The sequence below is a fragment of the Dendropsophus ebraccatus genome, chromosome 6 (genome assembly GCF_027789765.1).
Source record: "Dendropsophus ebraccatus isolate aDenEbr1 chromosome 6, aDenEbr1.pat, whole genome shotgun sequence".
In the NCBI taxonomy this organism is placed as follows: domain Eukaryota; kingdom Metazoa; phylum Chordata; class Amphibia; order Anura; family Hylidae; genus Dendropsophus; species Dendropsophus ebraccatus.
The window spans coordinates 64,485,235-64,629,413 of NC_091459.1; the positions used below are offsets into that span (position 1 = coordinate 64,485,235).

Here is a 144,179-nt window from a genome sequence, read left to right on the forward strand (position 1 = left end):
GTGACCTGTTCTGGCTATGAAGACCATTAATTGCTATCAGGCCATTAATCTGAAAACAAACAGATAGCAACAAGAGCTTACCATCCTCTTGTCACGCCTCATGAGCTTTAGTTTATTGACCGGATGTAAATAGCAGACCCTGTATACATACCTACCAACTGTCCCGGATTCCGCGGGACAGTCCCGTTTTCGGGGTGCTGTCCCGCGGTCCCGGGACAGCACCCAGTGTCCCGCATTATATGTGGCCCCACCGGCAAAAACAATAAACCAGTAACTCACCTGTCCGCCGGCCCCACCGAAAAAAACCAGCAGCTCCTCTCCCAGCAGAGCGCGCACTCCCGTCATCCTCCGGGGCGGGCAGTGGGGTATACAGACACTGACTGTGCTGGAAGTGACCTGCAGCTCTATCATGAATTACTTCCGGCACAGTCAGTGTCTGTATACCCCGCTGCCCGCCCCGAAGGATGACGGGAGTGTGCGCTCTGCCGGGAGAGGAGCTGCTGGGACTGGCGGACAGGTGAGTTACTGGTTTATTGTTTTTTTTCTGTGGGGCCACACTAATGGGAGGATTGGCTACTATTTGGGGCGCTATATGGGGCATTGGCTACTATGTGGGCACTATATTAGGGGGATTGGATCCTATGTGGGGCACTCTATGGGGGATTGGCTACTATGTGGGGCACTATATGGGGGCATAGGCTACTATGTGGGGCACTATATGGGGCATTGGCTACTATGTGGGGCACTATATGGGGCATTGGATACTATGTGGGGCACTATGTGGGGTATTGGATACTATGTGGGGCACTATATGGGGCATTGGATACTATGTGGGGCACTATGTGGGGGATTGGATACTATGTGGGGCACTATTGGGGGGATTGGATACTATGTGGGGCACAATAATGGGGGATTGGATACTATATAGGACATTTTTGGGGGATTGGATACTGTATAGGGCACTATTCAGTCAGCAGCATGTGGTGACTGTAGGGGAGTGGCTATGGAGGGTTGCTATGGGGGCATGGCTATGGAGGGTTGCTATGGGGGCGTGGCTATGGAGGGTTGCTATGGGGGCATGGCTATGGAAGGTCGCTATGGGGGCGTGGCTATGGGGACCGAGGCGCACATGTCCCTCTTTGCTCTTTGCAAAAGTTGGGAGGTATGCCTGTGTATATTGCATTTTGTTATTTTTAAAGTTTCTAAAATCATTTTATGATCTCTGTCTAGTTTGTATATACGTCTGTGATTTTTTCAGTTTTGTATAACATCATCATGTGTGAACCCACCCTAAAAGTACATTAAAAGTTAAATGTATTGCCATATCTGTGCCACACTGGTCATTTATTGAAATCTAGGAAGTGAAGAAAAGTGGCCTCTGTGCCAATCCACTTTGTCTCCTGCTCCCTTTGCTCTCCAGTTTCTGAACACAGAGATTACATGCCTCTGTCTCACATTAAGTTTGTTTGCTGAGCACAGGCTTATGATGCAGACTTGACAGGGGGCAGGGCGTCACAGGAGACTTGGATGGATCTTGTCTCCCACCCCCCTAAGTGATTCACCATCTCTGACCAGCCCTTCAGCCTACACCTGAGCAGGCATGGAGTGACAGCAGCAGGTGTTGCAACTTCACTGATTGTGCAAAAATCAGCAGTAAAATTAGGGCTATGTTCACACAGTCCTTATAAAGTTATTATTGTGGAGCTCAATTTCAAACATAGAATATGCTTGATCATAATACGTGCATGGAGATTAGAAGAAGAAAAAAAATTAATTCAGAAAGTTCTTTACTTTATTCCAATATTGGCGTTACAGGTAGAGAATATAGTGTACTGTGAGGGTGTTACATGTAGAGAACAGAGTGAGCTGTGTGGTGTTACAGGTAGAGAATATAGTGTACTCTGTGGTTGTGACATGTAGAGAACAGTGTGAGCTGTGTGGTGGTACAGGTAGAGAATACAGCGTGCTGTGTGGTGTTACAGGTAGAGAATACAGTGTGCTGTGTGGTGTTACAGGTAGACAATACAGTGTGCTGTGTGGTGTTACAGGTAGACAATACAGTGTGGTATGTGGTGTTACAGGTAGAGAATACAGAGTGCTGTGTGGTGTTACAGGTAGAGAATACAGTGCTGTGTGGTGTTACAGGTAGAGAATACAGTGTACTGTCTGATGTTACAGGTAGAGAATACAGTGTGCTGTGTGGTGTTACAGGTAGAGAATACAGTGTGCTGTGTGGTGTTACAGGTAGAGAATACAGCGTGCTGTGTGGTTGTTACAAGTAGAGAATACAGTGTGCTGTGTTCTGTTACAGGTAGAAAATACAGCGTGCTCCGGGCTGTTACAGGTAAACAATACAGCGTGCTGTGTGGTGTTACAGGTAGAGAATACAGTGTGCTGTGTGGTGTTACAGGTAGAGAATACAGCGTGCTGTGTGGTGTTACAGGTAGAGAATACAGTGCTGTGTGGTGCTATGTGGTGTTACAGGTAGAGAATACAGTGTGCTGTGTGGTATTACAGGTGGAGAATACAGCGTGCTGTGTGGTGTTACAGGTAGAAAATACAGCGTGCTCCGGGCTGTTATAGGTAAAGAATACAGCGTGCTCCGGGCTGTTACAGGTAGAGAATACAGCATGCTGTTTGGTGTTACAGGTAGAGAATACAGTGTGCGATGTGGTGTTACAGGTAGAGAATACAGCGTGCTGTGTGGTGTTACAGGTAGAGAATACAGTGTGCTGTGTGATGTTACAGGTAGAGAATACAGCATGCTGTGTGGTGTTACAGGTAGAGAATACAGCATGCTGTGTGGTGTTACAGGTAGAGAATACAGCGTGCTGTTTGGTGTTACAGGTAGAGAATACAGTGTGCGATGTGGTGTTACAGGTAGAAAATACAGCGTGCTGTGTGGTGTTACAGGTAGAGAATACAGCGTGCTGTGTGGTGTTACAGGTAGAGAATACAGCGTGCTGTGGGATGTTACAGGTAAAGAATACAGTGTGCTGTGTGGTGTTACAGGAGAAACAGATTGCTGATCTCAGGGAGACCAGCCAAATGATAACACTTCTGCTAGTGAAAGTGCTCAATGCAGTGAAGTCCTAGGTGCATTGCTCCCTGGGAAACATGAATATGCAAAATAAGAGCCCGTAGAGCCTCATTGAAGAGTCTCGAAACACAGGACTAGTCAGATATCCCTCCCGGAAGGACCCAGCCAAGGGGAGGCTCCTGTAAGGAAACCACCATATTAAGTGGCCCTATAAGTCAATGTAATAATAAGGGAAAAACCAAGGCAAGGTTTACAGCTGTTTCAGGGTGTTGCCCCTTATCAGTGTGGAGCAGGATTCTGGCTAGGTGGGAGCAATGCCTAGAAGAGCCATAAGAGAAACAGAACGCTGATCTCAGGGAGACCAGCCAAACGATAACACTGCTGGCTGCTAGCGAAAGCGCTCAATGCAGTGAAATCCTAGGTGCATTGCTCCCTGGGAAAAATGAATATGCAAAAGAAAAGCCTGTGGAGACTCATTGAAGAGTCTTGAAACACAGGATTAGCCAGATATCCCACCGGGAAGGACCCAGCCATGGGTGTGTGGTGTTACAGGTAGAGAATAAAGTGTGCTGTGTGGTGTTACAGGTAGAGAATACAGTGCGCTGTGTGGTGTTACAGGTAGAGAATACAGTGCGCTGTGTGGTGTTACAGGTAGAGAATACAGCGTGCTATGTGGTGTTACAGGTAGAGAATACAGCATGCTGTGTGGTGTTACAGGTAGAGAATACAGTGCGCTGTGTGGTGTTACAGGTAGAGAATACAGTGCGCTGTGTGGGTGGGACCACAATGAAGTGAAAAAGTACTGAAACTAATTCAGTAACACAATGAAACTGCAATGTGTGAACATACCCTAGATGTTCTGCAACATCTGATGACGAGACAAGTCCGGTCTAGAAATGCGTAATGCTGATCCTTTTACATGTTTTTTATTATTTTATTAAAGTAGTTTTTTATACTTCATTTGTTGGGCGTAGCTGCGCCTGTTATACCTGCTGGAATTGGGGGAGGAGGATTGCATCTTGCTACGGCCCTGGCGTGGGTTTGCAGGCAGGCTGCACACTGGTTCCCTTCTTGAGTATACGCATGGAGTTGTGCCTCGATCTTGCACAACTCAGCCAGGTGAGAGGGGAGCCGGTTTCACTCCGTTACTGGAATTCTATCAATCCTATTGTATCTGATTCTGCACATGGAGCGCTGTCTTTGTTCTCTTTTACTCCTGCAACAGTTTTGGGTGGGAAATGTGCAGGGTGGAGGACTGTGATGAACAGCTGAGGGAAAGCATTGCATTCTGGAACCTTTGGTACTGTGTACAACTGGTCAACCAGGAAGTACAGCCACAAAATACAGAACGAAGACCCCTAAAACAAATGGATTTTGTGGGTTTCAAAACTGGGTTAGACAGGTAAGTAATGCTATATGCTTCTGCAGCAGGTTTATTTTTTTTTTACCTCTACCTGGAATACCCCTCTAACAAAAGATCAATCACTTTTTCTGTTGATAATACAATGCTGTTTATTTTAATAAAAGAACAAGATTTTCTCTATCTCTATCATTACCTAAATGTCTTATACGATCTGATACTTGTGCATATTATGAGATAAACAGATGTCTGCATTTGACAATGTAACATACAATATAATAAAAAAATATGTTACAATTATTATGTTCTGTAGATCATGTTGCTATGATAGAAAACTTTAGGTTTCTGGTTTTACATTGAGAACTTCCTTTTGTGTTGATAAATGTCATTGTTCTAGATTCTTCTGTTGTAGAAACATTAATATAAATGCTTGTACAGACCATCAGATTGCAGTCAATAATTACACTACCATTAATGCTTGAATAGCTCTTGCAGCTACTATGAATGATGCTCTGCCCAGCATCAGGACCATTTGCGAGCACGGTCTCTTGTATTCTAAACAATGGATTTTGTTGAATATTTTTAATTGCAGAGCAATTCAGCTCTCGCTGTTTCAAGAGATAAACTAATTGTCCATTGAGGTGGTCTGGTCCTTCACAAACAATTTCAGAAATCTGAGTTATATCTCTGTTTTCTTTGATCCAGTTAAGAAAAAGAGAAAATGAACAGTCACACCACCACTGGTTTTTATGCAGAATTACTGATACCACATTAACCAATTGATCAAATATATCCTCTGGGAGGACTCTTAGTTGGTTGTGATGAAGACTAATAACTTGTAGACTAGTCATATTCTTAAAAATGTTTCTCTGAATAAATTTAAGATAGTTGTTGTCAAGATAAAGGTGGGTCAAAGTCTCAAGACTTTCAAAAGCATCATCTTCCAAACTTTCAATTTTGTTATAAGACAAAACTAATATTTCTAACTTCTTTAAGTTTGAAAAAATACCTTTTGGAATGGTTTTTAGTTGATTTCCACCTAGTAACAAGTTAACTAAGTTTTGAAGTCCATCAAAAATCCCAGCAGAGAGAGAAGTAATTTGGTTTCCTTCTAAGGCAAGCCATGTAAGATTATGAAGTTTTGAAAAAATAGGATTTTTAAACTCCTTAATAGCATTTTTAACAAGACTGAGCTTTTTCAAGGATGTCAAACTTTCAAAGGTATGCATATATAGTGAACTTATCCTGTTTCCATCCAGGGATAGCTCAGTAAGGTGGGTTAGCTCCTTAAAGCTTGATGGTAGTATTTGTGTTATGTTGTTGTTGTTTAGTTTGAGAACCCTGAGATTTTGCAGTTTACTAAAAGAACTTGATTGTATTTTGTAAATTTCATTAGAACCAAGGTTCAGCTCACGAAGATTCTTCAAATGGCTAAATAATTCAGAGCAGAATTGTGAGATGTTGTTTCCTTGTAATTCAAGCACTTCTACATTTGTTGTGTGTTCAAAGAGGTAACATGGCATATCTGTGATTGAATTGTGTGTGAGAATGAGCTTCTGAAGTTCTGTGAGTTCATCAAATGTTCCAGGTTCTATTATAGGCAATGGGTTGGCAGATACTTCCAAGTCGGTGAGGTGAGATAGTCCATGAAATGCATTCTGTTGGATAGATTGAATATCATTGTTGACAAAGAGTAATTTTTTTAAGCCACTGTAATGTGTAAAGGATGCATTTTTCAAAACTGATATTGATGTATCAAAAAACATGAGGTCAGTGACATTGGGCGGAATGTCCAATGGGATTTGTATAATTTGTACTTGTGAATTTATATTTGGACTGGAACAGAAAACTTGGACTCCATTAAAACAATTACACATTGAAGGACAACTTTGTGCAAGCCATGAACTGATAAAAATGAATTCACAGATGATGATGCTTCTCTCCAGCATACCCATTCCCTTAAAAAACATATAAAAAACAGTTTAATGAACTGTAAAATCCCCAAACACACAGCAATACTTTATTTATCCTGCTTATGTAGATACTTGGTCAATACAAATGTAAGTGTGAAGTCATATAGTAACTAAGCTTTGCATCACCTAAGTACCAATTGAGTACCTTATTGACTAACTAAAGTATTCAGATCACATCATTTTACTAAGGAAAGTACAAGGGACTGCATATAATAAAGCCAATGTGTAAGTACATATTTCTTTTCTTTTGATACACATAACCAGTTAATAAAGCTAAATATTACCACAGTCTAGAACAGATTCCCAACCTGGGTGCCGTGGCACACTGGGGTTCCGGGAGAACCCGTCAGGGGTGCCGCGGATCCCGGTGGGAATTGTGACACTGTCACTTTAATATCCCTAGTAGCTGCTGCCTATGTTAAAGGCCGTGCAGCTTCTAGGGATATATCGATCAGTTTGATGTTCCACCTGCTCACACAAGTGAGCAATCCCATAAGCCGCAGGCACTTAATGCCAACAGCCTATGGGACTCCGGGATGTGACCTTTTCGGCCAGTGTGATAATGTGATGTCATCACGCCTGCGGTAGGTTCCGTCCCCGCAGCTCGCAAGTTGGAGCCCGAAGAGGAAGGAGAGCTGCTCCCTGCAGCCACACAATCCGTTTTTTTTTATTGGTGCAAAGCAGGTGGGGGCACAGCATGGGGGACATTATTACTAGGGGCAGAGCAGGCAGGGGGCATTTATACTGAGGGGGAGAGCATGGGGGACATTATTACCAGGGGTACAGCAAGCAGGGGGGCATTTATAGTGAGAGGGACAGCATGAGGGACATTATTACCATGGGCAGAGCAGGGAGGGGGGCATTTATACTGAGGGGAAAGCATGGGGAAATTATTATGCTGAAAGGCACACTGGGGGTATATTATTACTAGAAGGCTAGAAGAGGGAGACAGGGAAGCAAGTTGCTAGAAAGGTGCGGAGCCTAAGATGTCTGTCTTGCAGGTTCTGAAGAGATGAATTGTAGCTATAGGAAGAAATCGTCACAGTGGTCTGGACCGGATGGAGAGAAAAAGGGAAAGCAACGTCTCGGATCAATATTATGGCCTTCTAATCAGTTGTTACTAATGCATGTTTGTGTCTATATTAGTGGTGCCAGTTCCAGCCTGAGCACATGTCTAATAAACTGGACTGAGATCATCATAGATAACTATGATGCTTTCAGTTCAGATCTCTAGACCCCTGGTCCAACGAGGACTTGCATCTATATGCGTATTATAGGCAGAACATCTCCATGTGTTATAACCTGCATTCAAAACAATTAATAAATAATACAATATCTTAAAGCTGTAAGGGTGACTGCAATTTACCCAAATATCACACACGCTAGTGGAGTTGCTTAACAGAGTTCTTACACTGGAGAGCGGAGTCACCAATGATTTTTCTCTTATACTCATGTCTAAGTATTTCATGTATAAACAGTCAATTGAGTGCACTTTTCATAAAGAAGCTTTTAAGTAGTATTCTTTATCATCTATCTGTCTATCACTCTAGTTAAATCATTTGCTAATGCTGCTGCATGTTTGTGTTTATACTGCAGAGTATTTAGCTTTATATCATATCGACTATCCAATACCAACCATCTCCACTGCATCATTCCAGTAAGGTATAGATAGGAGCAGACAAAATGATATCCAAGCTACATTTTCTAATGTAAAATAAACTCCAATACATGCATTGTCATCTACAAAGTATCACATAAGAAAGATAGAAATTAAAATCTATTTTTTAAATTATAATAAGGAAAACATTGACACATTATAATAGATAATGGAAATGGTCATACCATTTTGATGGTGCTTTTTGTAGTATCCGTTTGATTAGTTGATCACCTAGGCAATGAATAAGCCCGAAGGCTGAAACTTGTTAGGAACATCTATGACAGGATCTGAACAAGCAGTTTTACATTGGGTGGAGTGACAGCTCTAGAAATGCTGCTTCCTTATCATCAATTCAAAACAACAATTGAAATTTTGCTTGGATTCCTAATAGACTGGTCAGAGGTATTCACCACAAGTTTTATCTTTGTATAACCCTAGTGTCAAAAAAATTCCACTTACAATGCAGGAACTGATGAGTTGCCTTTTCCAATGTTATCCTCCTTTTCCCGCACAATCTATAAATAACAAGAAACTCTGTTCACCCAGGAAAAACACTATGGGGGATATTTACTAACAAATCTAAAAACACTATTTTGTCAAAGATGTTTTGGCATAATTTCCAATCTAATGTGTTTAGTCAAATTTATGTAAATTGTCTAATAGCATAGTAAATGTGTCTTAAAAATAATGGTCTTTTAATTAGTCTTTAAATTCACCTGGTTCGGAGCAGACGTAGTGATGTGCCAATATATGCGACTTTTTAAAAAATTGAGCAGTTAATAAATTTAGCTAAAAAAGAATTCTGGCGCTTTTTCGATCTAATAAACAACTAAAAATCTATTTCAAAAAGTTGCATCTAATTTGCATAGTCTTGTCTAAAAAAGCTTCATAAATTCATATGAGATTTATTTTGAGAGCAAACTAGATATATTAGACTAAAAACAGGCGCAATTAGTTTGATAAATGTCCCCCTATGTTTCATCAACTTATACTAAATATTTTTAAAACATTTATTACATCAAATCTAAATAATTCTGACAACAAACTTTTAGGGGTTTTTCAGTCATCTATGTCTGCCATGTATGCCAGGAAAAGCTCCCAGCGATGTAAGGCAAAAAAAAAAAAATTATAAAAAAATATATATATATATATATATATATATATATATATATATATATATATAGAGCAGTATGTTGTGTTTTTTCTTATATATTGTCTTATGGAACATCATAGTTTACTATGCTACTCTATACTTGTAATACTTTCCCAACAGAGGATATAAAAGCACTCTTTAAGCCTACAGTAGTTGAGTTGATAGAGCCCCATGGATATGGTTGGCTCCTTGTAGTACAGTACCTTGTAGTGGCAGACAGCTTAGAAAGACTCACGTTACTCACAGTTTTGCACTAAAATGCCCTATCACAGGGTGAAGAGTGGTGAGGTTCATGGTGTGGAAGTCAAATTGCACTCAAGCTGGAAGCCCACTTAGAGTTCAGTAGATGCAAAGGAGCCCTTGTTCACCTTATCACTTCTGGCTTGTTTAGTAGCATATCCCTTTCTTGGACGTTGATAAGCATAAAATACCCTTATTGGAGGTGGATATGTAGTCCCGTCTGTTCAGACTAGAAAGAGCTTGTGGGTGTTACACAATGCCACAAGGATTGTACTTTGAATCACCCAGGCTTACTAGACTTATGCTTACTTTTTTAAGTTTTGCACTGACAGAGCCAAGTCTAAGTATCTGCATTGAATCTACTGCCACACAACAACATATACTACAACAGCAGAAGAACTGGTACTGGCATACTGCACCTATATCCATTCATGTACCTGAATAGCTGCTGGACTACCTCAACCACAAGTTCCCAGGTACAACTTTACCTTTTGTACTTTATAAATACAGTATATTTCGTCAAAAATGCACACTGTGATGTCACTGCACAGTAATGTATTTATAAATATGCCAGAGAACACAGACAATGTGCACAGTTAACTCCAAGCACAGTAAATGCATTTGTAAGTTGATTGTTGACCCCTCATAGAGATTAGCCATTTTGTTTGTGTCAGTCCTATTTCTATTAGTAGGCCTTAATATGGGATGTGGATGGCCAAACCCTTAGAACAGGGATCAGGACTCTTTGGCCATTCAGCTGTTGCAAAACTACACTTCCCATAATGCCTGAACAGCCACATTTTTTGATTATTGTAATTTAGCAACTTCTGGAGGGCCACAGGTTCCCCACAAGTATGGGCTGAACAGGAGTTATGCTTATGGAGTTTAGCAGTTTATGGCTGGTAATAGTAGTTCTGTTATGTTTATTACAGCTTATATTTCACACGTAAGCACTAATTAAAGATATAATATACATATAATATAAATTATTATGAATGGAAATGATATTATAATGATATTACATTTCAGAAATAATGACACTAAATTCTCTGGAAAAAATAATATTATAATATTAAAATATTATAATTTTGTGGTATGATGATTATATTTGCACTTATGTACAAAGATCTTTAAAGGGGTTTTCCAGGAAAAATTGATTTTTGGTATTAGGAAAGGGTTAACCAAGGTTAACCCTTTTCTAATATACTTCCCTAACATTACTTGTCAGCTCTAGGAGATCCCCCAGCTGGTCACGTGAGTTGCCTGCTCCTGAGCTTCTGACTTCCTGTCACATCCCAGACCAGAAACACAGTGGTTCCGGTTCGGTGACGTCACTCCTGTGCCTGCATCTGTCCTCTGATATAGCTGGAAGCTGCTGAGTCCTGTGTGTGGAGAGGGGGAGGGACTCAGGTGTTGATGCTTTCTGATTGGCTCTCGGCAGCAGCACAGACATCCACAGTGTCTCTCCATCCCCAGAGTTAATCACAGTCTGCTGCTTTCCTTCCAGAGCAGGAGCAGTGAGAGGAGGGAGATGCTGTGTGTCTGTGCTGCTGCCGATCTGATAGCTCTCTCTGTCACAACACAGAGCTCATCTCCACCCCGTCCTAAGCCACCCCTCCCCCCTCCACACACAGGACTCATGGGATGTCAGTGTGAACTTCCCTATAGATAGAGCTGCTGCTGGTGTCCTCCTATGTCTGTGTGGAGAGGAGAGGTCGGGACAGGGGTGGAGAGGAGCTCTGTGTGGCAGAACACTGGTATGGTCTATGTTCCTCCAGCTTCTCCAGCCTCTGCCTGTGAAGCAATGGTAAGTGTCAGGATTACCAAGCTCACTGACCAGGGCTCACATCCTGTCACAGTTTGATTTTTTATTTTCCAGTGATGGCTTGTGCTAAATATTATAGTGATTGTATTTCCTCTGCAAAGAAGAAACACTGAGGTATTACAGAAACATGATGAATTTTCAAAGAAAATAAAACTCCACTGACAATACCTATTGACTCTATACCAAACTGCCCTGGATATCTGTATACATGTATTACCTAACCAAGTCTATAAATAAATAATAAAACCAAATCTATTTGCAATAATGATAATAATAATAATAATAATAATAATAATAATATTATTATTATTATTATTATTATTATTATTATTGTTATTATTATTAGATTTGGTTTTATTATTTATTTATAGACTTGGTAAGGTAATACATGTATACAGATATCCAGGGCAGTTTTAGAAGGTATACAGTCAATAGGTATTGTCAGTGCAGCTTTATTTTCTTTGAAAATTCTTCTTATTTGTATAATACCTCAGTGTTTCTTGTTTGCAGAGGAAATACAATCACCATAATGCTTAGCACAAGCCATCATTGGAAAAATAAGGGCCCAATAACACAGAGTAAGAACGGCAGAATTGTCCTCCGCAGAATGCCACCAGCCTCCGTGTCATAATGACGCTCTATGGGAGGTGCGCCCTACATTTCTTGGCGCTGAAGAATAAACATGTTCATTCTTCAGCGCGGGGAGAGGAGCGGCGCGCGCCTCCCATAGAGCATCATTATGACACGGAGGCTGGCGTCATTCTGCGGCGGACAATTCCGCCGTTCTTACTCTGTGTTTACGGGCCCTAAGACGGGGGAAAAAAAATAAAATCAAACTCTGTCACCAGACCCGAACCCTTCAATGAGCACAGTAATCCTGATACTTACCATTGCACCATAGGCAGAAGCTGTGGAAGCAGGAGGAAAATAGTCCCAAAAAATAGATCTAATTCTATGCCTAGGCCAGGTTCACATTATGTAAAAACAACGGTCACATTTTATAACAACTACGACCATTGTTATGAAATACGGACGTTCTTTTTACATAGTGTGAACCTGGCCTGAGGCTGCAGCACTTGTGGTATTTGATTAGCTTGTTATACACTGCAATTCCAACTCTGGCCACTGGGTGTGCTGCATATGTAAACAGACAGAGCAGCTTGTAAACAAACAATACAAGATATAAAAAGAGCTTTTTCATCTCAAGAGAAGCTGATAGAGAAGAAAAATGTATATGGGGAGGTTTGTCTTGACTTAGGCAATAATGCTAGATGATTTTTGAAAAAACATAAAAATCCTGGAAAACCTCTTTAACCCTTTGAGGACCAGGCCCAAAATGACCCAGTGGACCGCGCAAATTTTGATCTTAGTGTTTCCGTTTTTCCCTCCTCCCCTTCTAACAGCTCTAGCACTCTCAGTTTTCTATCTACAGGCCATGTAAGGGCTTATTTGTTACAGGAATAGTTGTACTGTGTAATGGCGTCTTTCATTTTACCATAACATGTATGATGGAATCCCAAATATATTATTTATGAAGATATAAATTGGTGAAATCGCAAAAAAGAATGCAATATGGTAACGTTTGGGGGGTTCCTGTGTCTACGTAATGCACTATATGGTAACAGCGACATGATACAATTATTCTATAGGTCAGTCTGAACACAACCATATGCAGGTAACACAGATTCTCTAATGTTATATATATATTTTTTAAATGAAATCCTTTTTTTTGGCAATTAATTATAAATAAAATGGGACTATTGTGACGCTTATAACGTTTTTATTTTTTCACCTACGGGGCTGTATGGGGTGTCATTTTTTCCGCCATGATCTCTAGTTTTTATTAATACCATATTTGTGAAGATCAGACGTTTTGATCATATTTTATTAATTTTTTTATATATATAATGTAACATAAAATCGGTAATCCGCCCACTTTTTTCCCTCTTTTCGTGTACGCCTTTTACCATTCGCAATGACGCTTGTTATATTTTAATAGATCGGACAATTACGCACGCTACGGTATATTATATGTTTATCTATTTATTTATTTTTATATGTTTTATTTATATAATGGGAAAGGGGGGTGATTTCAACTTTTATTGGGGGAGGGGTTTTGGGGTTGTGTGCTAGTGTTTTTAACTTTTTTTTTTTTTACACATTTGAAGTCCCTTTGGGGGACTTGTACATAGATTAGTCTGATTTCTACACTGATGAATGCTATGCCATAGACATAGCATTGATCAGTGTTATCGGCGATCTGCTCATTGAGCCTGCCTGTGCAGGCTTAGAGTAGCAGATCGCCGATCAGACCGCATGGAGGCAGGTGAGAGACCTCGTGCAGTCCGTTTTACCGATCAGGACCCCCGCAGTCACACTGCGGGGGTCCCGATCGGTAAGTGACAGGGGACTCCCCCTGTCACTTTCACTTAAAAGCCGCGGTCGCGCCGCGATCGCGGCGTTTAAGGGGTCAATGACACGCGGCAGCGCGATCGCTGCAGCGTGTCATTACCGGTGAGGTCCCGGCTGCTGATTGCAGCCGGCCCCCACCTGCTATGAAGCGCGCTCCGCTCCGGAGCACGCTTCATAGCGGGAGAAACACTCAGGGCGTACAGTTACGCCCTAGGTCGTCTGGGGACAGACTTCCATGGCGTAACTATACGCCCTGGGTCGTCTAGGGGTTAAGCAATGATAGCTTTAAGGCCCTATTACACCAGTTGATTATTGGTCATATTCTATGGGCCACTCACAACTCCCCGCACACCACCACCCCTCCTCCCCTCCTCCCCCCTTGCCGCCAAAGTGTGTAATAGCACTGACAACGAACGGGGAAGGAGGAGCATGCTAACACTGAACTGACAGGTTGGTGCTTGCTTGCTCCTTTAATATCGGCCCATGTAATAGGGCCTTTATTCCTCACTTTTGTATTTATACCGTGGTAATGGCACTGTGTGGGGAGAGTGAAGTTACTGAGGTTCTGTCCCCCCCCTTCTCCTCCACCTCCTGTATCTCCTCTGCTGTCTGGTTAATATTGCCCGAGAAATAACCTCATCCTCTTATATATGAAAGGATTTGTCCTGCAGGGTGCTCCTCACTTCTCTGCAACATATCTTGGGAATGGGAAAAGTGGTATGGAAGAGAAAGTGTGGAAGGGTAGCTGCCATTGGAAGAGAAGATGAGGGGGCCAATCAGGCTCGGACTGGACCACCGGGGGGCTCGCCCCCCTTTGAAGGGCCCTGTGCTGGAGGTGGGCCTTCTGTTAAGCCTCTCCCTATAATCGTGAGATCAAGGGGCCCTCAGCTGCCTTCCATGGTCCTCTAGTGAGAAAAGAAAGGCAGCAGGGCCCCTTCTTTCACTCCCCTACTGTAAAGTCATGCCCCCCCCCCTCCCCCTGCACTGTAAGTGGTATGGTCCGGTCCTAATCTGCTCCCGGATTGGCTCTCTTCCTGCCTGTCACTAGAGGCTCCCTCTGTCCTCACTGTAAACAAACCCTCCCATGTGGCAGCAGGAAGAGGCAGAAAGCTGCACAGAAAAGCAGTAGCAGCCCCCTCCATCCCCCCTTCAGTCATGTCTCCCCCCTCCTGCTGCTGTGTGTGCTGTCGGTGCCGCGGAGAAGGGGGAGAGGCTGCAGGCTGCACAGAAGAAGGTGAAGATGGAGACTAGTGGAGGCCTGGAGCTTCCTGCATATAGTCAGTGTGAGTTTCTGTATATTTGTGTATCCTTGTCATCTGTGTGTGTGTGTGTGTAGTGTGGCTATCTCTGTGTGTCTTTGTAGTGTGGCTATCTGTATGTCTGTGTAGTGTGGCTATCTGTGTGTGTGTGGTTATCTGTGTGTGTCTTTGTAGTGTGGCTATCTGTATGTCTAGTGTGGCTATCTGTGTGTGTGTGTGTGTGTGTTTTTGTAGTGTGGCATTCTGTATGTCTGTAGTGTGGTTGTGTGTGTGTGTGTGTGTGTGTGTGTAGTGTGGCTATCTGTGTGTGTGTAGTGTGGCTATCGGTCTGTCTAATGTGGTTATCTGTGTGTGTAGTGTGGCTATCTGTTTATGTGTAGTGTGGCTATCTGTGTGTGTAGTGTGGCTGTGTGTGTCTGTGTAGTGTGGCTATGTGTGTGTCTGTGTAGTGTGGCTATGTGTGTGTCTGTATAGTGTGGCTATCTGTGTAATGTGTGTGTGTCTGTGTAGTGTGGCTATGTGTGTGTGTAGTGTGGCTATGTGTGTGTGTGTGTGTGTGTGTGCAGTGTGGCTATATGTGTGTGTGTGTGTGTGTGTGTGTGTCTGTGTAGTGTGGCTATCTGTGTGTGTAGTGTGGCTATATGTGTGTCTGTGTAGTGTTGCTATCTGTGTGTGTGTGTAGTGTGGCTATATATGTGTGTGTGGTGTGGCTATCTGTGTGTAGTGTGGCTATATGTGTGTGTGTCTGTGTAGTGTGGCTATCTGTGTGTGTGTCTGTGTAATGTGTGTAGTGTGTGTGTAGTGTGTCCGTTTAGTGTGGCTATCTGTGTGTCTGTGTAGTGTGGCTATGTGTGTGTGTGTGTGTGTGTGTAGTGTGGCTATGTGTGTGTGTGTAGTGTGGCTATGTGTGTGTGTGTAGTGTGGCTATCTGTGTGTGTGTCTGTGTGGTGTGGCTATCTGTGTGTGTGTAGTGTGGCTATATGTGTGTATGTGTAGTGTGGCTATCTGTGTGTGTAGTGTGGCTATCTGTGTGTGTAGTGTGGCTGTGTGTGTAGTGTGGCTATGTGTGTGTGTGTGTGTGTGTGTAGTGTGGCTGTGTGTGCGTAGTGTGGCTATCTGTGTGTGTGTCTGTGTAGTGGGGCTATCTGTGTGTGTGTAGTGTGGCTATCTGTGTGTGTGTGTAGTGTGGCTATCTGTGTGTATGTGTGTGTGCATGTGCACATCTATTATGTATATAGTGTATATTATATAATGTAGTTCTATGGATGTTTATAGAGAGACAGAAATGGCCGGCTCTCTAGAAGTTTTCTATAGATGTTATTATAGAAATATGCAGTGTGCATGTAGACTGTACAGATAAGCGTATAGACTATATGTAGTAAAACATAGATGAGAGATAGTGTATATACTCTCTATATACTTCTATGTAGGGTCTACCTGCACTCTGCATACATTTATAATAAACTAAAAAACTTCAATGCTCGCTTGCTCCTTGTTCCCCGTTCACTGCCGGCGCTATTACACGTGTCAGCAGCAAGCGGGTGAGTGCGAGGGGGGGGGGGGGTGCTGCCCGGGTGATTGCTTGATGATCGTCCGGGCAGCCCATAGCAGATAGCAGCGGTCTGCTGCTGCCCTGCTGGCGGCAGCAGGTTACTGCTATATTTGTCATTTGTCTTTCAACATGATGAAAGACGAACAACACCAACGATCAGGTGACATGGTTCATGTCGGCTGATCGTTGTCTTCTATTACACAAGACAATTATCGTCCGTAACAGCCAATATTGGACAAATACGACTGATAATCGTTTCGTGCAATAGGGCCTTAAGAGCCGGGTAGTGCCCTTGAAGTGTGTGTGTCTGTGTGTGTATGATTAGATGTATGTATGTATGTAAGGTATGTATCTGTGTGTGTAGTATGGCTGTGTGTGTCTGTGTAGTGTGGCTATGTGTGTGTCTGTGTAGTGTGGCTATCTGTGTGTGTGTGTCTGTGTAATGTGTGTGTGTGTGTGTGTGTGTGTGTGTGTGTGTGTGTAGTGTGTCTGTTTAGTGTGGCTATCTGTGTGTCTGTGTAGTGTGGCTATGTGTGTGTGTGTGCAGTGTGGCTATATGTGTGTGTGTGTGTGTGTGTTTGTGTGTGCAGTGTGGCTATCTGTGTGTGTCTGTGTAGTGTGGCTATCTGTGTGTGTGTAGTGTGGCTATATGTGTGTGTAGTGTGGCTATATGTGTGTGTGGTGTGGCTATCTGTTTGTGTAGTGTGGCTGTGTGTGTAGTGTGGCTATATGTGTGTGTGTGTCTGTGTAGTGCGGCTCTCTGTGTGTGTAGTGTGGCTATCTGTGTGTGTGTGTAGTGTGGCTATATGTGTGTGTGGTGTGGCTATCTGTGTGTGTAGTGTGGCTATGTGTGTGTCTGTGTAGTGTGGCTATCTGTGAGTGTGTGTGTCTGTGTAATGTGTGTGTGTGTAGTGTGTCTGTTTAGTGTGGCTATCTGTGTGTCTGTGTAGTGTGGCTGTGTGTGTGTGTGTGTGTAGTGTGGCTATATGTGTGTGTGTTTTTGTGTCCAGTGTGGCTATCTGTGTGTCTGTGTAGTGTGGCTATCTGTGTGTGTAGTGTGGCTATATGTGTGTCTGTGTCGTGTGGCTATCTGTGTGTGTGTGTAGTGTGGCTATATGTGTGTGGTGTGGCTATCTGTGTGTGTAGTGTGGCTGTGTGTGTAGTGTGGCTATATGTGTGTGTGTGTCTGTGTAGTGTGGCTCTCTGTGTGTGTAGTGTGGCTATCTGTGTGTGTTTAGTGTGGCTATCTGTGTGTGTTTAGTGTGGCTATCTGTGTGTGTGTAGTGTGGCTATATGTGTGTGGTGTGGCTATCTGTGTGTGTAGTGTGGCTGTGTGTGTAGTGTGGCTATATGTGTGTGTATTGTGGCTGTGTGTGTCTGTGTAGTGTAGCTATGTGTGTGTATGTAGTGTGGCTATGTGTGTGTCTGTGTAGTGTGGCTATCTGTGTAATGTGTGTGTGTGTCTGTGTGGCTATGTGTGTGTGTAGTGTGGCTATTTGTGTGTGTGTGTAGTGTGGCTATATGTGTGTGTGTGTGTCTGTGTAGTGTGGCTATCTGTGTTAGTAGTGTGGCTATATGTTTGTCTGTGTAGTGTTGCTATCTGTGTGTGTGTAGTGTGGCTATTAATGTGTGTGTGGTGTGGCTATCTGTGTGTAGTGTGGTTGTGTGTGTAGTGTGGCTATATGTGTGTGTGTCTGTGTAGTGTGGCTATCTGTGTGTGTGTGTCTGTGTAATGTGTGTAGTGTGTGTGTAGTGTGTCCGTTTAGTGTGGCTATCTGTGTGTCTGTGTAGTGTGGCTATCTGTGTGTGTGTAGTGTGGCTATCTGTGTGTGTGTCTGTGTAGTGTGGCTATCTGTGTGTGTGTCTGTGTAGTGTGGCTATCTGTGTGTGTGTAGTGTGGCTATATGTGTGTCTGTGTAGTGTGGCTATCTGTGTGTGTGTAGTGTGGCTATGTGTGTGTGTGGTGTGGCTATCTGTGTGTGTAGTGTGGCTGTGTGTGTAGTGTGGCTATGTGTGTGTGTGTAGTGTGGCTGTGTGTGTGTAGTGTGGCTATCTGTGTGTGTGTCTGTGTAGTGTGGCTATCTGTGTGTGTGTAGTGTGGCTATCTGTGTGTGTGTAGTGTGGCTATCTGTGTGTATGTGTGTGTGCGTGTGAACATCTATTATGTATATAGTGTATATTATATAATGTAGTTCTATGGATGTTTATAGAGAGACAGAAATGGCCGGCTCTCTAGAAGTTTTCTATAGATGTTATTATAGAAATATGCAGTGTGCATGTAGACTGTACAGATAAGCGTATAGACTGTATGTAGTAAAACATAGATGAGAGATAGTGTATATACTCTCTATATACTTCTATGTAGGGTCTACCTGCACTCTGCATACATTTATAATAAACTAAAAAACTTCAATGCTCGCTTGCTCCTTGTTCCCCGTTCACTGCCGGCGCTATTACATGTGTCAGCAGCAAGCGAGTGAGTGCGAGGGGGGGTGCTGCCCGGGTGATTGCTTGATGATCGTCCGGGCAGCCCATAGCAGATAGCAGCGGTCTGCTGCTGCCCTGCTGGCGGCAGCAGATTACTGCTATATTTGTCATTTGTCTTTCAACATGATGAAAGACGAACGACTGCAACGATCAGGTGACATGGTTCATGTCGGCTGATCGTTGTCTTCTAATACACAAGACAATTATCGTCCGTAACAGCAAATATCGGACAAATACGGCTGATAATCGTTTCGTGCAATAGGGCCTTAAGAGCCGGGTAGTGCCCTTGAAGTGTGTGTCTGTGTGTGTATGATTAGATGTATGTATGTATGTAAGGTGTGTATCTGTGTGTGTAGTGTGGCTGTGTGTGTCTGTGTAGTGTGGCTATGTGTGTGTCTGTGTAGTGTGGCTATCTGTGTGTGTGTGTGTGTGTGTGTCTGTGTGTCTGTGTAATGTGTGTGTGTGTGTAGTGTGTCTGTTTAGTGTGGCTATCTGTGTGTCTGTGTAGTGTGGCTATGTGTGTGTGTGTGTGTGTGTGTGTGTAGTGTGGCTATATAAGTGTGTGTGTGTGTGTGTAGTGTGGCTATATAAGTGTGTGTTTGTGTGTGCAGTGTGGCTATCTGTGTGTGTCTGTGTAGTGTGGCTGTGTGTGTGTAGTGTGGCTATCTGTGTGTGTGTGTGTGTGTGTGTAGTGTGGCTATCTGTGTGTGTGTAGTGTGGCTATATGTGTGTGTGTCTGTGTAGTGTGGCTCTCTGTGTGTGTAGTGTGGCTATCTGTGTGTTTAGTGTGGCTATATGTGTGTGTGGTGTGGCTATCTGTGTGTGTAGTGTGGCTATGTGTGTGTCTGTGTAGTGTGGCTATCTGTGTGTGTGTGTGTCTGTCTGTCTGTGTAATGTGTGTGTGTGTAGTGTGTCTGTTTAGTGTGGCTATCTGTGTGTCTGTGTAGTGTGGCTATGTGTGTGTGTGTGTGTGTGTGGTGTGGCTATATGTGTGTGTGTCTGTGTAGTGTGGCTATCTGTGTGTGTGTGTAGTGTGGCTATATGTGTATCTGTGTAGTGTGGCTATCTGTGTGTGTGTAGTGTGGCTATGTGTGTGTGTGGTGTGGCTATCTGTGTGTGTAGTGTGGCTATGTGTGTGTAGTGTGGCTGTGTGTGTGTAGTGTGGCTATCTGTGTGTGTGTAGTGTGGCTATCTGTGTGTATGTGTGTGTGCGTGTGCACATCTATTATGTATATAGTCAATGAATAAAGGATAAAAGGAGGCACTCACCAGCAGTGTATTCAGACCATCCGGCTTTTATTGCTGTGCGCAGGGGGAGCGGGGGAGACAAGGTGGGTGACCGCAGTTTCTCGGCTTAGTGCCGCTTTGACGAACCCTCATGTGACTGGTACGTCACTTCCTTTTATGTGTGCAACTTTATCAAACAATGTGAGTGACAAACAAACAAACATCCATTAAAATAAAGTACAAATTACACTGGCTAGCATATTCGGATATAGGGATTCATGCAATATTCACATCACTACGAGTATTAAGACCCAGGGCGCCAAGCGCATCATATTTAATAATAAGTTCAGTTTCTTTTTGAAGGAGCAACCGCTTTCTATCACCCCCACCTTTTGGGGGAGGGACAATACATAACCCAGCAAAATGTAACTGTGAGGAATCCCCATCATGTTCCTGCTGAATATGTCTGATCATGCGGGGGCTACCTTTCCCTGTCTGCACTGATCTGACATGCTCTGAGAATCTCCTCCACATGGGGCGGATGGTCTTCCCTATATAATATTTGCCACAGTTACAAATCAAAGCATATACCACATACTGGCTTTTGCATGTCATAAAATCATTAACCACATGTTCATGGCCACCTAATTTAATGTATCTACCATTATTTAATGATCTACAGTAGTGGCAATGGCCACACTTAAAATTACCCTTAGCTGACCTGGATGTAAGCCATGACCCTTCTTTTTGTGGATTCTGTTTGTCAAGTCTCCCATGGACTAGTAGATCTTTAATGTTCTGAGTGCGTCTAAATGTCACTGTGGGACGCTCAGCAATGTGTCCTCTTAGGTGTTCGTCCTGTTCTACAATGTGCCAGTTTTTGTAAATAGCGTTCCTAATGGTTCTCTCCAGGGGTGAATAATCAAATGTGAATACCACTCTTTTTTTATCTGCCTTGTGTTTTTTATTTACATGTATATTACGCTGTTTTGTTGTTGTGAGCAATTGGAGTCTGTTCACACTTGACGCCCTCTGGAGGCTCTCGCTAATTAGTTGTTGGGGATATCCTCTTTTTCTCAGTCGGTGGCTCAATTCCTCTGCCTGTTTAGTGAATAAAATTTCATTGTTATTTATGTGTCTCAATCTGATAAATTGACTGTATGGTAACGCTCTCTTAGTGTGGTGTGGATGGTAGCTAGAGTAATTAAGCAGTGAATTGACAGCCGTCTTTTTTCTATAGCATGATGTGGTAAGTGTGCCGCTGCTAATGTCCAGGTGTACATCTAAGAAGTCCAGCTCCAGTCCCCCATACACAGATGTATAAAACATGTTGAAATTATTATCATTCATGTATCCCACAAACTCCAGGAACCTTTCTTCCCCTCCCGACCACACAATGACAATATCATCTATGTATCTTAAATATAGATGTATAAAGCAAGAAAATCTGTTGGTTACTGAAAATACCTTTTCACTTTCCATATATGCCAAAAATATATTGGCTAGCGTTGGGGCTGGGTTATGTATTGTCCCTCCCCCAAAAGGTGGGGGTGATAGAAAGCGGTTGCTCCTTCAAAAAGAAACTGAACTTATTATTAAATATGATGCGCTTGGGGCCCTGGGTCTTAATACTCGTAGTGATGTGAATATTGCATGAATCCCTATATCCGAATATGCTAGCCAGTGTAATTTGTACTTTATTTTAATGGATGTTTGTTTGTTTGTCACTCACATTGTTTGATAAAGTTGCACACATAAAAGGAAGTGACGTACCAGTCACATGAGGGTTCGTCAAAGCGGCACTAAGCCGAGAAACTGCGGTCACCCACCTTGTCTCCCCCGCTCCCCCTGCGCACAGCAATAAAAGCCGGATGGTCTGAATACACTGCTGGTGAGTGCCTCCTTTTATCCTTTATTCATTGTTCATACAGCATGTTTATTTCGGATTGAGCACCACCACATACCGGACCCAGCCTGAGATAGTGCCATCTAGTGGAGAGCCAGGCAGTGCCATCACTTTTTTCTTTCTTGTTGGATTATGTATATAGTGTATATTATATAATGTAGTTCTATGGATGTTTATAGAGAGACAGAAATGGCCGGCTCTCTAGAAGTTTTCTATAGATGTTATTATAGAAATATGCAGTGTGCATGTAGACTGTACAGATAAGCGTATAGACTATATGTAGTAAAACATAGATGAGAGATAGTGTATATACTCTCTATATACTTCTATGTAGGGTCTACCTGCACTCTGCATACATTTAGAATAAACTAAAAAACTTCAATGCTCGCTTGCTCCTTGTTCCCCGTTCACTGCCGGCGCTATTACACGTGTCAGCAGCAAGCGAATGAGTGCGAGGGGGGGGGGTGCTGCCCGAGTGATTGCTTGATGATCGTCCGGGCAGCCCATAGCGGATAGCAGCGGTCTGCTGCTGCCCTGCTTCCGGCAGCAGATTACTGCTATATTTGTCATTTGTCTTTCAACATGATGAAAGACGAACAACACCAACGATCAGGTGACATGGTTCATGTCGGCTGATCGTTGTCTTCTATTGCACAAGACAATTATCGTCCTTAACAGCCAATATCGGACAAATACGGCTGATAATCGTTTCGTGCAATAGGGCCTTAAGAGCCGGGTAGTGCCCTTGAAGTGTGTGTCTGTGTGTGTATGATTAAATGTATGTATGTATGTATGTATGTAAGGTGTGTATCTGTGTGTGTAGTGTGGCTGTGTGTGTCTGTGTAGTGTGGCTATGTGTGTGTCTGTGTAGTGTGGCTATCTGTGTGTGTGTAGTGTGTCTGTGTAATTTGTGTGTGTGTGTGTAGTGTGTCTGGCTATCTGTGTGTCTGTGTAGTGTGGCTATGTGTGTGTGTGTGTGTGTGTGTAGTGTGGCTATATGTGTGTGTGTGTGTGTGTGTGTGTTTGTGTGTGCAGTGTGGCTATCTGTGTGTGTCTGTGTAGTGTGGCTATCTGTGTGTGTGTGTAGTGTGGCTATCTGTGGTTGTGTAGTGTGGCTATCTGTGTGTGTGTGTGTAGTGTGGCTATATGTGTGTGTGATGTGGCTATCTGTGTGTGTGAAGTGTGGCTGTGTGTGTAGTGTGGCTATATGTGTGTGTGTCTGTGTAGTGTGGCTCTCTGTGTGTGTAGTGTGGCTATCTGTGTCTGTGTAGTGTGGCTATATGTGTGTGTATGTGGTGTGGCTATCTGTGTGTAGTGTGGCTGTGTGTGTAGTGTGGCTATATGTGTGTGTGTCTGTGTAGTGTGGCTATCTGTGTGTGTGTGTCTGTGTAATGTGTGTAGTGTGTGTGTAATGTGGCTGTTTAGTGTGGCTATCTGTGTGTCTGTGTAGTGTGGCTATGTGTGTGTGTGTGTAGTGTGGCTATGTGTATGTGTGTGTGTAGTGTGGCTATATGTGTGTCTGTGTAGTGTGGCTATCTGTGTTTGTGGTGTGGCTATCTGTGTGTGTAGTGTGGCTGTGTGTGTAGTGTGGCTATATGTGTGTGTGTCTGTGTAGTGTGGCTATCTGTGTGTGTGTGTGTAGTGTGTATGTGTGTTTGTGTAGTGTGTCTGTTTAGTGTGGCAGTGTGTGTAGTGTGGCTATTTGTGTGTGTGTAGTATGGCTATCTGTGTGTGTAGTGTGGCTATCTGTGTGTGTATTGTGGCTATCTGTGTGTGTGGTGTGGCTATCTGTGTGTGTGTGTAGTGTGGCTATATGTGTGTGTGTCTGTGTAGTGTGGCTATATGTGTGTGTCTGTGTAGTGTGGCTATATGTGTGTGTCTGTGTAATGTGGCTATCTGTGTGTGTGTGTGTGTGTAGTGTGGCTATTTGTGTGTGTGTGTCTGTGTAGTGTGGCTATATGTGTTTGTCTGTGTAGTGTGGCTATATGTGTGTGTCTGTGTAATGTTGGTGTGTGTGTGTAGTGTGGCTATCTGTGTGTGTGTGTCTGTGTAGTGTGGCTATATGTGTGTGTCTGTGTAGTGTGGCTATCTGTGTGTGTGTGTGTGTGTGTAGTGTGGCTATCTGTGTGTGTATGTGTGTGTGTGTGTGCACATCTATTATGTATATAGTGTATATTATATAATGTAGTTCTATGAATGTTTATAGAGAGAAGTTTTCTATAGATGTTATTATAGAAATATGCAGTGTGCATGTAGACTGTACAGATAAGCGTATAGACTGTATGTAGTAAAACATAGATGAGAGATAGTGTATATACTCTCTATATACTTCTATGTAGGGTCTACCTGCACTCTGCATAAATTTATAATAAACTAAAAAACTTTAATGCTCGCTTGCTCCTTTTTCCCCGTTCACTGCCGCCACTGTTACACGTGTCAGCAGCAAGCGGGTGAGTGCGGGGGGGGGGGGGCGGTGCTGCCCGGGTGATTGCTTGATGATCGTCCGGGCAGCCCATAGCGGATAGCAGCGGTCTGCTGCTGCCCTGCTGCCGGCAGCAGATTACTGCTATATTTGTCATTTGTCTTTCAACATGATGAAAAACGAACGACTGCAACGATCAGGTGACATGGTTCATGTCGGCTGATTGTTGTCTTCTATTACACAAGACAATTATCGTCCGTAACAGCCAATATCGGACAAATACGGCTGATAATCGTTTCGTGCAATAGGGCCTTAAGAGCCGGGTAGTGCACTTGAAGTGTGTGTCTGTGTGTGTATGATTAGATGTATGTATGTAAGGTGTGTATCTGTGTGTGTAGTGTGTGTATGATTAGATGTATGTATGTAAGGTGTGTGTATCTGTGTGTATCTCAGTATTGGTGCATGTGTACAATGTTAGATTATTCCTTAACCCGAATTAGATTTATGTAAACAAAAATAGTACATTGTACTAACATGAAAGGTTTGTCATCGGTTATGTACAGTATATGTATGTAGGGTGGGCCCCTAGAATCAATTTCCCTGGTGGGCCCAGGGACCCCAGTCCGACACTGGGGCCAGTGCTTCTATTTGTGGGTTAGAGTAGGAGGGGGAACAATGTAAGGTGGGCAGAGGGGTGGGAATGGAAACAGGACTGCACTGTAGTGTTGGTTTACTATTGGCGAAGTATTTATTGCTGCACCGTAGTATTGTTTGGTCACTGAAGCAGACGTATTGATTGTTGCACTCTGGAGCATTTGTTATTGGCAGCAAAGTATTTATGCTGTACTGTAGCATTGGTTTACAGATGGTGAAAAAGTATTTACTGATGCACTGTTGGGTTAGTTTGTCACTGGCCTTACCACTGGTGATAAAGTATTTATTGCTGCACTATGGTGTTTGGTTGATTTGTCATTTATGGAGAATTATTTATTACTGACCTGTGGCACTGTATTGTCACTGGTGAAGTACTTTGAGCTGCACTGCAGTGTTGGTTTGCTGGGGAATGATTTATACAGTTTACTACTATAGATGAAGCAAGCAAAAGATTACAATAAGCCATTATCTGAAATGGACAATGCAGATCATCAGAATTTTCACAGATTGCAGGCTTTATCTCTATTTCACTTCCTTTCTCCTACACAGGGCATGTGGTGTGCCCCTTCTTGACTTCCTGTGCTCTTTCTATGTTACTAAAGATGGCGTACAGGCAGTCGAAAGCAGATTGCAGGGTAGGAGAAACCTAGGGACAAAGATTTTAGGGCTGTTTTTATGGCGTAAGGAGTCATTTCTGGTAAATTAACCCTTTAAGGACATGGCCCATTTTCGTTTTTACGTTTTCGGTTTTTCCTCCTTGTGTTTAAAAGGTTATAGCACTTGCATTTTTCCACCTAGAAACCCACATGACCCCTTATTTTTTGCGTCACTAATTGTACTTTGCAATTACAGGCTGAATTTTTGCATAAAGTACACTGCGAAACCAGAAAAAAATTCAAAGTGTGGTGAAATTGAAAAAAAAAATGCATTTCTTTTATTTGGGGGAAATGTGTTTTTACGCCATTCGCCCTGGGGTAAAACTGACTTGTTATGCATGTTCCTCAAGTCGTTACGATTAAAACGATATATAACATGTATAACTTATATTGTATCGGATGGCCTGTAAAAAATTCAAACCGTTGTTAACCAATATACGTTCCTTAAAATCGCTCCATTCCCAGGCTTATAGCGCTTTTATCCTTTGGTCTATGGGGCTGTGCGAGGTGTCATTTTTTGCGCCATGATGTGATCTTTCTATCGGTACCTTGATTGCCCATTTACGTCTTTTTGATCGCTTTTTATTAAATTTTTTCTGGATTTGATGCGACCAAAAATGCGCAATTTTGCACTTTGGGATTTTTTTGCGCTGACGCCGTTTACCGTACGAGATCAGGAATGTGATTAATTAATAGTTCGGGCGATTACGCACGCGGCGATAGCAAACATGTTTATTTATTTATTTATTTGTTTACTTTTATTTAAAACCTGGGAAAAGGGGGGTGATTCAGACTTTTATTAGGGGAGGGGGCTTTTTACTATTAACAACACTTTATTTATTTTTTTTACACATATACTAGAAGCCCCCCTGGGGGACTTCTAGTATATACACTTGGATCTCTCATTGAGATCTCTGCAGCATAGATATGCTGCAGAGATCCATGAGATCGGCACTCGTTTGCTTTCGGCTGCTGCAGCCGAAAACGAACGAGTGCCGAGCCGAGGACGGCGCCATCTTGGACGCGTCCCCGGCTGGCATCAGTAACGGAGATCACCAGGGAAACGTTGCCTCCGGTAATCGGAGGCAGCTGTCAACTTTGACAGCTGCCTCCGATTAGCTAATTAGCGGGCACGGCGATCAGACCGTGCCCGCTAATAGCAGCGGTCCCGGGCTGCACGCGGCACCCGGGATCGCGGCACTTCAAAGCGGGGCCGCCGCGCGGCCCCGCTTTGAAGTGCAAGTGAGGACATAGGACGTACCGGTACGTCCTATGTCCTTAAGAGGTTTATGTGGTCATCCCCCCAATTTTTTATTTTTTTTTTTAAACGACTGGTGTCAATAAGTTATATTACTTAGTAATTTACTTTTTAAAAATCTCAAGTCTTCCAGTACTTATTAGCTGCTGGATGTCCTGCATGAAGTGATGTATTCTATCCAGTCTAACATAGTGCTCTCTGCTGCCACCTATGTTAATGACAGGAACTCTCCACAGCAAGAGAGGTTTTCTATGGAAATATGCTTCTGCTTTGGCCAGTTCCTGTCACGGATAGAGGAGTAAATGACTAAGTGCACAGGAACAGTACTGTGGAAGTTAAGAGACATACTTTCATCCTTTGCATTTCTTGCCCAATAGGGGGCTATCAGCAGGTTAGATTTGTTCAACCTGCTGATAGTTCCCCTTTAACAGACTACAACAGTCTAATGATAATAATCTGTAAAGGATATTAACCCCTTAAAGACTAGGCCTGTTTTGACCTTAATGACCGTGACCCATTTTAAAAAAAAACTGATGGGTCTCTTTTTGTGATAATAGCTCTGTGATGCTTTTATCTATCCAAGTGATTCTGGTGCAGGTACTAAGTCACGATCACCAGATAAAAACAAAACTAAGCCCACTTGCTGTTACCAGTATGCATTTGTGAGGGAAACTCACAAATGAGAGATGAGCTGTAATTGGTTGCTGTGGACAGTTTACACCGCTGAAGACTATACACTTTGTAAAAACCAGACATGATACCTTAGCAAGCCAGGAGAAAGTTATAGAAAGTGGAAAGGTAATGCTTTTTCACTTCCCCAGATAATCCTTTTAATGTTATTATATTGTATACTAGAAAATGTACCCGGCGCTGCCCGGGTATAAAGTGTCAGTGTGTTAATTAGATTTGTTCTCAGGTGAAATTAGTGTATACCTGTAGTGCATAGTTGGAGGGGTTCTGTATACCCACAATGTATAGTTTTTAGGGGTCTCGCATATCTGTAGTGCATAGTTGGGGGGGCTGTATACCTATAGTGTATAGTTGAGGGAGGTCCTGTATACCTGCAGTGTACAGTTTGTGAAGGTCCTGTATACCTGTACTGTATAGTTCGGGGGTCCTGTATACCTGTAGTATATAGTTGGTGCTGTATACCTGTAATGTATAGTTGGTGGAGGTCTTGTATACCTGTAATTTATAGTTTGAGGGTCCTGGATACCTGTAGTGTATAATTGGTGGAGGTGTTGTATACCTGTAGTATATAGTTCGGGTGGTCCTGTATACCTGTAGTAAATAGTTTGAGGGTCCTGTATAACTATAGTATAGAGTTGGTGGGGGTCCTGTATACCTGTAGTGTATAGTTTGTGGTCCGATATACCTGTAGTATATAGCTGGTGGAGTTCCTGTATACCTGTAGTATATTTGGGGTCCTGTATACTTGTAGTATAGAGTTGGTGAAGGTGCTGTATTCCTGTATTATAGAGTTGGTGTAGGTCCTGTATACCTGTAGTGTATGGTTTTGAAGTCCTGTATACCTGTAGTGTATAGTTTGGGGTCCTATATACCTGTAGTATATAGTTGGTGGAGTTCCTGTATACCTGAAGTATATAGTTGGTGGAGGTCCTGTATACCTGTAGTATATAGTTTTGGGGTCCTGTATACCTGTAGTGTAAAGTTTGGGGTCCTGTATACCTGTAGTATATAGTTTTGTGGAGGTCCCGTGCACTTGTAGTGTATAGTTTTGGGGTCCTGTATACCTGTAGTGTCCTATATACCTGCAGGGTTGTATTTACCGGTATGGCAGTGTTATTCAGTCACAGTGTGTCGGTATTGGTCATGTCTGGTATGGGGGTGTTATCCAGTCACAGTATGGCGGTATTGGTCAGGTCTGGTGTGGCGGTGTTATCCAGTCACGGTATGGTGGTATTGGTCAGGTCTGGTATAGCGGTGTTATCCAGTCACAGTATGGCAGTATTGGTCAGGTCTGATATGATGGTGTTATCCAGTCACAGTATGGTGGTATTGGTCAGGACTGGTGTGGCGGAGTTACCCAGTCACAGTTTGCCGGTATTGGTCAGGTCTGGTATGGCAGTGTTATCCAGTCACAGTATGGCGGTATTGGTCAGGTCTGGTATGACAGTGTTATCCAGTCACAGTATGGCGGTATTGGTCAGGTCTGGTATGACAGTGTTATCCAGCACAGTATAGCGGTATTGGTCAGGTCTGGTGTGGCGGTGTTCTCAATTCGGCGGTATTGGTCAGGGTTGGCAGTGTTATCCAGTCACAGTATGGCGGTATTGGTCAGGTCTGGTATGACAGTGTTATCCAGCACAGTATGGAGGTATTGGTCAGGTCTGGTGTAGCAGTGTTACCCAGTCACAGTTTGGTATACCTGTTGTGCCCTGTATATACATGTACTGTATGGATGGAGTAGGGGGTCCTGTATATACATGTACTGTATGGATGGAGTAGGGGGCCCTGTATATACATGTCCTGTATAGATGGAGTAGGGGGTCCTGTATATACATGTACTGTATAGATGGAGTAGGGGGCCCTGTATATACATGTCCTGTATAGATGGAGTAGGGGGTCCTGTATATACATGTACTGTATGGATGGAGTAGGGGGCCCTGTATATACATGTAATGTGTAGTTGGAGTAGGGGGTCCTGTATATACATGTACTGTATGGATGGAGTAGGGGGTCCTGTATATACATGTACTGTTTAGATGGAGTAGGGGGTCTACCAGTTATTTCTGTGTATGTTGTGAGGCAGCTTCCCTAGCAACCATTGCTCCCTGTGAAAATGAAAGCAGTAATCCTATTGGTTGCTAAGGCTCCAACTGCTGTGTCTGCTGCAGCTAATTATATCTCCTGTGTTTGCAGTGAGGAGATTTTCCCATTCATCTCTATAGGGCGCCTCTCTTTCCCCTCCCCCTCCCCTCCTGTACATCTGGCAGGGACGGGACCTTCGCAATAACCTTCCCGGGCACCCAATGTATCTGTGTGCCAAATTTGGGGTCAAACGGTTCAGGCATTTGGAAGTTTATAGAGGACAGACAGAAGGACAGACAGACAGACAGACTTTGATTTTTATGATATAGATGTTTGTGTCTTGCATATCTTTTTTACTATTTTTTTATTTTATCGCCAATGGAGTTATGTGAGGGCTTTTTTTTGCGGCATAAGCGGACGTTTTTAGTGGTACACCTTTTGGGTACATATGACGTTTTGATAGCTTTTATCTATATTTTTTAAGGGGTCGGATTAACAAAAAATTGTCATTTTGATTAGTTTTTTTATTTATTTTCAGGCGGGATAATCGGATAATATAACAGGTTCATAGACGGGGTCATTACGGACGAGGCAATACCAAATATGGGTTTAACTGCCCAGGGGGCGCGGCTCCCCTCTGGGCAGTGGCAGCAGAAGGAGGCTGTGTGACACAGCCTCCTCCCGCTGCCCGATCGTCGTTAGGGACAGCAAGGGGAGGCAAGGACAGCATTACGTTTGGGAAACGTCATGTTGCAAGAACTACTTGCTTTACATGACGTTTTGCGGCATGGGGTTAATGATCTGTCAGATAAATCTCTCTGTATAAAGGCACCCTTAAACTCTGCTCCCTTGGACATCATGTGGGACTCGAGAAAAGCCTACCTTAGGGATGTTATAGTTGGGAGGATTGCACATGTACGTACAGGCATATGCAAAGAAAGAAACACCTGATAATTTGGACAACTTAAATAAGGCAGAGGAAGAATTTTGTGATCTGGTGATAGAAAAGGCAAAAAAATTTTCTTTGCAGGTAAATAGGCATATGTTGATCGTGGTAAACCTAATAAAGTTTTAGCAGATCTGCTAAGGCACCAACAGGTCATGAAATCCTTAAACACTTGAAAAAAAATGAAAAAGAGATTAGCCTTTATATGCTGCAGAACAGATAATATGTTGGAGTTCAAATTTGCAAAATAGATTAAATTGCTGTATAATAGATTAAATTGCAAAATAGATGTAACAGGTTTGTTATATTAGCAGCAACACTTTTAATCTTCTTTTGCTATGATCAAATTCAAATGTCTGATTATGAAAACATATTATGTTGGGGTGAGATGTATTTAAAATTAAAGGGGTTATCCAGCGTGGGGGCACTTTTTGGGGGAGACTGGGCAGTTGAAGTCCGCTCGGATCCCGCCTCCTTCACTGAGTGGCTGAGCAGCCCTGAGACGTAGCATCTCGGGTGGCGTCAGACACCAGGAAGCGACCGGGAAGCGGGGACCGCCGCTAGAACCGGGGAGGTGAGTGGACGTCTTTTATTTCAGCCACCTCCTCCCCGGTCCCCCCAAAAAGTGCCCCCACGCTGGATAACCCCTTTAATTCAAGTGCACCTGTCATTTTAAAAGATTTTTATAAACCTGCATGGTTTTGTTAGCTTAACCCTTCAGAGTTGGTGACAATGATTTTAGTGCTTCCTTACTTCTCTGGACAGTAAAAGTACATTCTATCTGCTACTCCATTACATAGTGCTGAAGAAAAGTTACTGCACTGAAAAGGCTGCACCGTGCTGAAAGATTACAGTACTAGGCCTTGTTCACACTATGTATTTTGCGATCAAGCAACTGCCATTGTTGCAGGTTTACAATAATGGCTGTTGTTTAATCACAGTGACCCATCGCATTAACCCCTATGGAATCCCTGCCACAATATATACACTGCAGGTGACATTCCATGCGGCCGCACAGAAAACTGACATGTCTATTTTGTGTGGCCGCTACTTAGTGAACAGAGTTGTTTAGACGTTGAGGAAAAAAAACATTAATGTCTTTAATATCTTGGGGGTTTTGCCAATTCTTCTTCGATAAAGTCGGCGAGTTGCCGACGAAACATGTTAGTGTAGGCATTATGAATAAGTTTTAATGATGTTATATGCCAAAACGCATGCTAAGGTCATGTTCCCACTGCGTAAGTTTCGTAATAATCATTGCCGTTGTAACTACGGAACTTATGTAGTGCTGCCTTCTAAGAATCCCGGATGGAGTTTATACACATAGTAGTTACTATGTATTCACTAAATAGCGGCCGTAGAAAACCCTGTCAGTTATCATAATGGAACGTGCGGTTTCGGCTGCACATCCAGCTGGTACGGCAGTACCAGACAGAATGATCTTCTCTGACACCGGCCCGGTCGGGTCCCAGGACGGCCAGTGTCTTACTACGTGGGAACATAGCCTAAAAGAGCTTTAGGGAATGCTGAAAGGGATGCTAGCAAGCAGGGGCGGATTAACTTTACCATAGGCCCTGGGCTGTTCACCAAGCCTGGGCAGCACTTGCATGGTGTTCATAGTACAGGATAGATAATATCATGATGCTATGATTTGTGCAAATAAGTGTTGAAAAAGTAGCATTTTTTTGCAAATCATGGCAGATGTTTAGACAGGAGACAATACACCAATGAAGTTAAAACTCTTTATGGGTGGCCATGGGCCCCTCAGGAGCTCTGGGGCCTCGGGCTACTGCCTGAACCAGCCCTATTATAATCTGCTACTGGTAGCAAGTCACGCTACTATTGTAAGGACAGTTGGACATAGATGGAGTTAAGACAGTTGACCAAGGGCGGCAGTGTGTTTTGTGCTTATTACTGACCGACCTGGTCTAGTTATTCGAAGGAACAAGCGTTTTCCAGTTTACCACCTACAGCCGAGGTTTTTTTTATTGGCAACTGTTCTTTGCTATCTCCTGCATAGTCCAACTGCCCTTTACAAGTTCTAAGAGGTAAAAATACCCATAGAAGGTATTGTGATATTCCGACACACTTTTAATACACTTTTCACCACTTTTGAGCCCTTAAAGCGTAATTATAAAATATTTTGACCATTCAGTTTGAGTTAGCTTAGGTTATGATAAGAATTTTTACACTATACACTAAGCTAAAAAAAAAATTAAATACATGAAGCTGAATGTCCCCTCAGAGCTGTGTTTGCCTCTGTGTTATTTCTGCATTCCTGATAGACACGCCCCTCTCTGGAGATCCATCCTGAGTGTACGGACTCCGACAGTAGCATCAGATAACAGCCCTGACACAGACAGAAACAAAACCTCCTCCCCCCTCCTCCCCTCACAGAGGTCACTTAGCAGAGCTGGTGTCTGTGTTGTGTGTGGAGCTGCACAGGGGAGGAGATGGATGGAGGGACAAGTACCCAGTGCTTCAACCAGAGGGACATGCCAGCCATGGCGGACGGGGGTCGACACAAATGTGGTAAGTATAATGCACCAACACTTTCGGGTCTAGCGTGTGTGTGTGTGTGTGGGGGGGGACACGGGGAAGGGGGCCATTACTTAACTTTGTAATGTGTGTTATTTTGTGAATAAATGATTAGCGCCACACTACCCCTTTAAGGGTTTTTTCCTCAATGTCTAAACAATATAGGTAAGCCTCTTGGACTAGGCAGGGATCTCTCCCCCACAACTCAGTGAACAGAGGCCGCACCAAATAGACTGTGCACACAATGTAAAGTACGATTCATGGCTGTACTTTACATTCTGTGCTATGGTTAATTGGAGTTCAGGCAAACCCAAATGCGCTCGCATTTCAATTAAGTTGAAGTGATGTTCACCAGGCATGTCACAGAACAGCCGCTGTTTTGCTATGTCTGAACATGGCCCTAGATGGCATGTGGAAAGAGAAAGGCATACTGAAAAACTGGGTTCACAAGGTGCTATGTGAGCAGAACAGAAAGAAACAGCAACAGTAGAATCACAGCAAGGAAAGGGTTTACTAAGGTCTGAGCTGCTACTTCCTCTACTATGTCCTGATCTAGCTACTACTACAAATAGATTTTCCTCAACTATGAGAAGTGGGCAGCAGATTGCACATAAGGGAGATGATTAGGACCCTATTACACCAACAGATTATCTGACAGATTTTTTTTGAGCCAGGCCAGCAATGGATTATACACAGGGAACAGGTAAGAAAGACTGAGATTTCTCCTCTTTTCAAATCCATTCCTGGCTTTGACTTAAAAAGATCTGTCAGATAAATCTGTTAGTGTAATAGGGCCCTTAGTAGCCAATATTTTTTAGTGGCAAGTAGTTTTTTTTGGTAAATAAAGTGATCCACAAATGTTAGGGATCACATAGGGAATCAAATGTAGTGAGTTTGGTAGAAACCGTGCCCATTTAAACTAATTAATATCATACAGTTTAGTCAGTAAGTTTATGTTTCTTCCTAAAGATGTAGATGTGTTTAAAGGGTAACTATAATCATTAGAGGCGGCAGGATACACTGTGAAAAAACCTGCCACTGTGCTCCAACCATGATCCTGCGTTTCCGATGCAGGCCCGCGCTGGAGGCAGATTTCTTTCAGCAGGGCTGTGGATTCCATTTTATACAATACAGCTGAAAGAAATCCATATCTGCCGTGTGCCTGCATCGGAAGCATAGCCCGACAATGGTGGGAGTGCAGCGGCAAGTTTTTTCAGGCTGTATCCTGCCGCCTGCTAGTGATTATAGTTACCCTTTAATATGCTAATACATTGAGCACTAGAAAACCACATAAACAACTGCAGATTATAAAGAATGTTTTTTTTTTACTCATAATCATATAAACAGTTATTATAGTACACATAACACTGAAAATACACAGGTGTAACATTGGAAGAACATTATCATTCAGAACTTAAAAATAGCTATATATCAGTAAATCATAAGTTAAATAAGAAAACTGGTGATTATGTTTATTTGCATTTAACTGTTAACTTGTGGCAAACATTTTTTTGAAAGTGAAAGCATGAAGTGCAGCCATATTGGCTGTCACTTTTGACGTATCTTCTAAGCAACTTTGTTGTTAAATAAACATAATTTTAAAAAAATAGTCATGTTTTGAAGGACTGATTTAAAGTGACAATAAAAATGGACTCACTTCTGGTTATGACTTTTGCAAAGATGGCTACCCCAAAAAAGCTGAATGTCTCAAGATCTCTATAAGTAAAAACCATTAGAGGTTGTAATTGTTGTGAGGCTACATCCTGATGAAGACTAGAGCTTCATTTACATGTCCAGTGTTTTTTAAGAGTTTTGTCTGTTAAGTTTAATCTGTGAAAAACACTCTATTGATTGCATCCGTTTTTGTCACTGATCACGTCAGATATAGCAGAGCTGAATGTGTCCTCCACCCCTAGAAGCCCCCTGCCCCCCTCCCCCGATGTGTCATAGAACCTTTTTGCTTCAGAGCAGAGCTGTGCAGCACTAGAAGAAATGCACAGGGAGGAGGCTGCTTCACCATGGGACCGGGAGCCAATCACTGCAGTCGCTGCCCCAGCCTCAACCCCAGGGATAAGCTGCTATGCTGCATCCAGGGGATGCACTGGGTTGGGGGTCGATAGGCACTGGTGTTGTATGGGGGCGGAGTGGGGGGCTGACAGGAGCGGGGGGGAAGAAGTGTGGAGAGATAGGAGCTAGTGACAGGCACAGAGAGAAAGCAATCAGATTACATGTTTCATTCCTTACAGACTCTTTGGAAAATGAAAGGTGGCATCTGATTGGTTGCTAGGGGCAACTGAGCCAGTTTCACTTTACACCATGTTTGATAAATCTCCCCCTATGACTATAACTAAAACTGCAGTGGGTGGACAAAGCATATGTGCATCATTACTGCTTTTTTCCACCTAATTAAATAATGCAATAATGCAAAAAGAAACTGTTGCATACTCTCCAAAAGTACAGCAGTGGCAATTAGACAATAGCTCTCAAACATTTATGGTACACAAAGTCATTTTGCCATAGCAATCGCCTTGCCATTCTGTACAATAGTGATAAAATATATGTGAACAGGTAATGCAGACAAACATGTTCCTTTAGGCTTATGGTCATTGTATACAATTTTACTTTCAGCTATTTGTAATACCTGTTCTGGATATAGTTTGTAATAATCGATAATGCCTCAAGGATGAAACGTTATAATGTCATAACATTAGTCATCTACTGTACAAGAATGCATAATAAAATCACCCCGACTCTAAAGAATGACAAATCCCACCACCATCCCTAAAAAAAATAAGAAACACTTCCAAATGTGTTGGTAGAAAAATATTTAAAATACCAAAGTAAAACTAAAGCTGCTGTAGTATAAAATGTGACAAGAATAACGTTAGTACTCTCTTGTATTAACACAATTGTCCAGCTTGACATAAATTGTTATATCAATGTTCGACCACTACTATGCACACTGAAACATCTCAACCACATGAAAAATCGGTTCTTTGGGTCAATATAGGATCCAAGGGTCAAGTATGCAATACCTTCCAGTAAAGTCAAATGTACTGAAGCAATCTTAAAACAGTGCTTCTGTAGAAATTATCCCCGTGATAAAGTACACAAACAAGTTTCTTCATGCTTCATTTTGTTGTTTCATTCTCATGAGCACAACGTGATTCTTCTTTTTTCTATGGTATATTACACAAGCAATGACTGTACAAACAATTGCTATGCAACACAAAACAATGATTGCAACAACTACTCCAACCAGCCTACTTCCACCACGTTCTTTGTCATCAGTGATTATGTCTGCGTCTGTGGTATGCACAATATCCTCATTATTATCATCGTCAAATGAGTTGCCAGGTTGTATTGTTGTTGTTGTTGTTGTCTTTGTTCTTGTTGTAACCAATTTAGGCTCTTCAGAAGGGACAGTACTACTAATTTCTTCATAAACAGGTGTTGTTTCATCCAATTCTGGTTCAACTGTAGATGCCAAAGTCAATAGTTGGTCTTCTGTTAAATCAGCTATGGGCACATTTATGAACGGAAGGTTGGTACAGACAAGTTGGCTTTGGTTTCCAAGTTTTACCAAATTATACGTAATCCAATATTTGAGAGGAAGAATATGAACATCACATTTCCATGGGTTATTGAAAAGTCTTATTTCATTTACATGTGCTAGAGTGGTAAAAAATTCCTCTGGTAGATTCTCTAGAGAATTATTTTGTAGTTGTATGGTGACTAAAGAGTCCTTGTTCCTAAATACACCTGCAGGAAGATGGTCAATCCTATTGCTGTGAAGGGAGATATTTTGCAGCTTGGGCAGACTCTGGAGAACATCCTCATTTAAGGAGGAGAGTGCATTGGTATGTAGTGAGAGTTCCAGGAGCTCATCTAAGCCTTTAAAAGCATTGGCAGAGATAGATTGGATTTTATTTCTGGATATAATTAATAACTGTATTTGCGTTAGATTGGAGAAGGCATTATCCACAAGTTCTTCCAGGTGGTTATCATACAACCATAGTTCTTTTAGTTTTGGCATTGGCCCAAACACTCCAGTAGAAATATGCTTTATGGCATTTTCAAATAAAGTTACTTTGGACAGTTCTGGTAAATTCACAAATAATCCTTGGGGTAATGATGTGATCGCGTTGTTTGATAAGTATATTTTCTGTAAATTTGGGTTGTTGGAGAACATATCAGAAGTTATTTGACTTATCTGATTACTTTGCAGTGCAACCTCTTGTAGATTAGTCAGTGTTTTCAATAAACCTTCAGGGATATCTTTCAGCTGATTTTCATACACTCGAAAAGTTTGAAGCTTTGTAACTTTTTCTAGGATTTTTGGGTGTAGACGTGTAAGGTTATTCTTTGCTAAATTCAGCTTTGTAAGTCCACTCATCTGATCAAAAGCTCCCCTTGGTATAGAGCGGATATTGTTTGCTAATAAACTGAGGTCCTTCACATTAACTAGTGGAGTAAACAAAGATGGATGAATCTGTGTAATCATGTTGTTTGACAGAATAAGAGTCTCTAGTTTTACTAGATCTTTAAACAAACTTCCAGACAATTCTTGCAGTTTATTGGCGGCCAAACTTAGGTAACGAAGGGATATGAGGTTATGGAAGGCATTGGCACCTATAACAGAGAGTTCACTTTTTTCAATTCTCAAAATTAACAGCGATGTCATATTTTCTAAGACACCATCCTGGAGTTCAGTGACCTCCGTGTTTAATATCTGCAGGTTCCTGATGTTCTGAGGGATAGACCGTGGGACTTCGACAACATCTGCCCCCAAACAGTCTACCTGACCAGCTCGAAGGCATTTGCATTCTTTAGGGCACTGGCTGTAGATCAGAGGAATCATAAGGACGAGCACAATTCCAATGAGGTGGCAGTCTTTCCACATTGTTTTACCTAGAAAACATGGAAAGCGTTACATTTAATTTATTTTTATTTATTTATTTTTCATTTTTAAAAGTTAATATCTTAAGCAAGTTAACTAATATGATTATCAACAATTTTCATTTCTTACACAGGCTATAGCATATTTTTGTCTGTACATGGTGTTTCTACAATGGTGTCACCCATTACAAAGAGAATCAGTAAATGAGCTCATATAAAGGTTTATCAGGAATGAGACATTTTCTTCATTATTCACAGAGAATAAGACACAAATAATACATTATCATTAGGCGCACAGGTCTTGATGAATCTTGCTCATTTATTATATTCTTATGCGTTTTTTTTTTGCGCATATTTTTGGCTAACAGGAACTGTCAAGAGCCGTTCCTGCAGGACATAAAGTTTATTACATTTTTAATAGACGTAAAATTACAAATCTCTGGCACTTTCTGGCACCAGTTGATTTGAAATAAAAAATGTTTTTGCTGAACTTCCCCTTTAAGAAGAAAGTGTCCTCTAAATGAATAAAATAAATATTATTAATTGGCTACTGTGGATTCCTCCTCCATTCGCTACTGTTAACATAGCCTACAGTATATATAATAGCAGGACAAAAGCACCCACAATGTGCTACACTAGTGTATTGTCAATTGGGGCTGAACACTAGGCTTTTTCCAACACAAAGGGGGAGATTTATGAAAGGGTGTAAATATGCACCTGGTGTAAACTGCCCACAGCAGCCAATCACAGCTCAGTTTTCAGCTCTGGTAAAATAAAAAAGGAGCTGTGATTGGATGCTGTGGGCAGCTTACACCAGATATATATTTACACCCTTTCATAAATCTCCCCCCAAATGTATACACTACCTACAGACAAAAATATGCTATAGCCCAAAGTAGAAAACAAGTATTTTAATTTACATAACACATACAATACAGCAAAATAAAAAAAAGATGAACCAGAACTGATAATTGCACACACTCTGGAACCAAGGGATGCATACAAGTGCACCATACAAGGGCACCATACTGGCACCATACAATGCCTCTCTCAAGAATGCACATCGCCTGGCAATCTTTGGGAGCTTTTTACCTTTGGTAATATAACACTGTTATGGAATTTGTGGTTCTCCCCTATTTTGGTTTACATCTCCTATGTCATTAAGTAGTCTACATTAAAGGGAACCTGTCACCCCCCCCCCCCCTGTCACCCCCCCCCCCCCCCCGTGCCAGGGTGACAGGCTCCCGACCCCCCGCTACAGCCCCCTATACTCCGGCGGGATCAGGTGAGTATAGGGGGCTGTAGCGGGGGTCGGGAGCCTGTCACCCCAGCCCGGGGGGTGACAGGTTCCCTTTAAGGCACGTTTGATACTATACATTTGGGCTCTCTCCCTTGACACCCCCATACCACCCTGTCTTCATTATTAATGTTTTTTGGTGATATTTGATTATTGGGCTTGACCGTTAACTGACCACTCTTAAATTTCTTTATTTATCCATGATTGTTACTTATCACATGGTCTTTTTCTTGTTGTAGGATTTATATATTTTATGTTAGCATTGTTTATTTGAGTGACACAGTTCTACTCCTTCTTTTTGGTCATTCACACATTGCATTAGCATGTTACTTATACAGGGTGAGTGATATACCTATACTGGGGTGTCATTTTGGGTGGTACCATACCGGGCACCCCCATGTTTGTCATTTTTAATTGCTTTTAATCTATGGGATCAAAAACCTTTCCAATATTGTACCTGTTATAATAAAGTACTTTTATATTTGACATTTTTTGGTGTGCTTTGGTATATTGTTGGCATAGTTTTTCTCGTTGGTTTAATCATGTTGGTTTTCATGTTGAATCCTTAGCACCCTATATTACTATTGGGCTGTGCATGTCCAGCACATTCATTAGATACTATACATCAGCAGCCTTATAGTAGGGCTTGCATATTAATATTCATCTGGTGTCCGTTACTCATCTGTATGTATCCCTTGGATCCTTAGTGATTGTCATTATCAGTTCTTTTTTATTGTACTGTATTATATGTTTTATGTAAAAAGATTCTTTTTTTCCTCAGGTTATAGCATTTTTTGTCTATACGTGGTGTTTCTACATGTGACCCATTATAAAGAGAATTAGCAAATGAGCTCATATAAAGGATTTATCAGGAATGAGACATTTTTTTTATTATTTACAGATTATGAGAGACAAATGATACATTATGGCAACAATCTCATACAAATTACAGCCAATGGCTATGTTCACACAACGTTTTTTCAGCTCCGTTTAAAATTACGTCCGTCATTTTGAGTCTAAAATAAAGGATGTCATTTCGCTGTCTGTCCTCCCCTTAGTGCAATGATGCCTGTTGGCACGTTGTTCTAGTTTGGATTTACTAATTGCCCTTTGGGTGCGGCTTATTTGAAAAGTCCGCTGACAAAATAAAAACTATGTGAACAAATAATAAAAAAACGTCCAAAAATAATGATCATGATCGTTATTTTGACGTCCCCGGTAAAAACGTCCGTTATTCAGTGCATTGTGTGCATCAGACGTCCATCTTTCCATTGACTTCAATGCTTTGCGATTGCAGTCAGTTAAATTGAGGCAAAAATGGACGTTATTTTAAATAGCAAAATTGGCCGCCTTTCCTTTATTTTTGACGTTGTGTGAACATAGCCAATGTGTGCCTTATCTGCAAGTCTATCACTATCTGCAGGAAACTATGTTATGTTGTCTCTGTCACGTCAGACAAACTAAAAGAAGGGATAGGAAATGAAAACATGGTTAATGCATGCCACATGTGTCTCAGGCTCCAGCCTCCAGCTGCATTCAATACAGACATTACTATTCTTTCGAGATAAAAATAGAGCAGGGATCAGCCAACGTGTAGCATGTGATAAGGATTAGTTGTCCTTAATGTGCTTCTCCATGTATACATCATTGATGGATATCATTGATGTTTTACATTGTTGTGGCTTTACTTTAGATCCTGATCCAATACTGATCACAGGTTCATGCAAGGACTCGTTACCAATCCAATTACAGTACATCTCTAATCAGCTGCTACATATCAGGTGTGGGGTATTATTGACTTCAGCTGCTTTCCCTTACGGTAAGGTCCTTTTAGATCAGGGATGGGGAACCTTCGACCCTCCAGCTGTTGCAAAACTAAAATTTCCATCATGCCTGGACAGCCAAAGCTTTAGTTTTGCAAAAGCTGGAGGGCTGAAGGTTCCCAGTGTCTCTTTTAGATTTACAGATTACAGAGCGAGTATGGTGACTCATTTGCAGTGCCTTTACACACACGACAAATCGAGGGCTGCCCAGGCTGCATAAACCATCCTTGTATTGTTTGTGCAGCCTGGGAAACTGACAGCACAACTATACAGATAGATAGTGCCAAGTATATAAAAAGCCAAAAACTGAAGCACTCGAAGAGTTAAAGTCATGTAAACATCATGTTTTCTATCTTTAACTCTTTGAGTGCTGCCGTTTTTGGCTTTTTACATAGATAGATAGATAGATAGATAGATAGATAGATCTTTGCTGTCAGTTTAAAGATCCATGCTGCTTGTGATCCAGCACCCAGGTCTTCCGTCTTCTGTCCGCCTGGGCTAATGGTTTTCTTTTATTGTTATCGGCTGCACATAGCCCTGTTTACACAGGAATTGTGTGGCAAGAAACAATAAGTTAAAATCCTGCTCTAAAGACCCAATCAGTTGAGGATCAGGCATTTTCCCCATCCTAGAGTGATAGGTGTCACTTTTACCAATCACACTGCAGCTTTTTTATTTGTATTTTGTTACTGAAAAATCTAAGCTGTGCTTTGATTGACTGCTGTGAACAACAAATAAAGTTTTTCTTGTAGACAGTTTCATAAGTCTGCCCCAATAAGACTCAGTATCTGGTTTTAATTAATAAGAAATGAAGTGCTACATTCCCTTTAAATGGGAGAATATGTTTATAACTCGGCTTCAAAGCAAAAATTTTGTATTCTGGCAACTGGTTTTGTTTGACATTTTTTACAAGACAGAGTTTCTGTAAAGTGTCACTGGTTCTGTTGGTGTCTTTATTGTTTTGCTCCTCTATAATTGCACACTGAAAGATATATACCGCTTTGCTGTTTCACTGCATTGTAGCATAGAACAGGTTAATAACAGCTCTGTCTTCATTAGCAGTAAAAAAAAAAAAAAAAAAAAGCTTTCCACTACAGTTGAACATTTCCATTCATACAGTATATCTGTAATACCCAGTTTACTGGTTAGGCTCTGCATGTCAGCTGCCAAGTTTATGGCTTAAATTCAGTGACTGTATTCACAGCAAGTTAGGGCTGGCCAATTAAGAATAAAGTCTTTAAGAGGGTGGAAACTTCACCTCCGCATTCTTAGGAACAGTATGTTCTCAGTGACTTTATAGGGAAATTTATTTCAAATAGGCACCCTAGTACCCTAGTATGTGGTTTTTATTGCCTATACAACGCCTATATATTCCAAAACTCTGTGAGTGTGTGTGTGTGTATATATATATTATATTAGAGATGAGCGAACCTCGAGCATGCTCGAATCCATCCGAACCCGAACTTTCGGCATTTGATTAGCGGTGGCTGCTGAAGTTGGATAAAACCCTAAGGCTACGTTGAAAACATGGATATAGTCATTGGCTGTATCCATGTTTTCTAGACAACCTTAGAGCTTTATCCAACTTCAGCAGCCACCGCTAATCGAATGCCGATCGTTCGGCATTTGATTACATACACACATATATAGATTGGTGTTTGTATTTTGAATGGTCAGATCTCCTGATGTGTCTATTTTAAATACTTTGGTAATCTATATACAATATACTGCAAGCTTTAGAACATGTTTTCATAGAACTCTGCATTATGCAGTTTCCCCAGTTTTCCTTTCACAAATGTTGAATGGCTCAGGGCACCACCTTTGATAGAGATAATGGTACATTTGTTGGGCTTTTAGTCTGCTCCATTTTTCCATAGTATTTCTGCATTCATGTCATGGGGTGCGCTGCTACACATTGAACAGTAAGCTGATGAAGGCCGCAGGCCGAAACGCCGCACCCTCCTTATTTGTACCTGTATGATTTGACCCTTCAATAAAAGTACACTAAGAACTTGGTGAGTGCCGGGATATTCCTTTACTACCGCTGCTACACATTGACCTGATACTATTAACCACGTCACACATTTATTGACAAAGGACATGGTAATCCCCAGTGCATGCCAATTTATTCACTTACTGTATTTCCAGGCAGAATAGCAGATTAATGACCCAATGCAGGGTTTTTGTGAATAGATGTCTTACCTATTGTGTTTCACTGTATTTTTAGAGGATGTCTTATTTTTCTATGAAGAAGAATTCATATGTCACATGTCAACACTGATTAAGCACAGCAGGGACACTGTACAGTATGGCGTCAGGTGAAGGGATAATGGCAGACTGTGTGCAGCTTTACATCTGGCGGCAGGGGATAACAGGCAGGCGAGGGGCCTCATGATGCCTTGCCTGCACATTTACAAGTGACACCTGCAGAAGGAACATCAGGGTTAGCGGCAGGTCCTTCATGTCCTGCAGCATCTGTTCTGCAATGGACAGTGAAGGTAGGGGACAATGGCGGAGGGCTAAGAAAAATCACAGCTGCATGCCCTAGTATTCTGTTCATCGGACATGCTTCCATAGAAAAACTTTGCTAGGTCTCACTTTTTAGGAAGACATTATATTTAGCCATTCAGCAAAACCTTTACTAGGTCTTATTTTCAGGGGATGTCTTATTTTCAGGGAAACAGGGTATCTACTGATATCACCTTTTATTGTAATCCTGTCTGATAAGTAGGACATTGTTGGAAAGTGAACTGCACAGAACACAGCTTATTACTACGTCTAGTGGCCAGACTTAAAACTGCAAAGATTTAGGATAAATTAATGATATAAATATGTAGTAAAACATCATCAAAAACGCTTAAAAAATGTTTAACATAAAATCTTTATTTAAACAACAGGTCATTTTCTGATGACACATTCATTCCTTTTAACGCAAGATTAAAGGGGTTATCCAGTGCTACAAAAACATTGCCACTTTCTTTCAGAGACAACACGACTCTTGTCTCCAGTTCAGGTGCGGTTTGCAATTAAGCTCTATTCACTTCAATGAAACTGAGCAGCAATCCCCCCCCCCCCCCCCCCCAAGCTGGAGACAAGAGTGGGGCTGTCTTTGGAAAAAGTGTCCATGTTTTTGTAGCACTGGATAACACCTTTAAGTTAACTCGGAAGCTCCCCTCCCTCCACCCTTAGTTGTAAGGGCAGGGCCCACACACTGTGAAGATAACTTGCTATTGCTTCTGCTGCAGCTTGAATTGGCACATCAAGTGTATATGTGTAGTTTAGTGTGCAAACATTCAAGTGATCCATCAGTGCCCTGCAGCCTTTACCAGCATAAGACAGATGCTATTCACTATTTGTTTTTCAAAAATTATGAGTGAAGGTGCACACTTGAGCTAATAGTGGCACATTGCTAATCTGCCTTCTCAACACAGATTAGCATTATATGTACTGCATGCAGAAAACTGTATGCTAGTTGTTCAGATTTAAATATATAATCAGAGAGAGAGAAAGCAGAGAAAATTCAGTCCTGTTCGATTACTTATTACTGTACACCCCTGCCCCAACATCGCAATATCCCTTAGAATTACATGGTTAGAATGTAATTCTTTTTTTTATTTTTTTTTTTATTTAAGCAACTTTTCTATGCGGTATAGAATCCAAGACTCTAGACAGCAGCCTCTTATCCTCATCTCCCCTCCCATCCTAACGGTCCAGTAACATTTACATGTAGTCTGTAGTCTACTGCTTTAGGAAAGCTTCCAAACACTAGTCGCCTGCACAGCCTTATGTGCTTTGCACAGAACCCTGAAATACTATATGTGCACTCACAAATGTTTGTAGTCAAAATGAGCAAGGATTAGGCAAAGAATTCAGGTAATTTTATAAGTTGTCTGTTTTAACCTAAGATGTGTTTAGCTTAAAGAAGAAGTCCGGCAAAAATATTTTAATTAAAGTATTGTATTGCCCCCCAAAAGTTATACAAATTACCAATATACACTTATTACTGGAAATGCTTATACAGTGCTTTTTCCCTGCACTTACTACTGCATCAAGGCTTTTCTTCCTGAATAAAATGGTGATGTCACGACCCGACTCCCAGAGCTGTGCGGGCTGTGGCTGCTGGAGAGGATGATGGCAGAGGGAGGCTCAGTGTCTTCCCAGTGCCCTGTGTCCCTCAGTGTCCCTCTGCCACCATCCTCTCCAGCAGCCACAGCCCGCACAGCTCTGGGACGGGTCGTGACATCACCATTTTATCCAGGAAGTGAAGCCTTGATGCAGTAGTAAGTGCAGGGAAAAAAGCACTTTATAAGCATTTCCAGTAAAAAGTGTATAGTGGTAATTTGTATAACTTTTGGGGGGCAATACAATACTTAAATAAAAAATTTTGCTGGACTTCTCCTTTAAGAAGTTTCACATAACTGAATAAAGTATACTATTCTAGTCATTTATTGTGATTTTTTTTTAAATTAGTGGATCATAGCAGGAGTCGACACAATACAACACATCCACATCCAAATTCTGTGTAGGTTTGTGGTCCACTGTCCACAACCATAGCTATTAAATGCATACCTCCAGGTCTTCCAGATTGTTGTTTGGTACAGCAAGTTGCCAGCTATTTTATTAACACTTTGATGACCAGGCCAAATTTCGTTTTTACGCTTTAATTTTTTCCTCATTGTTAAATGTGAGCAAAGCAGCCAGAAATTCTTTTAATGAGCTTCACGAACTTTCGGTCAAACTCCTTAAGATTCGCAAATCAAATCTTAACAAATTTAATTAAAACAGCCAAAATTAAAGTAGGTACAATACTGGGGCTATTACAGAAGGACAATTTTGTTAAAGCATGTTGTCAAAAATCGGAAAATCACAATTTAAAAAGTCAATCAGTCCGTCATCCAATTTCTGCCATTCCTCTCCTCTCTGTCCCAATATCACTATGTTAGGGTCCATTTACTCAGAAAGATTATCTGACAGATTATCTGCCAAAGATTTGAAGCCAAAGCCAGGGATGGATTTGAAAAGAGGAGAAATCTCTGATCTCTGTTTATTGTCTGTTTCTGGCTTTGGCTTCAAATCTTTGGCAGATAATCTGTCAGATAATCTTTCTGTGTAAATGGACCCTTAGGGCCCTATTACACAAACAGATTATCTGACAGATTTTTTTAAGCCAAAACCAGGAATGGATTTGAAAAGAGGAGAAATCTCAGTCTTTCATTTGTTATCTGTTCTCTGTTTATAGTCCTTTCCTGGCTTTGGCTCAAAAAATCTGTCAGATAATCTGTTGGTGTAATAGGGCCCTTAGTCTCTTCCTGCTTTGATTGCCTGATGCAATCCTGCTTTCTCATCCACACACAGCCCACTGGCCGCCTTCATTTTTTAAAAAAAAATGAAACCTTTTTTTTTTTTTTTTTTTTTTTAATGTATTTAAAATTGCTCTATTACCATCCTTATAACGCTTTTATCCTTTGGTCTATGGGGCTGTGTGAGGTGACATTTTTTGCGTCATGATCTGTACTTTCTATTGGTACCTTGCATATATATGCGACTTTTTGATAACTTTTTATTACAGTTTTTCTGGATTAGATGTGACTAAAAATGTGCACTTTGGCAATTTTGCACTTTGGCATTTTTTTTTGCACTTACACCATTTACTGTGCAAGCTCAGGAATTAGATGATTTCATAGTTCGGGTGATTATGCACGCAGTGCTTTTTCTATTTTTACAATGCATCATGATATCAGTGATGCATTGCTGTGCCGGAGCCCAGAGCAATGGAGTACGGAGTCAGGATCAGCACAACTACAGCGCAGAGCCCTGGCAAGGCAACAAGCAGGTATTGCCCCTTTGCAATCACTGGGGGGGTGATCCCGCCACTAGAGCACCATGAGGGACACAGGCCATTTAAATGCAGATGTCAGTTTTGACAGCTGCATTTAAATGGCTAATTAGCAGGCACATTAATCGGACCGCAACGGTTAATAGCCACAGTCCCTGGCTGCTATCTCCCTCCTCTGAACTCCCGTCCCAGGACATATGAGTACGCCCTGGGTCGCATGGGGTTAAGAATATTAGGTAGCTTTGAGAATAATCATGCTGTGTTGCATTTTCATGTAATTGCATATAGAAACCAATGCTCTGGCTTACTATTGCTTATATCACAGTTGATGAGCTAAGCCTTGGCACTGTCGTTATAATTTTTAAAATTCAACTCTCCAAATCAACAGGGGATGTAAGGCATGTTTGCAGTTTACATTGTTTTTTGTTATGTTGCTAGGCTAGGCTATGTTCACACTACAGGATCTTTCAGCCGTAATTGCCAATGGCCATCAAAAAGATGTCTGATGTGTGCTAATATCAGCCACCTATAATGATTATAATCATTATAAACTGCCATATTTACCAAATATCAGATGTTTTTTTGACGACCATCGGCAATGACGGCCAAAAAATCCTGACGTGTGAACATAGCCTTATACTTACTTGAAATCCAGGTCCAGTTTGCTGAAGGCAGCTTTTTCGGGTTTGTGCTGGTTGAAGAAAAGTGACAGCCTGCCAGAGAAGCCAGTCATTTAATTGACAGCCCCATTGATTCATGGCACTATGTATTGTTCGGGACTTCCTGTGTTTGGTCTCTTTTTTATTTTTTTTTAACGGCACAAACCCAAAATATGGCCTAGAAAACTGAACCTGGATTTCAAGTAAGTATAGCTCTGTTTTAAAGGATACCTAAAAAAAAAAAAAAAATAATAATAATAATAATAATAAATAGTCATGTAATTGCGAACTTGCTTTATATTACATCCCCTATTGATTTAGATTTTGACAGTTTTAACAACAGGTGCCCTTTAACCCCTTGCCTCTAAAGCCTGTTTTGGCCTTAATGACCAGGCTCATTTTTCAAAATCTGACCTGTCACACTTTATGCGCTTATAGCTCAGTGATGCTTTAACGTATGCTAGCGATTCTGAGATAGTTTTTTCGTCACATATGGCACTTTATATTAGTGGCAAAATTTAGTCACTACTTTGTGTGTTTTTTGTGAAAAACATCAAAATATCATGAAAAATTTGAAAAATTTGCATTTTATGAACTTCTGAAATTCTCTGCTTTTAAAAAAGCAAGTCATAGCACATAAATTAGTTACTAAGTCACATAACCAATATGTCTTCTTTATTCTGGCATAATTTGGTAAACATATTTCACTTTTTTAGGGTGTTATGGGGCATAGAAATGTATCAGCAAATTATCAAATTTTCATGAAATTTCCCCATTTTGGAAACTAGACATCTTAAAGAATTAATCTAGGGGTATAATGAGCATTTTAACTCTACAGGGGCTGGAGGAAAGTATTCACAATTAGGTCGTAAAAAAATCGAAAATTAAAATTTTCCAATAATATATATGTTTAGATTAAAGTTTCTCATTTTCAAAAGGAACATGAGAAAAAAGGTATGCCAAAATTTGTAACGCAGGTTCTCCTGAGTACAACGGTACCCCATATGTGGGCGTAAACCACTGCATGGGCACACAGCGGGGCTCAGAAGGAAGGGAGCGACAATTGGCTTTTTTAATGCAGATTTTGCTGAAGAAGTTTCTGAGCGTCAGGTGCGTTTGCAGTGCCCCTGTAGTGTCAGCAAAAGTCACCCCATTTTGGAAAGTACACCCCTCAAAGAATTTATCTTTGGGTAGGATGAGCATTTTGACCCCACAGGTGTTAGAGGAAAGATTTCAAAAGAAGACAGTAAAAAATGAAAAACCCGAATTTTTCCAATAATATGTTCGTTTAGTTTGAAATCTCTCAATTTCACGAGGAACAAGAGAAAAAAAGTACCCCAAAATTTGTAACGCAGGTTCTCCTGAATACAACGGTACCCCATATGTGGGCATAAACCACTATATGGGCACACAGCAGGGCTCAGAAGGGAAGGAGCGCCAATTAGCTTTTTTAATGCAGATTTTGCTGGAGAAGTTTCTGAGCGCCAGGTGCGTTTGCAATGCCCCTGTAGTGTCCACAGAAGAGAACCCCCCCAAAAGTCACCCCATTTTGGAAAGTACACCCCTCAAAGAATTCATCTTGTGGTGTGGTGACCATTTTGACCCCACATGTATTAGAGGAAAGTATTTAAAATTAGACAGTAAAAATGAAAAACTTGAATTTTTCCAATAATATGTTCGTTTAGTTTAAAATTTCTCATTTTCATGGAGGAACATGAGAGAATCTGCACCCCAAAATTTGTAACGCAGGTTCTCCTGAGTAGAACTGTACCCCATATATGGGCATAAACTCTTGTATGGGCACACAGCAGGGCAGAGGTCAGAGGCAACGTGCGGTGGTCAGAGGCAACGTGCGGTGGTCAGAGGTGACAGGGGATAAAAAGTGCCTGCAGCACTGGGAACAGGCGATCAGGGGTATATAGTATATACCTCCGATCGCCTGTTCCGGGACCCCACAGGGGGGTCCCCGATCACTGCCCCATGCTCTCCGCTACCTCCGGTGGCGGAGAGCATGGGTGTTTCATTCATTTTTTTTATTTCCATCGCTGCGAACAAACATCGTTTGTTCGCAGCGATGGGGGCGGCCATCTTGGATGTGATGGCCGCCCGGGGAGGTAATCGGCCACTAGGAGGGGGGGCTGATCTGGGGTCTGATTTACACTTATTTCATCTCCCCCCCCACCATGGATTCACGGTGGGGGGAGATGAAATGCAGCGGCGGCGCCGGTAATGGCCGGTACTGGCGGATCGCCGCTATAACGGCAATAGCGGCGATCCGCCAGTACCGGGGGGGCACGGAACGGCCAGGGGGAGCATCAGTAGTGGCGGCGGGAGGAGGCAACATGCCACAGCCCCCTCCCGCCGCCTGATCGCCTGCCGAACCACAAATCTCCCCATAGACGCTGCGGTCACATTGACCGCGGCGTCTATGGGGTTAACTGCCCGGGGGGAGCGCGGCTTCCCTCCGGGCAGAGGCAGCGGGAGGATGCGGTGTGATACTGCCTCCTCCCGCTGCCCGATCTCACCTAGGGACAGCGGGGGGAGGCAGGGAAAGCATGACGTTTGGGAAACGTCATGTTGCAGGAACTACCTGATTTACATGACGTTTCCCAAACGTCATTTTGCGGCAAGGGGTTAAGAAATGTTTCCTATGTACATGGAATTATAAAGGTTAAGTTGAACGGCAAACATTTCTCAAACAAACGAACATATATTTATATCTTTATGTTGGTATTGTTATCTGTTTACCATTATTACAGCGACACCATTATGTTTTACCATTATAACAGCGGCACTAAAACAAAGCTTATCAGTGCTTTATCTTTTACTATTATAGATTTATTTATAGTATGACCAAATTGCTTTTGGTGTATTTGTAAGGTAAGGAACCAGACAAGTCAGCAATGTTGGGCCCTGAAACTCCTTATGCTGGCCCAAGGGGATACTGTTATGAGATAATGAATGTTATTCACTATACCTGTCAGTGTTTTTTTTTTTTTTTATTGTTATGTATGATCAGTGTACCGGTGAGAAGACACAAGCCGGTGGCGAAAGGAAGCAAATTTGTGCAGTAATTGGCTGCCCCCTTTCCGCCACATCTGGCCAGCAGCTTGTATTTTTATAAGGCAGTCAGTGGAGAGGAGACATTTTATCCATCTATCAGTCAGGCCAGCAATTCAGTGGGGAACAAAAATGATAATTCTATATACAACAAGGTCACAAATAGACCATATTGCAAATAACAATGTGAGGGTATATTGTTTGTTTATATCTATATCGATCTATCTATTTATCTATCTAGTGAAAAAAGTTAAATGCAGCACTCTAGAAATAGATGCAAGGGTGCCAGCCGGTGTACCCGTATGCGACCAAGCGGGTTGTAGCTAGATATGAAAAGTCACCTCAGCACTCCAACTGGAATTCAAAATAACGTGTTTATTATTTCACCCAGGCAAAGAGCAACGTTTCAGCTCCTTGTCGGAGCCATTATCAAACGTTGCTCTTTGCCTGGGTGAAATAATAAACACATTATTTTGAATTCCAGTTGGAGTGCTGAAGTGACTTTCCATTTCTGTGTGTGTGTGTGTGTGTGTTTGTGTGAAAGTATGTTGAAGAAAAAAGCTGTGTTTGGCAGTAGAAAGTGATTAGAATAAACAAGAGATGTCTGGAAGCTTATAAGTAATGCTTAAATAAACTTAAAAGTGTTTGCTGGAAAAATAATGGTACCCAAACACATGGCAAGCTGCTGGCTGGCTCTACTGTACTATGTTTACTGCCCATATAATTTGCTTAAAACGTATCAAGATAGCAATCAAGAACTCTTCGGTACTTTTGCACATGGAAGATTTGTTGCAGAAATTTATTTGACTAATGCTGGGTTTACACGGGACGATAATTGGCCCAATCGCACAATTAACGATGTCGGCGTAACGTGTTTTTTTTATCTCACGATCAGCGTTTAGGCAGTACAATATACTGTATAGTACGGAAAAATCGCTTTGTGATCGTTTTAAGATCGCCCGGCCCGCCCGCAGCCCAGCCCCCGCTCATTCGCATCCCCCTGTGCCGGCTCGATCGCCACCCCCTGCGCTGGCTCGATCGCCACCCCCTGCGCTGGCTCGATCGCCACCCCCGCCGCTCCCGCTCTGATCGCCACCCCCGCCGCCACTCTGATCACCCACCGCCGCTCCGATCGCCCCCGCCGCCCCGGCCACGAGCATACCTTACCTGCTCGGCGTAGCGGGTGTTCGAAATTCCCGGCTCCCCTCTTCAGTGCATTGATTGGCTGAAGAGAGGAGCCGGGAATTTCAAACAGCTCCTCTTCAGCCAATCAGTGCTGCCGTGCATTGATTGGCTGAAGAGGGGAGCCAGGAATTTCAAAAGGCTCCTCTTCAGCCAATCAGTGCTGCCGTGCATTGATTGGCTGAAGAGGGGAGCCGGGTATTTCAAACGGCTTCTCTTCAGCCAATCAGTGCTGAAGAGGAGTACTGATTGGCTGAAGAGGAGCGGTTTGAAATTCCCGCCCCCCCCCTTCAGTCAATCAATGCACTGAAGAGGGGAGCCGGGAATTTCGAACACCCGCTACGCCGAGCAGGTAAGGTATGTTCGTGGCCGGGGCGGCGGAAGCGATCGGAGCGACGGCGGGGGTGGCGATTGGAGCGGCGGCAGGGGTGGCGATCGGAGCGGCGGCAGTGGGGGTGGCGATCCGAGCGGCGGGGGTGGCAATCCGGGCGGCGGGCATGGCGATCGAGCAGGCGCAGGGGGCTGCGGATGAGTGGGGGGCCGGGCTGCGGGCGGGGGGGCCGGGCTGTGGGCGGCCGGACTTTCGCAACGACTGTTTACACGGAACGATCAGCGAATTTTTTGCGAACAACGATTTAAGAACAAGTTAAAAGATCAAAATGAACGATTTCTCGCTCGTCGTTCGATCGTTCGCTGCGTTTACACGTACGATTATTGTTCGAATTCGATCGTTATTGTGCAAATTTGCACAATAATCGTTCCGTGTAAACCCAGCATTAGGCTTTGTTCCACACAGTATTTTTGGTCAGCATTTTGCAACCAAAACCAGGAGTGGATTGAAAACACACAAAGGCTATGTTCACACACTGTTGAAATTTAGCAGATGGCCTTTTCTGTTCTCTTTTCAATACAGAAAAACTGTAATAAACATTGAATATGGAAATTTAGCAGATGCCCGTCATTTAATGGCAAATAACGGCCGTTATTTTAAAAATTGCCATTGTTTTAAAATATGGGCAATTATTTGCCAATAAATGATGGCCATCCCATAAATTTCAACAGTATGTGATCATAGCCTTTCTGTTTTCTGTTTTAAATCCACTCCTGGCTTTGGTTACAAAAATACTGACCAAAATACTGAGCAAAAATACTGTGTGGGAATATAAACTAAAAGGGCGACATGTATCATCCGGCGTACGGATGATTTTCGGCGAATAAAATATTCGCAAATCGGCACTTTATGCCGAGTACGCCGGGGGCGGGGAGGGGGTGTGAAGGGGGCGGAACGGAGGGCGCGGACTCAGAGTCCGCGCGATTCACCATCCGTTCCGCCAAAAGATACGCCGAAAACCTACTCCAGTCCTCAGCTGGTGTAGGTTTTCGGCTGTGCGCACCGACGCGCACAGGATTTATGTAGAGGCAGACCGCCTCTGCATAAATCCCCATAGCGCCTAAAATGCGGGGACATTTATAAGTCCGGCGTAAAAAAACGCCGGACTTAATAAATGTCCCCCAAAATGTTTACCACACATCTGAATGTGGTTTTTCTGCAGCATTAATTTCATTTAATTGTATGGAACAATGTCAGTAATTTGCACAACAAATACACCACGGAACAGAATTCATATCTGCAGTAACTTTATAGAGGCTTCATATTCTTGAAACCAAAATTCTTTTTTTATTTTTATTTATTTGATTTTATTTTTTATTTTCCAATATACTGTCTTTAGTTTCTGGGACAGTAAGTGGTTTTCTTACTACTAGCATTGTTGGTCTTACAGGTTGTCAGACTAATACCACTGCATTGATAACCCAGAGTATCTTCCCCTCTCCTCCTCTCAAGCCCTATGGAAGGATGGACGGCTATTACCGTAAAAAACATCACCCTGTCTTCTGTGCTTTGCAACAACATACTTGACTGAATTTTGTACAGTTTGCAATATAAAAGAGGTGCCTTAAAGATTAGAGCTTTGATCCTTTTATTTTCTTCATCAAATGTATGTTTTATATTTTCCTACCTCCCCGCCACCACTGGTCCAGTTGCACAGCACCTGCCATGTTTTGGATTGGCACATGCATTGTCTGCTCAGCCAATCAGCAATTGCTGCAGTGTTCCGCATCAGCTGCTAATTGGCTGAGCTAGCAGTGCATGTGCCCATCACAAATACAGCAAGCAATTTGCAACTGGACCAAAAGGGGAGGTGTTAATAATAATAATAATAATATAATATTTATTTGTATAGTTGTATAGGTGTTGCGGGGAATATATGAAGATACACATGCAAATCATATAGATGATTAAATGCTCCACATTATGATCCTGTTCGAGTAGAGACAGAACTAGCAGTGTGAAGAATGTTGAGCAACCTACATATCTCCTTCCCTTTTTGTAGGTCTTAGACCCTCTTGGTAGGCTGTAAGCTGGGAGCTCTTGCAAAGAACTGGAATTACCAGGGTCATTGCCTGCCTTGTTCACCACTATAGGAAATACTAAAGTAAGAAGTTATTAGGAAGAAGTTGTTCATGTACCCTTTTGCATGTATAGGACCCTAAAGGGCTTAAGGTCAAGCTGTACCCCAAGTCACCTACACTTAGAGGATAATGTAGAATAAAGAGTTAGTTGTATATATGTACAACAAATAAAAAAAAACAAGGCCACATACCCACATGTTAAACATATACTGCATCTTAGCAAAATATCAACAATTGATATCAGGTAGTTAGTACACATTCTAATTACACAGTACAAGTCCACTTGTTATTTCAGGGCCACTGATGTGAGTGGGTCTCCAATCCACATGGTGTAGTGCTTGGCAGTGAGCACCATCTCCACCAGTGGCAATCCAGTATTCTGGCAACTTAATAGCTACCAGACTAAACCCCCTGGTCTATGGGCGCTGTGGTAGTGGGCGGTTTGATGAAATACTGATGTTAGTTGTTTACATTTTGTTGAGAAGCAGTAAATCATTGTATGGCATATGGATGCTTGGCCATGTTTGTATTTATGTGGTACATGAATACTACATACATCAATCTGAACCCTACCAGAGGTCAACTGGTGTGAACCCCTTTAGTGAAGCAGACAGTGTGCAGAAACCTACAAAGGCTTAGGCACACATAGACACATAAATCTACCCAAAGCTATAAGTCACATATGTTAATCTATGGGCAACTATATAGCATTAGATAACTTTTTTTTTTTTTGCATAGAAATCGCTTTGAGGGTGCCCTTACATGTAGCTGTTTGCAGCCAAGAACCCGCACAAAAACAGCACGTGACCTTACTGCATTTTTGTAAAATGCAGAAAAAATGCAGAAATTTGTTATAATATATGTTTTTATGCTTCTCAGTTCAAACTGCTATGTGTAAAGCACCCTAATCTGCAAAACTACTCAAATTCCTCAACCAAACCAGCTTCATGTTTGTGCAGTTGAAAATGTTGCTAATACGGTTTAGCACACATGAAGAAGTTGGAAAATGACACACTTGCAGTCTACAATTTATTTGCAGAGGGATATGGAAACACTTACATTCCAGAATTCTGCTGAGGTAAGGGAAGATAAGAGGGGCAAGAAAAGGCCACAATGCTGGCAACACATAGATCAACACTCAGTGGATTAATCCTTCCAGAGGAAAAACAGCTACAGGACTGAATACCAATGGAGGCATGGTGCTCTGTGCCAGATCTACTGCTACTGTATGCTTGTGGGAAACATAAGAAGTCCTAGGCTGTGCTATGAGACTATGCAAGAACAAAGATTAGGACAAGATCTATTGCATGCTGTACATGGAGCTGTCCTCTCCCCGGACTATTGCTTCACAGAGGCATTATACATCAGCTTACATGTGCCCATGAACCTGTAATACAGACCTATAGGCACTCAATATGTTACTATACAGACTGTGTGCACATGAGCCCAAAAACTGAGTTTGCAAAGAAATTTTGTTGCTTCCATTCATATAAATGGATCCATCAGGTTTCCATGAATGTTCTAATGTTTTTGATGGAAAGAAAGACTAATAAGCTATGCCACTGAAAACCCAGGAACCCTGATAGCAATCAGTGTCTTACTATCTATGGTTGAGGTAACAACTTTAAACCCTTTGGAGACTACAAGGGCCAATATTTTGTTTTTGCATAGGGACCATTTGATATCTGTTTCCACCTCTGCGCTATGATATTTAGTTAAAGAAGGGGAATCAAGAAGCTCAAATTGTTTCATGTGAGACATCTGGTTGGTGTGACATGACATATGTAAAATGCAAGATCAGGCCAAATCCACACCCAGTCTGACAAAGGAATAAGCCATTCAGTTAACATAACCATACCATAGGATTACAGAACCAAATCGTATTGTCTAAATGCTATGTGAATATAGTGTCATCACTAATAGAAGATCTTTACAATGTTTTTCTATAGGTGTTTACAGTATTTTTCTATTCTTTTTTCTATTTTTACCTTCTATTTGACTTAAGTGGTACAGAGTCATATGTATTGTGGCCTAAAGTATTATGTTAGTATCAAAACTGGGCCTTTGTGGAGCTTGGTGCGCCCCTCGGATTGTGCTGTGCGGCTGAGAAGGCACTGCTTTTCTTGTTTCTTGTGCAAAGTTCATAGCCCAGTCTGAACACTGGTCTGTTTATGTCTGGATGTTCAGCCCCACCCGCTTGCTGTGTGCTCTGGAAATTTGGGAGGTAACACTGCTGCCAGTTCTGGCCCAAAAGTGAGTAATGCTACGGAACGATTATCGGGCGAATTTTCGCGATAACGATCGAATTCAAACGATAATCGTACGTGTAAACGCGGCGAACAATCGATAAATCGTTCATTTTGATCTTTTTTTTTTTTTTTATCAAATCGTTTTTATTAAACATTTTGCATTTTTAAAGTACACAAAACCGCAGGGAGGCTAGCACAGTAGCCCAAACCCTACGCAGAACAAAACAGAACACAAAATAAAAAAGATACACAACAAATTGGCAGCAACCAATCTAGTTCAAGGGGGCGACCCTTCAAAAAAGAAGAGATACGCAGCAGTATAGAGAGTAAACCAGTAGATAGGTTCTATATCTTTCATTACAAACAGAGAACTCCTAGATATATGATTAGGTGGCCGGTGAGGGAGAGAGCCTGCCTCTAGTAAGTGACGGCGGTGCCATACCGGGGGTATCCAGCCAAGGGGCCCAGATCTTCTCAAACTTTTTCATCGCCTCCCGCTTTTCATAGGCATATTTATCATTGGCAATGAGCCAGTTGACTTTAGCTACAAAGACAGTACTCGTCGGAGGATCCTGGTCAAGCCAGGATTGAGCTATCAGCTTTCTAGCCATATACTAGATCCTAGCAACAGCAACTTTACCAGGATTAGATAAGGCTATATCCTCTACATAGCCTAAAATGCAAACTAAGGGAGACTGTTCAAGGTTAACAGAATAGACTTTGTGGATAATTGAAGCAACCTCCTGCCAATATCTCGTTAATTTTGGGCACCGCCAGAACATGTGCAGGATCCCTCTCTCGTCTCTCCGGCACCGAGGACACAGGGCATCGGGACGAAGTCCCACTCTAAATAAGAACTCCGGCGTTCTGTAGACACGGTGTAATAGGTATAAATGGGACAGTCGGTGCTGCTCCCCCACGGACAGCTGGGACGTCATCTCCAAAATTTCCTTCCATAGCTCATCCTCCAGGGGACCCAAGTCAGCCTCCCACTTCTCCTTTATGGTCAACGGATGTTTTTCTAAGAATTTGTCATGTAAATGAATATATAGCAAAGAAATGAGACCAGATGTGGAAGTAGAGGCACCCACTATATGAATAGGTGGAATAATTACCCGCTCCCGGGACAAAATGTCCCCCTCACTATCACACGCATGGCGTAACTGAAGGTATTTGTAAAAATGTGTCCTAGAGATGGGGAATTCTTCACACAGCCGCTGGAAACTTTTCAGCTTACCACTAATATATAACTGCTCCACTCGTCAAAGACCAAGTGTCCGCCATGGTGTAAACCCTTCCAAGAAAAATAGCTCACTCAACCAGGGGGTATCCCATATAGAGGTATATGCAGAGCATCTGGACAACCCATACATGTCTCTAACCTTCCACCAGACTCTATGATAAAGCTGAAGTGTAGGGAGGCCTGTAGCAGCCGTCGAGAAACGTTTAGCCTCCAGAACCTCAAATAACTGCCCCGTTCCAAAATGGGCCTGTAATAATTGGAAAGTAGGGTCCATTAACGTGTCTGTCTCCCACCCCCTAAGATGTTGCAGCTGAGAGGCTAAGAAATAAATCATGGCATTAGGCACTGCCAACCCCCCTGCTGTCTTAGCTCTCTGCAAAGTTTCTAACTTTATACGAGGGCGCTGGGAACCCCAAATGAGGTCTCTGAATAAGCTGTGTATTTTGTGAAAGTAACGGAGAGGAATCCATATCGGGGAATTATGCAATACATATAGTAATTGGAGCATCCATACCATTTTTATCAGATTAGAGCGTCCCACTACTGATAGAGGGAGCCTACGCCACACCCCCATTTTGGCCTGAAATTTGGAAAGAATCGTGTGAGGTTCAATCTCTCATAGGCTTTAATATCCTTAGAGATGATAATGCCAAGTTATTTAAATTCCGTGACAATCTTGAGAGGGAAGGGGAGGACAGGCATGTGAGCCACATTAACATCCAGTGGCAGCAGCACCGACTTGTCCCAACCAATAGACAATCCCGAAAATCTGCCAAAGTCATCAATAAGCGTGATAGCTGTAGCCAGAGATGCATCAGTGTAATTTAAATATAACAATAAGTCATCTGCGTATAACGCTATTTTCTCCTCTTGGGGACCCCTCTTAAAACCACACACACCCGGATGGCCACGTATTAGGGATGCCAGCGGCTCTATGGTTAACGCAAAAAGCAACGGCGTACCCCGCTGTAAATCAAATCTGGCAGATAGGCCACCATTTATTTTTACACGTGCACAGGGTGAGGAATATAGCAGCCGAATCCAAGAAATAAAGTGTGGCCCAAACCCCATCTTGTCCAGTACTGCCCATAGAAAGGCCCATTCGACACTGTCAAAAGCTTTGACAGCGTCGAGTGAGCACACCGCCCTCCCCCCCCGAATCCTCCGAGGGCAACTGGAGATTAACATATAACCGTCTAATATTCATGGCAGTGGACCTGGCTGGAATAAAGCCTGTTTGGTTAGGATGAACTAGAGCACTCATGTAGAGGGAAAGTCTGTTGGCTATGGCCTTGGCCACTATCTTGATATCTGTAGATAACAGAGAGATGGGTCTATAGGAACCCGGCAAGGTTACATCTCTCCCAGGCTTGGGTAGGACTATAATTACTGCTTCCCTCATGGACTCCGAAAGGGAGCCTGATTCCACAGAGGCCTGCCACACCTCTAACAGCTTGGGCAACAGCACCTCTCCCACCTTTTTAAATAATTCTCCCGGCAACCCATCCATCCCCGGTGCCCTGTTGTTGGTGATAGAGGAGGCCGCAGCCTCTAGCTCTTCCAAGGTCAGTGGGGTCTCCAATGTTTCCCGCACATCAGTAGTTAGGATCGGGAGAGAGACAGAAGACAGGAAATCCCTGATATGATTGGGAGTGGCCTCCAATTTAGAGCCATAAAGATTAGAATAGTAAGAATAAAAGACTTGTAGGATGTCAGGGGTAGAGGTCACCAGGGCTCCCTCATTATTCTGTATGTGGGTGAGGAAGGTCGAACTTCTTTGAGCACTCGTGATAACAGATAAGAGATGCCCAGTACGCTCGCCTTCTACAAAAAACATGTGCTTAGCAAAGTTTTTCTTATGGGCGGCGGATTCAAGGTCAAAATCTGTAAGTACCTGTTGGGCCTCTCTAAGTCTAGCTGAGGTAACTGCAGAATTACCTGCAATGTGATTCTCCTCCGCCTGTAAAAAGGAGTCCTGGAGAGCCGACCGTAGACTGCCTCTTGCTCGCTTAGTACGGGTAATTGTTTGTATAAAATATCCTCTTAAATACGCCTTCATGGCATCCCACTCGATCTGCGGAGTGGCAGTACCAGTATTATGACTAAAGAATTCTTCCACTGCCATTTGAATACCAGGCGTCTCGAGGATAGAGAGCCAGTGCGGATTAAGGCGCCAAGATCGCACTGTGGGGTGCCACACTCCAGGGTGTTCCAGGAGGAGGCTCAGGGGGGAGTGGTCAGAGAGTGACCACGGCAAATATTCCATCTCTATCACCAAGGACAGCGTCCGAGCATCCCCAAGGGCAAGGTCAATACGAGACAGACTATTGTGCGTGGCCGAGTAACAGGAGTAGGTGCGCACACCCGGGTGTCGTGCCCTCCAGAGATCAAAGAGAGCTACCTCAGGTAAGAGCGCACCCAAGGGGGTCAGGCGCGCATTGGAGGGCGATGCCACTGCAGACATCCTATCAAGGGTGCCATCCACAACAGAATTGAAATCACCTATGAGGAGCAGTGAGGCATCCGGGTGTGCTGCACCAAAACTCAAAATAGTTTTCAAGACTGAGCTATTGTAAGGTGGAGGTATATAGAGTGAACACAGTACCCAATTAGTAGCATAAATGGAGCAATACAAACAAATGAACTGACCATGAGGGTCTACTTTAACCTTTAAACAAACAAATGGTATATTTTTATGGACCAGTATGCTCACCCCCCGGGAATACTGTGAGTAGTAAGAATGATAGCTCCAGCCTATCCACGACCTGCGGAACAGATGAGCTGTGTCTTTAGTAAGGTGGGTCTCCTGCAGACACAAGATGAGGGGGTGGAAAGTACGTAATCTATCAAACAGTGCGTAATGCTTATCAGCCTCACCCAGACCTCTTATGTTCCAGGAGACCACTCTAATGCCATTCGCCATAAGGGAACAGAAACAAATACATTTGCAAATATAAACACATCAATGCACAGTGCGTAGTACAATGAAAAATATCGGAGGGTAGAGAGTACATGTATAGTGTGTGGGAGCTGCCAAGAAACACAGGGCCTGATAGACCCAGCAACCAGAAAAAAAAAGAAAAAAAAAACAAGTAGAAAAAAGAGAAACAGAAATGAGAACAAAAAACAGGGACAATTGTCCACTACGTGTAGACAGTGGGGGCCACCAGTTCTCCACACTACCGAGTGTAGGTGAAAAGCTCGCATCTTCTTCGGGCCACCCCGCTTCAATCAGGATACAAGGTGCAACCGCGGGCTGAGGACAAAAGACACCAAAATGAAAAACACATTCTCCACAGCGGAGGGAGAAACTTTCCACACGCCACGGAGGAAAGCAAAGGGACGTGAAACACATCAGGGGTTGGCCCCCTGCCGGATCTGCTGTTGATGGGCTTCAAGCCAGCGGTCAGCATCATGCGGTTCAGTGAAGAAATGCGTGTCTCCCATAGCGACAACGCGCAATTTGGCTGGGTACAACATGGCATAGGGAACATGAAGTTGGCGTAGCCTGCGTTTGATTTCCGTAAAGCGTGCCCGCTTCTTTTGAATTTCTGCGGAGTAATCCGGGTAGAAGGAAACACGACAACCGTTGTAGGTAATATCAGGATTTTGGCGTGCAGCCTGCAGGATAGCGTCTCTGTCTTTGTAGTGTAGCAGTTTCGCCAGAACCGAGCGCGGCTGGGCCCCAGGTGGTAATGGGCGAGCAGGAACTCGGTGGGCTCTTTCTATAGCATACAAAGGTGACAGCGTCCCCTCTCCTATAGCATCCTTAATCCAGGATTCAAAGAAACGGGTGGGATTAGGGCCTTCTGCTTTTTCTGGGAAGCCCACAATGCGCACATTGTTGCGTCTCAGTCTGTTTTCCAGATCATCTGCTTTTAGGAGGAGAGCAGAAATTTGCTGATCATGTCTGCGAGTATCTCTAGCAACAGGGTCCAGCTTGTCCTCCAAATCACTGATTCTGCCCTCAGCAGCAGCCATTCTCTCATTGACTTTTTGCACATTTTAGCGCATAAAGGACAGTTCTTCCTGAATAGAGCCTACTTGCTGTTGTAGGGAGGCAATGGCCATGTTGCCTTTCATTACTGCTCGAAATACCTCCCTCAGTGTGGGCTCAGGCAGGTCGTCCTCCTCCTCCTCCTCCCTGTGGATCTGGGCCTCATGGCTCTGCTGCCTAATAATGGCAGGTCCCAGTGAGGATTGAGCGGGCAGGATTGCGTCCGGGGAACGTGGGCTCCGGTTCTGGCCGGCGTCTGGGCTGCCCCCCTGCTCCCCTAGCTGGTCCCCTGCACACACCACCAACTTGCCTGCAGCCTGCTGTGTGGGCGCCCCGCCGGACCGCGGCACAGTGGAGCCAGCGCCATCTTGGATGCCTCTGTGGGATGGCGCCGCCGTGTCCCTGGGCTCCCGGGTGCTCTTTTTGGATGTCCCGCCGGCCATATCTGGTCCCCGCTGCGTCCTCTGCCCTCCGGTACGTGGGGTGTCTGGGTGCCGCCGTCCTCCAGCCCGCAGGAGCATGTATGATGCGGCTGTATGCGGGAGCTCACGCGGTGTGCGGCTTACTCCATCCCCGGTCAGGCTCCGCCCCGTTCATTTTGATCTTTTAAAATGTTCTTAAATCGTTGTTCGTAAAAAATTCGCCGATCGTTCCGTGTAAACAGTCGTTCACTGATTTTACTTATGTGTGAGATAGGCTTAAGCGATCGCAAAACGAATTTTCTGTACGATATATCGTTCCATCTAAACGCTAATTGTTATAAAAAAAAATCGTTACTTCGAAATCGTTAATCGTACGATTGGGCCAATAATCGCCTTGTGTAAACTAAGCATTATGGTGCGTTTACACAGACAGATTTATCTGACAGATCTTTTAAGCCAAAACCAGGAACAGACTATAAACAGGGATCAGGTCATAAAGGAAAGACTGGCATCTATCCTCCTTTCAAATCCATTCCTAGCTTTGGCTTCTAAAATCTGTCAGATACATCTTTCTGTGTAAACGCACCATAATGCTAAGTTTACACAAGGCGATTATTGGCCTGATCGCACGATTAACGATTTCGAAGTAACGATTTTTTTTTTATAACGATCAGCGTTTAGACGGTACAATATATCGTACAGAAAAATCGTTTTGCGATCGCGTGCCCGCAGCCTTCCCCCCCCGCTCGCAGCCCGGCCCCCTGCTCATCCGCAGCCCGGCCCCACGGTCAACCGTAGCCCCCTGCGCCGCCCCGATCGCTACCCCCACCGCTCCGATCTCCCCCCTGCTGCAGCTCCAAACGCCCCCCGCTGCCGCTCCGATCGCCACCCCTGCCGCCCCGATCACCACCACCCCCACCGCTCCGATTGCTCCCGCCACCCCGGCCGCGAGCATACGTTACCTGCTCCGCGTAGCAGGTCTTCGACATCCCCGGCTCCCCTCTTCAGTGCACTGATTGGCTAAAGAGGAGCCGTTTGAAATTCCCGGCTCCCCTCTTCAGCCAATCAATGCAAGGCAGCATTGGCTGAAGAGGGGAATCGGGAATTTCAAACAGCTCCTCTTCAGCCAATCAGTGCGATCGTAGCGGCAGGCGTGGCAATCGGAGCGGGGGTGGCGATCGGGGCGGCGGGGGTGGCGATCATGGCGGCGGGGGTGGCAATTGGAGCGGCGGCGGGGGTGGCGATCGGGGCGGCGGGGGTGGCGATCGGGGCGGCGGGGGTGGCGATCGGAGCGGCGGGGGTGGCGATCGGAGCGGCGGGGGTGGCGATCGGAGCGGCGGCGGTGGCGATCGGGGCGGCGGGGGTGGCGATCAGAGCGGTGGCGGGGGTGGCGATTAAGCCGGTGCAGGGGGCTGCGGATGAGCGGGGGGCGGGCAGCGGGGCTGCGGGCAGCGGGCGGCTGGACTATCGAGCGACAACTGTTTACACGGAACGATCGGCGAATTTTTCGCGAACGAAGAGCGATGATTTAAGAACCTGTTAAAAGATCAAAATTAACTATTTCTCGCTCGTCGTTCAATCGTTCGCTGCGTTTACACGTACGATTATCATTCGAATTCAATCGTTATCGTGCAAATTCGCACGATAATCGTTCTGTGTAAACCCAGCATTTACACAGAAAGATTATCTGACAGATTATCTGCCAAAGATTTGAAGCCAAAGCCAGGAACAGACTATAAACAGAGAAGAGGTCATAAAGGAAAGCCTGAGATTTCTCCTCTTTTAAATTCCATTCCTGGCTTTGGCTTCAAATCTTTGGCAGATAATCTGTCAGATAATCTTTCTGTGTAAATGGACCCTTATGCTGGGTTTACACGAAACGATAATTGGCCCGATCGTACGATTAACGATGTCAGAGTAACGTTTTTTTTTTTCATAACGATCAGCGTTTAGATGGTACGATATATCACACGGAAAAATCGTTTTGCGATTGTTTTGCGATCGCGCTCCCGCAGCCCGCCCCCCCCCCCCGCCCGCATGTGCAAATTCGTGCAATTATCGTGCAAATTCGAACGATAATCATTCCGCGTAAACCCAGCATTAGATTGGAACAAGGAGCCTGGGCTAATAGGGGCTAGGCGGTCTGCTGGTTCAAATTGTCAAAAACTTCTCCTATGCACACTATCTGATGAAGGAAGCTCATGTTTTTGAAATGTGTTATGTCTGTGCAAATTCCAATAAACTTTTTTTACTTTTCCACCTACTACTACTGTTCCTGTGACATTTCTGAGGCAGCGCTGGCAATTAGAGGAGTTTTTGACAATTTTTTCCTTTACTTTCTCTGCAGAGAAAGTCACTCCCAGCTAGCTCTCCTTGCAGCCTGGAATACTACATAGTTACCACGTGGAACAAGTAACTAGTACCCCAAGTTAGGGGTGATATGCATTAAGCCCAAGGGGCTTTACGGTGAGCCTCCATCTACTCTGACTCCTACCAACCGGTATCTACGGTATCACACGAGGCTCCGCCTCCCATTTTTCTGTCTTTTTCCCCCTAGTGTTGGACTAAAGCTCACTCTATTGCCAATTTTTAAGCTACCCTGCTAGTCTCCTGCCTGCTGTTATACCTTGTGCTTCTGACCCTGCTGTGTTTATTGGACATTTCCTGTTTGCTGTCTGCCTTGATCTTTGCTATTCTCTTTGACTCTGCCTTTGGTTTCGCGATTCAGTACATCTAATACCTGTCAGTGTATGACCCGGACTGTTGGACTGCATTATTGTGTTTTGTCTATCTTGTAATGTCTTGTGTATCACCTACTCTGTTTAGGAATCGTCGCCTAGTTACACGCAGCTATCTAGGGCAGTCTGAGGTAAGCAGGAGTAGACATAGTGGGGTGCCAGTCAGCGCTCACTTGTCACTTCTCCTCTTTGTCCTAACGGTTCATATCAGTCAGCCTAAACTATTATAAAGAACAAAGTATTATAAAGGGATTACTTCGATATTACTCCACTGGTAAAATGTTTAGTTATATACCAAGTAAGGAAATGTTTTACACCATTGTTAAACCTTGTCTAAAGCATTAAAGTCTTCTTTTAACTGAACAGATGCCAGAAGAAGAAACAAGGGAAGGAAACATAAAAATACAAAACAGTAAACATACAAAAGGAAATTGTAAAACCTTAATGCAAAGACTTCTGGAATCTGAGAACTCCATTCAACTCATTCAGTCATGTGTTTAAGCCGGAATCTATATCTAACACGGACGCTTTCATGCAGCTCATTTACAGGGAGTGTCCCTCATTTTTCTTTTCCTATCATGACCATATTACAGTGAATTCCTTAAATCAAGTATACAGGCTGTGTTTTATATTAGAAACACTGTGAGCACAGCCAAACAGTGTCTTATCCTTGTAGAAGGATTTCCTGACAAACAGATTCATGTGGTCCCAATATTATATTTTACATGCACTGAATCACTGAATCTGTATCCAAAAGAAACGTCATTCTCATTGGAAATGTTCCAAGTCAACTCATCTAGGTCCCAAATCTGTGTACAATCCATGTGAATTGCTGAGAGCTTTGGCTTGTGTATACATTGCATTGAAAATGTTTCATTATAAACTCTGTGCCGAGCTGGATTCATTCATAGCACATTAATCTTATTGGTATACAAGAGAAATCACTATCCATATTTACAGGTTTTGAAACGTGTCCTTAAAGAAACTCAGCAAACCAAGTGTTCTTGAATCAATCACGCTCCTGAGTGGAGACTCATACACTTAAAAACAATGAAGCCATAGAGACATGCAAAACATGAGACATGATGTTTGTAACTATACTACACTGCAGTTTTATACAAAGAAATCTAACCTTTCAGGCTGTCCGGGTTTTTTTTTTTGTTTTCATATTATTATAGATTTGTAAATATTATTGAAATGTCAGTTCATCAAATATTACAGAATTCCAATATTTTCTATGCAGCCTTAACATAGTTATTCAGTCCAGTGAACATATAGAAGGTTGAAGCAAATAATAGTTCTATTCAGCAGAGAAAAAGCACTGCACACATGTTGTGAGAATATGAGCAAAATAATAGAATCCAGATGTCACCTACCCTGTTTTTTTGCTATCCTGTAGCTCTCTGAGTCGCAGCTGTATAGACTGAGGAAGGGTTTGGTTCCCTCCTATATAAAGCTCCTAGATCAATGAATCAGCAGAGGGGGATGTGTCAATAGGTTAAAGCAGTTCTTCAATTTTTTCAGGAGTCATAGTAGTTTTGGTGGTTGGTGGGTACTGCCCTCCTCCTGACTGTGGAATGGGATTTCCCGGTGATTAAGCTATTAATCTGTGGGACAAAAAACTTTTTGTCTTTTGTTTAATCCTGTGCTTGAGCAAAAGTGAATTTTAATACACTCTGGGAAGAAAGTTTCTCTGGGATTCTTTTACGCCTCCTAGAAAAGATGAATAGTTAAACATACTTCAGCCCATGGAAGGGGCAGGGCACATGAAGTTTCTAGGAATGCTTTGCTAAACTGATCTTTCAGATACAAACAGGTTATTCTTTAGATTTATACTGTTTGTTAGAGAAATAAAGCTTTCATTTACACACATTTATATTGCCTAGCACTGATATAGCACAGCTACTGCTGCAGTCAGCTATATTTGTAGAACAGCAAGGAGAATATTCCCCCTCACTAAATCAATGTACATAGATATTAACATTCACATATTAATAGCTAATACCATAGAAGATTCATTAAGCAATAGCTTTTCTAAAACATCTGCAAATATCAAATACTAGTGTAATAGGAGTGCAAGCCCTATTATTACCTTATGTTTTACAGGGTGAAGTGAAGCCAACATACAGCTCTTCAGGGAAAATGTTCCACAAGATTTTGGAGTGTGTCTGTAGAAAGTTATGCCCATTAAGCCAAAATAGCATTTGTGAGGTCAGACACTGATGTTGGATGAGAAGGTGGAGCTTGTGATCAAAAGACCTCAGCCCAAATGTGTTTTATGGGGTTAAGGTCAAGTATCTGTTCAGGCCACTCGGGTTTCTTCACACCACATGGCCCTAGCGTTGCTGGAATAAGAGTGGTCAATGAATAGGTTTGAAGCATATGACTGTCTAAATGGTCATTTTATGCTGTAGCAGTAACATCACACTTCGGGTGAAATCAAGCCAAGTACAAACCCTATAAAACAGCCTTTATATCTGTTTCTCTCCTTCAATAAATTTTACGAGTACCATGCATTCTGGTAATGTTCTCTTGGCATCTGCTAAACCCAGATTTGCCAGACAGCGAGATAGTGAATGCACCAGAGAAAATGTGCCTACTGCTCGAGAGTCCAAATGTGGCATACTTTACACCAGTTGGTGCTTGGCATAGCCCATGGGGATTTTACTCAGCAGTATAAACCCATTTAATGTAGCAAACACTTTTTTTTATTTACACGCCTTTCTCTTCGTAGATGAGCTCTGTTACACCCAGAGGCTTCCAGTTGATTTTACCATGTTATATTCATTTTATTTAAAAAAAAACCTTGGATGGTATCAAAAGTTTTAATCCGATGAGGTTCTGGGTGTGGAGAAGTTGGCAGTTGGGCATTGTCTCTTCCCAGCATCTATTGAATCCTGCAGCAATAAGACAGAAGGAAGATCAATTGCTTGTCCAAAGTTTTTTTTTAATGACAGTAAGATTTTAATAGTACTGGTTTTCTCATATGACGCAGAGGCACCCTTCATACCCCAAAGTGGGAATTCCGGGTATGTTCCTGGATGGTTATTATTTTAATAGGACTGGTTTTATCATATGATGCATATGATCTCATATGATTTTCCTCATTAGGAACATTCCCTGGCAGAATTTCTATTCATCATTTGTCTAAACCAGTGGTGTCGCTAGGCATAATTCTGCCTAGCCCCGAGAGTAATTTGCTGCCGCCACCCACAAGTGCCAGATTGGCATCATCCATGGCCTCTGACCCCTGGCCTGACCCACACCTCAGATTGGCCGCCCTCAGTGAGCGCTACCTGAGGGTGCAACTTCAGTGACATCACCCATCACTCATTGGATTCATTCATTGGATGCATGCGCTGCGGCGTACTATATAGGGGCACAGCAGAAGGCATTATTACTATAAGGAGGCACAGCAGGAGATATTATTTCTATATATACGGGCACAACAGAAGGTATTATTGCTATATAGGGGCACAGCAGGAGGTATTATTACTATATGGAGGCACAGCAGGGGCATTATTACTATATGGAGGGCACAGCAGGAGGCATTATTACTATATAGGGACACAGCAGGGGCATAATTACTATATGGAGGGCACACTGGGGCATTATTACTATTTAGAGGGCACAGCAGGGGACATTATTACTATATGGGGGCACAGCAGGGGCATTATTATTATATGGAGGGCACACTGGGGGCATTATTACTATTTAGAGGGCACAGCAGGGGGCAGATGGAGCAGAAAAGGGAAAGAGAAGACGTCACCTGTAAGTCAGTGAATGAGGTTTTTGCATTTTGTAGAACGTTATCTGATAGGAATTCCCTAAAGCAGAAACAGTTGGGAAACACTGATCTAGAGGATAGGAGTTAGGGCAGACCTCCCAGAGGCTGCGTGTACAGGGGGTGCTGTGAAGGAGCTGCCTGGGCAGTGGTGTGCACCACTACCGATGATAGTGACCTTGACAGGAGCCCAGGGCGGGTGGCTGCCTGTGTCTGCTTAACCACAGTTATTATGAGTGGCGGCAATATAGCTGGGCTATTAGAGTGGTCATTGGGGTTACAAGCTTCTGCACTGGGCTCCTTTGCTAATCACTTACAACGGCACTCGGTGGCTCGTGCCCCGGATGTTTTTGGACCCTAGCAATGCCCCTGGTCTAAGCAGTACGCATGTGCCTTAACGATCTGAAGCGGCACAGGTGCACTGTTTAGACAAGCAATGAATAGGATAAATCCTGCTAGGGGATGTTCCTAATGATGAGGAGGGCGGGGAGGAAGAAAGAAGAGTTGTCACAAGCCTACGGCACAGACACTCTAGGTCACGTCACATTGACTTGGCTGCTGCAGATTAAAATAATTTTTTTTACCCTAATGCGGGGCATTTTAAAAGACACAACCGGAAAAGGACTCTGATAGTACCAGCAGTTTAGGGGGGGATGGTTTGGTGGATACAGTATAAAGAAAATAAATCCCGGCACTCACGTCTTGCGAAGCAAATAGAGTCTCTGTGTTTATTCACACATATGAAGCTGCACGCGTTCCGACTATCAGGTCTTTCTCAACAGCATCATGCGACCAGGCCGCTACCTTGCTACGGCACTGCCCCCTCCCACTCCCTCTTGTGACCGCAAGCAGTGTTTTGCTTGCAGTCACAAGAGACTGGCCCCCCCGCTGACGCGCGGCTCTCCAGCAGTCCCATCCGCATCGCTGTTCCGTCCCCGGCAGCACACACATCAGTAAGCTCTGTGTGCGCCGGGGAAGTACTTCCGTCACAGGGAGCGTCTATAACAAGCGCCCCCTGTGCGGGAAGCAACATCCCAGAGCTCAAAGAGCTCACTGGTGCGTTTGCTGCTGGGGATGGGACGGGACAGAGCTGGGAGCCACGCGTCAGCCGGGACGGGACCGAGCAGGAGAGAAGAGCAAAGACGGGGAAGCGAGTTGTCAGGTGAGTTTTTTTTTTTTCAGCTTTAAACAGATGGGGGGGATAACATGGAGGGCAACATAAGGGGGATAACATAGGGGGGCATCTATAAGGGGGATAACATGGGGGCCATCTATAAGGGCGCTAACATGGGGGGCAACATAAGGGGGATAACATGGGGGGGCATCTATAAGGAAGATAACAGGGGGGCCATCTGAAAGGGGGATACATGGGGAAGCATCTATAAGGGGGATACATCAGGGCCATCTATAAGGGGGATAACATGGAGGGAATCTATAAGGGGGATAACATGGGGGACATCTATAAGGGGGATAACATGGGGGCATCTATAAGGGGGATAACATGGGGGGTATCTATAAGGGGGATAACAGGGGGGCCATCTACAAGGGGGAAACATTGGGGGCATCTATACGGGGGATAACATTGGGGCTATCTATAAGGGGGATAACTTTGGGGGCCATCTATAAGGGGGGCAACACAGGGGGGCCATCTATAAAGGGAAACATTGTGGGCCATCTATAAGGGGGAAAACACGGGGGGGGGGCATATACAATAGAACATGCACAGAGGGATGCATGTACTATAGTGGTCTATACACATAAACTCAGCCTACCCACTAAATGAGGGCATAAAGGGGCCAATACAGATGTGCAGTTTGTAGAGAGATGAGGATGGTGCCAGGGTGAGGAGCATAATATGTCTGTCTGGCAGATTCTGTGCAGGGCCGCTTTAACCAGAGGGCAAAAGGTTTAAGTGCACTGGGCCCACTGGTTAAAGGTCCCCCCGAGCAGGCCGGCCTTTGCTATGTGCGACCAGTGCGGTTGCACAGAGCTCCGGCCACCAGCCTGTCAGGGGGGAGTGCCATGGATGGGTAATCTACTTACCAATCCATGGCGCCCCCTGCAGACCCCCCACCCACCCGCTGCTGCGCTGTACATTGTAACTATGAGCGCCATTGGCTCCCTCCCTGTCAGTCACTCTTGTGGCTGCACTTCCTACGTCACTGGAGCGCCGGTGCAAGGGTAAGGGGAATGCGGCCTCTTGTGACTGCTGCAGTGCGGCCACAAGAGTGAAGAGAAGAGGAATTGGTGGACCCAGGGGAGAGTAAGTGTTTGTTTTTTTAATGTTATATGGGAGGGGGAGCACATGGGGGCTATATACTATTGGGGGGAGCACAGGGGGGCTATATACTTCTGGGGGAGCACACGGGGGGGCTATATACTATTGGGGGAGCACAGGGGGTCTATATACTATTGGGGTTGCTCACAGGGGGGCTATATACTTCTGGGAGAACCCACAGGGGGGCTATATATTATTGCGGGAGCACACAGAGGGCTATATACTTCTGGGGGAGCGCACAGGGGGGCTATATACTACTGGGGGGTGTACAGGGGGGCTATATACTACTGGGGGAGCGGACAGGGGGCTATATACTTCTGGCGAGAGCACAGGGGGGCTATATACTACTGGGGAGTGTACAGGGGGGCTATATACTACTGGGGGAGCGGACAGGGGGCTATATACTTCTGGGGAGAGCACACAAGGGGGGCTATATACTACTGCGGGAGAGCACACAGGGGGGCTATGTACTACTGGGGGAGCACAGGGGGGTCTATATACTACTGGGGGAGCGCACAGGATGGCTGTATATAACTGGGGGAGCACACAGGGGTCTATATACCACAGGGACACCTTAAAACTATGGGGGCATAGAGGGGTGTAACTACTATATAGGGGTACAAGGGACCTAACTACTGTATGTGTTGGAGCCTAAAATGTTTCTCTGGAAGATTCTGAAGAGAAGATTCACAGCCAGGAGAAGACATCAAGGTGGCCTACGCTGGATGGAGCTAAAAAGAAAAGGTGACAGACTCGGAGAAGACGCCCCCTGTGAGTCACTGGCTTGTAGTAAAAGGGGTCATGGTGTGGCGGTATTATGTAATGGTATCATCTGTTTTGTTCAGTGTAGTTTTTATGTAATGTGTAATCACTGTATGGTGGAAATAGTGTTATAAGGTAAGGTTCACTTTCAGTACATTATACTGTGTGGAGCTCCGATTCTTATAATGTGTGTGTGTGGGGGGGGGGGGAGTGCCGAAAGAAAAGACGGGGGGGTCCAGTCTTGAGGGTAGTGCACTGGGCCCACCAATGTATTAAAACGGCCCTGTTTTTGTAGATTTGTGGCTCAGAGAAGTTCTCATAATGGCCCATGGCAGATGGAGAAAAAGATTAAAAGGGAAGAACTCCAATCACAGAAGACGTCCCCTGTGAGTCACTAAATATAACTTCACTGTAATGTATATGGTCCTCTATATGACTGTATGAGGTGATAGTGATCTTTGTATAGTGGAGCATTCAGTAGCGGCAGTGGAGTTTGGCAGTATGTGGCGGAGTTAGTCAGTATGTGGTGGTATTAGTCAGTATGTGGCGGTGTTAGGCAGTATGTGGTGGTAATATTTGTTACTTGTAAAATGGTACTGTGTTTTATTGGATTTAGTATACAGGATTTGGTTAGTAACAATATGGTGGTGATGTTAGTGGTTATAGTGTGGTGGTAATATTTGCCCCTTGTATACTGGTATTTTTGGCAATATTGGTCTCAGTATACAGGATTTGGTTAGTAACAGTATGCCGGTATGTAATATGTATGGTTATAATATTTCCTATATACTGGTATTATTGGTAATATCGGTCTTGAGATTTATATATATATATATATATATATATATATATATATATATATATATATATACCAATAGCAGGGGGGGCCCAAGTTGACCTCTTGCACCAGGGTACAAGAGACATTAGCCACGCCCCTGACAGTAGCACAGTATCTTTTAGAACTGTCACTTTATTCTAAGTCATGTAATCAACTGTCAGAGACATATGTTACTGGTAACATACCACAATATAGTAGACAAATAATACCATAGGCATATTACTACCTTCTGACACTATATTTTTAATAGAAAAATTACGTAAACATCATAACACTATGATGTATGATGTATGTAGTATGATGTATGTAGTATGTAGTATGATGTATGTAGTATGTAAGGAGATCCCATAAGTATCAGCAAAGTATAAACTATGGAGAATATAATTGATTTGGCACATACTTAGAGAGCAATAACCTTATCATAACATCATTAATGTCCACTCAAAGATTTACATCAAGTCACTGTAGAATTCAGTATATATATATATATATATATATATATATATATATATATATATATATATATAATGTGTGTGTAAAGGTTAGTTACATCAAAAGACACCAGGACTCAAATGTTCACTATTTTTATAAGAAAAAGATTCTGAAGTATCCTAAATGGGTCTACATCTAGAAGTCACTGCATATTTTATAAGCAATTTATCCAAGTATATAGCTAGTGATCAACATCCTGATACTATTAGGAGGATAGGGGGAATTATTTAAAGGCATGATTGACAGGCAAAGAGGCAATATATGGGTCTCTCTAAAAGCATACCTCTTAAAGCATACCTGTGATAATGTCAAAAGTTTTGATCATTGGAGGTCTCACCAAAGAGTTGCACGTTGGACTGTCGATCATCTCCTTCCAGGCAGCCATTTTAATGAAGCTGTCTGGATGGAGATTGCTGCAAGCTGGGATTTGCGCTACTGCTCTTCTTACAGCTTATTCTCCTGATCGGTCCCATCAGTAAAACTCCCACTGATCAAAACATTTGACATGACCCAATGTCAACTCTGCTCCCTCATACTGTATGTGAGAAGACTTTTTTGTATGATGTTTCCTTGTTGGATATTAGATGGTCTCTCTTGACTGTTCTTCCAAAGCAGGTTCTTGTGCCATCTTTTGTGTTTCTGCCTGTGTCTTCTTAGTTTGCCTTTTTGTCCTAAAACAACTGAAAAGTCAGAATTGTCAACGTCATACCAGTTGTGCAAGATGTGCAAGGTTCATAGATACCATTTATCCATATGTCTACATGAATATATCTTCAGAAAAACATTGGAACTGAAAACACAACAGGAAATCTGGAAAATTAAAAAAATTAAAACGTATAAAACACATTTATTACACAGCTTAATGGTGCGTTCACACCTACAGGATCTGCAGCTGATTTTCTGCAGAAGATTTCAGTTAAATAACTGAACACAGCATCAAATCTGATGCTGTGTTCAGTTATTTAACTGAAATCTGCTGCAGAAAATCAGCTGCAGATCCTGTAGGTGTGAACGCACCCTAAAGCAACTCTGCACCCACAATCCGACCCTCTCACAAACCGCTTGTATCTTCAGATAGCTGCTTTTAATCCAAGATCTGTCCTGGGGTCCGTTCGACGGGTGATGCAGTTATTGTCCTAAAAACAACTTTTAAACTTGCAGCCCTGTGGCCAATGGCCGTGGCCTAGATTGTGTATGCATTAGGCTGGCACATCCTCTCTGTCCCTCCTCCCCACCCTCCTCATCATTAGGAATGCTCCAGGCAGATTGTATCCTATTCATCAGCGGCACCTGTGCAGTGTTCAGACAGGAGAAAATGTTCTAAGGGCATTCCTAATGATGAAGCGGGTGGGGAGGAGGGAAGGAGGGGTGGTCCAAAGTTAGGGCACAGATACTCCAAGCCACCACCGTTTGACTCAGGGCTGCAAGTCATCTGCAAGTCAGGGCTGCATCACCTGCTGAACAGGCCTTAGGACAGATCTTGGATTAAAAGTAGCTATCTGAAGGTACAAGTGGTTTGAGGTGGGCAGATTGTGGGTACAGAGTCGCTTTAAAAAGTGAGTGGACCCCTAAACTTTGTATTTTTCTAAAAGCAGACAACATTTATAAGCCGTGTTCACCCCCGACAGATAGGCAGCCATTTACACAGAAAATCAATGCAAATGTAATAGACCAAGGTGTATAAAACTCTTCTATGTCACATGTATCTATATTAACACATTTTTGTACTCTCAGCAATGCTCATCCAGATCCCATGCAATGTTGTGCCACCAACCACAAATATAATTAAAAAAAAATTGTACTGTGGAATACAACCTCTTCCTTGCAACTCTGTATAAAATAGTGATTATAACCAAGAGTGCACAAAAACAAAATTTTACAACTCAAATACATACTCAAGCAGAGCCCTTATAGAAACAAAATGTACTCAATAAAACTATTTAAGCTATGTGGAGTGCAAGAATCCCCCACATGTATACAGTGACTGTTACAAGTGTTAAAGGAATGCCAAAATCTGCAGGAATGCAGCAACAATTTTGTTCATGTATATTAAATTGTGATTTCTATAGGTATATAATTTATCTCCCTCTTACGAACTCCTTATTGCAAATCCCAAAACCTAATCTAATTCTCCAGAAATAAAATTTAAAAAAAAACACATATCTGCTTTCTTCAAGCACCACACCTGTCCTCACAATGTATTTAATACACATCAACTCCATTGACTTTAATAGAACTGAGCTGCATTACCACACAAAAATTGAGAACAAGAGTGGCAAAGTTTTTGGTAGAAAGCACCTATAATTTTCTGTTTTTAAATCACCCCATTAACCTCTTCACGTCAGTTATAAATCTATATGCGCTCCTGCTGCGCACACCCCGTGCAGCAGGAATGTATGTAAACATTCCAGACTTTGAGGGGGTTTTAATGTATGCAGGACCGTTTCAATGCGATCGGCCCTGCACACATTCCTGTCCCCAGACTGTGGACCGCAGCTGCCTGTCATTAACCCCCTTAAAGTGACACTCTCACCCCTTTTGTGCATTCTGACATCTCTACACAGGTGTAAAGGGTAAATTTAGAAGTTTTCATACCCTATTTTATATCATATGTCAAGGTGCTTGTTCAAGTAAAAAGTGATCTTTTATAAACTGCAGATTGTGTTAAGTGGGCGGGGCCTCACGGCATTAGTGCCACTTAGCCCCGCCCACAATGCCACCATTGGCTCCCCGCCCCTTGGTGGCCATTGGTGGGCCGACCTACAGGGGATGGGGCCTAGACCTTTAGGCCAACCTGTTCCAATGGCTGGTGAGGGGGTGGGGCCAACTGTGGTGTTGTGGGCGGGGCTAAGTGACGCTAATGCCGTGAGGCCCCGCCCACTTAACATAATCTGCAGTTGATAAAAGATTACTTTTTACTTGAACAAGCACCATGACGTATGATATAAAATAAGGTATGAAAACCGCTAAATTTACCCTTTACACTTGTGTAGAGATGTCAGAATGCACAAAGGGGGTGTCACTTTAAATGCTGCAATGCACAACGATCGCAGCATTTAAGGTAGTCAGTGACAGGACAAGCATTCTTCACTGACTGATTGGGACACCTTCAGCATGGCTGCTGGGCTCCCAGTCATTTGTACCGGCATGCAGTGGTAATCCACTTTACTCCGTCCAGTCAGATCTTCGATTTGTGCATAGAGTCTGCTTTCAGGCAGACTCTATGTACAGATCACCGATAATTCAGATAAATGCTCTGCTATGGCATAGCATTCATGAGTATATGCAATCAGAGCACTGAAAAAAAAGAAAAAAAAGAAAAAAGAAAAACCAGGATTGCTGATTTTTTTTAAATTCTATAATAGAAAAAAGTAAAAAAATAATAAAAATGTTTTCTTTTACACCAGTATTATACCAATAAAAACTAGAGATCATGGCGCAAAGTATGACACCCCAACCAGCCCTGTAGGTAGAAGACTAAAAGGACTATGGCTCCTAGAAGGCAAGGAGGAACATTGCTTCAATTTGACCTGTATAACCGTGCTGATGATTTTTATTTATTTATTTATTATTATGTGAAATTAGCTGGAAACAAGTTGTCAATAGAGATAGGGCATGGAACAACTTATAAATGTACAATGAGTAAGGGGGAAAAATGTGTAATTCTTACTTATGTTTGTGTATCCCACAGCAGTGACCTTTGTGAGTAGGTCCACTATGTGGAAACCAGCATAATAAAGATTGGTTTTACCTTCTGTAATACCTGAAATTACTTTTAATGGATTAATAATACAGAAAGTTTTTGTTTTTGTCCACATGCTGGACCTCCTCACTTAAGTAATCTTTTTAGGATACATTCACCTGTTTATGGAAGGAACAGCTTCTTTTTATGCTGTGATCCCAGAAAACTTGAACGTATGGCTATCCAACTATGGATAAAGGAGCCTACCAACAGTTTTGTTTATTTTAAAGGAGAGAAGAAACAAAAGTAATTTTTGCCTGGGTTCTGTATACATCACAGTATTGGCTTCTCCAGCTGCAACGTCACAGACCAGCCTAAAAATTACCCGCTTAGCCAATCAGTGACCGGAGCAGTGTCCCGCCCGAGCCACTGATTGACTGAGCAGGCAATCCATCAGCTGGGTATGGGACGTTGCAGCTGGAGGAACTATAAGACACCCGCAGCTGTCGGACTTCGGTAAAGAAGTGATACAGGGCACGGAGACTTGTAAATATACAATGGTACCTTGGTTTAAGAGTTACTTGGTTTAAGAGCGTTTTGGTTTAAGAGCTCACAGTTTTTCAAAATTGTGACTTGGTTTAAGAGCATTGCTTTGGTTTAAGCGCTCCTTGTACTGGGTGGGAAAGCAAGTGGGGGAGGAGCATGGCCTACATAGCGGGGTCTACAGCACTGTACTCTGTCCCAGGAAGTCTCCCTCGCCTCCCAAATCTTGGCAGATCCACTTCAGGCTGGGGCTTACATCCGGGGACAGGACTGTGGAGGTAACCCCTCTCTCCCCGGACAGAGAGTGCTGCTATACTGTGCCCACATCTGCCCTGCTCATTCCTTCATGCTCCCTGCAGTCTCTGTCAGTCCTTGTGTTTCCCATCCTCTCCATTACTGTACAGTAACTTATAATATCACATATTCTGCTGTTTCTGAATGTTTGTTTTATCTGTTTTACATGTTATTCAGAATTATAAATCATTATTTTTGGGGTGTGGAACCAATTGTCTGCATATCAATGATTTCTTATGGGAAAATTTGCTTTGGCTGAAGAGTGGATTTGGATTACAAGCGCGGTCCCCGAACAAATTATGCTCGTAATCCAAGGCACCACTGTACTTTCTTTGTCTATCAGTTGTTAGTTTCTTGGGACTTCTTTATTGTTTGTGTGCACGTACAGTATTTGGATGAAACACCTTGTGCCACTTGTTCGACCACTAAAATTGGAAAGTATGTAGAATCAACTGGCCTAGTTAGCAAGGGTAAATTGGATAAGAATTTATAGGGACTTTGTCTCTTCCCAAGGCAAGTTATTCTTTATGTTAAAATGGGAGCATGACCTGGGGAAATTTTTTTACCTTCCAGATCAGGCCAAAATTATAGAGACCATCGCCTAAATTTCAAGTAACATGGCTCTCGAGTAAGCTGCATGAAAAGTGGTACTATGTTGGTACCTTATCCTGTCGACTATATGGAACATGTCCCCCTCAGCCTCGCCTTTGTACTTTCACAGGTGTGGCAATAGTGGCACTATCATCTATCTTTGGTGGGAAGGCTCACATCACTACACATTTTGGATCAGGATATATTACTTGATACAGTCTATTTTGGATGTTAATCTAAAAAAAAGTGTCTGTATTAGTCAATATACAATTTTTAAATCCTTGGCAGGTATAAGGTACCTCTCATTATGAATAACTTTTGACGTGTCATCAGGCATGTCAAAGGTTATTGATTGCAGTGGGTCTCACTGTTGGGACCTGCTGCGATATGAAGATACAGCCAGGGAGAAAAAGTACTAAAAGGATCAGAATTAGTGAGTGGCCAGAGAGTGGATCACAATGTTGCCATACTCTCTCCCCATGCTGTACATTCATATTGCAGCCAGTCTTAGCAATGAGACCCACTGCAATCAATAACGTTTGGCATCTGATGACATGTAAAAAGTTATTCATGACATGTACTCTTTAAAGGGGTTGTCCAGAATTAGGAAAAACATGGATAATTTCTTCTGGAAAGATTACTACCCTTATCCTCAGTTTGTGCCTTGTATAGCAGCCCAGTTCCATTGAACTGGATGGAGCCAAGACGTAACACCACACACCACTTGAGGATAAGGGTGGAGCTGTTTTGAGAAGAAAACAGTCACGTTTTTGTAAATCTTGATAACCTATTCAATCTGTGGAAAAATCCCAGACATGCAGAGGCTGCAAGACGAAATATTTCTGAATAAAACGCTTTCTACGAAGAATAGCTGCATTAGATGTCTTAAACACAAATAGAAGATTTAACCCAAATGCAAGATTTGACTGCTGTATCACCAAATATTGATTAAAAGCAATTCAATAGAAGAAATAAAACATAAGCACACTTTAGGCTGCCTTAAATGTTTGAAAAAACCCCAATGAAAAGAAAAAAAGCCATGGCCTGGCGTTTGCTGTGAGTCAATGGAATTTTATGCTATGCTTTGCTTTTTTTTTTTTTTTTGGTCACTTTTTCTAAAAACTTCTCTGGAGGTTTTTTTTTTTTTTTTGGGGGGGGGGGGCTCTGTGGTAATTTTTTCAAAAAGAATCATCATGTTGAGGGTTTGATGTTTTTGACAGCTTTTCCAACGTTATTTTGGAGGCCAGAAAAACGGCACACGAAAGCTGTGCCTGTAAGCACTCTCAGAGGTTGGAAGCTTCTGTGTTCTTTCCCAATTTAAAACCTGTAACAAATTTTTAAACTATTCATTCAAGTTGTGTCTTTTCATGTAGCAGAGCTACAGTACCTTTTCTCAGGCACAGGTATCTGGCTTTTACCACTGTACTTCCTATAACTTTTTCCCAGGATGTCTCTGGACCCTATTGCCAATAGCATTTTTTTCGCCTGGCTCTTGGCAGGTTTTTTTGTAGCCTAATGAGAATATGATTTTTTAAAAAAATCTAAACTGGAACTTCTTGTCCTTAATCTGTAATCTGTAGTAGTCTGTAATCTAAAAATTCATGAACCATTAGTTGAAGTAGAAATGCACAAACTGGTATACACAAGCAACATTGTGTGGTTGACATACGTCATATGGTAACTACACAGCTGCAGTATTCACAGCACGGAAATGGTAGTAAACTAACTGCAGGTTTTGTCCTTTCCTTGCTTCCATACAGGCTTTATAAATTCTGCCGTAGCTACCAAGTAGAACAGATTTGTGTGTGACTTGACATCATTAGGGTAATATAACTTTAATAGGAGTGGAATTTACAGTAATTATTGTGAAGAGGCATTGCATACAAATGGAGGCCAAGGTGTGGACTTTGGGGACTCTCTTTTGGGGTATACAGTATACATAGTTTCCTAATAGCTTTACAAATTGCGCCATTATCCATAGTAACATAGTAAAAAACTTGGTTGTTAATTAGTCCATTCACATTAATTAAATATATAAAATAAACAAGAAGGATATAATACTAAGGTCACATTCTCCACCTTCATTGATCTGTGTGATTTGGAAGCGTAGGTCAGAAGTGCCATACATTCTGGGTACTCAGATATGGACTGGAAATTGGAGGGCAATTAACCTCAGATACCAAGAGCTACAAAAGTATGCAAAAAATGCGCTGATTCTGAAAAATGTATAGGAATAATGCTATATTTTTAACCCCTTCACGTCCACAATGCGGCTATAGATGTTCATGCTGTCATGTGCAGTAGTAACATATATATACGTTTATGGCTATGAAGGGGTTTTAATGTGTGCGGCGCCACTTTAATGTGATTGGCATTGCTCACCTCAGTGCGATCATGCAGCTTTCCGTCATTACCCCTTAAAGGGGTTATCCAGCGCTACAAAAACATGGCCACTTTCTTCCAGAGACAGCCCCACTCTTGTCTCCAGCTTAGGCGAGGTTTTGCTGCTCAGTTCCATTGAAGTGAATGGAGCTTAATTGCAAACCGCACCTGAACTGGAGACAAGAGTCGTGTTGCCTCTGAAAGAAAGTGGCCATGTTTTTGTAGCACTGGATAACCCCTTTAAACACGATGCATAGTGATTGTGGTGTTTAAGGAAGTTAGTGGCAGGATAAGCTTCTGTCAATGACTGATGAATGACTAGGAATGAGCGAACCGGCCGAGGTTCGGGTTCGTATGAACCTGAACTATCGGCTTCTGATTCCCGCTGTCTGCCCGCTCCGTGGAGTGGGTGGATACAGCCTGAGGACCGGCTTGAAACTGTGATACAGCCTATGGCTATGGCTGTATCCCAGTTTTCAAGCTGGTCCTCAGGCTGTATCCACCCTCTCCACGGAGCGGGCAAACAGCGGGAATCAGAAGCCCAGAGTTCAGGTTCATACGAACTGGAACCTCGGTAGGTTCGCTCATCTCTAATTGGGACCCCCACAGCCATCACTTACACTGACAGACGGGGTAATACATCTACCTCTGTCCTGTCGGATCAGCGATCTGTGCATAGAGTCAACTCTAATAGTAGCTAAATAGTAGCATTTAAAGAGCGCAAACAAAATCACTCTAGGGTAGCAGTACTCTGCTTATTGGTGCACTTGTGTCCGGCTGGGCTCAGTGTGTGGTTCCATCTACGGTTTTCACCGGGGACCGACAGAAGTGCACCTGGTGTTTAAATGCTGATACAACCCGGCCGGGACTCAGTATCTATACTTCCAGTGAAGCCTACCCCGCTAGTCGAGAGATATCGGCTGATATCCTTGAACAACAGTGAGAGCGAGGTAGCAATATTTTGATTGCATTGCACAATTTATCTATTAATACTGACTATTAAAAGTTAAGTTTAAACCTAAATGTAAAACTGGGTATATCCTGGGGGAACTCAGGAACATGTGCACAAGTCGATTGCACCCCCTATTAGGTTGGGATCTATTGCTCAACATGCAATGTCATAGTATTCATTAGTATATGCAGTCTAATGATTGCATATTTGACCGTAAAAAAAGGGTGAAAAAAGTTTGTAAAAATATATATTTTTTAAAACTCCTCATAAAATAAACCCCCTATAAAAGTTTAAATACCACCTTTCCCTTTATAAAAATAAAAATATGGACCACGTTGGCATCCCTCTCTTGCTCTTTCCTTCCCCCTTGTTTGACTCTACTGCCCTATTGTCAGGCAGTGGTCTACTAGGTGAGAGCTGAGTATGAATCTTGTTTCACTGAAAACCACTTGTGGTAGCATTTATTCACTGAGATCTGCTCTCATCTGACCACTGTCATTTGTTCTTATTATGCTAATTGTATATTAGATGTATATGTATTTCTTGATCGATGGCATAATTTGTAGATTTTCTGGGGTTTTCTCCCCCCCCTCCCCTTCCCTCCTTTTTTTCCTGTATCCCTGAAAAAAGTCTTTAATAAACTTGAATATGAAAATAAATAAATGAATAAAAAAAAATGGGGAGGGAATAATTAAATTAAAAAACATATTACTGTATATATCACAGCATACAGAATTGTCTAAGCTATTAAAAGATGACAATATTGTTTCTACACAGTGAACGCCGTAAAGGAAAAGAGTAAACAAAAAACAGGGATGCTGATTTTTTTTTAACTGTGTATCAGAATTTTTTTTTATAAAAAGCAGTCAGAGTTTTTTTTTATACCAGTGTGATACCAATAAAAAAAATAGATTTGCATTTCCAGGGAAATACATAGTGCTTGAAAAGAGCACCCCTTTATCAGTGACTTTAGGAGAAAATTTAACCCTTGACACCCTTTCTTTAAGAGCGACTTTGGTACAGTCCCTTAAAGAGCAATTTGGGTACCGTCCTTTTAAGAGTGACTTGGGTACCGTCCCTGTAATAACGACTTGGGTACTGTCCCTTTAAGAGTGACTTGGGTGCATCCCTTTAATAGCGACTTGGGTACTGTCCCTTTAAGAGTGACATGGGTACCATCCCTTTAAGAAAGACTTGGGTACCGTCTCTTTAACAGCGACTTGGCTGCCGCCCCTTTAAGAGCGACTTGGGTACCGTCCCTTTAAGAATGACTTGAGTACCGTCCCTTTAAGAATGACTTGGGTACCGTCCCATTAAGAGAGACTTGGGTACCGTCCCATTAAGAGAGACTTGGGTACTGTCCCTTTAAGAGCGACTTGGGTACCGCCACTTTAAGAGAGATTTGGGTACTGTCCCTTTAAAAGAGACTTGGGTACCTTCCCTTCAGGAGAGACTTGGGTACTGTCCCTTTAAGAGTGACTTGGGCACCGTGCCTTTAAGAGAGACTTTGGTACTTTCGCTTTAAGGGTCTGTCCACACAAGATTTACGCTGCGAGTCTGTCAAGTCCTGGCAGGTCCCTTTCACTACATACTCGCAGCGGTCTGAACGACCGCTGCATGTATGTAATTCTGCTGGCCCCTTAACCCCTTCGGCTCCCGCCCCGCTGTGTGTAGTGAAAGGGACCTGCCAGGACCTGACAGACTTGCAGCGAGATTTACGCTGCGAGTCTGTACGTGTGGACAGACCCTAAGAGCGTCTTAGGTACTGTCCCTTTAAGAGCGACTTGCTTCATGGCTGGCTCAGCTCTGCTACGTAGTGCGGGTGTCGGCTCTGCTAAATGGCTGCATCAGCTCTGCTACGTAGTGCGGGTGTCAGCTGTGCTACATGGCTGCCTCAGCTCTGCTACGTAGTGTGAGTGTTAGCTCTGCTACACGGCTGACTCAGCTCTGCTACATGACTGGCTCAGCTCTGCTACATGACTGGCTCAGCTCTGCTACATTACATTACATTAAAATAGATAGCACACCTGTCACTACTGAGGGCTTCGTAACGCAGTTTGAACGGAGTCTGTGCGCAAATCGGTCTGGGCTGTATTAATCGCAGAAGAAGCTGGAAGAAGAAGAAGCGGAAGAAGAACAAGCGGAAGAAGAAGAAGAATACGGATTACAATATAGTGCTTTTTCAAGCACTATAACTAGAGATCGTGGTGCAAAAAATGATTCCCCAACCAGTCCTGTAGGTCAAAAAATAAAAGCATTATGGCTCTTAGAAGACGAGGAGGAGAGCGCGGATCACTGTGACATGGACATCCATGCATCAATGACCTTTGGTCATGAAGGGGTGAATAAGTCAAAAATTAACAAAACACACAGAATGAACACACACATTTAAAAACATATGGATAGTGCCTTGTGTAGACCACAAACAATATAAGGTGACAATTTACAGTACTCTGACCAGTTCACTGGTCAGTTCGATCAGTAAATGACAGGTGAAGAGTTGTGAATAAGTGCCATATTAGTATGATTTTGTTTTCCATAAATTCTTGAGGATTTATCATGACTTTTGTTAAATGAAACTGGCGTTTCACTTTAAATCTAAAAGAAAAAAATCCGAGAAAAAATGAATGTCTCAATGGGATGTAATCTGGAGCAAATAAGCACACATCTGGATTATTACAAGTCATATAAATAGCACAAAATAAAAGTGGCAGCTCTGCAAAACTTGAATATATATGTAATAACTATATCCAGATCTTGAAGCAGAATGAGGGCTGAAATAAAAAGCATTTATATAATGTGCCAAGTCCCAGTAATGAGCAGCCACAAACTTTGCTGTACGGACAAATCAATATGGCTAACATAAAAGGGATAACCGTGTCTATTCTTCCTTAAAGTAGTTGGCCACTTAATAGTAAAATTGCTCAGTGTACTTTATTAGTAAGTGTTCTCACTGCACTTACTGACAGCAGCTCCCTGGGTGACTCATAGAGCTAAAGTCAGACTCCCCTCCTCCAGTCTGTGCTCCCCTGCTCTGTGGTGAGTCTGTCCATAAGATGGCCAACATGGAGGAGCATGTGACCATGTCCAGCCCCCAGTGTCAGAACAGTAATGTAACATATAAACAGGGCCGTATTAACAGGTGCTGCTGCCCTAGGCACTAAACCTGAAGAGGCCCCTCCTTGGGAGCCTGGGGGAGCGTGGTTTCAGCCACATGCATTTCTCTACATGTACAATTATTGTCTGAATCACATTTTTCATGGTTTTAAACTGGTTAAAACATAAACAAATTTCCACATTGAATCAATGATCAGAGCAGTCTGCATATTGTCATACCAGACTTGACCAATTCCACGATACTCCCCTCCCCCCCCCCCCTGGACCATGGGTGCCTAGTGGTAAATACAGCCCTGCATATAAATCTTAAAATTAAGCCCTTCCTAATCTGATTATCACCACTATACCATTGCTGATTCTAATGGTCTCTCCGGACCACTGTTGCAGTTCCTAATAGTTGCCCCTAACCCTTGTTGCTGTACCTAATAGCCATCCCTCCATCCCTTTCCCCGTTGCTGTACCTGAACTCACTCCTGTTAGTTGATCTGATTGCCGCTCACACAATCACTACTGTTACTTTATGTGAAATTCAAAAAAATTGCTGCTAAACTTTTAAGCCTTATACCAAAAAAGTTAAGCAGAGAATCAGAGAATTTCAAACCTAGAGAAATGTAAATTTAAAAAAAAAAAATTATGACACTTTAGAGTTTTTTTCCCCAAAGAAAGGGTTAATGTGTCAACAAAAATGTACTACTATCATAGTACATATAAATATATTTTTTAATACACAGTGAAACCTGTTTGACACAGTGAGCAAATATTGCAATAAAATTGGTCTTCCACAGAGGTGGTACTTTGCAAGAGTGCTGCTGTCTCTGGAAGGAAGTGGTCATCCTTTTGTACTGCTGGATAACCCCTTTAAGTGTGCCACAAGCCCCGGGCTGTTCACAAAATCTGCACTCCCACTGTAATTACAGCCATATATAAAGTTATATTTTAGAAGTTTGGACAGTTCCACAGGCAGCAAAAGCAGTGTTTTATTGTTTAGGATTTTTTTTTTTTAAGCCTTTAGTCCTGAGAGACTGGTCACCCCACACCCTGTGTCCTTCATTCCACTCCTGCTCCTAGCAGTCCAACTTCTAGTGACCCATGGTCCACTCCTTCTTGTCTTTCTCCTATGTTCCTGGAGCCACAGTAAGGGTACACACACATAACGTATCCGCAAATTCGCAGTGAAACCTGTTGCGGATACTTGCCCATTCACTTCAATGGGCTGACATACTCGCAGCGAGATTTTCATCCCACTGCAAGTATGTCAAACTCAGCGCAATTAACCCCGGGAACATACTGTACCAGGTACCTGCTCCAGCTTGCTTGGGGGCTCCTGGCCGTACGCTAATCAATGCACTGTAGTACAAAAAACCAAAGTCCATAGCCTAGCCAATCTGTATACAGTGGTATATTCCAGAAAGACCCTGTAAATACCCCTTGGTTCCTCCTTTGCCCCCTATTCCCTATATCAGACGGCAGAGCACACTTCCCTACCCTTAGTGTGTCCCTAGAAATAGGGAACCATCAGAGCCACCTCTTCTAGATACCAAAGCCTCTCTAGTATCCAGCAATATTTGCTCAATTAGGTTAAAGCGTAACTATAAAATATTTTGACCTTTCAGTTTTAGTTAGCTTAGGGCATGATAACAATTTTTGTAATATACATTAATAACCTAAAATGAACAGTTTTTTTTAAATACATAAGGCTGATTATGCCCTTACAGCCCTCTCTGGCTCTGACTTACTTCTGCATTCCTGCTGGACACGCCCCCTCCCTGCAGATCTGTACTTAAAGTACAGACTCTGACAGGAGGATCAGATAACAGCCCTGACACAGAGAGAAACAGAAACAAAACCTCCTCCCCCACCTCCTAGCAGCACCTTCTCCCCCCTCCCCTCACAGAGATCACATAGCAGAGATGAGGGTGTTCTGTGTGAGGAGCAGCGCAGGGGAGGAGATGGATGGAGGGACAAGTACTCAGTGCTTCAACAAGGAGGGACATCCCAGCCATGACTCCAATGTACTGCATGAGGGAGAGTGGGTGAGTCACTGAGGGGAGGACTACAAGTCCCAGCACAACACAGCTGTAGTCCTTCCATAGTACATATAGCACTCACTATCAGATGTCTGCAGCAGGTGCCCCTACCTCCATGGCTGACATTATCCTACCGTTGTATGAGAGCAGATGACTGTATCTAATCCCACTGTGTGTGATACCATCTGCAGGGGCTCTGTATCTAATCTTACATTGTATGCTTGGGCTCTATCTGATGCCACTGTGTGTGATATATCTGCTAAGGTGCTGGTCAGTGAATGGAGGGAGCCAGCCAGGGAGATGAGGGATAGGCCACGCCCACTTTCTCTCAGCCAGAAGAAAAATTCATTTATTCTTCTGAGCCAAACAACTGGGGATATCTCAGCGAGCGTACATGATATCAACATAGTTTAGGGCTCTTTTTAAAGGGTAACACGTGAGCTTTTTATTTGAGGAATTTAATTTTTTGGCTACTGAAATTATAGTTACGCTTTAAATATATATTTGTAGAAACCTAATTCTTTTAATGGCTCTAAAGGTCATGCAATTTTTCCATTTCTTCTAGGAACTTTTTACAACTTGAAGAATTTTTATATAAGATTAACATTCCAACTTGTTTATAAGTTTCTATAAGTGAACTGAGAGAGTCAGGCAGATTATCGATCCATGTAATAAAGACAAGAAACGTTCATTGGCTGATCGCTGTTGTTTAAACCTGCTTAAAAATAATTGCCATAGTAATGCATACCTGATGGCTGATGACCCGGTAGAAATAGTAAAGATTCTAAACACATAGAGGGAGATTTATCAACCAATCAGATTCCACCTTAAATTTTCCAGTCTGTGAGGAATGAAAAGTATAATCTGATTGGTTGCTAGGGGCAACTGAGCCAGTTTCACTTTACACCATGTTTGATAAATCTCCCCCATAGTCTCCCCTCTTGTCCTGCAGCCTTCTTCCGGTGTTCCCTGCTCACCTGACGCTTTTGGCCCCATCTCTTCAATGACAGGCCCCTCAGCCAATCACTGGCCTGGGGCTGTTCCATCTCTGAAGAGAGAGGGCCAGAACTGTCAGCGGTGACCAGAGAACACAGGCAGAAGGCTGCAGGACAATGGGCAAGCATAGGGAAGTATGAATTATTTTTATTTAAAAAGCAAGGGCTGCACGATTGTCAAGCCATGTATAGGCTTGGTAAGCGAGCGCTTAAAATGTTGGGCTTTTTAATACAGCGCTTAGTACCCTGAGCCTGATCACACAGCTAGCACAGGTTGGTATTGGAGAGGTAGATCTTCTTTAAGACTGCAGGGATCCTAGATTGTTGTGTTATTATTTTGTAAGTGGTTTCCAAAACTTTACAGGATACGGATAGTTTGTGGCACAGGTAGAAGACAGTTATAAGGTCCTTAAAAGGTAAATTCAACCAGAGGGGCTTATGCTAGTCTGTAGACTGTCTAGTCTAAATTTAGACTTTAAACCACAATTGTGAGCCAAAATTACAGTGTTTCAGTCATGAAATGAAACTTTGCAGCAAATTTGACAGAATTCTGGCACATTTACATTAGTGAACAGGTACAACATCAGACCAGGGCTAGCGGATGGGGTCGATTGCATAGTATTACTAGGGACTGGTGCAGGAAAAGTTGAACTACACCCCATTGTGACATCATCAAAAACCTATGATAATGTCACACATGTAAATGGTATCACAATGCAGCCTAGACACCTCCTGCCCTTATTTGCATTGTTGAGACTTAGACCTTCTTCACACGTCCTGTACAGTTGTCTGTGATTGCGGATTCACTAAAAGAACAGATCTGTGGAAACCATTAGAGATGAGCAAGTAGTGAAATATTCGACTTTCGAGAATTCAAATCGAATAGGCACCAATATTCGACTATTCGAACGAGTATTCGATCCCATTATAGTCTATGGGAAAAAAAATTGCGGCACTTGGAAATCAAAATTCGACGAACGTTACTGGAACAGTATGTATGACGTGCCTTTTTCTGGGCTACTGGAACAATATGTATCACATGCCTTTTACTGGGCTACCGAAACAGTACATATCAGGTGCCCTTAGTGGGCTACTGGAACAATATGTATAAAATGCCCTTAGTGGTGTTAAACAGGGACACTATAAGTCACTTGTGCACACAGGGTACTGGAATGAATACACCTGCTGATGCTGATGTTATCATCTATTTCTTAGCACTGAGAAATGCTTTTGATTCAGAGATGACTTTTTTGCCTGATCTTAGCCCTGAAAAGGACTTTTGGGTTCTGTAGTCAGCCTGCCTAACCAAAACGCTACTAAAACCTATCTCTCCCTTCTGCAAGATCTTTCCCTGGCTAGGTTGAAAGCTCATCTGTGGTCGAGAGGCGGGAGTCAAGTATTTAAGATTCAAGGTCATGTGGTTCAGCTATCCAATGAAGGTAGACGCCATTCTCGCGATACGTGCATACTCCCAGGGTCCCTCACGGCGTCCCTGCATGGTCATTGGATTAAAAAAAGCGCCAACTCCTTGTGGCTCGTAAATAGATCTACTTGTGTACAAGGTAAAAATATCAAAGAAACGTGCACTCACCGCTGTAGTGTGCCGCTGAGAAACTTTAATGGAGGTTACTTACACATATGCAGGGAGGGGGGGAGTGCGGGCAGGTGTGTTCTCAAAAGTAGACAACAATTGATTCAATTGTGGAAGTAACCTCCATTAAAGTTTCCCAGCGGCACACTACAGCGGTGAGTGCACGTTTCTTTGATCTTTTTACCTTGTACATTACTTATCTGCATACACAGAGCACCCTGAGTTTAGTGGCCGCATCAGGGATACGCCGCGGGTCTCTCTCCACTGGATCCGGATACCGGAGATTGTGAGGACGGTGCAATCCATTTCTCCCCCTCTTAGATCTACTTGTGTGTTTACAACTGCTAAATAAAAAACATTTTATGCTCTCAATTTTCGGAGGAAAAAAAATCTTGAATTAGGCTATGATCCCACTCAGTACTTTTGCTCAGTATTTTGCAACCAAAACCAGGAGTGGATTGAAAACAAAGAAAGGCTATGTTCTCACAGTGTTGACATTTAATGGATGACCATCATTTAATGGCAGATAACAGCCATTATTTCAAAAAAGCAGCTGTTGTTTTAAAATAACAGAAATTATTTGTCATTAAAGGGCGGCCATCCACTAAAGTTCAACAGTATGTGAACATAGCCTTTTTGTGTTTTCTTTTTTTTTTAACAATTGTATTATTTATTGAATTTTCAATAAAATAAAAGACATATAACAATACAGACTGGATAAGATATAAATGAAAATAGTTATATTGTTATAGTTACATATACATATATAGTTACATATAGTTACATTGTTATAGATCATAATACAGAAGGCAGTAAAGTGGCCCAACCGGCATGAGAAAGAGACAATATATATATTGTAGAAAGAAAGACTTCCGGAACCCTGGTCAAGATTCATGAAAACAATATCTGCTTAAAACGGGCCAACAGGCCTTAATATTCCACTAACTTGAGGACACAGGACAAGACGAAGACTTAGTATAGGGGAGGACATAGGGTAAGGGAGAGGGAAAAGAGGATGGGAAAGACAACAAAGCCAGGGAACATACATTTGAACACACAACAAGGGGAGGGAGTCTAGGATGTACCGCTGGTGGATGCAGAAGGAGAGCAATATGAATCCCATGGAGCCCATATAGAGTCAAAGGCATCTAGCCTGTTGTTTAGAGATGCCGTGAGGCGCTCAAGGGAGCATAGCTCCCGGACTTTGACTCTGAAGTGCTGGATGGAAGGAGGAGCAGTTTGCTTCCAACATTTAGCAATTAGGGACTTTGCGGCGGTCAGGAGGACCAATAATAATTTGGCCTGCTTTTTCCGAAGTGTTGTAGGAAAAGATTGAGAAGGCAAAGGCCCGGTTCCCTAGGAAGCACAACACTAAGGACAACCGAGGACACTTCACAAACCTCTGACCAGAAGGGCCGCACAAGCTTGCACTCCCAAAAAATATGAAATTGGGAGCCTAGCACTCTAGTGCACCTCCAACATAGTGGAGACACAGAGGGAATGAGCTTGTGGAGCAACTCTGGCGTGTGGTACCAGAACATCAGCACCTTATAGTGGGATTCTTTAAAGGCCATACACATTGAGGAGGTGGCAGCTCTATCCCAAATAGCATTCCAGCATTCTGGAGGTAGTGTCCTTCCCAGTAGTGTCTCCCATTTAGTCATGTATGAGTGTTTCACCGGGGAACCCCCAGCAGGTGAACCGAGGATACGATAAATATCAGAGAAATCAGAATATCAGAAATATCATCGAAGTCCCCTTTCTAACCAGTTGTTCGAAAGCAGAAGGTTTAGAAACCGTGAGGGCCCCCAGACGAGACACCATAAAATGATGAAGCTGGAGATACATAAAGCGCTCCGAAGATGGGAGAACATGTTTATCAGCTAACTTATCGAAAGGAAAGAGCGTACGGGTCAAGGGATCAACAATGTCTGCAAATTGAAAGAGTTTCTTAGATCCACACAGTTTAACAGTTTGGGACTGGAGACCCGGTGGAAAATTCGGAGAAAGTAGGAAGGAGTTTAATGGAGAGGCAGAAGAAGTGAGCCCAAACCTGGCAGAACAGGAGGACCAAACATGGAGGGTGAAACGGATAGGGCCTAATAGTGAGGCATTTTTGTGTATTCAATCCACTGGTTACAAAATACTGAGCAAAAATACTGAGTGGGAACATAGCCTTAGTAATTTTACCCAGACATTTTACATTCAGTTCTTTTATGTATTTGTATTCACAAGTCACCACAGTAAAATCTGCAATGCCGTTGGCAAGTTGTTTTTCTAAAAGTTTTTCCAAAAGTAAAATACTGCAAATCAATAACTTCTGGAGGGACGGATGTGACTGTGGAGACTGGTTCGTGCATCTCAGTTAAAGGGAACCTGTCACCCCCCTTGCCGGGGTGACAGGCTCCCGACCCCCCGTTAGAGCACCTTATACTCACCTAATCCCGCCGGGTCCCGCTTCTGGAGGTAGTCGGGTGATGAAGATCTCAGCCGCTGCAGCCCGGCGTGCGCGCTGAGAGATGAGTCCAACGCTCATAGAGAATGTCATTCTGTCATCTCTCAGCGCGCGGGATTAGGTGAGTATAGGGGGCTCTAACGGGGGGTTGGGAGCCTGTCACAGTGTCTCAGATGTTCTGCTCCCAAAGATGTTCTGCAGCAGCTTTTATTAACCCCTTAAGGACCGGGCCTAAAATGGCCTTAAGAACCGGAGCAAATGTTATGAATATGACCTGTGTCACTTTATTCATTAATAACTTCGGGATGCTTTCACCTAGCCTGCTGATTCTGAGATTGTTTTCTCGTGACATATTGTACTTCACATTTCTTGTAAATTGGAGTCGATACTTATAATGAATCTTTATGAAAAAACCCAAAATAACGTGAAAAATTGTAAAAAAAAATGCATTTTTCCAACTTTAAAACTTTTCTGCTTATACAGAAAATGGTTATGCCACATAAATGATATATTAAATAGCATTAGCAACATGTCTACTTTATGTTGGCGGCATTTATTAAACTATATTTCATTTTTTTTAGACAATAGAAAGCGTAAAACATTAGCAGCAAATTTCCAAATTTTCTGTAAAATTTCAAAATCTGATATTTTTAGGGACCTGTTCAGGTTTAGGCTAGGTTCACACTATGTAACTGTGCGGCTGTATTTTTTATGCGGCTGTAAATGTGCGGATGAAACCACGGCCGTGGGAAAAAATAGACATGCGGCTCAAAACATACGGTCATTTACTTGGAAATCTGGTTCAACTAAAAATAACTAATAAAATCTTAAGAAAGAATGCAAACACCTCTGGATGCATCTGGGAAAGCAGGGAAACAGTTTACATGAATTGCTATTACCGGGGTTTGCGATCCTCTGCAGTATGCCGATGTCTCTCATGATTAATCTATTAAAATAATAAAACAAATTTTCGTTGTAATAAAGTGCCTTTCGTTGTTCAATAATTAAATTTAAACTAATCCATCATTTTGCAATTAAATATACTGTTAAAATAAATATATATATAAATATACATTTATTTATATATATATTTATTTTAACAGTATATTTAATTGCAAAATGATGGATTCAATAGAATTAAATTATTGACCAATGAAAGGGACTTTATTACAAAGAAAATGTGTTTTATTAATTTAATATATTAACTATTAGAGGCATCGGCATTCGGCATCATTGCCGGCTATTTTTGAAGTACTCTGTACGGACCGCCTGTCAATCCACGGCCGCGTTTCCAGCCGCAAACAATGGTCTTGTTCATTTTTTACGGGTCCGTTTATGATCGGGCCGTAGAGTCATTACATAGTGTGCACTGTGCAGCCGTATATCCTATACTTTCCAGCGTACGCATGAACCACCAAAAATACCGCCGCACAAATACAGCCGCAAATACAGCCGCACACTTACATAGTCTGAACCTGGCCTCAGGCTAGGTTCACACTATGTAACTGTGCGGCTGTATTTTTTATGCGGCTGTAAATGTGCGGATGAAACTACGGCCATGGGAAAAAATAGACATGCGGCTCAAAACATACGGTCATTTACTTGGAAATCTGGTTCAACTAAAAATAACAAATAAAATCTTAAGAAAGTGATGCAAATACCTCTGGATGCATCTGGGAAAGCAGGGAACACAGTTTACATGAATTGCTATTACCGGGGTTTGCGATCCTCTGCACTAATGCCGATGTCTCTCATGGTTAATCTATTAAAATAATAAAACACATTTTCGTTGTAATAAAGTGCCTTTCGTTGTTCAATAATTAAATTTAAACGAATCCATCATTTTGCAATTAAATATACTGTTAAAATAAATAGATATATAAATAAATGTATATTTATATATATATTTATTTTTTGACAGTATATTTAATTGCACAATGATGGATTCGTTAGAATTTAATTATTGAACAACGAAACGGAATTTATTTAATCGAAAATGTGTTTTATTAATTAAATATTAATTAGTACAGGAAGCTCCATAAGCCGTTAATTCATATTGCCGGCAAAAGAGCATTCTGTACTAATCATCATTTTACTTTAATGAAAACATCAAATGTTTCTTCTAATTATGTTATCACAATAGCATTATTAGAAGAAACATTTAGAATTATATGTGCGCTCAGCTGATTGGCTGATCGGCTGAGCGCACATATAATGAGCCGGTCCTCAGTACAGTGACTTCATTGTGCTGCGGACCAGCGAAGAGACAACATCGGGACATCGGATGGTGAGTATAGAGCTCTCCCCACCCCCTCCCCAGCACTGCACCCCTCCCAGCAAGGAAGGGGGGTCACTTAACCCCTTCCTTGCTGGGATGGGTGCAGTCTGACATCAGTCTGGCCCCCAGGGGGTTAAGGGGGATGCAATACATCCTCCCTTAACCCCTTGGGGGTCAGACTGTAAGCAGCGATCTGTAAAGATGCTGCATACTGTAAGGAGCACAACACCGCTCACAATGATGGGTGTTGTGCTCCTGTTTGTGTTTTTTGTGTGTTTCTCCCTTTTTGTTTTTCAGATATCGGTATCCTGGGGATTACGTCGGATTCCATGGACTATGTCGATGACCAGCGGTTGTTGTTTTAATTTTTTTAATAAAATGGTCAATGAGGGGTGTGGGGGTGTTTTTATTTGAATAAAAAAAATTTTTAACTTGTGTGTTGTCTTTATTTCTTTACTTTATAGACTTAGTAGTGGAAGCCGTCTAATAGACGGAATCCATTACTAAGTTGGGGCCTAGTGTTAGCCGGTATAAAATGGCTAACACTAACCCCCTATTATTACCCCAGTACCCAATGCCACCAGGGGTACTGGGAAGAGCCGGGTGCCAGTGGTCCCGGAGCGTCAAAATTGGCGCTCCTGGACTGGGGCGGCAGCAGGCTGGTAAGATTTAGGCTGGGGAGGGCCTAAACCAATGGCTCTTCCCACCCTGGTGTTACCAGGCTGCTGTCGTTTGGTTTTTAACCCGGCTGGTTATAAAAATAGGGGGGACCCTATGCGTTTTTTTTTAATTATTTATTTATTTAAAAAAAAACACGCATAGGGTCCCCCCTATTTTTATAACCAGCCGGGTTAAAAACCAAACGACAGCAGCCTGGTAACACCAGGGTGGGAAGAGCCATTGGTTTAGGCCCTCCCCAGCCTAAATCTTACCAGCCTGCTGCCGCCCGGTCCAGGAGCGCCAATTTTGACGCTCCGGGACCACTGGCACCCAGCTCTTCCCAGTACCCCTGGTGGCATTGGGTACTGGGGTAATAATAGGGGGTTAGTGTTAGCCATTTTATACCGGCTAACACTAGGCCCCAACTTAGTAATGGATTCCGTCTATTAGACGGCTTCCACTACTAAGTCTATAAAGTAAAGAAATAAAGACAACACACAAGTTAAAAAACATTTTTATTCAAATAAAAACACCCCCACACCCCTCATTGACCATTTTATTAAAAAAATTAAAACAACAACCGCTGGTCATCGACGTAGTCCATGGAATCCGACGTAATCCCCAGGATACCGATATCTGAAAAACAAAAAGGGAGAAACACACAAAAAAAACACAAACAGGAGCACAACACCCATCATTGTGAGCGGTGTTGTGCTCCTTACAGTATGCAGCATCTTTACAGGTCGCTGCTTACAGTCTGACCCCCAAGGGGTTAAGGGAGGATGTATTGCATCCCCCTTAACCCCCTGGGGGCCAGACTGATGTCAGACTGCACCCATCCCAGCAAGGAAGGGGTTAAGTGACCCCCCTTCCTTGCTGGGAGGGGTGCAGTGCAGGGGAGGGGGTGGGGAGAGCTCTATACTCACCCCGATGTGTCCTCTTTGCTGGTCCGCAGCACAATGAAGTGATTGTACTGCGGACCGGCTCATTATATGTGCGCTCAGCCGAACAGCCAATCAGCTGAGCGCACATATAATTCTAAATGTTTCTTCTAATAATGCTATTGTCATAACATAATTAGAAGAAACATTTGATGTTTTCATTAAAGTAAAGTGATGATTAGTACAGAATGCTCTATTGCCGGGAATATGAATTAACGGCTTATGGAGCTTCCTGTACTAATTAATATTTAATTAATAAAACACATTTTCGTTGAAATAAATTCAGTTTCGGTGTTCAATAATTTAATTCTAACGAATCCATCATTGTGCAATTAAATATACTGTCAAAAAATAAATATATAGATAAATATACATTTATTTATATATCTATTTATTTTAACAGTATATTTAATTGCAAAATGATGGATTCGTTAGAAATAAATTATTGAACAACGAAAGTGTCTTGATTACAAAGAAAATGTGTTTTAGTAATTTAATATATTAACTATTAGAGGCATCGGCATTCGGCATCATTGCCGGCTATTTTTGAAGTACTCCGTACGGACCGCCTGTCAATCCTCGGCCGCATGTCCAGCCGCAAACAATGGTCTTGTTCATTTTTTACGGGTCCGTTTACGATAGGGCCGTAGATTCAGACATAGTGTGCACTGTGCAGCCGCATATCCTATACTTCCAAGCATACACACGAACCACCAAAAATACCGCCGCACAATTACAGCCGCAAATACAGCCGCACAGTTACAACGTCTGAACCGAGCCTAAATCTGTAAGTGTACCCAGAGGTACTCTCAGAGAGTTTGTACGCTACCCCCAGACACGTCACTGGATGATGAGGATGAATGGAGGAAAGAAGGATCCCCCCATTCATCCTCACTGGCTGTTTCGGTGTCGGAGGCAATTATAACGTATGCGTCCGAAGCCGAAAACACCCTGGGGGCCATCTTTATACGGGGACTAGTATATGGGGTATGTAAATGTGTAGTGGTGTAGTGTAAAACTTTATTCCGTGTAGTGTAATGGTGTTTTTTACATGTTTTTTTAACATTAAGTATAAAAAAAAAAACTATGCTAAGAAAGGAGTTGCCGATAAATGCCGCACTTATGTGCGGCACTTATAAGCAGACCGTGGCTGTAGGATATAGGAAAAAAACACCCTACGCCAAAAAGGAGGAGTTGCTGATCAGCGGCGCACTTACGTGCGATGCTAATCAGCACTCAGCGGCGATAGGGTGCGGAAAATAAAGAAAAAAAAAATTGGGGAAAAAAAAAAAAACCTTTCTTCAACTCAACCCTATAGCTATTATATAGCTATTATATACACTTATCAGCCGATAGGGGGCAGTAGAACGCAAATTCCCGGAAAAAGCCAAAGTTTGACGACGCTGGAGCCGATGATTGCCGATAGGGACCGCCGGAAAAAGACAAAGACGCCGACGAAGAAGAGGATGCGATCGGAACCCGGAAGACGCGATCGGGACGCTGGATCCGGTGAGTATGGGTCAATACCTGCTCTGGACACCTCAGCTACCTAGCTCAGGTGTCCACAGCAGGTATTTAACCCTTTCATGGGGTACTTATATCGCTGTCACGGCCGGTCACGGCGATGTCAGTGGCGTGTCTGTATATATGTTAATGGTGCCTCTGTGTGTGTATATGTGCGTCATTGCCTGTGTTTGGCGGGGGGGGGGGGGCGTACAGGATTTATGGGGCCCCATACAGTTTTTTGCTATGGGGCCCCATGAATCCTAGCTACGCCCCCTGCCCGTGGAATAGGGCCAAAAGGATTTACAGAGTCCACTGTACTTATTGCCCTATTCCATGGGCCGTCTAGAGGAGCAAACGAGCGCTCTCAGCGCTCGTTTGCTCCTCGTTCCCCGCTCGTTACCGCCGCTATTCAACGTGGCTGCAGCAAGCAGGTGAGAGCAAGAGGGGCGGTGGGGAGCTGCGGGGGGGCTGCCCGGGTGATACAGCAGTGTCTGCTGCCGATGCTGCTATTCAACGGAGCGACGGCAGAAGGTTGTTGCTGTATCAGTCGCTTGTTTTTCAACATGTTGAAGAACAAGCGACTGCAACGATCAGCCGCCATGAACGATGTCGGCTGATCGTTGCACTCTATTCCACGGGACGATTATCGTCTGTAGCGGCCGAATCCGGACGATAATCGTTCCGTGGAATAGGGCCTTTACACAGGATACCAGGATACTTTTCCTAAATGTGCAACATACAGAGACCTTGTATGCAGGGTGCAGTTAGTAGCTTCAGAGTTGGCTTGTTAAAATCCTCCTAACCCTGAGGACACTGCTTTCAGCAGAAATACTGGAAATAGAGTTTTGTGGCTAATATAGATGAAAACCCAGCACAACTCAATAAACGTGACACTTGTACTATGTAATATGCAAACGGAGTGTGAACAGCTGCCAACTCATTCAGGACATAATCGGCTGACCCTGGAGGTGCTTAGTCTCTTGGGGTAATAAATATTTTGATGTAGAACAAAGAATCAGAGGGTACTCACCAATTCATGCAAGGTCATTTATTGTGGATGCAATCACTGATCAGGAGAGAGACATACAGCAAGCAGGAATATTCCACATGCCTGTAGAATGCTCCTGCTTGCTGTATGTACAATAAATTGTAGAATTGGGACTAGGTGGAATACATTAGCGGGACCTTTCGAAATAGTATTGAGTCAGTGGTGATATACTTGAAGAGCAACCTGTACTCATGGCTATGGAGATCTGCCTATTGCAGGACACCAACACATCCAGTAGTGTGGGCCCCAGTTATGGTTAAAGGACAACTCCCATGAAAAACTTTTTCCCAGTAATTGAAGCACATTACAAAATTATATAACACTGTAATATACTTCAATCACCTGTCTGTCCTCCTTCCCTGTCTTTTCCCCCCTCCACCCCCCACCAGGAAGTGTAAGAAACTCCTTCATACCTAATTACTGTCGTCACCAGGCTGCTCTCTCAGCTCCTTCTAGTGACGATGAGTCATCAGCAGGAGGGCTGCTCTAGCTCCTGTCACACCAGCCTCCCCCTCCCCTGCCTGGTCAGGTGACTAGGCTTGCTCAGCTCCTATTGGCTGAGCAACTGTAAGCCATCTGTCATTCTGCAACTCAATAATGACTAGTGACTGACTCCCAGCACATAACCAGCTACAGGACCCCCTCCCCCATACTCCCTCCTGCTGCCGAGTGGACTCAGTGAGTGAGTGATGTCACTTGCTTATCTTTCTCCTCACTCCCGGCATGTCAGCTACACAGACGTCTTATCTCTCCCCTGCTGCTCTGACCTAATCCTGCAGAATGTACACTACAGTGAGGTGAAAGTATGTGTGTGTGTATATAGCAGCCTGACTGAAGAGAGACAGAGAGTGGGTCATGTGTAGTGTATGATGGGAGTTGTAGTGAATGGAGGGGCAGGCACTTGCTGTGTCACAGCAGGGGGCTAGCTTGTCACAGCAGCCAAAGTGCATCATGGGAAGCTGAAACCAGGAAGCAAGGAAGAAATGAAGAACAAGACTAGAGATCAGAAGGTACACAGACAGTGGGAAATTCAAACAGTGACAGCTCAGGAGGGATGATAAGTATAAAAGCTAGGTTTCTGATTGGTTTTTGATTTTTTTCCTTAGCGCGGGAGTTGTCCTTTAAGTCAGCCATTTGGATTCCCTGTTATCTGTTAAGGTGTTTGGAGATAGGTAGGCCACACTCTGATCTATACAGTGCAGCCACAACTGGATAGGCTGTAAGGTGACAGAATAACCTCAACAAAGTAGATGAGAGGTTTTGTGTCTTTTTAACCAGTGTAAGCAATTTGGAACATAAATTGCAGCTGACCGATCCCCTTTAAGCTGGCCTAATACAAACTTTTTCATGTATACCGCTTACTGATAAGAGCACAAAATCAGAAAAGCTTGCATCTCCTATGTATGGTTTAACCTAAAGGTTTGTAGTTGGATTACTTTGTATTACTAGTGATGTTTCCAATAAAGCAAGCCAAGTTACATTTATAAATAGGATATAACTGTGTTGGTATTTGTTTAGTTTAGGTTACTGTAACCTCTTTCTGTTACTGAGGTATTAGCACTGCAGTTAAATTAAAAAAAGAAAGTTTGCAGCTGTGGGTCCAGATGTCTCTTGGGCGAAATGAGCATAGTATTAAAATGATAACATTATAACATGATAGCTCATTTGTGCTGTTCCGTCAGCAAAGTACTGTAACGCAAACATTTGGGACTTATAACGTGTCATTTTTCTTATCCAATGTGCCTTCCTGTGATCTGTGAAAGTCTGTGAGCCACCACTACGACATTACTTCACTGTCTCTGGACAACTAATCATGAAATTCAAAAACAGCATCTGTAAGTCCTGCACAACTCAGTGTAGTGTGTTCATGCTAAAAACATGTACTGAACAATTAACTGCACCCCGAGGGGGACACAGTGTGTATTTTAAGTAACAGTGTATAGAGGTGTGTAATAGAAAACAGAGTCTACTGCTCGGGCTCTGAGCCTTGTCTGTAGATACTGGTAACGTAGCCATAAGGTGCAATTACAAATTCTTATTACACCTATACCCTGTTTAGTTTTAGGGTGCCTTCACACGTACCGTATCGCTGTGTATTTATCGCTGCGAGTTTCTCGCACATAAATCCACAGTGATACTGATTGCTATCAAGTCAATGTATGTGTATTCTCACTATGTGTTTGGTGCGATTTTTACATGCGAGTTTTGATTTTCATATCATTTTCACAGGCGAGTTCAACACCACAAAAAATGCAGCTACTTCCATGCGAGTTTGATGCGAGTTTTGTGCAAGAAATAAGCAGCGATACGGTACGTGTGAAGGCACCCTTAATCAGAGTTTTTATTGAGTACATTTGTAATTACAAGTTGAGTTTTAATAACCCTTGATGGCTGGGAAATAAAGGGCTTTATTTGTTCCTTTGTTGGTTCAATTTGTATATAATTTAAGTCAGCCCTCCAACCATCCATGCACACAAAAAACATGTATAATCCTTGAATGATGAATGCCATAGTGGCCTGTTAGTTGACCATCTGCAACCTTATCTTCATATTTTTGAAGCATAGTGCCATCAACTAATCAATATTCAGTGCCAACAGACTTGAATCACTGGAGAATAGTTGGAGGAACATAACAATGAACTCTCCCCACTGCTTTGGCCTCCAAACTCACCAGACTGTAACCCAACTGAATGTGTTTCAAATATGAGGAACTCAGGAACTGGGCTCCCACTTCTCTGAAAAAATTGTATCAACTGCCTGTTCACAACATAATCTGCTCCCTGATGTCTATAAGCTGTGATGGAATAGATGTCCCTAATGCAGCGATCATTCAGTGTATATTTAAATGTTTTACCATTCATATTCACTTCAACCAAAGAAATTCCAATTTTCTTTCTGATTCAGTCAACCTCAAGTTGTGTCTTTTATACAGTATATCACAGAAAAAAACCATAGACAAAAAAATTCAATTTGTTTTAACTTACCCAAAAGTCTGCTAGTTCCCACGTCACTTTTTTTGCCAAGAATGCTGATCTCCAGCTGGCAGGAATACTCTAAAAACCATTGCTGCTTTTTTAGAATAAACTGTTCTTTTTATTGGAACTATTTTTATATTGAAATTGAAGCCCGCTGTGATGTCACCAGAGATGAGTGTACATTCATGAGTAGTACTTTCTCTGCAAGCTCACAACAATGAATAATGTACGTGTGCTAGGAAAGCAGTGATAATCATAGAAGCTACAAAGGGAGAAAAAAAATTGGAAGAAATTATCAAAGCGTGAACGGTGGTGCAAAAGTAGAATATTTTGGCACAATCCTTATTTGAGCAACAATTTGGTCATATCTGAGGTGTAATGTGCCATCGATGGTTGGTTCGTGAGGATGTCCCGTCACTTACACTCCATCACTGGATCACACTCCATGTCTAATGGACAGTGTGTGCACCCAAAACCTTTCTATCCTAGCTCATCAACACGTATTTAAGCCAGCTGTGCGCACTCCCTGGGGCCAGACCATTATTGTGGTTCCAAATATTCATGCATTGACAAATGCCTTTTTTCTGGATTTTATTTCTGTCTAATCCCTCCTGTGCCGAACTGAGTCTCCTGTGACTGATCTGGATTGTTGACCTAGAACCTTTGCTTCAACCCTCTTGCGTGTTGTCCCCTCTCCTCTGGTTCAATAGCATAGCAGGTCAATACCTGTTACATTTAAAACTATGAAAGTGGACCCTAACAGTGGGAAGTAAGAGAACCATTCCTATGGAAAGGATGTTCTTTTTTATCCTGTCTTGTTTTCTGCTAAACAAAGTACAAATAAACATGGGCCCTGATATAGCATTGTGATGGGGCCATAAGGCTTTCTGGTAAAATAACTGATAGATTGTGGTCCCAAGCTCTTCAAGATACAATGCTAATCATGAACATGTACTATCCACTGAACAGTCATAAACCAATAGATACATAAGTAGAAACTGTGCAATAAATCACTGCTATATAAATATAATACTACATTGTTGTTACTTCTCTGATGGTGCGCCAATTTTATTATAACCAGTAATTCCACTTAATTCAGACATCTTGCTGCGTCTGCCTAGAAACATGTTCCATTTTATTTGATTACAAAGAAACATAAACCTTGTTTTATAATAAGCCAAAAAATCTCATAAAACTTAGATTTGGAACCTGTAGCAAGTCAGCATATTGTAATAATTTTTTAGCCATGTTTTGTACAGTGTTGTTTGTTTTGCCCATAAAGTTTGGTAGCAGCTATTTCTGGCTGATTATCAGCACACGTGGCAATTCATGACCACACATGTCAAGAAAGGTAGCCTCAGACGTCTCACCATTAGTTCTGGATTGTAACTAATGCATACAGGCACATATGTAACTTCTGGGGGAAAATTTCCATTTTAAACATCTGTTCACAGAATTTGTAATTTTTTCTTAGCAGACAAAATGTGTTTTCTCACCAAGAATCTGACTTTACTTCTAATATTAAATCCTCAGGGGTATGCCCTATGTCTCTAATAATGATGAACAGCTGGAGTAAGCCTGGGACATGGATTACACTTATGTCTAGCCTGCCTGAGCTACGATACAGAACATCTGCTGACAGCAAAATGTCTCGCTCAGCATTAAGTTAGTACAGTATTAGGAAGTTGTTCGCACACTTAATTTTCATCTTCACTTTCTAAATAAAAGTTATCTGCAATTCCCTTAATCTACTTCTTTCCCCATTTTTACTTCCATGTGAAGGAAACTATTTGAAAATGAGTAGCGTTAACAACTGTTATTGAACAATTTTACCATGGAAAAACCAGACCAGAGGAAGAGATAATGAGACAATGATTTAGCACTTGCATGTTGCCCCCACCCCTCCATACAGTCAGAGAACACATTTCCATTGCTTGGAATAAAAAAAAAAATTGTTACACAGGAGAAAAGAAAAACTGCTGTAGGTATTATTAACTCATCAATATTCCAGGAATCCAAAGTGTAAAGGTGCAGCCACACCTAACAAATTCACTTCATATTTGCTGCACATACCAGCAATGCAAAACTTTTGGAAATCTTGTCCACACTTGGAGGAAAGGCAGTGGGGGGACCTCTGGATTGACACAACAGTGAAGAAGGGGGTGGCACTGGAGTGGTGACTAAAGGGCTGCAAGGTGGTACGTACAGGAGCTAGGGGTGTTGCAGTACTGCTGCAGCACTTGTCATGGGGCCTAAGTGGTAGGTAGATCTTTCCAACACACACTTTGTAAATATTCTTATTACAACTTTCTGAAATGTGTTGGTGCTCAACACAATCACAAGGAGTTCATGGAAAACTGCTGAACAGTAAACTCTAAGGTCTTTAAGATGTAGATATAAAATAACAGGGTGACTACTAAGAGGGGGACTGTCCATACAGTACCGTACTCTGCTGGAGAGGGCCCTGACAACTTATCATAGGTTGTGATGACTTAAAGTGAAACAACCAGTACTCACGGTAGAAAATCCGCCTTTTCTGTGATAAGTACGCCAAGCGGCACATCCAGTAGTACTTGACACCAGTCACTGTCACTGGTAGGAGCCGACCTTTGATGCTTGCCAAAAAGGACTAGACAAAAGCATGCGGGCACTTTGGCAAGAAATGCAGCTCCTACACCTGACTAGACTTGACTTACTAAAGAACGCAGGACTTGACTTGACACTTGAAGATTTGATGACCCTCAGTAGGATGAACCATGTAGGCGCACCTCTGGTGAGCTAGCACCACATGGCTATGCAGTCAGGAACACAGAAACAGCAGTACAGCAGCACAGACATAAGCAGACCCCTAAAAGGTAGGTGACTCTCTTGCTGTGGAAAGCTGGACAAAGTAACAGCTGGCAAACAGTCGTAAAGGAACCCACTGGGTCTCAGTTTGTTTTCATAAAAAGATTCACTGTCATTATAAAAAAAAACTTTTGATGTGTCATAGAGACATACAAAACTAAAAGAAAGATCCAACAGCACCTTCTGGAAAAAGTCCAAGTATGGCCACTAGATGCACGCAGATAGGCCCACAGTCCTTGGTGTGGGCACTGTAGACTTATGAAGAAAAGGATTCCCACAGCATCCACGGGTAGCAGCAAGTGTGTTTTTTCACTCAGGGTACAAAGCAGCAACATTTAGACCTATTGGTCTTTATCAAGCATGCTTGATAAAGACCAATAGGTTGAAACATCACTGTCAAAAGTTTTGATCGGTCCGGGTCTGAGTGCTCAGACCTGTACCGATCAGGAGAGTCAGACTTATAATGGGCTCCTATGGAGTAGACGCGCTGATCAGTCAGGGTCTGAGTGATCGATCAAAACTTTTGACATGTCTCTATGACATGTCAAAAGTTTTTTATAATGACAGGTAAACTTTAAAAATGGATACGTTTCTTTTAGATTGCAATATTCTTTAACTCTTTATTACATTTCCAAGTACAGTTGAGCAACATTTCACTCTGATGGGTCTTTATGAAGCTGGATCGAAACATTGCTTACCTATACTTGGGAATATAATAAAGATTTGAAGATGTTTCACTTCCTTGGAAGCTGTTGGACTTCCTTGTTGCTGTATGTCAAAGTAAGCCTTCATTTGGGAGTGTTAGCAAGCCACCCTATCTACTTTTGCCTACTGGAAATTACTCCATGGTGCTGTTGCACTCAACTCTTTCATAAGTCATAGAGGCATGTCAAAAGGTTTGATTGGTCTCGATCTATAGATACAGCTGGAAAAAATGCAAAGAATGTTCTCTCCATGCTCTATCTGCGTAACCAAGATAGAAAGTCTATGGGTCCGTCACCAATTTTTTCAATATTAGGAATGGAAATAACACTTCAATGCTGCACAAGTACAATATGTCTTACACACATAATAAAATGCAATCCAATACCTCAGAATAATTTAGAGTCTTTAAAGAGAAAACTTCCAAAAACAATGTTCTGTACTAAACCTAGTGGAGTTTAGTGTGTGGGACTGCTCGCTTAATAGCCTCTATTCATCAGTTTTTCTGTCAGGTTTGTTGCAGTTTCTACATACCCCTGTTAACGAGCTCTTCGTTTAAAAGACTGCCCTATGGGGGCCAGTTTCTCACCGTCGCTGGCCAACATTTACATGTCATATTGGGAGTAGGTCACCTTGTATAACATCCACAACCCCTACCGGGGACTTGTTTTGTGGTATGACAGGTACATAGATGACCTTCTCCTGATTTAGGCCTGCAACGAGGACCAGGCCAGGGACTTTGTCCAGTATATAAAAGGGAACACATTAAATCTCAAAGTTACATACCAATATAAAAGTACAACTATTCCTTTCCTAGATGTAACATTGTCCTTTGAGAATGGGAGATTCAATACCAGATTGTATAGAAAACCGAGCTCCGGTAATGGGATATTACATGCGAGTAGCAACCATCCCTCCCATGTAATAAAGAATCTCCCCATAGGAGAGTTTGTGAGAGCTCGTTCGAATTGTACATGTGAACAGGAGTATATAGAAACCGCAACAAACCTGACAGAAAGATGAATAGAGGCTATACCAAATATCATATGAACCAATCAATGTATAGCAGAGAGTCATGACAGACCCTACTAACTAGAAGACAGAGACAAAAGTAAAAATAAAAACAAAAATACTGAACATCCTCTTACTTTTTCAACACTGTATAGCCCACAGTTCAAAACAATCAAAGGAATAATAAACAAATATTTACTAGAGATGAGCGAACCGGGTTCAGGTTCGAGTCCATCCGAACCCGAACAATCGGCATTTGATTAGCGGGGGCTGCTGAACTTGGATAAAGCTCTAAGGTTGTCTGGAAAACATGGATACAGTCAATGACTATATCCATGTTTTCCACATAGCCTTAGGGCTTTATCCAACTTCAGCAGCCACTGCTAATCAAATGCCGAAAGTTCGGGTTCGGATGGACTCGAGCATGCTCAAGGTTCGCTCATCTCTAATATTTACCCATGTTATTTCAGGAGAGACAATGTTAACAGGTTCTAGCTGATGTGTAGCCCAGAGGGGACAAAACTTAATATCTTGTTCCCCTCCACATTGAAACCGAGCACTATTGACAGTACTAGACGCAACTGGCTTAGAACAGTTGTTTTTTTACAAATGCGTATGTGTTTGTGTATATTTGCAGAAAAACAAACCACCTTTACGTCTAGTGTCACAGGTCGTAGATTTAAAATAAAAGTTGTATTAACTGTGCCACGACCTATATAGTATACTTGGCAGAATGCACCTCATGTAGCCAGCAGTATGTGGGTTCTACTAAGAGGAAACTCAAAACTTGGTTCGGTAAACCATTGAGTGACACCCTCTCTTGAATCCTCGTAGGAAGGACTAAATCCATGTCCGGACTTTCAAGACACTTTCAGGAGTGCCATGAAGATAACACAAGTACTCTTAGTATCCGAGCTATTGAAAGGGTGGAGAAACCCTCAAGAGGTGGGGATTGGGTACATGACTAGGGGTAGGGCAAATTACGGGGGTTACATAAAATGATAACTTTAAAGCACACACCCGCCATTATCTTACTTTACCCCTCCCCATAATACACCTCCCCTTTACCTTAAAAGAAGACATGACACCTGCTAACGTTGGAATAATGGCCACAGCAGCCTTTTATTGAACAATAAATAACATGTCAAACATAAACACAAACTATTTAAACCCCGATAACTCCCACCCAACCTAATAACATACCCATCAGGGAGGTCATGGATGGCCCAGCAGCAGTATGAACTATTGGTCCCCCCGTCGCACCGCGCCGACTCAGGGCTGGCAAATATGCCCCAATACTGCTTCCCAGAAAACAATTATTCCTCCGCCTAAGCGGTAAGCACCACCAACCATGCCCCATCTCCCTGCAACCTAAAGGAGAGGGGATTGCCACCTTCATGATCTCACCTCCAACACCTCCTCACACAGTGCCATCCACGACCACCCCTCCACAGCTGCCGCGACAATAGAGCAACAACCACAGCCAACCACCCACCTACCAACAAAGCAACAGGGCGGGCGGGCGCTTCAGGTCCGGGACACGAGGAGCTGATAAGTAGGAAACCCCTCCCCTTCCCTTTATACCTCAGCTCTGCTCCCCTCCCCGACGCTATCCCTTGCCCCCCTATTGGCCTTTGCCAGCATCCCCACTCCCCTTGCTCCATCCCCCTTTCCCACTGCCTGACCATGCGCTGCCCTCATGCTCCCCTAAGCCCTAACCCTGTTAACCCCCTACTGCCCACCCCTTCATGTCCGGGCTGCAGCTATACTGCGCCCAGGGGTGATTCTAGCCTCTCTGCTGCCCGAGGCGAACTATAGAATGACGCCCCCCCCCCCCCCCGTCAATCCGCCCACATTATAATCCACTACTGCCCCCTCTCCCCCCTCCCTTATAGATGGTCCCCCTCTCCCCCCCTCCCTTATAGATGGTCCCCCTCTTCCCCCCTTATAGATGGTCCCCCTCTTCCCCCCCCCCTTATAGTTGGTCCCCCTCTTCCCTCTCTCCCCCCCTTATAGATGGTCCCCCTCTCCCCCCCCTTATAGATGGTCCCCCTCTTCCCCCCCCCTTATAGATGGTCCCCCTCTTCCCTCTCTCCCCCTCCCTTATAGATGGTCCCCTCTCCCTTATAGATGGTCCCCCTCCCCGCCTTATACATGGTCCCCCTCTCCCCCCTCCCTTATAGATGCCCCCTTATAGATGGTCCCCCTCTTTCCCCCTCCCTTATAGATGGTCCCCCTCTCCCCCTTATACATGGTCCCCCTCTTCCCCCCCCTTATAGACGGTCCCCCTCCCGCCCCTCCCTTATAGATGGTCCCCCCCTTATAGATGGTCCCCCTCTTTCCCCTCTCCCTTATAGATGGCCCCCCCCTTATAGATGGCCCCCCTCTTTCCCCCCTCCCTTATAGATGCCCCCCCCCTATAGATGGTCCCCCTCTTCCCTCTCCCCCTCCCTTATAGATGATCCCCCCCCTTATAGATCGTCCCCCTCTTTCCCCCCTCCCTTATAGATCGTCCCCCTCTTTCCCCCCTCCCTTATAGATGGCCCCCTTCCCCCCCTACCTTATAGATGGTCCCCCTCTCCCCCCCCCCCCTGCACAGCAGATAAAACAAAAACCAGCACACAACTCACCTGCCCTCCGTTCCCCCGTCGAGCCTCTCTGGTCTGGTCCCGGCTGATGTGCGGCTGCCCGGGGTGTCCCGTCCTGTCCCCGGCAGCGCGCGCATCACAGAGCTCCCCGTGCGCCTGTGCCTGTGACTTCCGGCGCACGGGGAGCTCTCTGATGCGCGCGCTGCCGGGGACAGGACGGGACACCCCGGGCAGCCGCACATCAGCCGGGGGACTAAGGCTGCATTCCCACGTTCCGTGATCCTGACGGATCACGGACGTGGAATGCATGTACTGGAGCCCCCCCGCCCCCGGGAAGTATCTGTAATGAGATGCTGTGAGCGGGGGAGACTGTATTCATAAGCGCCGCGCTGTAGTATCAGCACCGCGCGGCTGATTTAGTACAGCGCGGCGCTTATGAATACAGTCTCCCCCGCTCACAGCATCTCATTACAGATACTGCCCGGGGGCGGGGGGGCTCCAGTACATGGTACAGTCAGGGCCGTTTTAATACATTGGTGGGCCCAGTGCACAGCCCTCAAGAGTGGGCCCCCCCTTACCTTTCTGCACATTGTATAATGTACTGAATTTGCCCCCACACTGTATCAAGAGCCCCAATACATACAGTGGTTTCCTTATAACACTATTTCCACCATACAGTGATTACATATTACATAAAAACTGCACTAAACAAAACAGAAAGATATCACCATTGATACCATTACATAATACCGCCACATCATGACCCCTAACAGTACAAGCCTATAACAGAGTGAAGTTACATCCAGTGACTCACCGGAGGCGTCTTCTCCGATCAGAGTCTGTCACCTTTTCTTTTTCTCTCCATCCAGCGTGGGCCACCTTGAAGTCTTCTCCTGGCTGTGAATCTTCTCTCCAGAATCTGCCAGACAAATATTTTAGGCTCCAACACATACAGTAGTTAGGTCCCTTGTACCCCTATACAGTAGTTACACCCCTCTGTACCCCTACATAGTTACACCCCTCTGTGCCTCCATAGTTTTAAGGTGTCCCTGTAGTATATAGACCCTCATGTGCTCCTCCAGTTATATACAGCCCTCCTGTGCGCTCCCCCATTAGTATATAGCCCCCCTGTGCACTCTCCCCAGTAGTATATAGCCCCCTGTGCTCACCCACAATAGTATATAGCCCCCCTGTGCTCTCCCCCAATAGTATATAGCCCCCCTGTGCTCTCCCACAATAGTATATAGCCCCCCTGTGCTCTCCCACAATAGTATATAGCCCCCTGTGCTCTCCCCCAATAGTATATAGCCCCCCTGTGCTCTCCCACAATAGTATATAGCCCCCCTGTGCTCTCCCCCAATAGTATATAGCCCCCCTGTGCTCCCCCTCAATAGTATATAGCCCCCCTGTGCTCTCCATAATATATAGCCCCCTGTGCTCTCCCCCATAGTATATAGCTCCCCTGTGCTCCCCAATAGTATATAGCTCCCCTGTGCTCCCCAATAGTATATAGCCCCTGTGCTCCCCAATAGTATATAGCTAACCTGTGCTCCCCAATAGTATATAACCCCCTGTGCTCCCCCATAGTATATAGCCCCCTGTGCTCCCCCATAGTATATAGCCCCCTGTGCTCCCCAGTAGTATATAGCCCCCTGTGCTCCCCATAGTATATAGCTCCCCTGTGCTCCCCCATAGTATATAGCTCCCCTGTGCTCCCCCATAGTATATAGCCCCCTGTGCTCCCCCAAAGTATATAGCTCCCCTGTGCTCCCCCATAGTATATAGCTCCCCTGTGCTCCCCAATAGTATATAGCCCCCTGTGCTCCCCCATAGTATATAGCCCCCTGTGCTCCCCCAAAGTATATAGCTCCCCTGTGCTCCCCCATAGTATATAACTCCCCTGTGCTCCCCAATAGTATATAGCCCCCTGTGCTTCCCAATAGTATATAGCTCCCCTGTGCTCCCCAATAGTATATAGCTCCCCTGTGCTCCCCCATAGTGTATAGCCCCCTGTGCTCCCCCATAGTATATAGCTCCCCTGTGCTCCCCCATAGTATATAGCCCCCTGTGCTCCCCCATAGTATATAGCCCCTTGTGCTCCCCCATAGTATATAGCCCCCTGTGCTCCACAATAGTATATAGCTCCCCTGTGCTCCCCCATAGTATATAGCCCCCTGTGCTCCCCCATAGTATATAGCCCCCTGTGCTGCCCAGTAGTATATAGCCCCCTGTGCTCCCCAGTAGTATATAGCTCCCCTGTGCTCCCCCAATAGTATATAGCCCCCCTGTGCTCTCCCACAATAGTATATAGCCCCCCTGTGCTCTCCCCCAATAGTATATAGCCCCCCTGTGCTCCCCCTCAATAGTATATAGCCCCCCTGCGCTCTCCATAATATATAGCCCCCTGTGCTCTCCCCCATAGTATATAGCTCCCCTGTGCTCCCCAATAGTATATAGCTCCCCTGTGCTCCCCAATAGTATATAGCCCCTGTGCTCCCCAATAGTATATAGCTAACCTGTGCTCCCCAATAGTATATAACCCCCTGTGCTCCCCCATAGTATATAGCCCCCTGTGCTCCCCCATAGTATATAGCCCCCTGTGCTCCCCAGTAGTATATAGCCCCCTGTGCTCCCCATAGTATATAGCTCCCCTGTGCTCCCCCATAGTATATAGCTCCCCTGTGCTCCCCCATAGTATATAGCCCCCTGTGCTCCCCCAAAGTATATAGCTCCCCTGTGCTCCCCCATAGTATATAGCTCCCCTGTGCTCCCCAATAGTATATAGCCCCCTGTGCTCCCCCATAGTATATAGCCCCCTGTGCTCCCCCAAAGTATATAGCTCCCCTGTGCTCCCCCATAGTATATAACTCCCCTGTGCTCCCCAATAGTATATAGCCCCCTGTGCTTCCCAATAGTATATAGCTCCCCTGTGCTCCCCAATAGTATATAGCTCCCCTGTGCTCCCCCATAGTGTATAGCCCCCTGTGCTCCCCCATAGTATATAGCTCCCCTGTGCTCCCCCATAGTATATAGCCCCCTGTGCTCCCCCATAGTATATAGCCCCTTGTGCTCCCCCATAGTATATAGCCCCCTGTGCTCCACAATAGTATATAGCTCCCCTGTGCTCCCCCATAGTATATAGCCCCCTGTGCTCCCCCATAGTATATAGCCCCCTGTGCTGCCCAGTAGTATATAGCCCCCTGTGCTCCCCAGTAGTATATAGGTCCCCTGTGCTCCCCCAATAGTATATAGCCCCCCTGTGCTCTCCCACAATAGTATATAGCCCCCCTGTGCTCTCCCCCAATAGTATATAGCCCCCCTGTGCTCCCCCTCAATAGTATATAGCCCCCCTGCGCTCTCCATAATATATAGCCCCCTGTGCTCTCCCCCATAGTATATAGCTCCCCTGTGCTCCCCAATAGTATATAGCTCCCCTGTGCTCCCCAATAGTATATAGCCCCTGTGCTCCCCAATAGTATATAGCTAACCTGTGCTCCCCAATAGTATATAACCCCCTGTGCTCCCCCATAGTATATAGCCCCCTGTGCTCCCCCATAGTATATAGCCCCCTGTGCTCCCCAGTAGTATATAGCCCCCTGTGCTCCCCATAGTATATAGCTCCCCTGTGCTCCCCCATAGTATATAGCTCCCCTGTGCTCCCCCATAGTATATAGCCCCCTGTGCTCCCCCAAAGTATATAGCTCCCCTGTGCTCCCCCATAGTATATAGCTCCCCTGTGCTCCCCAATAGTATATAGCCCCCTGTGCTCCCCCATAGTATATAGCCCCCTGTGCTCCCCCAAAGTATATAGCTCCCCTGTGCTCCCCCATAGTATATAACTCCCCTGTGCTCCCCAATAGTATATAGCCCCCTGTGCTTCCCAATAGTATATAGCTCCCCTGTGCTCCCCAATAGTATATAGCTCCCCTGTGCTCCCCCATAGTGTATAGCCCCCTGTGCTCCCCCATAGTATATAGCTCCCCTGTGCTCCCCCATAGTATATAGCCCCCTGTGCTCCCCCATAGTATATAGCCCCTTGTGCTCCCCCATAGTATATAGCCCCCTGTGCTCCCCCATAGTATATAGCTCCCCTGTGCTCCCCCATAGTATATAGCCCCCTGTGCTCCCCCATAGTATATAGCCCCTTGTGCTCCCCCATAGTATATAGCCCCCTGTGCTCCACAATAGTATATAGCCCCCGTTCTCCCCCATAGTATATAGCCCCCTGTGCTCCCCAATAGTATATAGCCCCCGTTCTCCCCCATAGTATATAGCCCCCTGTTCTCCCCCATAGTATATAGCTCCCCTGTGCTCCCCCATAGTATATAGCTCCCCTGTGCTCCCCCATAGTATATAGCCCCCTGTGCTCCACAATAGTATATAGCCCCCGTTCTCCCCCATAGTATATAGCCCCCTGTGCTCCCCAATAGTATATAGCCCCCGTTCTCCCCCATAGTATATAGCCCCCCTGTGCTCCCCAATAGTATATAGCCCCCGTTCTCCCCCATAGTATATAGCCCCCCTGTGCTCCCCAATAGTATATAGCCCCCGTTCTCCCCCATAGTATATAGCCCCCTGTTCTCCCCCATAGTATATAGCCCCCTGTGCCCCCCCCCCCCTATAGCTCCCCCTCCCATATAACATTGAAAAAAACAAACACTGTTACTCACCTAGGTCCACGCGTTCCTCTTCTCTTCCCTCCTGTGGCCGCACTTCCTCCGGTCACAAGAGGCTGCACTCCCCTTACCCTCGCGCCGACGCTCCAGTGACGTCGGGCGCTAGAGGGAGAGCGCGGCCTCTTGTGACCGCAGGAAGTGCGGCCACAAGAGTGAGTGACTGACAGGGAGGGAGCCAATGGCTCTCTCTCTGTCAGTGTCGCTGCTGCTGCGGCGCTGAAGCGCCGCAGCAGCAGCGGACGGGGGCAGCGGCGGACGGGGGGGCCCTGCAGGGGGCGCCATGGAGGGGTAAGTAGATTACCCATCCATGGCGCTCCCCCCTGACAGGCTGGTGGCCGGAGCCCTGTGCGACCGCACTGGTCGCACATAGCAACGGCCGGCCTGCTCGGGGGGGCCCCTTTAACCAGTGGGCCCGGTGCACGTGCACCATGTGCCCTCTGGTTAAAGCGGCCCTGGGTACAGTCAGTGGCGGATTATAATGTGGGCGGCCGCCCGAACCGCTCATATTATAATCTGCCACTGAATGCCGCCCCCATGATGACAGCTGGTGGCGCCGCCTGAGGCAGACGATTCAGGTCGCCTCATGATTGCGGCGCCCCTGACTGCGCCCGCTTACGCCCTCCCTGTTGCTTAGATAAAGGGAAGCATAGTGGTTATTACATCTTGCAACACGATTCCCTAAGGGCATGAATTTAAAGACAGATTTATTCTATTTTTATTAATTATGTGTGCATTCCCTTTTGGCCATAGTGTTTTTGTTCTTTAACTTACCTGTCACGTGGGTTATGTGGTTCCCTGACCAGCTGTTTTCCTCCTTCAGTTTTGGCGGGTGTGTCTGGAAGGGGTGGTACATCTCACAGTGTAAAGAGAAGAATGTTTCAGAATATGTTTGCCATGATCCAGGAGGGTTGCCTCCGCAATGCGTCGGAGTGATTTTAAGGAAGTGACTGATTTTAGATGTACCCAAAATAAAGCATTGAACTTTTTAAGGAGCTGTGGAACCTTTTCCTTGTTCGGAATGATCCTTCTGTGGCTGCTTTACCCCTTGGTATTTTCTAGCACTGCATAGTTGCTGTGGCTTGCATCACAGAAATCTATAGCAACTCTAGGGTCTCCATCCACCAACTACCACACATGACTCTCTCTGACTAGAGACTGACTAGAGACTAACTCCTCCCACCAGGAACTATTTCCTTACCCCAGGGGTCTAACCAACCCTTTCAGTGATTGGTAAGAGTTGTGTGGGCAAAAGAGAAAAGACAGTGGATAAGATAGAGACTGGAATGAAAGTACCTGCACCTGAAAGTGGACAAAACATCACATGTGACACAAAACAGTTAACCCATTAGTCTCCTTCAGCCATGCTTCACACAGAGCATAAAACAGAGAGAGAGCGGCACCTAGTGGGGAAATCACTAATTACAGTGAATAGTTCATCCTCAACTGTGTGCACCTGAGGGAATTACCTTACTCAGGTGCAATAAGACTTAGGGACCCGTACCAGGTCACTACATTTCTATCAATACAAAAAATTGGGTTAAATATATGTGAAGCATTTATATACTTCATCATATATAATAAACTCCCTCTAAATATAAAAGTGAAGGGAGTGCTCTAAAAGCTTGTGATGTACACAGTGTTACTATTCACTATTCCTACTGATCCGTGAAGGCTAAAATATTTGAAATGTTTATATTTACATGTCACTTTGCTGCAAATGAATTACAAGCCTTTATTTCCACTAAAAGGCAAGTAGTGTTTTTGAGTAATCTCCCTTATCAATGAGCACATGAAATGGTTACTGAACGCTCTCCTGTAATGTGCTGTGTCTGATAAAATTTGTTAGGCTTGCAAAAAACTTTGTAGGCCAGGGGTCATGTTTGGCATAGTCATTTAGTCAGAACATAAAATGTATTTGTTTTTACAATTATGTTAACACAAAGGGGCCGGTCAGAGATGGTGAATCGCTCAGGGGATTGGGGGATCCAGCCAAGCCTCCTGGGACATCACGCCCTGCCCCCTGTCAACATCATCAGCCTGATCTCAGCAAACACACACAATGTGAGACAGAGGCATGGAAGATTTGTCTCCTAAGGGGGGAGAGCAGAAGGAGCAGGAGACAATGTGGATTTGTACAGGGGCCATTTCTTTCACTTCCTGGATTTCTATCAGCTACCAGTGTGGCAGAACCGCACAGATACAGTAATACATTGTATAGACACATATATTTACTTTAATGTACTTTTAATAGAAAACAAGTTTTTCTTATCCGGAGTTCCCCTTTTTAGGCAGTTACCCACTAATTGACACCATTTAGTGGTTTTATATGTGATAGTGGATGCCTATTGTTTATGCTGTATTGGTTAATATCTTCAGGGCCATGTAAGGCCTTGTTTTTTTTCAGGAACAGGTGTACTTTGTAATGGCTTCTTTAATACTACCATGACATGTATTATAAAACCCCAAAAATATTATTTATGAAAATATAATGTGGTGAAATGGGAAAAAAGAATGCAATATGGTAACTTTTGGGGGGTTCTTGTGCCTACGTAATGTACTATATGGTAAAAGCAACATGATGCCATTATTCTATAGGTCAGTGCGAACACAACCATATGTAGGTTTCACAGATTTTGTAATGTTATATATTTTTTTTTTTATGAAATCCTTTTTTTTTTTTTGCAATTAATTATTCATAAAATGGCCCAATTGTGACTCTTATGGTTTTATTTTTTCACCTACAAGGCTGTATGGGGTGTAATTTTTTGCGCCATGATCTCTAGTTTCTATTCATTTCTATGCCATAGGCATTGATCAGTGTTATCGGCACTCTGCTCATTGAGCCAGCCTATGGCAGACTCAATCAGCAGAGTGCCGATCAGACCGTATGGAGGAAGGTAAGAGACCTCCGGCGGTCCGTGAAAGCGATCGGGACCCCCGCAGTGTGACTCCTGTCACTTACACTTAAACACAGCTATCGCGTTCAAGGGGTTAATGACAGGCTGCAGCGCAATCGATGCAGCCTGGCATTAACGGTGAGGGCCTGGCTGCTGACTGCAGCTGGCCCCCACCTGCTATGAAGCGCACTCCCCTCCGGATCATTCCTCATAGCTCCTTAGAGACCCATGGCGTACAGTTATGTCCAGGGTCGTCTGGTGACAGACATTTATGGCGTAACTGTACGTCCAGGGTCGTCTAGGGATTGTCTGGATAGGTTCCCCTTAAGGTAGCCCAGTGTTACAATGGGTTATCTGGGGCCCACAAATGAAGAACCAGTGAGAAAAGACATGTCAGTCAGTGTTTGTTCAGGTCCTAAAGATAAAGGCCCATCGGGTCTTCTGGTAGGCCAGTCCAACACGGAGGTAGCCCACCTAGTCTTCAGGTACAGTCTATATTCAAGCTAATAATTACATTTAAAGAGACTTTCTCAAGATTCTCCTAAACTCAGTATTCGTGCAAATGACAGTAATTTTTCATCTTCGAGTGTTTTAACTATTTAACAGCATGGGGCACATATACTAGCTACAGGCTACACTAAATTTTAGTATATGATTTTCACATTCCGATTCTCTTAATTGCATCATACATATAAATTGCAGCAATATACAAGAAGCAAATATTACTACGATACATGTTACTGCCATACTGGTACTGACCAAACCAAATATACCAAGACCTATAATACCAATAATACAATTATACAGTATACAATTATACATTATACAATTAACAAATAATACATCAACACCATGACTAATACCATTACCACCACATAATGACTAATACCCCTATAACAGGGGTGTCAAACTTGCGGCCTTCAAGCTGTTGCAAAACCAGAATTCCCATCATGCCTGGACAGCTATAGCCAGTATATACCCCAGTATATAGTATATACCCTTGTGAGCTGCAGCCAGCAGTGTATATACCCCTTGTGTGCTGTCCCATTTGTATAGACCCCTTGCGTGCTGCCTCATTTATATAGACCCCTTGTTTGCTGCCCCATTCATATAGACACCTTGTGTGCTGCCCCCATTAGTATATAAACCCCTTGTGTGTTGCTCCAGTAATACTTAGACCCCTTGTGTGCTCCCCCAGCAGTATATATACCCCATGTATGCTGCCCCCAGTAATATATAGAACCCCTGTGTGCTGCCTCCAGTAGGATATAGACCCCTTTTGTGCTGCCCCCAGCAGTATATAGACCCCTATGTGCTCCCCCAGTTGTGAATAGACCTCCTATGTGCTCCCCTATTTGTATATAGAACCCCTGTGTTCTCCCACAGTTGTATATAGGCCCCCTGTGTGCTCCTTCAGTTGTATATACCCCTTGTATGCTAGTCCCCCTCCCATATCTCCCTGGCAGGCATCATCTACATGTAAATCAAAACCAACAAAAAAAAAATATTTAGGGTAGCTTCCTGCGAGTTTGCAGTGAATGCCCTGCGGATCCATGTACTGTGAAGGTCTATTCGGTTATATATCCACAGCAGAATTTTCATTCCACTGCAGATATGTAAGCCAGCACCTTTAACCCACCAGCATCCCGCAGCCCCGGCCTAAAGCATACATTACCTGCTCAGCGCTGCAGCTGTGTGAGGCTCCTGGCTCCCCATAAGCCAATCAGTGCTGCCGTGCACTGTTTGGCTGATGGGGAGTGTGGGGAGCTGGAAGCCTCACACAGCCACGGTGCCGAGCAGGTAATGTATGCTTCTGGCCAGGGCTGCGGGCGGCGAGATGCCAAGGGTCACATACAGGCAGCGGAATGAAATGCAGAATGGGTGTATGTGACCCATTAAACTTCACACTACCAGGATCCACAGCTGATTTTGCTGCAAACTCGCGGATCCGGTACCTGTGAAGCTACCCTTATACTAACCTGGGTTATGTTATGTGGACTGCCATCTTGTCTGAGCTGTTTTTGACAACATTTACTGATAATCTTCACAGCAGGAGAAAGAAGCTTTTGTGCTTCGAAACGTTTCAGACGTGTAGACGTAGGACTTCAGCCAATGCTTACTCGTTAATGCAGCTGGTAGCTCATTATGAGCATGGACTTTGCATAGCCCAGCAAGGGCAAATGGACTTTGTTTAAAAGACTCGTGTGTACTCCTCAAGGCAAGCAGATTTCTTTTTGCAGGCAATTTCTGCTGTGATCCGCTACGTTTTAGGGCGACTGTGGACGTTTTTCTTTCAACCCATCTTTTCTTTACTTCCTGGTTTGGATCATTTGAGCAAGGGACCTGCTAAACTACATAGACCAGCATCCACTGTGTGCCGGAGCCCGCCCCCCTCCACCAGCTTACTTCTTGTAATTCCTCCCCCAGTGACCACTAGTCTAACTAAAGTAAGAACCACAAAAACACCACCCAGCCATCATTTTCCCATATGATTCCTCAGCATATCCACAGATGCTGCTGCCTCTGCTTTAACATGATAGAAGCCGCTAGCACAGTCAGCTCTTCTGCATTTTATAAATACACTATACGCAATATCTATGGAGAAGAGCTGACTGCCACTGAGGTCCAGTGATGTCCCTGCATGTATATGACTGCCATTGAGCTCCAGTGATGTCCCTGCATGTATATACAAGCTCTGCTGGATGGGGGGAGATGATGAGAGGAGTAGTGATCACTGTTCTCTCCTTCCATACAGCACAGTCCATTTCTTCTCCACAGAAGACAGCACTATTAGGCAGCAGGGTCAATTTCTGTGATTCTATTGGCTCTGAGGGACCATGTGATGAAGGTCCTGAAGAGCACTGTCAATGGCTAACAAGGAACAAACTAAAAGGAATCTCTTACTGCCAGGACCACCCAGTGCTATGACACGTTCTGTGATGTATTGGCACAAAATGGAGGACAGTAACATGTATTGTGACTAGAGATGAGTGGACCGTCGGACTTTTGGTCCAACGGTATCGGCGCTCTCCCATCATGCTTGTGATCCCGGCCGCATACTTGTGCTCTCGCGAATATGCGCCCAGGATATTCCAGGGAATTCAACAGGGATTCCCTAGAATATCGTGACCGCATATTCCCGTGAGCGCAAGTATGCGGCCGGGATCAAAGGCATGATGAGAGAGCAAACTGCTTTCGGACCAAAAGTCCGAGCAGTTCGCTCATCTCTAATTGTGACACCAGTCATAGAAATTTTTAGAACTACAGAACTTCCTGTGCAGCTGGAGAGGGGCTCAAAGTCAGGAAAAATGACCAGACTGGAACTGGAAGCACATGTGTGGTATTTATAACTATGGGAAAGGAACAGAAAGGAAGAAAAAAGTTTTAAACCGGACAACCTCTTTAAGAGCCCTTTTTTGGCGAGAAATAAGAAATTAGAGAGCTATCTCAAGAGAGGCAGCTATTGAGGACTAGCATACTTTATTGTACAGTTGGAAGACAAAGGCCCATCATATGTATGCAAGTATGAGCCAATAGACCCACTGCACATCCAACAGATAGGAGAGGCGGATAGGAATATCGCATGCAGCCATTCTGGACATCTGTACCACCGACTCAGAATCTTAAAGTTACATTCTTGTGTGGTGTGCCCCCGCGGTGCTATGGCGGAGGTATGGCCGGTCACTTGCCAGATGGTAGAGCGTGACACCACTCCTGTGGTGGTTGGCCAAGATGTAGCCGGACCCTAGGGTGTTGTGTCATGACGCCAGTGCTGGTTGGGCACACAGGTATGATGGCACACCTGCTTTTATTTTAAAGGGCCGGATACACCTTTTTCCCCTGTGGTCAGTGACCTGCAGGGCTGCTGAGGGGTCCCTTGGGCTGTTGTCCTGGTGGCCCGGATTGGAAGATTGACCCCCCCCGGACTATTGGTACTGACACACACAGAAAGGGGAAATGTCCCAAGGATTGTGTGTATACTGTGTCGTTGCGAAGTGAAGGATCACAGAGTCTCTTTATCATAAATAAGATCTTGTTTACTCTAGGATACTTGTGTGTAGCAGAACATACAGCTTTGCCTTGACAGAATACTTTACACTTGATAATACGCTTAATTGTACAGGATCCATATTTGTGATGAGAGCCTAGAGAGTGGTACAGTCATGCTGACTGGCTTGCGTGTTGAGAGGTACAAAAAAAGAGTCAGAGAAGCAGGGAGGAGGATGTTGTGAGAGTCCCAACCCAAGTACTACTGTGCTTTGCCTGGATGTTGGAGGATGAGGTACAAATGGAAGAATACTTGAGAGAGAATACTTGTGCCCATGCATCGACTCTTGTCTGAATGAACCACCTATTGCCCTACCAGTTCCAGGGGACCCGTCCTAGTGGATGACACAAGCCCCAGACCTTGTTACCTGAGATGAGCAGAATGCTGAGGGTTCCCTGCTGACACCCGCACTGCGGGATAGAGTTCATAGGCTTTCATCAACTTTGCTCTATCCGGATCAGTTCCTAGCTTTCTGCCTTTGTGGATACTGTCCTGCACTGTGACTCTCCTAGTCCGTGGCGTGAGTTGAGATTATCGCTGACTTGTCCTCTCCTGTGAAGGTTTAACACTGCATAGTGCTGTGTGGAGTTTTTTAAAAGAGAAAAGGTTAACTTCATGTGCCTGAGTCTGCTTCTGGACTGCACACTGAGACTGGCGACCTGGCAGAGGGCCAGGGCCCAACTAAACTGCTGTAGGAAGCGTTCTGGCTTTCGTCCTTCCTTTACAAAGTCCAGCATCAAAAAACCACTACACTTCCTCAACCCACGTGACTTCCTAACTACAGCTCCTTTAAGGTGTGCTGTGTATGGGTGAAGAGTGCATGTAGAAGAACCAAAGAAAAAGATGATAGGATAGAAGAAGAAGATGCTCTCGTTGGTTCACAGATCCATGTGACATGCAAGCAAACAATGACCCTTTCCATACTTCAGCTGTGCAGCAACTAAGTGCATATACTGACATTAGCGACATCTTTTTGGCAAAATTTTATCACTACTACATCACCACTTACTTACAATAAGTACAGGCTTTTGCGAACGGTGATGAGCGAGTACTAAAAAGCTCGGGTGCTCGTTACTCAAGACGAATATCTCCCGATACTCGAGTGCTCGTTTTGAGTAACGAACCCCATTGAAGTCAATGGAAAACTTGAGCATTTTTGCAGGGGATCCAAGTTCGGTAGAGGGAAGGTCGTGTGAAAACCTGTCAACCTGAAAAAATGATGGAAACACAACGGAAATGCACAGGAAACATTAGGGGCAGCATGCATGGATGCCTCTGAGGCTGCCTAATTGCACCATTATGCCAAATTCTGGGCAACAGCCTGGTTAAAACAGAGGTAGGCATATGAACGACCCAAAAACTCAGCCTGACACAGCATGGCAATGAGAACATAGGGAACCATTAAAACAGAGGTAGCATATGATAAACCACCCAAAAACTTTGCCTGACACAGCATGGCTGGGAATACACAGAGAACCATTAAAAACAGAGGTAGCATATGAACCACCCCAAAATTTAGCCTGACACAGCATGGGGGTGAGGACAGAGTGACCAAGGCAGAAGCGGTAGCCAATGAGCCTACCAAAAATTAGGCCAGACACAGCATGGCAGTGAGCACACAGAGAACCATTAAAAGGGAGTGAAGCAAGTGAGCCTGCCAAAAAATCGGAATGAGGCCAGGGGCTGGGATTTATAGTGGACACGAACCTAAGTGCTGACAGTTAACTGGCTAGGTCAGCTGTCAGTCACCATCAAGGGTACACCTGATGCCGATCGACCGGGGGTGGTGAGGCCCTGGCCGCTGCTACACAAAAAAAAAAGATAACACAGCTGGCTGGTTGCTGGGGACGTGATCGGCGGGCCCCCAGCAACCAGTCCAGCTCCTCCGCAGACATAGTGATGTCAGAGCATGGCAGTCAGGAAACAGAGAACCATTAAAAGTGAGTGAGGTAGCAAGTGAGCCTCCCAAAAATTAGGCCAGACACAGCATGGTGATAAGGACACAGAGAACCATTAAAAACAGAGGTAGCATATGAACCACCCCAAAACTTAGCCTGACACCACAGACCCAAACCAAGGTGGACAAAACAATCATCCGATAAAAATAGCTGGATTATGGCTAGATTTAGCTAGATTTAGCCTCACCCCCTCATGCAGAGGCATATCTTTGGAGGAAGGGAAGAAGAATAACAATACAGCTATTCAGGCCCTGGAATATGATTTGATCGAATGAATACACTTTAAGGGTATAAACCCACACACCGTATAAGCAGCGTATTTACTGCTGCGATACGCAGCAAATACGCAGCAAACACGCAGCAAATACGCAGCAAAAACGCAGCAGATTATATCTAAATAACTGAACACAGCATCAAATCTGTACCAACAAATCTGCTGCGTATCTGCTGCGTATTTGTTGCGTATCTGCTGTGTATACGGTGTGTGGGTTTGTACCCTTAATCCTTTAAAGAGTCTCTAAGAGAGGGCAAGTGCGGTAGCCTGTCTATTAAAAAGACCTGGTCAATCCTGCCTTCGAATAGGCTACATCATCCAAGGAAGGATAGAAGCTACTGTTGAAAGGCCTAGTCAATCCTGCCTTCAAGACGGCTAAAACATCCAGGGAAGGTAGAAGGTGCTGTTCAGCAGTTTGAGCACGGCCTGTTGGCGCTTACCCACGGCATTGCTGCTGCGCCTAAAACTAAAATAGCCGGATTATGGCTAGATTTAGCCTCACCCCCTCATGCAGTTGTGCGTGAGAGGCATATTGTAAGGCAGAACAGGAGACAAGGACAGGTGAGCCATGAGCTGGCACCCGCCCCGCAGCCCCTGCCTACTTGCCTCAAAGCTCTAACAGCTAGGGACAACTGGACGGCAATCACTATGCGGTATGCAGTGGTTCACAGAACAAAGACAGACAAACACAACACAATAAGGAATGGTAAGGAAGCAACAATCGGTAACAGAGGTACAAAATTGAAATCCAAAAAGCAAAGTCGAGGTCACAAGATCTAAAAGATCAGAGTGACTATAACAAATGGTCAGAGGATTGCTAGTTCAAGGCTCAAAGCGCTATCACAGGCATTGGAGTGAGGGAAGGGGCTGGGATTTATAGTGAACAGGAAGCTAGGTGCTGACAGCTAACTGGCTAGGTGTCAGGTGTTGGTCAGAACACAGCAGAAACAATCAGAGAATGAGTCACAGCAAGAAAATGCAGGGAGAACTGAAAAACATGGAGCGGATCACAGAAGACATAAACAAAAAACGTAACAAAACCAGGAAAGGACTAAGGTTAAAAGTGCCGCAGCGCACAAACAGCAGACCGGCTGCTAAGGACGCCGTCGGCGCGCCCTCAGCAACCGGCCCTGTCCGTTACCACGGACGCCTCCCAGCTGAGCCTCGGCAGAGGCAGGGACCGAGCGCGTGGCTCGATTCCTGACACATATGTTTGGAGGTAGGGACGAAGAATAACAATACAGTCTTCTTAAGAGGCCCTGGAATTTGATTTGATCGAATGAATACACTTTCAATTCTTTAAAGAGTCTCTAAGAGAGGGCAAGTGCGGTAGCCTGTATATTAAAAAGACCTGGTCAATCCTGCCTTCAAAACGGCTACAACATTGAAAAAAGGTAGAAGTTACTGGTGAAAGGACGACAGAGGACACCCGTAAGATGACATCCACAGATAATATGGTTCGAAATGGACAAGACAAGGATGCTAAATTGAATTTGACTATAAATTTGACTGTAGCAGTTGGGGTAACATTTTCTGCATAATGTGACTCCCCACTTCTCCCCCTACCGCTGTTTCGACTTTTAATTTGACTGTAGCAGTTGGGGTAACATTTCTGCATAATGTGACTCCCCACTTCTCCCCCTACCGCTGTTTCGACTTTGAATTTGACTGTAGCAGTCGGCGTAACATTCCTTGCATAATGTGACTACCCACTTCTCCCCCCACCGCTGTTTTGACTTTGAATTTGACTGTAGCAGTTGGGGTAACTTTCCCTGGTTGACTTGCGGAAATGCGCACAGATGCGGTGCACCTTAGTGAGCAAGTCAGCCAAACTGGGGTAGGTTTTAAGGAACGGCAGCAACACTAGGTTGAAGAAGTGGGCCAGGCATGGTACACGTGTTAGGCTGCCGAGTTGCAGAGCCACCACCAGGTTCCGCCGCTTGTCACACGCAACCAAGCTCACTGCTAATTACACAGGGTTATTAGCAGTGAGCTTGGATATGGCTTCAATAAGACATAAATAAATAAAAAAATTAATAAACGTCAGCCTGTCAGCGCTGTCAGTTGAAAGGCGGGTGTGCTTATTAGTGACTGATGATGCCACCAGCTGCGCTGAAGACCCGCTCTGACAACACACTAGGGGCAGGGCAGCCCAGCACCTCCAAGTCAGAAAGTAAGAAAGACAGAAATCTGGAAATATACTAGTGGTCCCACTAGTTTTTGGGGGGCTGTGAGATACAATCTGGTGGTGGCTGCACCAGTACACTCTGTGACAACCCATATACACTCTGCAAGCAGTAGTGAACTTAGATATGCCTTGCGTAAGAAATACAGAAATCAGAAAATATAGTAGAGGGCCCACTATTTTTGGGGGGCTGTGAGATACAATCTAGTGGTGTCTGCACCAATACACTCCGTGACACCCCCTTTACACTCTGCAAGCAGTAGAGAACTTAAAGGAGAAGTCCAGCGAAATTTTTTATTAAAGTATTGTATTCCCCACCAAAAGTTATACAGATCACCAATATACACTTATTACGGGAAATGCTTATAAAGTGCTTTTTTCCCTGAACTTGCTACTGCATCAAGGCTTCACTTCCTGGATAAAATGGTGATGTCACAACCCGACTCCCAGACCTGTGCAGGCTGTGGCTGCTGGAGAGAATTATGGCAGAGGGATGCTCAGTGTCCCTCCAGTGCCCTGTGTCCCTCAGTGTCCCCCTGCTATCATCCTCTCCAGCAGCAATAGCCCGCACAGCTCTGGGAGTCGGGTCGTGACATCACCATTTTATCCAGGAAGTGAAGCCTTGATGCAGTAGTAAGTGCAGGGAAAAAAATCACTTTATAAGCATTTCCCATTATAAGTGTATATTAGTAATTTGTATAACTTTTGGGGAGTAATACAATATTTTAATAAAAAATTTTGCCGGATTTCTCCTTTAATTATGGCTTGAGTAAGAAATACAGAAATCTGGAAATATACTAGTGGTCCCAATAGTTTTTGGGGGGCTGTGAGATACAATCTGTTGGTGGCTGCACCTATATAAACTCTGTGACACCCCCTTAACACTGTGGAAGCAGTGGTGAACTTAGATATGCCTTGTGTAAGAAATACAGAAATTAGAAAATATAGTAGAGGGCCCAATAAAATAGTACTGAGCACTTCTTAGGGGTCTGTGTGCAAGACCTAATGTCCCCTTTCTGCCAGCAGCCGATCACCACAGTGTGCTGCTAAAATCGTGGTAGCTGCACTGCAAGTCCCAGCCAGCAGTCTGTAGTAATACAATTTAAAAACAATTTGAAGCCCTTGCAAGGACTGTTTGGTTGTTTTGCTAGTATTCCCTGTCTACTGGAATGCTAATCCCCTCCCTAACACTCTCCCTGACCAGCAGCAGCTCTGTCTCTAATCTCTTCCAGCATACATCTGAAGCGAGCACTACCGGCCGCGATTTTTATATGGCAGGGTCATCTGATCTGGCCAACCAATCGCTATCGACATGTATGGGTCCCACGTGATCGCAGGATGTACTAAAGAGTCTCCTGCATGTTTATTGGCTGAGAAATAGCGCCCAAACTTACAGGAAACGGATTATGAGATTTTCTCGAGTATCGCAAGATGCTTGTCCGAGTAACGAGTACCATCGAGTATCCTAATACTCAAACGAGTACCAAGGTCGGACGAGCATGTTTGCTCATCCCTACTTATGAGTAAGCAGGGAGATCGTCCCCAGTGTGACAAAACCCTTCCAATCTGTGACATGGCTCTATCGATTATTATGGAGCCGCGTCACAGAGGGAGAGCAGAATGTTACACTGAGTCCACTAATATTTTCCAGATATTGGGCTAAATTGGGATTCACAATTGTGCAATCCCTAGGGTTATACTGCAGGAGCCGGTAGTCAGGTCTGGTTTTACCATAGAAGTACTCTGGCCACAAGTACTAGACAGGTATTGTCAAATTTTCAGAACACTCTAGATCAGTGATAAAGCTCAAGACACACTGTCCAGAAAGGTAACAGACACTGCTCACTAGCTAGCGATCTACGGCTAACAACTACAAAGTCTTAAAGACTCTATCTGGATGCGATTTGGTATACGCATCATAACCCCCCCATACTAGCTAGAGTCGCTCAACATCAGATACGGTCCTAACATGTTTCGCTGACACCTCGTAGCTGACGAGGGCTAAACAGGGCTAAACAGCAGCCAGGAGACAGTACAGCAAATTACTGTGTAGATGGTGAAGGACTTTGACATGTGACCATGATGTCATGGCAGGTCCTGTACTGCACTGCACTATGGAGGAGGAAGAAAGAAAATACAGGTGTTTGGAAAGGGGAGGACAATCAGGGGTGCCCAGTCTGGAGTGGGGAGGGGGGCAGGGGGTACAGGGTGACACCAGTCTGGGATGGGGGAGACAGACAAGAGAGTGTCCAGTGTCTATTTAGAGGTCTGGTTGTACATTATTATATACTTAACCCCTTAATAACTGCCCTATCCAAATATATATCACATTTATATAAACCTTACCTACTATCTGCAGAGGTAGGGAACCTTGGCTCTCCAGTTGTTGCAGAACTAAAACTCCCATCATGTCTGGACAGCCAAAGTTTTAGCTTTGACTGTCCATGTATGATGGGAGTTCTAGTTTTGCAACAACTGGAGAGCCAAGGTTCCCTATAAAGCAGCTGTATCTGTATATACAGTGACCATGATACAAGAGTCATTTTTCTAAAATATTTAAATTATTTTTATTTTGAATTTGGTGATGGAATACCTTACAGGAGGTATTACTGCTGTTGTCTCCGCTGCTAAATGGAGTTGATCAAACCTCGGGAAATCCTAGGTTCGGTCTAACTCAAACATTCACAAACACCGCATTAGATTGCTAATGCCTTCCAGGTCCGTGGGGAAGGAGGAGACAGCCCGAGTACCACCTGGAATTCTGGGATTCAGGCTGGTAACAGGCTGAATCCCGGAATTTCAGGCGGTACTTGGGCACTCTCCTCCTTCCCCACGGACCGGTAAGGCATCAGCAATCAAATACGGCAGGTTTGGGAATGTTTGAGTTCGATCGAACCTAGGTAATAGGCTGAATCCCGAAATTCCAGGCGGTACCCGAGCACTCTCCTCCTTCCCCACGGACCGGTAAGGCATCAACAATCAAATGCCGCAGGTTCGTGAATGTTCAAATTCGATCGAACCTAGGATTTCCTGAGGTTCGATCAACTCTGCATTAGGAGACCCACATTACACTGGGTGTCACACTGGAGATAGATCAGGAATAGAGATGAGCGAACCGGGTTTGAGGCGATCCGAACCCGAACGTTCGGTATTTGATTAGCAGTGGCTGCTGAACTTGGATAAAGCTCTAAGGTTGTCTAGGCGTCACTCCACGATACAACCAGAACAACCCACCAACAGAATGGATACACAACAAAAACTATGGGCATAAAGTCTGAATAATATCAAAATTTATTTACCATGATGCATAACATAACATGATTAGCAATAAAATATTACATTAAAATTGTATATATACTTTTAAAATAACCACACAATAATAAAATTACATGTAAAAAATGACCCACATGAATGATTTACCAGATTGCGAGTGTTTAGAAAGTGTCTACTACAGTGTCAGGGATATGTAAACATAGCCACCATATTAGTAAAAGGACTATATAATTATCCACAGACAATATAAAATCTCCATAGTATTTACCACTCACCCATGTTCACTATGTGGGTCACGACTGTCCCTACGATCGTTTCGCCAACCCCGGCTTCCTCAGGGAACACCCCCTTCTCTATCCCCTTCTCCCTTATATATGGTAGACTCCTAATTGCTCAATTTCCCTTCCGGGTTTAGCGGCGCGCCAGACCAGAAGTCGAGGCCGCGTCACTTCCGGGTCAGCGGCTCACCCCACGTATGCATGGCCGCAGCGTCTGACGTCACAGACATGCGCACGTAGATAATTGAGGCCGCCCGGAAGTGACTGCAGCATCAACAACCCGTCGAGCGCGCTCACCCTTCAGTGGAGGAGTCCCAGATTTAACCCTATATTCTCTGGGACAGCGGTGGCCTGATAAAGTAATAAGATATATATCCCAAATGAAATAGTGCAGAAATTATGACTAAACCGTGATAATTGATAAATAGAACATATACCTATAAATAAATCTTGTATATATATATTTAATGCATAATCTATTGTGAATCCATAATCAAGATGAAAAGTGAACGCAAAGTGCCAATAATAAATTGATAAAATAGATAATATAGTGACAATCAAAAAATCTCTAAACATAAAACGCAACTAGTGAAAAACGTGCTATTACTGAAAATTACATAATGTGAATAGTGTTAAAAAACATTTTCTCTATTAATTAATTAATTTATTTACATATTATTTATATTATCCGTCCATAATACAATCATATAATCCTTATCACATAATCAGGTCAGCAGACAATTATTTAGTTAGCATGATCGATCCATCCCAAATTCCGGATATCTTGAAGTCCCACATCCTATAATAGGCAGGAAACCTATCATAACAGAGAGAAATAAAGTACAGAAAAAGGAGAAGGGGGAAGAAAAAGAAGAAACATTAGTACCAAGATAAATCGCAAAAAGACTACGGGTTCATAAAAATGTAACAAAGCTGCAATTCTCATTAAGCCCAGCCGGAGCCACTGTACCTAATAATGTGATCCAGCGGCATTCCTTCTGGGCCAAGATCTTCCTCACATTGCCACCTCTAATTCCGACCTTGACCTTTTCAATCCCTCTCACTTGGAAACTTTTTGGGTCACTTCCATGGAACATTTTGAAGTGACGGGGAATTGTTTTTAGGGTATCCACATCTTCCACATGTTTGGCTGCCACTATGCCCCTTACATGTTCTCTTACCCTAACTTTTAACTCACGTGCGGTTAAGCCCACATATATTTTTCCACAACCACAAGTAGCATAGTATACCACATGTGTACTATTGCAGGACACATAGTCCCGAATAGTATATTCTCTTGTACCATCTGCGGTTTGAAATGTCCCTACCTTAGAGATATTGGGGCATGCCACACAATTCCCACATGGGGAACACCCCATTCTTGGGTGTACATGTCCAAATGGTTTTTCTGTTTTGGCAACATAGTGGCTCCTTACCAAGAGGTCTTTTAGATTTTTTCCCCTTTTAGCTGTCATTGCGGGGGCCATTGGAAGCTTGATGGCTAACACTGGGTCTGTACATGAGACCGGCCAGTGTTTCTGAAGGGCCTTCCTCATAATTTCCCATCTACAGTTATATGTTGATATAAATCTAACCGTTCTATCTTCTTTTTTCTTTTTTATCCCTATTTGTAGAGTGTCTTCTCTTTTTGTCTGTTTCGCTCTCCTAAATCCCCTTTCTATTGCTCTGTTACTATAGCCCCTCTCTCTAAAGTGATTTTTTAGATCTTCTGTTTGGGTCATAAATATAGCTTCAGAGGAACAAATCCGACGCATTCTAAGAAACTGACCTGTCGGGACGGCCCTGATGGTGGCCGGTGTATGGGCAGAGGAGGCATGGAGCAATGAATTTGTAGAGGTTTTTTCCCGAAAAACATCTGTCTGTGCCATGCCTAAATCATCACATTCAATTTGAATGTCGAGAAACTCTTCCTTTTTCGGATCACTTTTGTAGGTAAGTTTGATGTTCAAATCATTTTGGTTGAGCCCCTCCATGAACTTCCTCAGTTGGGACTCCGAACCCTGCCAAACAAATAAAATATCATCAATATATCTAAGCCAGCACTGGACATGGGAGGCAGCCTGGGCGCCCCCACACTGAAAAACCAACCTCTCCCAGTATCCCAGAAAGAGGTTGGCGTATGAAGGCGCACAGGCCGTCCCCATAGCCGTGCCGCGTGACTGTAAATAAAATTATCCCTAAACACAAAAAAATTGTGCGTAAGAACAAAACGTAATAATTCCAAAAGTAATTGGCAGGTGTCGAAGTCCCACTGACTCGTCCCCAAGAAGAACTCAACCGCCCGCAAGCCGTCCTCATGACCGATGCAGGTGTATAACGATTCAACATCTGCAGTTACTAACAGCATGTCTGGGTCCACAAAGATTCCATCAACTCGCGCCAGAGCGTCCGAGGTGTCCTTAATATAGGAGGCTAGACTACCAAATAGAGGTTTTAAATAGAAGTCTATAAATTTGCAGATTGGGTCACATAACCCATCTACCCCAGACACGATCGGACGCCCCGGCGGGTTGAGGGGATCTTTGTGGATTTTCGGGAGAAGATAGAATGTTGGGATTTGTGGCCAGTTTTGTATTAGCCCCTCACAAATTTTTTGGGGGATGATCCCCTTATCACAGGCTCGTTCCAGAATTTTCTGCAACTCATCTGCAAAGGATCCCAAGGGATTAAACGTCAATTTTTTGTAGGTATTTTTATCCCTTAATTGTCTAAATGCCTCTCATTCATATTTAGATGTGGGCCAGACAACTACATTCCCCCCCTTGTCTGCCGCCTTATAGACTACAACATCAAAAGCCCGCAGATCCTTCAATGCTGTACGTTGTTCACGAGTCAAATTGTCTCCCATCATAATATTTTATTGCTAATCATGTTATGTTTTCCACATAGCCTTAGGGCTTTATCCAAGTTCAGCAGCCACCGCTAATCAAATGCTGAAAGTTCGGGTTCGGATCGCCTCGAGCATGCTCGAGGTTCGCTCATCTCTAATCAGGAAGCTTCGCCTCCTCATTCACAGCAGGGAGCGGAGACAACGGCGCCTCCTCCGGTACAGACAGCAGGGAGCGGAGACCACGGCATCTCCTCAGGTACAGACAGCAGGGAGCGGAGACAACGGCTCCTCTTTTAAGGTACTTAGGGACCAAATTTTAAATGGGAAAAATGGAAGTACTTTAAAAAATGCTGATTGAGCCCAGAGCTGCCTGATAATCATTCTTCATAAAAACATTCCAGGTACACAGTAAATATGACATTATGTATCCCATATTATGAACACCATACTAGTGCTGCCAGTAGAGATGAGCAAATCGCTTATCTGAACAATCGCTTATCTAAACTTCATCCTCATGTACATCCCTGCTGCGAGTTTGTCCAAAGGCCGACCCGTTAACCCCCCCGGCCGCCGGAGACTATACATCACCTGGTCCCGACTATACATCACCTGGTCCTTCGCTGATTCCCGGCACGTCCCGCTCGGCCAATCAGTGCGCTGCCCCACCGCAGCACTGATTGAGCAGTGAATGGGCCGTGAAGACGTCGGGAGCCCCGTAGCCGGGATCAGGTGACGTACAGTCTCCGGCGGCCGGGGAGTTAATGGGGCGAGCTGCAGACAAACTCGCAGCAGGGATGTACATCCCTGCTGCGAGTTTGTCTGCCATTGAGTACACATGGCCGGGATCCTCAGCGAGTCTCGCTGCGAATACGCAGCCAGAAACTCGCTGTGGATACAGCAAGTGTGTTTTTACCCTTAAAAAAAGATCAAACTCTCATTCTCTCCCCCACCAGAGGTGGCGGAGAGCATGGGGCAATGATCAGGGACTAGCCGATGTGGTCCTGGTACAAGTGATCAGCGGTATATATTATATACCACTGATCACTTGTTCCAAATGCTGCCGACACTTTTTGACACCGGTCACCAAAAATCATTGGTGACGGGATAAAAAGTCAAGTGCCCGGGATTACCTGTAACCACCTTACATTACCTGTAACCACCCTGCATTACCTGTAACCACCCCGCATTACCTGTAACCACCCCAGATTACCTGCAACCACTCCGCATTACCTGTAACCACCCCACATTACCTGTAACCACTCCGCATTACCTGTAAACACTCCGCATTACCTGTAACCACTCCGCATTACCTGTAACCACCCCAGATTACCTGTAACCACCCCAGATTATTCATAACCACTCCAGTTTACCTGTAACCTCTCAGATTACCCGTAACCACCCCAGATAGCCAGTAAACACCCCAAGATTGCCTGTAACCACCCCAGATTGCCACAGGCTACCCATAACCACCACAGATTGCCCGTAACCACCACAGATTGCCCGTAACCACCCCAGATTGCCCGTAACCACCCCAGATTGCCTGTCACTCCTCCCCCAGATTGACCATCACCACCCCAGTTTGCCTGTGACCCCACTAGCTGCAGTTTTGCACCAGCAAAATGACGCTCCTTTCTTTCTGAGCCCTGCTGCGTGCCCATACAGTGGTTTATGCCCACACATGAGGTACCGTTGTACTCAGGAGAACCTGTTTTACAGATTTTGTGGTGCATTTTCTCTCCTCTTTCTCGTGAAATTGATAAATTTTAAACTAAACAAACATATTGAAAAAATTCATTTTTTTTTTCATTTTTACTTTCTAATTTTGAATCCTTTCCTCTAATACCTGTGGAGTCAAAATGCTCACTGCACCCCAAGATGACTTCTTTGAGGGGTGACCTTTCCAAAATGGGGTGACTTTTGGGGGGGTTTCTCTTCTGCGGACACTACAGGGGCTCTGTAAACGCACTCGGCGCTCGGAAACTTCTTCAGAAAAATCTGCACTGCAAATGCTAATAGGCGCTCCTTCCGTTCTGAGCCCGGCTGTGTGCCCATACAGTGGTTTATGCCCACATATGGGGTGCCGTTGTACTCAAGAGAACCTGCGTTACAGATTTTGGGGTGCGCTTTCTCTCCCTTTCCTTGTGAAGTTCAGAAATTTCAAACTAAACAAACATATTATTGGAAAAATTCTAGTTTTTCATTTTTACTGTCTAATTTTGAATATTTTCCTCTAATACCTGTGGGGTCAAAATGCTCACTGCACCCCAAGATGACTTGTTTAAAGGGGTGCCCTTTCCAAAATGGGGTGACTTTTCGGGGGGTTCACTTCTGCGGACACTACAGGGGTCTGCAAACGCACCTGGCGCTCGGAAACTTGTTCAGCAAAATCTGCACTGAAAATGCTAATTGGCGCGCCTTCCCTTCTGAGCCCGGCTGTGTGCCCATACAGTGGTTTATGCTCACATATGTGGTACCGTTATACTCAGGAGAACCTGCGTTACAGATTTTGGGGTGTGTTTTCTCTCCCTTTCCTTATGAAGTTGAGAAATTTCAAACTAAACAAACATATTATTGGAAAAATTCTAGTTTTTCATTTTTACTGTCTAATTTTGAATACTTTCCTCTAATACCTGTGGGGTCAAAATGCTCACCACACACCAAGATGTATTCCTTGAGGGGTTAACTTTCCAAAATGGGGTGACTTATGGGGGGGTTTCACTCTGCTGGCACTACAGGGGCACTGCAAACGCACCTGGTGCCTGAAAACTTGTACAGCAAAATCTGCACTGAAAATGCTAATTGGCGCTCCTTCCCTTCTGAGCCCCACTGTGTGCCCATACAGTGGTTTACGCCCCCATATGGGGTACCATTGTACTCAGGAGGACCTGCGTTACAAATTTTGGGGTGCTTTTTCTCTCCTGTTGTTTGTGAAAATGAGATACTTTGAAAATTTCTATTTTCTATTTTTTTCCGGCCTAATTGTGAATACTTTCCTACAGCCCCTGTAGGGTTAAAATGCTCATTATATCTCTAGATTAATTCCTTAGGGTGTGTAGTTTCCAAAATGGGGTAATTTATGGGGGTTTCAAGTATACAAGCCTCCTAAACACACTTAAAAAAAGAACTGGTCCCTAAAAAAATTAGTTTTGGAAATTTCATGAAAAATTTATAATTTGCTGATACATTTCTAAGCCCCGTAACACCCAAGAAAAGTAAAATATGTTTACGAAATTATGCCAGAATAAAGAGGACATATTAGTAATGTGACCTAGTAACTAAGTTATGTGATATGACTTTCTTTTTTTAGAAGCAGAGAATTTCAAAGTTTGTAAACTGCTAATTATTCAAATTTTTCATGATATTTTTATGTTTTTCACAAAAAACACAAAAGATAGTGACCAAATTTTGCCACTAATATAAAGTACCATATGTTACAAAAAAACTGTCTCAGAATTGCTAGCATATGTTAAAGCATCACTGAGCTATAAGTGCAGAAAGTGAGACAGGTCAGATTTTGAAAAATGAGCCTGGTCATTAAGGCTCAAATAGGCTTGGTCCCTAAGGGGTTAAACCAAAGCAAATTTTCCCATAAGAAATCATAGAAATGTAGACAATTGATTCCACACTCCAAAAATAATGATTTTTTTTATTCTGAATAACATGTAAAACAAATGAAACTAACATTCAGAAACAGCTGAATATGTGATATTATAAGTTACTGTAAAGTAATGGAGAGGATGGTAAACACAAGGGCTGACAGAGACTGCAGGGAGCATAAAGGAATGAGCAGGACATATGTGGGCACAGTATAGCAGCACTCTGTCCTGGGAGAGAGGAATTACAGCTATGGAGAGATTACCGCCACAGTCCTGTCCCCTGATGCAAGCGTCAGCCTGAAGTGGATCTGCCATGATTTGAAAGGTGAGGGAGACTTCCTGGGTCAGAGTACAGGGCTGTAGACCACGCTATGCAGACCATTCCCCTCCCCCACTCGCGCTCCCACCCAGTACAGGGAGCTCTTAAACCAAAGCAATGCTCTTAAACCAAGTCACAATTTTGAAAAACTGTGAGCTCTTAAACCAAAACACTCTTAAACCAAGCTACCACTGTATATATTTAGTTGTACTTATGGTTAGTGGTTGGGTGAAGCCATTTATTGTCAACCTACTGTGTTTACTCTTTTAGGGCCCTATTCCACCGGACGATTATCGTTCAGATTATCGTTAAATTGTTCGAATCTAAACGATAATCGTTCGGTTGAAATGCAGTTAACGAATAACGGCAGCTTTATAAGACCTGGACCTATTTTTATCGTTGCTCGTTCGCAAAGCGTTCGCAAATCGTTCGCATTGAATAAGACGTCGTTCGCAGTAGATACGAACGCAATAGCAAAGAAATAGTGAAGGAAAAACGATCGCGAATACGATCATAAGTAACGATTATCGTTTCATGGAAATGAGTGAACGTTTTCAGGTCTTTCGCAATAGCGGTCGTTTGAGATCGTTAATCGTTAACGATTATGCGAACGATAATCGTCCGGTGGAATAGGGCCCTTAGACAATAATGACAACCAAACACATCCAAATGATCCTGAGCAAAAGTTTACCCCAGTTCTTAATGCCGTGTATTACCCCCTCTAACATCAATGACAGCTTCTTTTGACAGAAGTCTTTTGTGGTAGTTGTGGATGAGACTCTCTATTTTCTCAGATGGTAAAGCTGCCCATTCTTCTTGGCAAAAAGCCTCAAGTTCCTGTAAATTCATGGGCTGTCTTGCATGAACTGTGTACTTGAGATCTTCCCAGAGTGGCTCAATGATATTGAGGTCAGGAGACAGAGATAGCCACTCCAGAACCTTCCCTTTGTTCTGCTGTAGCCAATGACAGGTCAACTTGGCCTTGTGTTTTGGATTGTTAGAACATCCAAGTATGTCTCACGTGCAGCTTCCAGGCTGATTAATGCAAATTTGCCTCCAGTATTTGCTGATAACTGGCTGCATCCATCTTTCCTTCACTGGGCAGATGCATGAATGTGGCCCTTTCCAATTTAGACTATGGGAATTGCAGAAATAGCCCAGCATTTTGTAACCATTTTCACCTCACCTGTTTCTCATGTGCTAAACAGTGATCAAGGGTTCCCATCCTCTCAATATGACCACAAAATGGACCACTAGTATTATGCTCCTACACGTGGGGGAGATTTATCAAACTGGTGTAAAGTAGAATTGTCTTAGATGCCCCTAGCAACCAATCAGATTCCTCCTTTCATTCAAAAATGAATGGTGGAAGCTGATTGCTTGCTAGGGGCAACTAAGACAATTTCTACTTTACACCAGTTGGATAAATCTTCCCCAATGCGCCTCTTCTCTTTTCTCTAATGTGGTAACTATATCTAAGAAACCACCAAACACAGACAGGCATGTCAGTGTCTAGTCGGTACGGAGCCACACTATTAGACCTTTGATGCCTATAAATATAAAGTATAGTTTTAACATAAATTTTATTGTATTCTGTATGATTAAATAGTGAAATTATTAATATTATTATTGTTTTTTATTTATTTTTTCAGTACACTAATGTATTTTGGCCAGGTGACGTCAAAAGGACAATTCATCGGACTCTATCTTGCAATGGAAGACTATTGTGTATGTTAGAAGTTCTCACGGTGTAAACACTAAGGGAGACATGTATCAAGCAGCGTACCTTGTGCTCCTTAGCATTTTTGGCGTATGTGTGATGTGCACAGACCTTCGTCAGATTTACTAAACAGTGCAGCTCGGCGTACGTGTGAATATGACAGCTTGCAACGTTTTTTTTCCTTTTTAAGTTTTGTGGGCGTGGTTATTCTTAAGAATTTTCTTAGCCGTGATTTATCATGTGTGCATTTTGGGATTTTCGCATATTCGTCCTCATCTGTACTCCAGTCCCAGGGAAGCGGAGATTTGCTAACTAAGGTCAAATCATAAATACCTGCAGGACTAGGTGCGGAATTCAGAAATGCAAAGCCCCAGTGAATTCTATGGGATTTCTCTATCGTAAGCTACCCCAAAAATTTACATGACAATTCTTGAGGTGGAAAGTGGATCTGCAGCGGACAATTTTGCATGCAAATTCCGCCATGTGAACAACATAGTGGAAATCCTAGTTAACACAATGGGACATTACTATATTAATATTTTACAGGTGGGATTTCCAGCGGAATGTGCGGAAATTAGGTGCGAATTATGCTTCTAATTCCTCGACGATTCCTCAGTGTGAACATACCCTAAGGCTATGTTAAGTGTCCCAGAATAGGTGTGCCACTACTTCTAGCACCACCTGTCATAGGGTATTCTTGTGTCTATGTATGTGCTCTGGGCTGAAAATTGCTTTCTACACTATGACCACTTGATGTCTCTCTTTCCTATGTATTGCACAGCTAAAGGTGAAAGAAGGGTTAATGTTGCACTTGTTATGTGTTGTTACCGTTCAGTATTTAGACTGGGTTCCACACACGTTTATTGCACACACAGGTTCAAATTGTTTCAGAAGCTTCCCCCCAATGGAAGACAAGCCTTGGTAGGGAGACAAGCCACTATAAAAGTTCCCTGAAGGTCGGTAAGGGGAGTTGAGGTAGATGGGGCAAAGTAGTCAATTTATGCCAGAAAGTGTACAGGGAGAAGTAGCTCCTGTAGAAGTTTATCCTTGGGCCCGGGCCTGGAGACCATGTCTCCTCACAGGGATTGTATACTGTATATTTCTTCCAAGTAGCCCTACAAGAGATATGCAGTGCTAAAACAAAAGCTAGGGTAACTACCAAAGCCGAAAAGACTCCAGTGATCTACGCTCGGCCATATTGGGGAAACTTGAGTGGCTAGCTTTACCTGGTCGTACAACCCTAGCACTCCTTGATCTCTCTGGCAGAAGGCTGTATCTCCTAAGCCATGAGTATGAGTATCTTCTTTCAAGACTCCTACAATTCAAGTCATCCCAGCAGAGTACCGTTACTACTTAGACAAGGCCCCTCGGTAACCCATTAGCCTCCCAAGTCAAGTGAAACCTAACTTAACCTATTCAAGTCATGTCTAACTAAACCCATACTGTACCTCAAAAATCCAGTCTAACTCCTCTGTGTTGTCCACCAAGGGAAGGACAATTATCACCTATATATATATATCTTTTTTGCAAGTTTTTCTCAGTAAACTGTTCGATTTGGTTAGGCCCTGGACTCTGTAGTTACTTTGCACCTGTACCTACACCAGTCCTAATCTTACAACGCCTAATGTTCGTGCACCCGGGGTTGGGCATAAGAATTCTGGCCACCATGACAAGTGCCTGGTCAGTACCAGCCCTAACACTACCTATCCAACTGCTCACTCCAATATCTAGCAGTTCCCCCTGGGTCATGGCATATATATTTACACATAGTATTTTCAACAGTTTTTTTAAACCAGAATCAGAAGTGGAACTGATGGGGCAAACTTATAATGGAAAGATTTGAACAGCTTCTGTGTTTTCAATGCACATCTGGTTTTGGGTGAAAAAGACTGACCAAAAGACTGACAGAAATACTGTGTAAAAATAACCTAAACTACGGTGTTCTTGCACTGCACAACCTATATGACTCTAACACACTCAAAACATTCCATGCCCTATACACCGACTACCACCTGCCTAGACACTCACAATTCAGATACTTTCAAATACGTCATGCCCTGAATACCCAATTCCCATTCCCTAGATGTCCAATATCTGCATATCCGCTGATTGGAGTCCTGTGTTCCCAGGGCCCAAAGGGTTTTATATCTTCGTTATACACACACCTTATTACTACTAAAATGACTAACACGCTCCTACCTGAAGAGCAATATTGGAAATGCTGCATTCCCTCTATGACAGACGAGGACTGGCAGGAGATTTTAGAATCTCACACCCATGTCTCAACAGCAGCCAAGAACAAGATGATACAATTGTATATCAAACATAGTAGCTATCTAACTCTGATCAGGTTAGCACATATGAGCAGGATGGCGACCGATGAATGTCACAGGTGCTATTCCCCCCGAACTGACTTTCGGCACTTAATTGGGCAATGCCACTCGGTTCGGACCATCCCTAGCAGGAAGTCATAGGCATGTTGGGAGAGGTACTTGGGAGACCGATACTACTACACCCATTGATCTGTCGGTTTGGAGTGATATCAGAAGATGAGTGGACGCATCATGAGCGTATTTTCCTCAGGGAAGCCCTATTTTTAGCCCGTAAAGTTATCGCATTCCGGTGGATGGATCCCCGACCGCTCACTTTGTTTAAACGGAAAAAACTGGTGAACTCCACAATTCCATTTTTAAACGGGGACATCCAAATAAATTCCATAAGGTCTGGGGGGCATGGTGTTCCAGCCCATTAGCAGCGTATTCCCTGTCCACTTTTAGGAACATTAGGGATTCTCTAGAGGCTTTGACAGCTGCATTTGAATAGTTAATTAGCCGGCCGCGGCGATCGGCCGCGGCGGCTAATACCCGCGGTCCCTGGCTACACATAGCAACCGGGGACCGCGGGCTGCAGAGAGGGCTCACACCGGGAGCCCTCTCTGCTTCCCCTTAACGGTCTCATAATGGGTATACCCGTCATGCGCTATTAAGGGGTTAAATACAAACAATATAACAATTTTTTGAACAATAATTGTCCCATGTAATAGGGCCCTAAGTATTACATGTCTATTATAAAACTGTGCCTTTCTCATAATTCATTTTCTATGTCAGGTCTGTACCTGTAGTCTGAACACTGGCTTAATTCTCTGCCACACCCTTGTCTCTGTTGTATGTGTCTGGCAACTTCAGAGTTAAGCTCTGTTTGGCTTTGGAGACTGACAGGTCTGCTGACCTTTTAGCTATCACCTGTGCAGGTGTGTGCTCTGTGAGATCAGGAGGCCAGTCCAGTGGGGTCACATCTGGACTCCTGGTCTCATATAAATAATTGTTAGATACTGCAGAGGTTGCTGGCTATTGAGTTATTCTCTGCTACCGCGTATACCTCTGCTATTTGTCTTTGTATTGCTGACTTTTCGCTTTGTACTTGACTTCCCTTGACTTCCTATTTGCCTTGTCTTTGACTTCCATTTTAAATTCTGAATTTGTACCTTGTTTGCCCGGCTGTAGCAACCTAGGACAGCTCAATATTCTTTATTGTGTTTGTCTGTCTGCGTTTTGTATCTCACCTTCCTAGACTAGGGACTGTCGTCCAGTTACTCGCTGCCTCCTAGGGCAGGTACATCCTCTTTAATCTGACCCAGGGATAGAACGGCGCCAACACGGGGAAGCCGGTGTTGCGGTCTGTTTTTTGAACCGTTTTCCGTGTACAGCGCCGTTCTATCAACGGGTCCCAGTCCGGAGCTAAAGCACATGAGGTGGGCTGGCTCACCCCCAGTGGGAGGAATCCTCCGCCCCTGTATGACGCGGCTCCATTGATTCTAAAGAAGCCACGTCATACAGGGGCGGGGGATTCCTCCCACTGGGGGCGGGCTGGCTCACCTCCAGTGCTTCAGCTCCGGCCCGGGACCCGTTGATAGAACGGCGCAGTAAACGGGCACCGGCTTCCTCGTGATGGCGCCGTTCTATCCCTGGGTCAGATTAAAGAGGATGTACCTAATGGTACATCCTCTTTAAGGGAACGTAAAGATAGGTTTATTATGTTTTTATTCATTCTGAACAGCCAAATAATTTATTTTAGTGACAAATATACGTTACAAATCAAATCATTAACCTAAATAAATGTTCATCAAGAAAATAAAATGCCTGAAATAACACAACTCACTTCTTTATCAGCCCCCTAAATGTCATCACTTGTTATCATCTGATGTCATCACTTGTTTTGTCATGTAAACAGAAGGCTTTCCAGGGGGAAAGTAACCTCTTTACAGAAAGTACAAATGATTTAACTGCTCAAACTGATAAAGATTACGTGTATTCCTGGAATATCTGGAAATTATTGAATTCACTCTAAATACATGACTGATATACAAAAAATTTCACAGTTACAGAAATTCCTTTCTGGAACAAAGATATAATAGTGTCAGGAAACAGAAACATGAATGCAACCTAACAAATGTCTGGCTGGCATCCATTCGCATGTGTAGAGAAAAGGTTCAGCTTACTACACAAAGGTCATCAAGTGGTCTATCAGCTGCTAATGAATGTAAACAAACCCACTATGATATGTGGAAGGGAAGTAAGGTACTATAGAGCAGTGCTTCTCAAACTTTGAGCGCCCCTTCCCCCATAGCCCCCCCCCCCCCCCCCCCAAGTTATTGGTGAGGCAAAACTGAGGAGGCAATATTCACAAAAGTGACTATAAACTGCTGGGTCCTTTCCCTGGCTGCAACAATCTTTGGTTTAAGAACATTACTGACTCATTTCCTGACTTTTAACACTGGTTATCTGCTCTGGTATCAAACAGTCTGGTCTAGAACACACACATTTACATACACCACTGATCAGGGGCGGACACAGATTGCAAAGGACCCTTGTTCAAAAAATGTGTTTGGGCCCCCATAACCCATTCGTTTCTCCACCTTTCTGCCTTGAAGGTGCAGTGTGGGACTGGGACGCCTGTGGCCCACCAATAGAACTGATCATGGAGGAGCACCCAAATAAAGAACCCGTGAGAAGCGACAAGCGATCCTGTACTGATGTATCCATGACCACAACTCCAGTAATAACAACAACTACAACTCTCAGTTTGCCTTACACTTATAAAGCTCTAAGAGAATGCTGGGAGGACATTCCGAGAGGACAACCCCTTGAGTTGTCTGCTCATTTGTACTTCAAATCACAGCTCATCCTGAGGACTTCAGACTGCAGTGCATGCTGGGAGTTGTAGTGTTTGCAGCTGTTGTATTTGGAGGGTCCTGGATGCATTATACACCGGATGCTGTGTGAGGGATGAGAGTATATAGCTCAGAGTGTGAACCCAGAACAGCACTAATAGGGGATATAACAAATGGGCCCTTAATGACTGTTGGGGCAAAGGTGGGATACATGTACTGTATGTGGCTGCACAGGTGGGAGACATGTACTGTATGTGGCTGCTTAGGGGGAGATGAAAGAGAAAAACAACCATTCTGCAGGGGGGGAGGGGGCACAGAGCTTTCTCTTACACAGTCCACCCTTTATCTTACAACTTCCAGCAGCCTGACACACACACTGCCAACAATCACTCACTGTCAGAGCTGCTGCTGTTGCTCCTCTTCACAGTCCTGTCCCTGGTAGCCATAACCCTGCAGGTTTCCTCCAGCCCCTGTCATCAAATGCTCCTCTCCTCCTCACACAAGGTATTCTAGACAGGAGTACAGGAGGGGGTGTCAGCAGCAGCAGCATGTAGGAGGAGAGGAGAACCAGCCTTGAACGAGTACAGCATCCAGTCACTAAAGGGGCCCCACACTTCCCGGGTGCTGATACCGCCTGGGGGACGCACTACAGACATGCTGAGCTGACACTTTAGAGTCTGAGCCTGGCGGGCCCCTCTATTGGCCTGGGCCCCTGTGCAGCTGAACAGGTTGCACAAGTGATAGGTCCGCCTCTGCCACTGATACACAACACTCAATCACACAGGTACAGTACACATACCACTGACACACACAGAGGCACCAGCCCAGCATTACCAGAAGCTGCTGCAGAACATTTTTTATGAACAAACAATGGATAAACAGTAATAAAATCAATATAAACAGTAATAAATTCTAATAAAAAACAGTAATACATTCTGTTAAAAATTAACAATAATAAACAGTTGTGGTTTTTTTTGTAGCCTATATCACAAGATACATTCACAGGTCCTATACAGCTTCTGTTAACTACTACAGTTTTTTAACTACTCAATTTTGCCCCATTGCACTTAAGCCACAATGCTCCCACCAGCAGTAAACTCTGCAGAGTTGATACAGTTCCACATAACGAGCTGATAGAGAAGTTGGAGAAAGTTGGACTTAATCCATGGATAGTTCAGTGGATTTGTTGTTGGCTGAAGGAGAGATATCAGAGGGTTGTTAATGGTGTATATTCCGAGCAGATACTGGTTACAAGTGGTATGCCACAAGGGTCTGTTCTGGGTCCTATTCTTTTTAATATGTTTGTAAATGACATAGGAGAAGGTTTGGTAGGTAAAGTTTGTCTGTTTGCTGATGACACAAAAGTGTGCAATAGGGTTGATATTCCTGGAGATGTCAGTAATATGAAAAATGATTTAGCTTTGCTACATAAGTGGGCCAAACAAGGAAAAGTTCTATGTTTTCAAATGTAAAATAATGCATTTGAGGCAGATGAATCCTTAATCTGATTATCATATTGGCAGTTCTGTGTTGGCAAAGACTTCAGAAGAGATGTATTTAAGGGTAGTGTGTCAGGACAGGCTAGAACAGACAGGACAGAGACAGTGGGCCCTGAATCTGAACCCACCACTGGCCCTGCCTAATTGCCTCGGCCGACCCTAAACGGTCGCGGACAACCACGAAGGCGTTCCCTACACTGCGTAAGTGAAACACAGAACAGCACGGACAGACAAACACAATAAAGAATAGTCGAACAAGCCGGGTCAAACCACACAGGCAACACAGTACAAAATCGAAATACAAGGGATAGTCGGAGGTCAGGCAGAGGTCAGAACACGAGCAGTCAGGCAGAAGGGATTAGGACGGGATACGCAGGAGAAGGACAAGGGGAGCTGGGATCAGAACAACTAATAGCCAGCAAATACCAGCTGGCTTTCACATTACTTTATACTGGGCCAGGAGCCCGGACCAGACACTGATTGGTCCGGTCTCCTGATCCAGCAATCACTGCAGCTGCGGTGCTGCAGACCAAGTGGCAGAGCGATCTGCCACTCAGCCCGCACGAGCCGCATCAGCTGCGCTGACCGGTCAGCTGACTGACTGTCACGTGAGACCGCGGCGTCCCCGGTTACTAGGGACGCCGTCGGGTCTCCGTGACGTCACTCTGCTCCGGCGGGCGGAGCTCCGGCGCGTTCTCGAGCCGGCCGCCGGAGCAGAGGCCGGGGAAGACGCCGCAGGAGCCAGGTCAGGTGAGTTCCTGACATTACCCCCCCTCTTATGAGGGGCCTCAGGACCCTTATCCATTGGACCGGGTTTAGACGGATTCTGGGTATGAAATCGTCGGATTAACTGAGGAGCGTGTATATCTCTAACTGCCACCC

The 144,179-nt window shown here is 43.7% G+C and overlaps 2 protein-coding genes across 2 annotated transcripts; both read right to left on the reverse strand.

Annotated features, from left to right (window-relative positions):
- Window positions 1-4,539: 4,539 nt before the first annotated feature.
- CPN2 (carboxypeptidase N subunit 2) lies at window positions 4,540-28,506 on the reverse strand. Its single transcript, XM_069973786.1, has 4 exons — window positions 28,490-28,506; window positions 8,490-8,545; window positions 8,216-8,261; window positions 4,540-6,358 (listed from the first exon to the last, which is right to left on the reverse strand). Exons 3-4 carry the CDS (start codon window positions 8,216-8,218, stop codon window positions 4,715-4,717), a joined length of 1,647 nt encoding a protein of 548 aa, XP_069829887.1. The 5' UTR covers window positions 8,219-8,261; window positions 8,490-8,545; window positions 28,490-28,506; the 3' UTR covers window positions 4,540-4,714.
- A 6,212-nt stretch (window positions 28,507-34,718) lies between these two features.
- On the reverse strand, window positions 34,719-66,821 carry LOC138794862 (leucine-rich repeat-containing protein 15-like). The gene is made up of 2 exons (XM_069973785.1): window positions 66,591-66,821; window positions 34,719-38,248 (listed from the first exon to the last, which is right to left on the reverse strand). The coding sequence occupies exon 2, from the start codon at window positions 38,238-38,240 to the stop codon at window positions 36,462-36,464; it is 1,779 nt and encodes a 592-aa protein (XP_069829886.1). The 5' UTR covers window positions 38,241-38,248; window positions 66,591-66,821; the 3' UTR covers window positions 34,719-36,461.
- Between the last annotated feature and the right edge of the window lie 77,358 nt (window positions 66,822-144,179).

Excerpts from the sequence above, each read along its gene's own strand:
- LOC138794862 (XM_069973785.1), bottom strand. The coding sequence starts at position 38,240 with ATGTGGAAAGACTGCCACCTCATTGGAATTGTGCTCGTCCTTATGATT.